This window comes from Sarcophilus harrisii, chromosome 6 (assembly GCF_902635505.1).
Source record: "Sarcophilus harrisii chromosome 6, mSarHar1.11, whole genome shotgun sequence".
Taxonomy (NCBI): Eukaryota; Metazoa; Chordata; class Mammalia; order Dasyuromorphia; family Dasyuridae; genus Sarcophilus; species Sarcophilus harrisii.
Genome location: NC_045431.1, coordinates 177911197 through 178055375, shown reverse-complemented (window position 1 = coordinate 178055375; position 144179 = coordinate 177911197). Strand labels below are relative to the sequence as shown.

Below are 144179 nucleotides of genomic sequence, written 5' to 3'. Positions count from 1 at the left end.
CTGCAGTCTCTGGGACCATAGGTCTTCATTTTCTCCTTGGAATCTTGCTTCACTTGCCCTTTCTACCTCTTGCTCTGAATACTGATATCAGAAGGTACCATTATTTCTGCAAAGGACATGTCACTGGATTGCCCTGTTGGTCCATCCTTGTGATCCCCCTCCAAAAAAAGTCCTTCCCTAGTCACCATTCCCCCATACCTGTTATATTCTAATGGGAAATAGAAGGTCCATGAGAGCAGAAACTGTTTCACTTCTAATGCTTAGCACAGTGCCTAGCATACAGTAAAACATTTAATAACTATTTTCTCATTCATTTATCACCTTTCCCAGCTGTTCCTGGTCACACCTTGCATGGAGGGTCTAGCCTTTGTTCATGCTCTACTTTATGACTGAACTGTCTTCCCTTCTCATTTTTGCTTCTTGTGCTAACAAGTCTCTAAGGCAGGTGTTCTTTTTGTAAATAGTATTTTATTTATTTCCAATTATATGTAAAGATAGTTTTCAACAATTTTGAGTTTCAATTTTTTTTCCTCCTTTTCTCTCCTCTCCAAGACATCAAGCGATATAGGTTGTACATGTGCAATAATGTAAAAGTCCTACATTAGTCATGCTGTAAAAGAAGAAACAAAAAGAGAAAAGCTACAATAAAACAACAACAAAAAAAGTGAAAATATTATGTTTCAACCTGTATTCAGATTCTATGATTCTTTCTCTGGATGTGGATAGTATTCACTATCATGAATCTTTGGAATTTTCTTGGATTGTTGTTAAGAAGAGCTAAATAAATCATCGACATAATGTTGCTGTTATTGTATACAATGTTCTCCTGGTTCTGTTTGTTTCACTCAGCATCAGTTCATGTAAGTCTTTCCAGGAGATTTTTTTAAACCATAAGGAAAGTGTTCTTAATCTGTTTTGTGTCATGGATCCCTTTTAAAAATCTAGTGAAGCCAGTAAATTCTTTAGAATGTTTTCTAAATGCATAAAATGGAAAACTAATATAAAAGCAATATAAAAATCAATAAAAACTATTAACATAGTTATCAATTTTTCTAAATGTTCATAGATGTCTGGCTAAGAATCTCTTCTGAAGTATGTCATCAAGACCATGTATCTCATGAAGTCTTTCCTGAACCCCATCTGTGATGGCCTCCCAATGCTTTGGCTCTCTCTAATACACTTGTGTAATCTACCATGTGTTTTGTCTAATTGTGTCTTCTCCTATCAAGGCTAAATTGTGTCTGTGTCTCTTATCTTTCTATCTCAAGGAATGCACTGTAGGCACTTAACAAATATTTTCTTTTGCCTTATATTTTCCCTGCTGAAGAAAAAAGAGAGATTTTGTTCTTTGAAAATCAGACAGTTCTTAATGCATTATTGATGGTGTTGTGACCTGATTCATCCATTCTGTAGAAGAATTTGGAGTTCAAAGGGCTATAAAACCAGTAATACCATTATCAAATCTATGTTCAAAAAAAATTTTTAAAGGACTTATATGTACAAAAATATTTATAGCTGTTCTGAACAAATTGAGCTATGTAATTATGCTATAAGAAATGATGAGTAATACACCCTCAGAAAAACCTGGAAAGACTTAGAAGCTGATGCAAAGTGAAATGTACCATGTACAAAATAATAGCAATATTGTAAGATGACCAGCTGTGAATCACTTAATTATTTTCAGACATAACAATGATGCAAGAAAATTCTGAAGGACTGATGATGAAAAATGCTGTACATACCCAGAGAAAGAACTAATGGTGTCTGAATACAAATTGAAGTATACTTTTTTACTTTGTTTTTCTTGAAGTTTCTTTTTTTGTCTCTGTTTTCTTTCACAACATGACTGATATTGAGAAATATGTTTTACATGATGCCACATGCATGAGCTGTATGAAATAGCTAGCCTTCTCAATGAGGGGGATGGAAGGGGGGAATGAGAGGGAAGAAGGGAGAGAATTTGAAACTCAAAATTTAAAAACCAATGTTAAAAAATTGTTTTTACATGTAATCAGGGAGGAATAAAATATTAAGCAAAAAGAAAGAAAGAAGGGAGAGAAGAAAGGAAAGAGGAAAGGGAAAAAGGGAGAGAATGGAAAGAAGAGAAGAGGGGAAGGAAAGAAAGAAAAAAGGGATGAAGGGAAGAAGAAAAAGAGAGAGACAGAGACAGAGAGAGAGAAAAGCATTTCATTATATATCAGAATTCTATAAATATAAAGCCCAGGCCTTATTAAAGAAAAAGAGAATCCCTCAAATGAGATAAAGGGAAAAAACCAAAAGAAAAGCCTCCCTCGGACTTCTCTGAAGATGGAGTTAGTGGGGAGGGGAAGGAGGAGTGACAAGGATTGAGGGGAGTGTCAGAGATAGATAAGTATACACATCCCTGGGCTATCACCTCATGCAGCTCTTAGCAAAATTAGGCAATATAATTCAAGGCACTGAACTTCGGAGCCAATTCGATGTCACTATTTCAGTGGCTCCCAGGTAGGAATCATCCATGTCGCTCCCTCTCAGAAACCTCCCCATTTCGTGAATACCTCTGCAGGGAATTCACCCATCACATCAGAGGCCTCCTCTCCAGGTGCTAACCAACTAGAGAATCCAAGCATCTCTGTATTACAATATTATTGTACACTGAGGGTATGTGCCCACATATCTTCCCACACATCCTATTCAGGGCTCCAAAGAGCTGAGCCACACTTACAGATCCATAGAGTTCTCCTTTGTCATTCATTCCCAGGTAGAGGCCTGTGTCCACACCTCTGATGCTGACCAGTCCTACAGCCACACTGATGAACTCCAGGATACCTGCATTTACAACAAAGTAAAGATGTCTGTTTATTTACTGTGTCCTTACTAAAGCACATTTTTCTGGCACCAGTTAACAGGAAAAGCACCACCAGTACCACCCCCACACCATTCCAGCCATCCTTGATCCCTTTCCTTTCTACTCTCCCCTCCTAACACGCCAGTCTCATTATATCCATCTTAATAGTTTAGTAAGCCTTATCTTAGCACTTTTTTTTTGGTCAAAGAAACATGGATTTACATCAAATCATTGCAGGAAAACTCCAAGGGAAAGCTTCATAACCTGATATCTGTGAACTTTTTTTCCTTTGACCACTGTATTTCAATATAATGGGTTTCTTTGTAATCCTATATATTTTATTTAAGAATTTTTAAATGTAATTTTGAGGATGGATCCACAGGCAGACAGCCAAAAAGGTCATGGTCCATAAGAAACTCAAAAACTTCTCAAAAATCCTTGCCCAAGATCACATAGGCAGTAAGCAGGAAAGCTGGATTTTGAGCCTAGTTTCCTTGGCTCCAAATCTAATGATTTTTCTCCCTCACTATACACTGTGGCAAGTTGCTCCCCTTTTCAGGGTTTGAGTTTCTTCAGTTTTAAAATGAAAATTGGAGAGATAATATTGAAGGTCCCCTTATGCTCCATCTCCTATGATGATTGCTACAGTGAACAAAAACAGATTTAATAAGAGCCTCTTTGCCTTCACTGCCATATCCTATTGTTCTTCCATTAGATCCTAGCCAATATTGCCATAGCCTATGTTTAAACTCTCATTACTTAGAGCCACCCCATCCCTCCAGTTCTATGAAGAAAAGAAGGAGGAAGATTGATGCATTTCCTGGCTCATCTTCCAAACTCATTTCTTGGTTCATTGTACAAACTTCCAATTCACAGAGGTTCAGACCATTTTTCAACCTCTGACTTTCAGTGCCCAGAGACATGTACAGAAACAATTGGCATAGATGCTTAATGAGCTTTATCTTCCCCAGCATCCAAGGCACTCTCTGGTAAGAACTTTTGATGCTCCAAGGAGGCACAGAATCCTTTCAAGCCATGCTGGGGTCAGGCTGTGAGATACCCATAAACTAAATGACCTTCTAGCAGCTGGGAAGAATCAATGTTCTTGCCTGGAGGAGGCAAAGACAGACCAAAGTAATACCTAATTAAAGAGGAGGAAAAGGAGGGGGAAGAGGGACTAATAGGCAATCAAATAAAAATTAATTTCTATCAGACTCCTGTTACAGGTACCAATACTGGCCACAACATGGCTCAGATACACATACTTAGAATATTCCATCCCAGGTAACTTTTAAATTGTGTAAAATTAATGGAGTTGAAACACTTAATACAATAGCCCCACACCTGATCGATAACAATTCTCTGAACTACCATCTTTAAAAATCCCTTGCTTTACAAAGGCTAGGAGTTATCCTAAAGACATTTAGTAGAATCAACTTTCTAGGATTTTAAAAATATAATTAATAAGCAGCTAATAAGGCACAGTAAAAAGAATTCTGGATTTGAAGTCAGGAAGACCAGAGTTCAAATACATCCTGAAAGTCATTTAAACTCTGTCCGCCTTCATTTCCTCATCTATAAAATGGAAATAATAATAATAGTACCTACCTCGAAGTATAATTAGGAGAATAAAGTGAGATTCATAAAGCATTTTAAAGTAACATAGAAATGCTGATTGTTATTATTTCCAAAGAACTGTTTAAATAAAATCATCTCAGTTTTCATTTTTACTTGGAAATTCAGTATAAAGGGAAAGATAGGAAACCCCTCTTATCTCAAACTGGACTTAACAGGAGGAACTTGTGCATGTTTTGTTTGAAATGGAGACTGACCTTTTCTCTTCCCACTCCCACAACCTTCCAGTTTTTCAATGAACACAAATGCCTAGGGAATTCTGGAAAATTTAAATAATTTTGATAACATAAAGCACTTTGCACAGTGTCTGGCACAGTAGGCACTTGACAAATGATTGTTCTCTTCCTCTCTATTCCAACTGGGGGAAAATTACACTTAATTACTTCCCACAATACCAACTGATCTGAAGAAAGCTCTGTCTGGTAAGAAACCAGTCTCAGGTGTTAGAGGAAGGAAGCCCCACCCACCCAGCAGGGACACCATCACTCTTTGTGGGAACTGATAGATCAATCATCAAGCATTTATTAAGCAACTACTGAGTGCCATGGAGAAGGTCCTGGAGATGGGATCAGAGAAATTTTCCTGATTTCCAGGTAAATTTTTCAGAGGTCAGACCAAGTTTCAATTATTGGAGATACCCTCACCTAGCACTGACTGAGCAGTAACTCAGGGAGAACCTGTGTCTCTAGCCTAGATACCAAAACTCAATGTTTTGTCCTCCACTGACTAGGTCCAGCTTTCTAGAGCTTTTGGTCTGTACAAAGGGTTCCTTTCTGGAAGATGCAGTGTTGCAGGAGAAACCATGGTGGGTATGAGGATAGGATAGGAGACTACTAGAATGACAGGGCTGCTCACTGGCAGGTGCACTTTTAATATGTGCTCTGTTTGTCTCTGGGCATCTGTAAATAAATCTCCTCTGGCAGATTCCTCATGGCATGGGGATCTAGCCCCAGGAAGAATTGGGTTCAATACTACGCTGGACACATACTAGATATGTGGTCATGGGCAGCTCATTTCCCCTGAGTGCCCCCAGTTACCGAGGGTTGACATGGCAGAGAAAGTGCCAAACTCCATTGGTAGAGTCCTCCTCTAGGTCAGACCAGCCAACTCCTGGATCCCTGTCACAAACCCAGTTCTTGAATTTCATAAACTGGATGTCTGAAAAATCAAGTGTAACTGAACTGCTGGGGTTAGGGTAGAAGACTGAGATTAATCTAGATTTTCCCTAATTGAAAATGGTGAGCAATCTCCTACATATATAGGAAGGGCCCTTCTGCAATGTGACAATCTCTGGTACCCAGATTCCAATTCACAGATCCAGGCAAAGAAAAAGATGACTAAGTGTGTCTATATTTAGGTCAAACAACGCCAGTCCTTATTCCCCAACTCTAGCAAAACTCGGTAAAGACAAAACCTAGGACATGATCAAGAGGAAATCGTTTCCCCTTTGTTCTGGGGGAGGGCGGGCAGCTGTGGATGGCTGCTTTATATACCTGTACACTCCCTCTCAGGATTCAAGCTCTACTGTTTGCAAGCTGCTCTGTTTTCCTCCCTGAAGAAAGAGGACACCCCACAGAGATTTGTAATCATTTGATTTCTAAATGAGATTTGACAAGGCTTTTTAAAATTAATAATGTAAGGCGGCAACTCCACTAAATCCTTTACAAAAAGAGGCTGTGGAAAAACTTCCAAGAGGTAAGCACAAATTCCACGTAGTGGGATGTTCTGACGCCCACTGTCCCATGAACCAAGGCAGCAGGATTTTGTCATTGTGGTATCATTTTCAAAGCCAGCCTTCAAAACTCATCAAAAACAAATGAGTAAACCCCTGGGGCACAAATCAGACAAACTGAAGGAGAACCCGGAAAAGAAAGGGCAGAAGAACCAAAAGAGGCCTCAGTTTGATCTCTAGCTCTGCTTTTCTCCAAAGAATGACTCCATGATGATATATTCTAGGAAATCCAACACTGCAGAATAGCTCTAATTCAGGATTTAAGCTTGAAAGAGAGCTACCTTTCTCAAGTCTGCAAACATTTTACCTGCAGGGCATCCGAGGGACTTTGCTACCTGTGTTTTGGAGGGGTGTTTTTGAAATGAAGTCATACTCAACTCCAAAAACATTTTTTTTCCTTAAAGTGGTGCCAAATTGCCACTAAAGGTAGCAATTAAGCATTCCCCTTAGTGCCTCTAAAACTGTACAAATTGTTATTTTACAATTTCAAGAAATCAATCCTGGAATGTTTGGGAAATGTATCCTGAACAACAGCAATCTGTAAAATGGCTAAAAGGAAAGTCCAGCAGGAAAGCCATTTCCCCACCCCTCTCTCAGCCCAGGAACTCTCTGCGGGCAGGTAGGGCATAGTCAGTCAGTCTCTAAGGCCACTAGGATGATCCAAGGTTCTCTAGGGGAAAGGGGGGGGGGGGGATTGAAGAAGCACTATCTTTCCTTCCAGTTGTTAAAGTGCATTCTCCAATCACCTCAGTGCCCAGTTCTGGGCCAGGAATTAACTTGCTACCTCAAGGTCAAATCTATTATACCCCAATTAATACCTAAGCATGTATGTTTTCCAGGGCAAGTCAAAAAGGGGACTGATGTTCTGGGAAGCCAGCAGCATCCATTCTCAGGGGAGTGAACATCAGTCCTTGCTCAGGAATTTAACCAAGTGTTTATCAAGTGTTTACCGTGTAAGGTACAAAGGTGGACCTAAGTAAGTATCTGACAGTCCCTACAATCCCCTGGACTGGCCAGACACACATATGGAGCAGGCTTATCTGTCCCACAATATATGTGGCAATAGAAGAAGACAAGAATGGATTTTTACCAGAACCTGAAATGGGGCAGAACAGAAAGCTTGGGGCTATTCACCTGGAAGAGTTGCCTCAGCTGGAATCAGTGGTTCTCAAGCTTCTTAAGGGTCAGAGCCCAGAAGTCCTGGGGGTTCTGTATGAGTCAGAAGTACCCCAGCTCATCTTCCTCTGTCTCAGAGGTATATTTCAAAAGATCATAAGCTGGCCATGAGCTAAGGCCTTGAAGGAAAACAAGAGGGGGGGAGGAGACTTAGTGGGAGAGGGGGGAAGAGACCTAGTGGGGGATCACGGCCAAAATGGAAAACTCGGGCTGCTTCTCTAAATCTCTGGGACCAGAGTGCCCAAACGGCTCGACGGTTAGCAACACAAGGGTGCAATAATATGGGATCCACCGAATAGGAAAAAGATCACAAAGTTGATCTTCGGGGAGGGCTTAGGAGGCCCCAGAGCAATCAATACTGGTACACAGACAACCAGATGGAGAGAAATCGCTGCCGGTTTGCCCGAGGCGCTGCCCAGCAAACGTTCTTCGTTCTCCAGACCACGGAGAACATCAGAGCCTGAGCTCCGACTCGTCCCTCGTTTGGGGGAAACGGGAAAGCAAGGGAATTAAGCGGCTTAGCCCAAGTTTCACGGGCAGTACCTAGCAGGCGTAATGATAACGAACATTTACATGAATTTGTGAAAATTTGTGAAAACAAATATTACTGATTTTGGTTCTCATAACCTCTCGACTTAGATGTTACTATTATCCAGGCGGTGCAAATGAGGAAATTTGGACAAATAGATTTCAGTGTCTGAGGGAGGATTTGAACTCGGCCTTTCTCGACTCCAGATTCCCTGGGTTAGGAAGCCCGAGCTCTAGTTTTAAATTCGGACTAAGACATTCACTAGGTGTGACACCGGGACAGGTGGAAGCACCCTTGAACCTTAGGCCCTCCCTCCGAGGGCCTACTGGAGCTCTTCACTTCCTCGTAGGAAAGTGCTCGGCTGTCTTTCCAGTGGAGCACAAGGGGTGAAGGGTTTCTCGGAACCTGGGTCTATCTCCTGCTTCCCCAACCCAGCCGGCTCCCTCACGTGGAGCGTTTCTCCGCTAAGTTCCTCGCTCTCTCTCCACTTTCCTGGCAACTCTCCAGCGAGTGTCAAGTCCCGTCCTGAACAAGTCTCCTGAGCACCGGCCAAACCACCTATGTCTCGTTCTCTCGTTGCCCTGCAACCGCACGCTTCAGCCGACAATCCTACGGGGTGAGGAAGTTGGGGGTTCGAATCCCAGCTGCAGGAACTAGTGGACAAGTCAGTTTCCCTAGTTTAAGTTTCTGGGAAGGGGCTTTCTTTTAGTATTCACATTTCAATATAATTAGTTAACTTTATGATCCTGTGTATTTTATGCATTCAAAAACACAAGCTGGACCAGGGGTCTTTGTTATAGGCTTTGCCAGGCTACCCAAAGTACAGAGGCCTGCAGAGAATTCCTGCTCTAGAATGGGGCGTTCTCTTCTCGCGACTGGGAGAATAAAATACTCGTTCCCCACTGCTGTTTTAAGTGGTAAGACAAGCATATTGTAAACTGGGATGAGAGGATGGAGATGCGAGTTCTCACTCATTTTTTGCTAAGGGATGGGAGTCAGAGGAAGAGATTACACTGTGTTACACACACACACACACACACACACACACACACACACACACACACACACCAGCCTGCCAAACCCCTCAAATAGCTATTTTCAAATATAAATTCAAATATAAAGAATAATAGAAGGCATTTTGTCATTATATTGAGTTGCTTGGGAGGAAAGCTGCAAAATGCTGTGGCAGGGTATTCAGTTACTTGCTCCCTGGGCAACAACCTTTGTTGAGCCTCAGTTTTCCCACCCGTAAAGTGAGGGCACTTCCTTTTAAGGTTCCTTCCAAATCTGGAATCCTGAAAATCTCAGCTATAATGAGCTCTCAGGGCTAGGCTTCTTTCATAAAAGTTTGGAAAGCAGCCGCTTTCCTTCTTCTCAAGTCTTCTGCTTTTGGAGGCAGCTTCGCCCTTCAAGAGTCTTCTTTTTTCTTCCCACACCTGCTGGTCCCGCCGCAATCAGGCAGAAAGGATTGACGGTGGGAATTGGGAGGCTGGACAGAGGAAAGCATCCAGCAGCTGCCTGACTAGTCAGTCTCCTGACACCCTCCACCCTCACCTCCGGCCGGTCCCTGCCAGTGGCCGGTCAGCAATGCTTGAAAGGCTTGGGGTAGACTCACAACTGCAGGCTTTAATCCTTCTCTATTTTCACATTTTACAGCTAGCCCAGACACACTTGTGGCTGGCCCTGGGTCACACAGCTGGTGAGCTATTAGGCAGGACAGGCGCGCTTGGGGGCTGGGCTCGCCTAGGTTTGGGGGCTGCGTTCACTCACCGAAGAGACTGTGGTCCCGCCGGGTACCCCGCACACGGCCGTCGGGTAGTATCTGCAGGTGGAAGCCGGTTCGGCAATACAGTTGCCTCCGTCGCAAGACGCCCTGCAGGTGAGCAAAGTCCGCGGGCGCCCCTGGGCCAAGGCCAGGTCCGGGGCCGCCCCGAGGGCCCAGCAGAGGCGCCCGCGGTCTGGGGCCCTGCCCAGCTGGGGGCAGCAAGAAGGGCGCGCCCAGCGGCGGCTGGGCCAAGCCTTCCCAAGAACCCAGGAAACCCCCGACAGCGGCATGGGCGCCGGCCACGGGAGCCATGAACCGGCCGCGGCCGCGGACGGCAGCCCCGTAACAGCCCCCGAGGAGGATACAGGGCGAGAGGGTGCGGAGCCACCCACACCACAGGCCAAGGAGCCAAGAGTGCGGGGTATCCGGCAGCCGCTTAGATGTCCAGTTCGAAGGAGGAAGCCGAACGCCGCCGAACCATCAGGGAAGCCCCTGTCCGGGCGCCGCAGGTGCTGCCCAATCCTCCGCTGGGCCGGTCGCTGTCCTTGTGGGGGAAGCGCACTGACGGGACTCACGCACTTGGTCCTCACAGCCCTTTACACCTACTGACTCTGGCGAGCTAATCTCACCTCCTGCCCGGATATTTATGCAGGTTCTCTTGACATATGCTAATGAGGCCCTTTGGTGGGAGCGGTCCCGCCGCCTCAGCTGGGAGGGGGGTGTTTGAAATTGTAAACCGGCCCTTCCCCCACCTTTTCCCCGTGCCTGGGGCCCCAGGGGAGCAAGCACCTCCCTGCTCTCGGCCCTGCTGTGCTACGGAGCATCCCACTCCATCCGTACGGGCCCCAGTGCGCCACCTCCTCCCTCACACACACCCTAAAGAGGTGCTTGGCTCTCACCCCTTCTCCCTCCGCTTCCCCGCAGGCCCCTTGGGGTTCAGCAACTTTGTGGTGGTGGGTTCCCCCCCCCCAGGTATAAGGGAGCCCAACTGGGTTAGGAGTAGAGAGGGGCAAATGAGGGGTTTCAAGGGGAAGGAGGGGAAGGAGTGTCGGACCCGGGCTGAGCTTTTCGGGGACAGGTGCAAGAGGTGGGAGGGGAAAGAGAGAAGGCGGGTCCTCAGGGTGGGACCTGCCCAGACACACTTGAGCGAAAAAATCAAAGCGGACCGACTTCCTCTCTAATTTTAAAGCCCTAATTCAGTGTGCGTGCAGCAAGCCGCCTTCTCTTTTATCATTTAGATACGGGGGAATTTTTCTTTTGCATAATCAAAAAGACGACTTCTGTCTTACCACAAAGTGCCCTTTAATGCTTATCTGGTGGGTCGGAACCCCAGATCTCACCTGGGTAGATGGAGGCTCTGTATGTCTCCAGGGGGTTTTGAATTTGGGTGCCTGGGTCAGGGCTTTCTAATTAACTACGTGCTAACTACGTGCTAGCATTCTGAAGTAAACACAAGGGAGGCTGGGGAGAAATAAAGTCTTTTTTTTTTAAATATTGTTGATTAATATTCTTGGATACATAATAAATAAGAACAAGAAAACCATTACATGGGACATTATAAATGGTTCTACCCCAATAAAAACATGTAAGTAATTTCTTTTTAAATAGGCAAACAAATAAATAAATAAATTGCTAGATAGGTCAAATTTATAAAAAGGACCTACTTATGAACCCTTATCATTTTTCAGATGCTAAATCTGAGGTCTGGGGAGGTTGTTACTTTTTAAAAATAATAATAGCTTTTTATTTCTCAAGAGAAATTTAGTCTTTTAATATTCATCCCATCTAAGGTAAGAAAGAACCTACTGAACACAGGGAAGTGAATCTAAGATTGGGAATGGGGCATTTGTTTACTGCAAAGATTCTAAAGCTGGAGTTGGTGAAATTGTTTTTTTTTAAAGATTAGATGGCTATTTCCTTTGTAATTCTAAATATTCTATTTGTGCATTTGAAAGCAGGAGTCTGATGAGAACCCAACGATTTTCCTAGACTGTCCAAAGGATGAGGATTCCAAAAGGGTTTAAACACTTGAAATCAGGAACATCTTGGTTGACTCCTGCCTCAGCTGCTTTGAGCTGAGTGACCCTAGACAGGTGACTTGGCGTCTCTGTACATCTGTAAAATCTGTAAAATTTCATTTCTCTATTCTTTCCACTTTATCCTGTCTAGAGTATGTTTGCACATAGTCATGTGCATGTTGTATCACTCTTAGATTGTCTCCTCCATAGAATGTGACCTCCTTGAGAATAGGGATGTTTTTCCCTTTGATCTGTTTCCTCAGGTGCTTATTTAACACATAGTAGGATCTTAATAAGTATTTATTTACTGACTGAACAAGTTCTAGATCTAGGCTCCTTTCTTTAACTCATTCTCTTCCTTATTCTGAAAAAGTCCATCTTAGACACACACACACACACACACACACACACACACACACACAAAGGATAATGGGCTACCCACCGTCACATGAGTACTCCAGAGAACACCCAATGAGCCAGGAGAGGTCTAAAGAGTCCTACAGGAAGGGACAAGTTCAGAGCATAATTCAGACTCCGTCGAGCTCTGAAGCTCCTTGCAAAGCTACTTTTCAGTTCTTTTCATCTTTCTTTAATGGGACATTGTCATTGTTGGGGGCCCAGGCTTAGGTGCTTCTTTTCCAACTCACAGGATTTTGGGTGGGGAGGCAAAGTGCTCCAGGCCCTGAACCCCCCACTGACTCCTCAGAAAAGAAGGAGACAGGAATAAATGGGCCCCTGCTAACTTAAGAATGGAAGGTTGAGACTTCTGAGCAAAATCATGTCATTCACTATTAAAACCTTGGGATGGCTCAGGATTTCTGAGAGTCCCTGACAGGGAAAAGAAGAGAAATTGCTATTTCAATCTGGCCTCCCTTTCTTTTCAGTCCCTGCCTAACCCTGGGAGATCAAACGGGTTGGCTGGCCCACTCAGCTTTCTTTGCAGGGAGGAGGGGGTGCGGTGTTAATTAATTGGCAGGTGCTTGGCAGCAGGTAAGGCTACACCTTTTCATCAGGGCGGCCCTAAACCCTGCCCCCAGTACAGCCAAGTTGTAAAAAGAGCCCCTAAGGCAAGTGATTTATTGCAGAGAGATGGAAAACACAACACCCACTTGGCTAAACCCAGGACCCAGAGACCTAACTGACCTTAGCAAGGGATGCTGGGAGCCTTGTTTGAGGGGCCAAAACAGAGATGCTAGGAGAGTCTTGTCTGTGATAGGACCCCCAAATCCATCAGAATCACTCTTTCAAAGCACATCTGTGTAAACAGTATCACATCAGTATAAAACATTTAGGGGGGCAGGGGGAGCTGGTCTTTGAACCAAATCTTCTTAATTGCAGTGTTAAATCAAAGAAAGTTAGATCAAAGTTGAATAATCCTTAAAGCTGGCTACCTGAAGTAGCCAGGGCTTGGATCCCTGAAAAGAGAGACCCTGAAAATTAGAAATCTCTGAGACACACCTTCAGAAGGGGAATCATTTCAAGGTCAAACTAGGGCCTCACGGTAATAGTCCCATTATCATCATCTCCACATCAGAGATAGGAGAACTGGGTTAGGAGAGGACAAGTGACTTTTCCTCAGTCCTACAGTGAGTAAGAAATTGGGCCTTAATCCAATAGACTTGTGATGGAGAGAACTATTGCATCCAGAGAGAGGACTATGGGGACTGGATGTAAATCACAACATAGTATTTTCATCTTTTTGTTGTTATTTGCTTGCTTGTGGGTTTTTTTTCTCATTTAAAGAAGGAAAGAAAAAGAGAAGAAAGAGAGAAAAAGGAAGAAGAAAAAAGAAAGGGAAGGAAGGAAGGAAGGAAAGAAGAAAGGAAGGAAGGAAGGAAGGAAGGAAGGAAGGAAGGAAGGAAGGAAGGAAGGAAGGAAGGAAGGAAGGAAGGAAGGAAGGAAGGAAGGAAAGAGAGAAGGAAGAGAAGGAAGAAGGGAGGCTTGGCCCCGGGCCTGGAATGCTCTCCCTCCCATTTCCCTGGCTTCCTTCAAAACTCAGTTCCCCTTCTCTAGGAGTCCTTTTCAAGCCTCCCAGCTGCTCTCAGGTGACTTTTTTCCTCCCTCTCTATTTATCTTGAATGTCCTTTCTCTCCTTAGGCTGGAAGCTCCCTGAGGGAAGGAACTGATTTTCCTCTTCCTTTGTGCTGCATACTGAGATAGCAAAAGAGAGAAAATGTGCCCTTGCACAGCCCTCCCTCCCTCCCTTAAATCCCATCCACTTGCATGTCATGATATCACCTTCCTGATGTCATGGTCTTCTCCAAGAACAATGGTGTCTTATACATTGTGAGCTTTTAAAAAAATTCTAGTTGATTTCTTGCTGCCTTTCCAGTACCTCTGGCTAACCTCTGGGGGTGTCCCCAAATTGTTCACGTGCAGCTCCCTCCCCACATGCTCAGCTTTGTCATGGGACCTGTTTTTTGAGGTATCCACCCAAAAGCATTTATTCAGCTCCTTCTATGTGCTGGCCACTGAGGATATGAAGTGAGGAATGGAAGCAATCCTTACTTTCAGTAGCTGGCGATCTAGTAAAGGCTTTTGGGGTGAGGATATTTGTGGAACTGAAGAAACATGTATTACACTCAAGTACACATATACACATGTGTGTAGATGCTCAATGGCAACACCAACTGAAGTTATGGTGAGCCAGGACACTAGCCTGGAATGGTTTGAGTTAATTTTGCCCTTAGCTAGATTGATCTGGGACCCAAGTACGGACCTTTGAGGCAAGGAGTTGGAGAGTCACTCCTAAGACTATGAGGAGTTCCTAAGACACAAATACCCCAACTTCCTTGCATAAGGCTTCTCCCTTCCTGAACTGCATTCTTCTGGGAATGTTTGAATATATTTTCATAACATGGATTGTGAATTCTGACCCATAGTACCAAGTATAAAACTGAGATCTTCTCAGGAGGAAGCAAGCATGTATAAGTAGTGATGGGAGGAGGATCAGGAAAGACCTCCTATAGAAGATGGTGCTTGAGCTGAACCTTGGAAAAAATTAGGGTTTCTGAGAGTTGGAGGTGAAAAGGAAGGCCATCCCAGGAGAGGGTCACAACCAATACAAAGACACAAAGTCAGGATATGGAGTTGATGCATATGAGGAACAGCAAAGAGATCAGTTTGGATGGATGGCAGTGTGTGATACAGATTGTAAAGGAGTTTAAATGGCAACCAGGAATTTTTTGTCTGATCCTAGGGGTAACAGAAAGTCACAGGACTTTCTTGTATAAGGTAATGGTGTTACCCAGTTGGTGTTTTAGGAAAATCGGTTGGGCTGCTCTCTAAGGCGTAGATTGGAGAGGGCTAAAGCACGGAGATCCATGAAGAGTGCCTGTGATAGTTCAGGTGGGAGAAGATAAAGGCCTTCTTCTATCAAAGAAAAAAAAGGGATGGATGTGAGGTGTGATGGAAGTAAATGCGACAAGATTTGACAACTAGTGAAAGTTCATGTAGAGCAAACCTGAGAGATCAAGATGTTAACATCAAGGATGGAAGTAACTTTTTTTTAAATTTTTAATAGCTTTTTATTTACAAGTTATATGCATGGGTAATTTTACAGCATTGACAATTGCCAACCTTTTGTTCCAATTTTTCCCCTCCTTCCCCCTACCCCCTCCCCTAGATGGCAGGATGACCAATACATATTAAATATATTAAAGTATAAATTAAATACAATATATGTATACATGTCCAAACCGTTATTTTGCTGTACAAAAAGAATCGGACTCTGAAATATTGTACAATTAGCCTGTGAAGGAAATCCAAAATGCAGGTGGGCAAAAATATAGGGACTGGGAATTCAATGTAATGGTTCTTAGTCATCTCCCAGAGTTCTTTCGTTGGGTGTAGCTGGTTCAGTTCATTACTGCTCCATTGGAACTGATTTGGTTCATCTCATTACTGAGGATGGCCACGTCCATCAGAACTGATCATCATATAGTATTGTTGTTGAAGTGTATAATGATCTCCTGGTCCTGCTCATTTCACTCAGTATCAGTTTGTATAAGTCTCTCCAGGAGGGGCTCATGCTAAGCATCTTCTACATTATACAAGAACATCCTGGGAGTGAGGGAAAGGTTATCTCTTATGTTTCACTTCAATAACAGAGACAGGAATGATGTTTAATAGTATTTTCAAAGTCGGAAGGTGGAACCGAACACAATATCATTGTATTCTCTCCATTACTCTGATACATGGGCAGAAGAAGTATGATTATTCCTATCTTATAGATGGGGAAGAAAGATGGCTTATCCCAATAGGAGAGAATGAGAAGAAGGTCTCCTCCAGCAATTTGGTTCTCTTTCCACCATCTGTGGGAGGTCATTGACAGAAAAGGCACATAAATAGACAGCCCTGAGGGATCACCACCACCTGAGGGAAGGTGCAGATCAATGAAGCCACTGAATTAATTGCTAAAATAAGCTGGTATAAATCTCCCACCTCAATAGTGGGAATGAAATAAGAGAAAATTCTGGGGACAATTTTGACCACCAGACCTGAAGAGAGTTCTGGCTTCCCAATCAATCTGTAGACAGTGGTTCAAAATGCAAAATAAACTATTTCAGCTCTGACTTGAACGTATGGGCCCTGTCTGGTGCTCCATCCCCTTTCATAGAGGACCAGAATAGAAACCAAAAGATAAGCGTTCCCTTGTTTGCCCTAGTCATGTGACAGGAAAAGATAACACCAAAGGTTTGAGGTGTTTTTTTTTTTTTTTTTTTTGCATATTCTGTGATGATATCATGGGAAGTTAAATAATTTTGAAGAGGGTTTTACAAAAGTTCATTATTCAGCTGTTGAGCACACACTGCAATCTAATCAACTTCAGCTGGACTTCCTAGAGACCAGGCTGGGCCATGGTGTTGTACAAATACTCAGGACAATTTCCATTTCCACAAAAAGTCCTTCATGACATTTGCAGACGACCTCTGGGCTTGGGGGTCTTTCAAGATCAGCTCAGTGAGGGGTGGGGCCAAGGAAAGAACTGACCCCACGTTCTACTTGGCACCTGGGTTTTCCTAGTGACACCTTACTCCAAAGGCTGTCCCTGAAAGGTTCAAACTGAACATTTTAATTGTAATCAAAATAAGTATAATTCAAACATTTTTATTTCAAGCCACTGAGGAAGATAAATTCTCAAGTTCTATAAACTTCCAGTAATACCATGTTAAAGGTTAAGGAAGTCTTACAAAAATCTAACAAACACACACACACACACACATGACATTTTCTATGAATGCCTGAGAAAGGAGATCTAATAGAAAGAAAAGGCTGTGTAAAAAATAATAAAAACTGGTAATGATTTGACTCCTTAAGATCAACAAAGTGCCTCACATTACTTCATCAGCTCTTCCCCACAACCCTAAAAGGCAGATGTTAAAAGGATCCTTCTCCCTATTTTACAGATGGGAAAACAGTTTCAGGTGGTTTAAGTGATTTGGCAAAAGTCATGCAGTTCAGTCAATGACTGATGGGATTTAAACTGCAAGTTCAGCACTCCAGCCATCATCCTTCCTAGATGGTTCTCAATGCTCTTTATTCACTGAGTCCATTGGCCCAGATCCTGACTAGGAGAGGAGGAGGAGGAGGAGGTGTGAAGTAGCACCTCTGTGGTTGGATAACCAACCCAGTTCTAATTTCTTCCTTGTGTTGGTCTTAGAGTCAGTACATTTGAAAAGTGAAGTATGAAAAATGTTTTCAGGTGGGTTTTATTAATTACATTTATTCTTTGTCATGACCTAAGCTCATAGATAAGGCATTTCTGTATCTTTCAGTCCTTGATTTTGGGAGTGAGGAATAATATTTTAAAAGCCTGTGGGCAGATACTGGTAGGATGGTCCTACTTTTACCACCATGACCAGAAGAGTCCATAATTAAACCCATGTTCTCTGAGGAATAGATTGTTGTCATTAAAATCTTAACTCTTGATTCAGACCAGTTCCAATAATCTTGTGATGAAGAGAGCCATCTACACCCAGAGAGAGGACTATAGGACTAAGTGTAGATAACAACATAGCATTTTCACTTTTTTGTTGTTGCTTTTTTTCTTTTTCATTTTTTCCCTTTTTGATCTGATTTTTCTAGTGCAGTATGATAATTGTGTAAATATTTATAGAAGAATTGCACTTGTTTAATATATCTAGGGGATATGTCTAAGGGAGGGGGGAACAGAAGGGAAAAAATTGGAACATGAGATTTTGCAAGGGTGAATGTTGAAAATTATCTATGTATATGTTTTGAAAATAAAAAGCTTTAGTAATAAAAAAAATCTTAATCTCTTTAATTGACACTATAAATGATCATGTTTTAGGAAGCCACAGAAGAGCAAAGGAACAAAATATTGGATTTGAAATTAGAGAATTTGAGTTTGATCCTGGCTCTGTCATTTAAAAGTGTGAGCCTAGCCAAATAATTTCTTCTCAATGGACCTCAGTTTCCTCAACTTCAAAATAATGAGGGCAGTTAGGTGATGCAGTGGACAGCTTACCAACCCAGAAACTCAAATCTGGCCTCAAACACTTAACACTTACTAAGCAAGTTACTTAACTCCAATTGCCTCACAAGAAAAAATTAATAATAATAATGAGGTTAGCTAGCTAGCAGTTCCCTTCCAACTCTGATCTTCCTAAAGTCACATCTCAAAAAATGTTAAAGAAATTGAAATCAGACTGTCATAGTAAGAAGGCATTTAGCCTATTTTTCTTTTAAAGATAAGTCAGTAGAATGGAGATCTTTCAAGGAAACCAAACTTTTAGGAGAGTCTAAAGTCCAATTTACTGATTTCTCTGACATAGCTACGAACCTGTGATTAATGTGAATTTTGATAAAGGGCTACAGGGTGGCCCCCTAACATACAGTCCCCCAGAAGGAGGGTGGCCTAGAGACTCACAAGAACCTTGAAGTTCAACCAATCCAAACTATTTAATAAGTTAGGAAACTAAGGTTAGGGGACATTAAATGGATCCTCCATGGTCATACAACCAGATATAAGCAGAACTAGGAGAACTCATGTCTCCAAATGCCAAGGGCCATAATTCTTTCCATTGCATCACCCTGTCTTCCCTGTCCACACAGAAAAGAAGAACAGAGTAATATGTGAACTTGGTCAAAGAGCCAAGGTGAGTGAGGCTCCTCTATCATCTTGACTCTGAGCTCTGTGAGGATGGAAAGAGAGATCTGCCTAAATGGGTTGCTTTCCCTGTACCACATCATTCCTGGGGATTCACAGGCTTTTTGCCTGTGAAGATTCAGTGGGGAAGGAAAGGGCTGCTACCAGTGGGACTGGCCCCTTGAAGATTCCATATTTGCTCTTTCCTTCCCTTTCCCAATCCTGCACTCCCTGAATGCCAGACTAGGCTATCTTCTGTGCTGATTCTGAATGTTGATATGTGTCCAAGAATCCTGAAGCAGTGAAGGAGAGGACACAGGGAACTGCCCAGATGAGATATATTTTCTTATTTTTATCTCTAAACATTATTTTATATTACTTTAATTTCTGAATAAATCCCTCCCTACCACTTCTTGTAACAAGTTTAAAAAAATAAAAAAAAAAGATAGAAGGGAAAGGCAGCCTAATAAAACTCACCAACACATAAAATGGGTCTGATAGTGTACACAGGATTCCATATGCAGGGATTCCAATCTCTTCAGGAAAGAGGAAAGGGTAGTATTTGTCATCATACCTTCTTCAGAGTCCTGATCACCATACACTTTTCATTTCCTCTTTTTTCTTTCCATTTACATTGTTTTCATCTTGTACAGTTTTCTCTCACCCGATAGGAATTCATAGGAGATGAACCAGTAGTAGAACAATCTATGGCTTTTCCACAAAATAGGGACACTGGGGTCAGCACAGTGGCTAGAGCACCAGCCATGAATTCAGAAGGACCTGAGTTCACATCTGGCCTCAGGTACTTAATACTTCTTAGCTGTGTGAACCTGGGCAAGTCACTGAACCCCAATTGCCTCAGGGGAAAAAAATATGGGCACTGATTTTTTCAATGCAGAGTGAAAGTGAAAATAAGTTCTTTGTTAATATACACTGATAAATTTGTAAAGTATGGCTTCTGGGTGGAGTGATTAGCCAACCTAAATTTGACCTACTTTATACACTAGGTATTTTTCCAGAAGAGACCCTCATAATATCTTATAGGAAAACCTTTGATGAGCCAAACCTTATTATTAAGTGACATGGAACACAAACAGGCAAAGAACACAAGAATCTGACCCCTCTAAGAAGTTCCAAGACTTTCTGTCCATTTGGGGAATCATACCTTTCTTTACACGTGGGTGCTCTGCCCAAAGTAATATAAATTTTCATCACTAAAGTATCCCAAGATATCTTGACATTTGGAGGCAAGCATTTTATTTGATTTTTCTTCTTTTTTCCTACTTATTTATCCAGTGATTTTAAAAACTGGGACAATTAACTCTTTTGCCCCACATAGTTTCATCTCTTGAAATTGAACTTTGGAAACCAAACTTAGATAAAGCTCATTGGGATTCAAATGGAGCTACTTGACCATGCCTTAAATCCAAATCACTCTGACCCTTAGTGATTGGCCAATAATACATCTCAGCCCAAACCTTCACTTGATCATTTTATGTGTTTTGATGGCTTTTGTTGTTTGTTGCTCCTCCATTCTTGAAGAGGACCATGGAATTGGGAAGGTGATTTAAGTGAAACAAACTTTTCTGTAATAGGTAGTTTTGCTTAATTGCACTTATCTTGGTACCAAGGGATAGCACCATCTGGAGAAGAACTGAAAAATAACAATATAAAGACAAAGACATCAGTAAAATGCATTTTTTAAAGTTACATAAGATTTTATATTCTCACAAGGTCTAGAGGCCATCAAGGCCAGTTGTCTTGTTTTATAGAGGAAGAGTGAAAGAAGCTTGTTCAAAGTTTTAGAATTAGTAAAGGAAAGACCTGGGATTTGAATTCAGATCTTCTAATCTGATTCAGTGTTTAGGATCCTTTGTCCTACTTTTTTAGAAGTAGTTCTAATTCAATATTCTTTCCATGGTACCATTTCATGCAGTGTCGGTGAACTTTAGCTCTAAATGGAGCGTTGGAATCCATCCAGTTACTAGTTTTTTTGTTTTGTTTTGTTTTTTGCTCACAGTATAGAATTACTTTTGTATGCTAATAGTTCAATTGTAAAAACTCCCAGGAGAGTCCAGAAAATTGTAAATTTTATAGAATTTTCAGGAGACCTGCAATTGTATTTTTTTTTCATTTTTTAGCTCATCTAGACACCTTGGGGCATACTGATGAACCAAAGCAGATTCTTTGGAAACTACTGGTTAGATCAATACTCTTCTCTTGCAAAGGAGGGAAGCTGAGAAAGAGAAGATTATATGCCCAAAATCTATTAAGAATTAAACCTAAATTTAATAGCAAATTCAGTACTCTTAGAAATTCTTTAGGTTCCTATAATCCTTCATTTATCGAACCCTCATTTCTTAGTTTTCATCATGACACATTTCTCATTTTTCTATTTTGGGCCAAATTCATTCAGATTAATATATTTTAAAATTCTGGAGGGCTCGTTTTTGAAGTTATAAAAATATCTGTTCTTGTAGACAACAGAGACCACTAAAGATGCTATGCCCTTACAGGAGTAAGCCCAGGTTCCTTCCCAAAGCAAAGTCCCTTGGTACCATTCAATGGATAAATGAATATTCTGCTTCTGTTGCCCAGAACAGCAGTGGGCTCATGCCCTCTCTCATCCAGTCAACCACTAGAGGACACTATCATTCATCATATAGGCTATCCAGTGTAGATAGGACAGGATGGAGAGGGGAAGACTATACTACTCATCTATATATACTTGGTTGCTAGCAACTACACACACTGCAAATGCTTCTGCTTAAGACATATGCAAAAAAAAAAAAAAAAAAGTAAATCAGAAAAATAAAAATGTTCATGAGTTTAATGTTAATAATGAATGCCATTAGAATTTGAGCTCCTTGAGGAAACAGACAGTGTTTTTGCCATTCTTTATATCTCTATATCTCGACATATTGTAATTAATACATTATATAATTCATATGTGTAAATATATATGATATAAAAATAATTTCATTGTTTCAGTTGTGTTTTCTCTTCATGACCTTACTTGGCCTTTTCTTGGCAAAGCTACAAGGGTAGTTTACCATTTCCTTCTCTTTACAAATGAGGAAACTGAGGCAAACAAGTTTAAGTGACTTGCTCAGGATCACACAGCTATTGATTGTCTGAGGTCAGATTGGAACTCATGAAGATGGGTCTTCCTGATTCCAAACCAGGTGCTCCATCCATTATATCACCTCGATACCCAAGTGGCACATAACAAGTACTCAGTAAAATGCTTGTGGGCTGACTAATGAGCAGCTACCAGAAAGGGGTGGAATTATCAGAGATAGCATCCTTATTTCCTTGCCCACAACCTCTCCAGTCCTCCCTGGCAACAGAATGGAACATCCGTTTTTCGGTTTTATTTTGTTTTTTTTTTTTGGGGGGGGGGAGTTTGAGGCAATTGGGGTTAAGTGACTTGCCCAAGGTCACACAGCCAGGAAGTGTTAAGTGTCTGAGGCCAAATTTGAACTCAGGTCCTCCTGACTTCAGGGGTGCTGCTCTATCCACTGCACCACCTAGCTTTATTTTCAAGACAAGTTGCCCTGTATAAGCAGAGCTTCTGGGAAACTATTATTCTCAGCGGGCACTCCACTGAACTGAGGATGACCCTGCTTGGAAGAATCATATCATTTCTAAAGCCTTGGCTTCAAAATATCTCCCCAACGCCTGGATCATGAACAGCGGCCAAATTGAGGAGGCAGCAAGATGTAGGACAAAGAACCCTAAATCTGCAGTTAGAAAATCTGGCTCTAAATCCTACTTCTGATGCTTACTACCTATGTGACCATGGGCCTCAGTCGGCTTGCCTATAAACTGAAGGGTTTGGAATTGATGATCCTAGAGGGAGAGGTTCAGAATATTTGAAGCCAGATCTTCCTGACTCTACGACCATTTCCCCATCTACTATACCCCCTGGCTGCTTCTTATTTGGTTGCCTCTCAGACCTGTCACTTCCTAATATGAGACCCTGAGTCGGTCACTTCTGGTATCCTGACCCTAGACTGCCTCATCTGTAAAATGGGGACAGGTACCCTTGAGCCCCCTAAATTATCAGTTAGAGGTGAAAATTTACTTAAGTGTAAGGATTTGTCATTAACTTGCATACAACTCTCTTTCAAGATGGCACCTTGGCATAAGAGTCTGGATCCTGGGATCTGGAAGTTGCTGCACAAGTTCCTGCAAACTTGAAAAAATTTCCAATTCGGGCTGGCAACACATTTTGTGTCTGGGTACCCAAGGAGAGTATGAGGCTCGGCGCCATCTAGTGGTTCACTAGGGAAAGACTCATGAATCCATCTGTCTAAAGTGATAGTGCCTTTTTAGATGGAGAAATCATCTCCTCATCTCTGCAACAACTGACAGGTACATAGTACTTGATAAGGTTTTTCAAAGTGCTTTATCTACATGACATCACTTGAAACTGATCGCAACCCTCTGATGTATTGTAACATTGTATTGTATATGTAACCCCCTTATATTCCCATCTCTGATTTACATGTGAGGAAACTGAGATTCAGAGAGGACTGAAATCAGGATCCAGGTCTTTCTAACTCCAATTCCAGCACTCTTTCTGCAACGATCATGCTGTCCTAAAGTATTATACTATCAGTGTTTCAGGTCATCATGATTTTATCTCCCCACCTCACCATTAATGAAATGATTCCTTGTAAATCTCCATTGAATTCCCCAGCTAGATAAGTCATAAGGGAAAGAGTCAGATTCTGTAGGGAACTGTCCCAGGAGTTATCTGACAATCTGAAAGAATTGTTCTCTCCATCCCCAGAATGTGTGGACAAGACCAGTTTCTTGAACAAGAAACTGGTGTGCTGAAGTAACAAATTTGTGTTGCTCCAAATCCCTGCATTATCAAATGAAAAGCTCAAATGAAATTGGCCATCCTAGAAGCCAACATCTCATTTTTTGAGGGGGAAACTGAGGCCCAGAGAAGAAAAATGATTTGGTCAAAGTCACCCAGAGCAGAAAGAGTTTTAGAACTCTAGGTGTGCATTTATTGGCCAGCATTTACTTAATGATCTTCTGTAATGATCTTATCAACAAACTGAAAAGAAGTCCACTTAGGTTTAAAGGATCCCAGAATCATAGTTAGATCTTAAAGGGATCTCAGAAGTCAGCTTTATTTCACCAGGATGTTAGAGTAGCTGGAGGGACTTGAGCTTAAGCTTGAACCAGCCTAGAGAAGCCCAAACAGTCTTCAAACAACAGAGCATGATGGGGCCAGTTCAAGAGTAGACTGTGAGCCCCTCATTTTTCCAGAATTTATTTTTGTGGCAAGAAACTCGTTTTAGTAACATTTCAGAATGTGTCAGAATGAGGAACCACAGGAGGTTTAGAAAAGGAGAAAGATGCATGATGGAGATGTAAACAAACTATAGAAAATCTTAATCACCATCCTCATAATCAAGCATCTATTACATATCTATTGTATACTAGATAACATACGAAATAATGAGAATATAAAAAAGGCAAAACAGTTCCTTTCCTCAAGTTCATAGTCCTCAAGTTTCATAGGGAAAGATGGCATGAAAGTAATGAATGAATGATAATTAATGAAAATATATTTACAAGACATAGATCATATGATTAGAGTATAGAATATTGTTCTTGATAATCTCATATACTCTCAGCATTTTACAGCTGATGGTAACTTCAGAACTCATCTAATGACAGAAACACAGAAAATCAGAGTATAACATCATCAATGAAAATCCAGCTGAGAAACACCATGCAGAGATCAGGCTACCACTAGATATACAATCTCAAGGCTCAAAGGAAACTCAGAGGCCATTAGGAAACTCAGAGGCCATTAAGCCCAATCACACAACCCACAAGTGGTGTGTTAATTGTTCCATTTTCAGAAATCTCTGAAAATAGCCCATTCCTTTTTTTTTTTTAAAGGAGAGTTCCAGTAGATGAAAAAACCAAGGTCTATAAGGCAAAGTGAATTATTCAAAGTCATGTGGAGAATTAGTAGTACAGTTGAGATCAGAACAAATATCTTATTTGTAGTTTATTGATTTTCTTCACCAAATATATACTTCTGAACCTTAATAATATAGTGAATGTGCAATCTTTTTCCTCAAATGTTTAAGTACTTGCTATATTTAAATTCATTTCAACAAATGTTTAGAGTCTCTGTTATTAGGAAGGACATGGAAACACAAAAATAATCCAATTCTTTTTATCAAGGAGTTTACAATGAGTAGCTGAATTAGCCCAAAATGTTATCTTTATTCCCTCAGGAAGCTGTCCTTATTCTAAAGACTTGACTTTTTTTTTTTTTCAATCAATAATTTTAGGGTCATAATTCAGCAAGAGAGACATTATACTGGACTGCTTTTGAGATATTAGATAGTATTTCCATACAGCATTTTTATAGCATTTCTAACAAAAAGGATACCATTGACTATAACCATTTTTACCAAAAATTTTAACTGATATAAATTAATTACCAAAACAAGAAGACCAAAACACTCCAGAAAACATCTTAGTAAATAAATATCTGACTGGTTTGCCGAAAGGAAAGAAGTGGCTACTGAAAGTTACTGAAAGAAAATAGCTTAGAATATACATTTATTTGTAAAATCTGAAGGTTGAGAGATGACTGAGAGTAATACAAGTACATAAATGAAAGAAAAGCAGTAAAGGATAAAACTAGTTTAAAGAAAACATGGAAAAACATTCAATAAAGCTATGCCATCCCAGAAGTATTGTAGTAGGATGACAAACAGCAGAAAAATAGGAAAGATTTTCAGAAACTATTATTTATAACAAATTATTTTATACATTTGGACCCTAACATCAGAGTCCCAGATATACTTATGAGGGGATGGTAGATATGACATTAAGAGAAAAAAGATGAGAAAAAAGCAGCTCAATTAAACTAAGTGATGTGGAGATGATCCATGCTGAAGGTGACATATGTATAAGGCATAGAGAGACCTATAGACAAGGTATCATAAGGACAATAAGACAATAAAGACTATGAGGTGAAATCTCAAACTCTCAAAAACAAAAAGGCAATCAAGAGAACATCAATAACCAGCAATTTACGTTTCTGTTCTCCCATTTATACAAAATTTTGGTGAGTTATGTGTGTACAAAATGCAGGCTTCCTTTACAAGTAATATTCATCAATGACCCACCTTTATCATTTCACAATTAATTGAAAGAATTACAGAATGTGTCCATTGTGCTTACTGTTTGTAGATCACCAGGGAGGGAGGAAGGAAAGAAAGGAGAGGGAGGGAGGGAGGGAGGGAGGGAAGAAGAAGGGAGGGAGGGAGGGAGGGGAGGAAGGAGGGAAGGAAGGAAGGAAGGAGGGGAGGGGAGGGAGAAGAAGAGGAGGAAGGGAGGAGGAAGGGGGGAGGAAAGGAGGAGGAAGGGAGGGAGGGAGGGAGGGAGGAAGGGGAAGGAAAGAAGGAAGGAAGGAAGGAAGGGAGGGAGGGAGGAAGGAAGGAAAAGGGAGGAAGGGAGGGAGGAAGGAAGGAAAAGGAAGAAGGAAGGAAAGAAGGAAGGAAGAAAGGGAGGGAGGAAGGAAGGGAGGAAGGAAGGGGGAGGGAGGAAGGAAGGAAGGAAGGAAGGAAGGAAGGAAGGGAAGGAAGGAAGGAAGGAAGGAAGGAAGGGGAGGGAGGGAGGGAGGAAGGAAGGAAGGAAGAAAAGAAGGAGGGAGGAAGGGAGGGAGGAAAGAAGGAGGGAGGAAGGGGAAGGAAAGAAGGGAGGAAGGGAGGGAGGAAGGAAGGAAGGAAGGAAGGAAGGAAGGAAGGAAGGAAGGAAGGAAGGAAGGAAGGAAAGGAAGGAGGGAGAGAGCAGGGAGCAGAGCAGACATGAAGGGCTTGGACCCCGAAGCCCAGGAGTTTCTACCCTACGCGAGGGACCCGGGGACGCCTTGCAGCCTCTGGAGTGAAGATGTGACAGGCTGGGACTCACTAGGGACCTCTACATCAACTTCCCCAAGCCCCACGCGTGGAGTCCCAGGGCCCCGCCCACGGGCAGGAGAAACTAGGGAGAGGCGGTGGGGAGGAGCAGTCTGGTCTGCAACCTTGCAGCTAGAGTCCTTCTCCGGTCACCCATGACCACGCCCCTAGGGTAGAGCCACGCCCCAAATGGTTACGCCCCTGCCTCAGGACCCTCCCCTCTACTCTCTGCTTGGGCAGTTTCCAGCCCTCGAAGCTGTGTTTTCCAGCTCCCCTGGCCCCGCCCCTCCCTGCTCTTGCAGTACCGGCCCACCCTCTCCTCCCGCCTCGTTCTGCTTTCCGGCCCTAGATCTTCTGGCCCCTCCTCTTTCCCCGCCCCTTCCCTTTAAACCCCGCTTTCCCCTTTTTCCTAGTCCTGCCCCTCACACTCTCTGCCAGTGCTCTCCCGCCTCTCTCACCTCCCGTTAGCCCCGCCCTGCTCTCGTCCTTCCCACCTCGCACTCTTCCTTCTCGGCCTCGCCTCCTCTTTGCTCCTCCCTCACCCCGCCCCTTAGCTCCGCCCTCTCCCCTATCCCTCCAATCCCCGCGCTCCTCCTTCTCCCCCGCCCCGCCCTCCGCCCGTTCCCCCCTCCCGCTCTCCGCTCCTCCAAATCTCCCCCCTTTCCCGGCTCTTGTTGTCGCGAGATCCCGGCTTCGGTCCCGGTCCCTGACAGCGGCCGCGGTGACAGCGGCGCAGCTGGACCGAGCGATGGCGGCCCTCCGGCGGCTGCTGTGGACGGCACCGCGGCGCCTGGGACCCTCTTTGCCCGGGCCGGGGCCGGGGAGGTCTCTGTGGGGGCGCCCGGGAGCGGAGAGCGAGGCGGCTGCGGAGTCTGAGCGGCCGGAGGGACGGGAGGAGGACGAGGAGGCCTGGCAACGGCGGCGGCGGCGGCGGCGGCGCTGGGGGGAGCTGGGCGCGGCGGCCGCCGCTGGGGGCGGGCTGGTGGGCGCCGTGTGCCACCGCTTGTACGGGCCGCGGTCCCCGCCCGCGCCAGAGGAGCCGAGCCCCGAGCCCGCCCCCCCGCCCCCCGCCGCGCGCCTTCCCCTCGCCGTGGCCGCCGCCGCCAGGGACAGCACGGTACGTGGCTACCCCTCCGGGGACCCTTCCTTCTGGGAGAAACTGAGGCGCGGCGGCCGGGGCCTCGGGGCAGGTCCGAGCCCTCCTGCCGCCCGCCCGGACACTGGCTGTCACACACGCGCCCCAAGCCTGCGCAGCCCCCCAAACCGGTGCCCCCTCCTCCGGCCCGGCGCCAGGGCAGCCGGGAAAAGGGCCTCTGCTCCCCAGGAGATCGCTATTCGGTGACCTCCGCGGGGGAGGGAGGGGCCAGAGAGTGAGGCTGGGGGAAAGCTTGTGACGGATTACCTGACCGCACGTGACAGGGAACGAGGCTCCTCTGATTCTGCCCTCTCTCTCCCTGGGCCGGCCCGGGTCGTGGCTTCCTCCAGCGAGGGTCAGACTTGTAAAAAAGGAAGAAAAATGACCCCAGGACAAAGAAAGGGTGTGTGCTTAACCTCTAATTTTTAAGCAAATCATCGAAAATAACACTCGGACTGCATAAGGGATAGCGAGGGCGGGCTGACTGTCAGACAACCGTGGGGTTATTTTAAACTCCCCCAAGGAGGCCAACAAAGCCCAGAACATTTTGGGTGGCAAGACTCGGATCCCTTGCTAGACAAGGGATGGCACCACAGGGTGAGGATGCAAACTCACCTGTGAAATCTTACAAGAAAGCGACATCTCCTCCCAAAATAGGAGCAGAGGATAGGAAAAAATGCTTAACAAGATAGTAATGAAGCAGTCAGCCCAAGGGCTTCCAAGGATGGAAATGACTAATAGGCCTGCAAACAACAAAAGGGAAAAGATGTGCAAAAACTATTTTTAAAATGGTTTTGTCCATTCAAGATAATGGAATCGCTGTGCTTCAGCCATTAATATCGTGGTGAAAATGACCATTAAACTAGAAATGATAGGAGAGACAACCGGACTGCTTCAAGTACCTGTAGAGGAGATGATGCTGTTGGTGATACAGTTGAGGGCATTGTGGGAATGGTTAGTATACAAAGTATTTGAAGAAGGGAAGTTACCAAAAGGGTGGAAAAAATCTTGCATCTTATTAACAAAAATTGGTTGAGAAAATATTAAAATATAATCGCCTGCTTTCTCAGCTACATAGAATTTTTTTTGAAAAAAGATGTTTGTACTGGAATTGCAGTCATCTTCATTTGGGCATTATAGGGAATAAGCAGATATTTACAAATGTAAATAGCAGACCCCCAACTTTTCCATTTCAAAATCAACAAAGGTGTAGTGACTATACTCGTTGTTGTTGTGGTTACTGTTTGGAGATGGAAATTAAGCATTTGATTCAGTAAAGAGAATATTGTTTTTTAGGCTCTTCTGCATCAAGGTGTCTCCCATCCAGAAATCAGGATTCTTTGAAGGAAATAATACCAGAAACAGCCCTTTTCAGTGTTGCTCTGTTAATAAAGGGAGGGGGGGAGAGGAAGGAGAGGGAGAAGGGAAGAGTATTGATTTGAAGTTGAGGAGGGTTTGCCTCCCAGGGGATGGCAAAGTCCTTCAAATATCCTCCAAATATCCGTTTGCCCATGACATAATGTGATTGTGTGGAGTCTCCAAACACTGCAATCATGTGCCTAAATGTTTACAGGTTGTCTCCTCCAATAGTCTGTGAAAGCTCCTTGAGGGCAGGAACTATCTTTTGCCTTTCTTTGAGTCCCTAAGTGCCTGGAACCTAGTAAATATTTGATAAATGTTTGTTGCCTTTTGAGAGAGAACTGAAAGTTCAGCTTGTTCATCCACACAGGAAAGACCAAGTGGATGGAGAATGCCTTTTGCCAGATTTTTAAATGAACAGACAGTACAGATCAACAGTGAGAAAGGCCCAGAGCTGGGAAGAAATAAAGCCAGCAAGATTGCTTTTAATAAATTGAAATCTCTTTTACTGAATGCAAATATCCCATGAAAGCAAAGGCTCTTCTTTACAATAGTAGTATTGCTTTACAGCAGCAAGATGTCACTTCCTCCAAAGAACTAAAAATGAGACTCACAGAAGATAATGGAGGGGCACATAGTAGGTATAAGCAGAATACTATGTATAACACATAGCAGGAATCAAGGAGGTCATCAAAGACTTGTATAGCAACAAGAGGAGACAGACTACATAAGAGCCTGCCAGGATGCCCCACTGGTACCCATACAATATCATAATAATTGGGGGGGGAGTACACAGGAGTCACAGGAACTGGGCAGACAGAGATGGGTTATGATCTTTGTTGTTGGAAAAACTTCCTAATCCATGAAATCACAGATCCATTTGATCCTCTATGGATTTTATGACACAGCATTCATTTGGTGCTCCTTCTATTTGTCTGGTCACTCTTTAGAATTCTTTGCTGAATCATTCTCCACATCATAGCCTCTGTGATTATTCTTGAAAGATCTGTCCTAGGATCTCGTCTTTTTCTTTTGCTTTTTTTTTTTTTTTTGCTTTTTTTTGCTTGGTTTTTGCTTTTGCTTGGTAACCCTATCAGCTGCCATGACTTTAATTATTATCTATACAGACGCATCACCCATCTATATATCCAGTTCTAGTCTTTCTCCTGAGCTCTATTTATACATCTTTCCAACGAATGCACATTCTATAGGAATTTGGAACTCAACATGTCTATAACAGAGCTCATTAATTTTTTCAAGTCTTGCAGTTTATATTTTTGATTAAATCATTTTATTTTCAAAATATATACATGGATAATTTTTGACATTCACCCCTACAAAACTCTGTGTTTTAATTTTTCCCTTTCCTTCCTCCCACCTCCTACTCCAGTCAGCAAGTGATCCAATATATGTTAAACATGTGCAATTCCTCTATACATATTTCTACAAATATCATGCTGCGCAAAAAATCAGATCAAAAAAGGAAAAAAAGAAAACAAAATGCAAGCAAACAAAAACAAAAGGAGTGAAAATACTATGTCATGGTTCACCTTTAGTTCCCATTGTCCTTTCTCTGGGTGCAGATGGCTTTCTTCATCACAAGACCATTTGAACTGGCCTGAATCACCTCATTGTTGACAAGAGCCATGTCCATCAGAATTGATCATCTTATAATCTTGCTATTGCTGTGTATAATGATTTCTAGAACTCATTAATTTTTACCCAAGATTCACACCTCTTGCAAACTTCACTATTTCTATTGGCACTATCATATGGCTACTCACCTAGATTAACAACATCTGGAATATTAATGAGGTCTCACTCTCCCTTACCCCACATATTTAATCAGTTTATCAACACAATCTTTCTGCCTCTTTTGTCATCTTTCTTCCTGGTCTATTCACACAGTCTTCATCCCAGTTAGATTTGCTTTTAAAGCCTTTTATAACCTTGCCCCAACCTACTTTTTCCAACCTTGTTGTATATTATTTCCTTTGTAATCCTCTAGGTCCACCTAGATAGTCTTTTGGAGTTCCTCACAATGTACTACATCTCTTGTCTCTATCTTTCCCTTGATTGTCCTTTCTCATCTGTCTCCTAAAATCCTATGTTTCCTTCAAAATTCATTTAAATTACATTCTTCATTAATCTTTTTTTTTTAACTTCCCCCACTTGATTATCCTTCCTCTTTCCCTCTCCTAATTCATATAGATCTTTATATCTGCTGGCTAAATTATAGGCTAAGTATTATTTCATTTTTGTCTTTATACCCCCAAGATCTGAACAATGCCTGACACATATATGGCATTTAATAACTGCTTGTTCAACACCAAAACTCTTTGATTCTGTAGTTGTGATTGCATTTTTTGTTCAGATTGCTGACGTTGTAAGTTTTTAACTGCCTAATATGTTACTATCGTTATTCTTTTTGAAGAGAACCAGTGACATCATATGATGATGTCTTCATTTGCTTGTGAATTGGATTTAAATGAAGCAGATCTGCCCGGATCATCAACCTCTCTCTTCCCGAATCATTGAAGTCCAGTGGCAGGTCAAAAGTCAAGATGACTGACCATGGCTCTGGATGCAGTGGACGGCTTTGGTGCCCTTGATGTCTAAGCAAGCTCTGAGTGCTCAGCAGAGCCTATTTCATGGCCATTAGAACAAGTTGTTCTCACCTACTCATTCTGCCAGGGGAAGTCTTCACATGCTTGGGATAGATGCCTCCCCCCCAACTCATTGAAGGATTTGAGACCCTTTAGTAATCCTCAATCTGGTTTAGCCCATTTGCTGAAATGGTTTATTGGGGTGTGTCTGCTCTGCATGCCATAGTTTGCTGGAGCCACAGGTGAGATTTGGGTAAATTAAGTGGATGCCAAAAATGAATGAATAGCCCCGAAAAGGGTTTGGCAGCCCTCAGATCAGAGATGCTAATTCTCCCTGAACACTTTACATAGCCTGGTCTGCTATTATGGCAATGTGGATCCTGCACATTAGATCAATCACATCACAGAGTGTTCCATGTCAAAAATGATACAGAATCAGTCTTGATCTTCTTAGTACCTTAAAGAAATATGTTCTTAATATGGTAGACTATTAGAAACAGAAAAAGTTGACTGGAACACAACATGCTTTGAAATTTTTTAAAATTTTACTTAATGTCCAATTTGTTTTAGATTTAACTTAATTTCCCCCCAATCCTGGCCCTTGGAATTCTTACTAATATGCACGAAACACCACATATCAGAAGTTGTGATTTAGATTGTATGCATCTAACTAAGCTATTTTTAGTATTGTACTGAGGGAAATGTCACTCAGCTTCAAAATTCCAGTCTTTATTGCAGTACAAAATCACATGACACAGTATTTATTTTAGCTAAGCAAGTTTTGCCAAAATTTTTGTCAGTAAATAATAACTCTGAACTTTACTCTACTGAAAAGAGATGTTGATAAGGTTTTATTGAGGTGCTTAGTAAAAATCTAGCCTTAGAAAGTTAGGGCATTTTTCATGGTAGTGAATGATGCTTTATCATCCCTCAAACTTTTTTTAGTTTTAGAATCCAAAGAATTGTTTAGTGTGTTTAATGCAATATTTAATGTCAAATATCCAATTAATCAACAGGCATTTACATGATAGTTATTGGATTTTAAGGTTTACAAAGTGCTTTTTTTATATTAGCTCATTCGATTCAGTGCCTCCAAGGTGCCAAGTACTTTGCTAGATCCTGGGGATAAAATAAAAAGAATGAAACAAACTATAATGGGGGAGAGAACAGAGTTATATATTTGTAATTATGTATCTGTACATATATATACATGTATATGTTCATATACATATTGTATATCCAGAAAAATTATAAATAGAATAGATGAATATTAAATAAAGACAATTTTAGCACATGGGGAACTAAAAAAAGGTTTCATGTAGATGGCAATCTTTGAGCTATGTTTTGTTATTTATTTTTATTTTTTCAATTAAAGCTTTTTATTTTCAAAATATATACATAGATAATTTTCGACATTCACCCCTACAAAACCCAATTTTTCCCTCCCTTCCCCTTCTCCCCCAATCAACAAGTGATCCAATATATATTGAAAATGTGCAATTATTCTATAGCTATTTCCACAAATATCATGCTGCTCCAGAAAAGTCAGATCAAAAAGGAAAAAAGAATGAGAAAAAACAAAAAGCAAGCAAACAACAACAAAAAAAAGTGAAAATACTATGTTGTGGTCCATATTCAGTTCCCACTGTCCTCTCTCTGGGCGGCAGATAGCTTTCTGCATCACAAGAACATTGGAACTGGTCTAAATCATCTCATTGTTGACAAGAATCATATTCATCAGAATTGATCATCATATAATTTTTCTGTTACCATATATAATGATCTCCTGGTTCTATTGAGCTATATTCTAAAGGAAGAAAGGGATTTTACTAATTATGGGTGAAGAGGGAGTTCATTACAGGTATGATGGACAGAGTACAAAGGATAGAGATGAGAGGTAGAAACGGAAAAGGCTGACTGGAACACAACATACAGAAAGAGGGACACTGTACAGTGAGGCTAGAAACATTGGCTGGGACTAGATTGCAAAAGAATTTAAACACCAAACATAGGAATTTATATTTTGTCTAAAAGACATTAAAGAGCCTCTATAGCCTATTGAATAATGGCTATTCACAATCAGGTCCGGTCTGCATTTAAGGAAAATCACATTTAACGGCTGTGTGAAAGATAGACCAGCCTCTGGAAGAAACTTGAGGCAAGAAGGTGAATTAGAGAACTAATATTCTAGTGAAAGGTGCAGAGGACATTGACAGGGTGGAATCTGAGTAGAGAAAAAGCTTCAGTTGTAGTGGAGGTAGAAATGGTTTGGGAACTAGATATACAGGATGAAAGAACATGAATCTAGGACAGTGCTGAAGTTATAAACCTGGAAGATTGGAATAAAGAAGAATGATTCTTTTGCCAGACATAGGAAAATTTGAAGGAAGGAAATAGTTTGGGGAGTGGGGAGTGGAGAATAGAATAATTTCAGTTTGGAACAAGTTGAGACATCTCTGGCACATCTAATTTGAAATGCCCAAAAGATAGTTGGTGATAGTAATGCAAGATTGAAACTCAGAATGATTTTAGATATGAATATGTATATTGCATGTGTGTATTATGTGTATGTACATACATACATGTACAGAGGAGATGACAAAGTAATAGGGAGAGTATTAAAAAAGGAAGAAAAGAAGGCCCAGGGCAGACCCTCAGGGAAAATTCGCCTTGAGGAGCTTGATCTTTATGAAGAACCAGCAAAAGGAACTAACAAAGTCATGTGGACAATCAAGCAGGAGAACCAGGAGAGAACAATGATATGGAAGTCAGGAGAAGAGAGGGTATTTGAGAGGGGGGCAGTACTATGAAGTGAAACAGTCAAGTCAAAAAGGAAAAATACAGAGAAAAGGTCATTGGACTTAACAACTCAAAAGTTACTTTGGAGAACATTTTTAATCGTGGAGAAGTCAAATTTAATTGAGCTTAGAGGTTGAAAAACATTGAGGAATGAGGGAGAGAAAGTGAAGGTGATAAGTATAGACAGTTTTTTTCCTAAAAATTTGCCTGAGAAAGAGTAAAAAGATAAAAGATAGCTTGATATGATGGTAGTGTCTAGTGATTTTTCAAAGATGAGATTGACTTGTATATCTTTTTAAAAAGTAAAGGAAATAAAAAGAGTAGATAGATTGGCCACATCCCCAGACTATCGGTCCTGCTTCTACCCTATGCCCAAAGACATTCAGGAATGCAGCCTTTGTGAGGAAGGAGCCTGCCATCTCTGTCACTCCCAGCAGCTAACCACCTGCTACTCCCCTGGCAGGCAAGCTAGCCTTGCTGTATTAAACCACCTCTCTTTGGGTGCCAGTGGAGATGTCCCAAAACTATGTACCCAAGAAACCAGTATTTCACCTTAACGCCCCCTGCTCACCAACCCTATTTCCTGTTTCCCTTTATCTTTATTTAGGGAGGCATAATAAACCTTAGTGGAGACTCAACCTGCTTCTAAAGGTGCTAAAACCTCCTATCTCCTCTGCAGCCACTGAAGACCTACAAGAGATAGTTCTTACCTCCAAAGTTTTGGGCATCATCAAATGGCTCAGCATCTGAAATGTCTGCTTTGCTGCCTTTACCCTAAGGAATCCTAGGACATTCTGTTGAACTTGTGGCTGAACCATCCTATATTCATTTTCTTTCCCCATTAGAATGTGATCTTGAGAGAAGGGACTAGATAGATACATAAATAGAATAGAAAATTCAGAGCAAGCTTTTATTAGGTGCTTACTATATATGATGGGCACTGCACAAAGCTGGGGATGCAAATTTTTTAAAATGTTATGACTGAAGAGCTTATATTCTCATGGGAAAAGAGAACACATAAAGGGGGTGGGGTTTATAAAGGGATGAAAGGAAGTGGAAAAGTCTGGAATCAGGACTATAGCTAGGAGAGAAGTAAGTGTCACCTGGGCACCTAATGGAACAACAATCCAGAGATTCATTGAGAGGATTAGGCGATTCTGCAGGGCAGAGGCATCTCTAGACAGACAGTTCTGTGGGAATGGAGATAGAAGATTTCCAAGGCTGAGGAGTGAAGTTGGGAGGAATTCTCTGATTCTGTCCCTGTCCCTGTTTCTATTCACTCTGTCTCTGTCTCTGTCCGTCTCTCTCTCCCTGTCTCTCTCTTGTCTCTTTCTCTCTCTCTCTCTGTCTCTGTCTCTCTCTTATCTCTCTGCCTCTGTCTCTGTCACTTCCCGCCTCTTTTTGCCCAGTGCTTTGTAAATACTTAATGCAAATATTTTTATTTCCTCAAAACAACCATTAAATAACAATAACATTTTTCAGAAATCAATTCTTTCTGACACTGATAAGAGTTGTAATTGTGTATAACATCACCTAGATACACTGTTTAACTAGGTATTGCACTATTTTAGAGGTTTTCATGAAAATGACAAGTAAAACTTGGAGATTCTCTCTGTACTTTTCAAATCTATTTTCCTTAGCATTAGTAAGGACTCCTGGTGCAATTGGAGGGAAAGATTTTCTGTCATAAAATAGTAAGATAAAATTGTTTGGATGAGATTGGAAGATGTTCTTTCCTTCAAGTGACTCTGAAGGCAGGACTGCTAAATCAAGATGAAAACTTCTTTGTGACCTTTGGCAGAGATCCCTTTTTTCAGTTTTCCATTTGACTTGGGCTCTCATAAATGGATCTAAAATAAGAATCTTGTTTTTTTCAGGTGGGATTGATGATGGCAACATCCCTCACAATGAAGGACTATTGGTTAACAAGTTGATCTATATCAGAACCCAAAAAGTTAATAGGAAAACATTAAGTTGGGACCTAAATAGAATATCTATGTGGTCAGTGTAGGTGTAGGCATAGGTTCCTATACCTATACCTGTTTTTATCCATACTGATCTTAAGTAAAATATGTTTCAGAGGCAGCATGTTAGAGTGAATAGAAAGCCAGTCTTGGAGTCAGGGAAACCTGGGTTCAGGTCCTGCCTTGCCTAGGACCTGCTAGATATAAAGCTCATGACAAATCACTTCAATTCTAAATGGTCCACAGAACTTGCTTTCTACAGAGAATTGTAGACCCCTACTTTGGGACAGGGAGTTTCCTTCTTTAGGGTCCCCTGTGAAGTCACAGGTCCAGCTACCATCACTATAGTCAGCCATATATGACAAATGATACAGTAAAATGGATTTGATCAGGAATGGATTTGATTTTCAATTCAAAAATGAAATATTTTGAGTAATTTAGAAGATGTGGGGTCAGAAATATAGTTAAGTGATAGGATGCCTGGACATCATTTCTGATTTTATTTCAGAGAATAGTTCTTGAATAACCTTGTCTAAATTTAACATTATCTTAGCCGTGAAATGTTTGGTTTTGATTTTAGATGGCTATAGAAGAGTTAAAATATCTATCCTAGGAATTCAAGGAGTAGACTCTCCATGTTCTTTTACTGGTTCATATTTCTCAACCCCCAGAATCCCACGTCTCTGTCCCAGAAACTCTTGTTTCTTTGTCTTCTCTATTTGTTACTTTCTCCTTCTCAAACAGGCCAGCTGCCTATTGCACATCTCCACATAGATATTACACTAGCATCTCAAAGTCCACTTGTGATAAACAAAGGTTTTATTCCCTGCCCCCACCATCCTAGGAGTTTTTGCTTTTAAATTAATGTTAATTAATATTAAATTAATATTTTTACATCATCATCAAAATGTCTTCCAGTGATAGATAGTAGTAAGTATTTCTATAGCGCTTTAAGGTTTGCAAAGCACTTTATGCTTTGCATATGATTTTATTTGAGCCTCACAACAACCTAGAAAGTAGGTTTATAGATGATGAAACAGGATGACAGAGGTGAAATGACTTTCCCAGGATCAAACAGCTAGAAAGTATCTAAAGCAAAATTTCTGGGTTATCTCCAGTCCTCCCAATCTATATCTTACCACTGGACACAGATGGCTCAGGAAAGAGTGAGAATGATGACTTCGCACATTTCTGCTTCGTTTAAATCCAGTTCATTTGCAAATTAGATGCCCTGATTTCTTTGGTCCTCTTTGAGAATTAAGGACAAAAAACAATCTGTGAGTAGTACTAGTGTCCTACTAGAGACCCAACTGGCCAGTTCCAGTTGAGCAATTCTTCCTTCCTTCCTCCCACCCTCCTTCTTTTCTTCCCTTCTTTCCTTTCTTCTCTCTGGTTGAGCAATCATACACTTATATTCTCCAGAGGAATATAAATTTCGAGAAATAGAGCTTTATTAAATCAGGATTTGATATAATAGCCCATTTGGATTCAAATAGAGCTACTTGACTATGCCTTAAACCCAAATCATTCAGGCTTTCACAGACTGACCAATAATAAGAACCTGTCCAAAGTTTAATTGTTCATTGTTTGGGTTTTGTTGACTCAAAAGATGTATAAATAGCAGTTGTTTCTGTTCTGTTCAAAAACCCTGAGGATCTTCCTCTCCTAGATTGATTTTCTTTTTGGAAGTGAATAAAAGAGACCACTTTTTTTTTGGCTTCATTTCTCACCTAGCCTTAATCACTGACTTAATCTCTCTTTCCTCCCTCCCTACTAATACATGCTAGTTTATACATATTAAGTCAGTTTTATTTTTGTTCAGTCGTTTTTCAGTCAGATCCTGTTCTTCATGGGATTTTCTTGGCAAAGATACTAAAGTATCTCCAGCTTATTTTACAATTGAGGAAACTGAGAAAAACAGAGTAGTGACTTGTCCATCATCACACAGCTAGTAAGTGTCTGAAGCCCCATTTGCACTCAGGTCTTCCTGACTCCAGGCCCAGCACTCAATCCACTAACCACCTAGCTTCCCTAACAGTTTCTTATGAATTAGTAATGATATAAAGCAAACACTTAAATGGCAGAAGCAATAGAAAAATCTTGTGACTAAAGCATTTGTAGGATTTTTGTTTTTAATGAATGGTGTTAAGTGAATTTCTGAGGTGAAGGGAAGGAAATTATTTTATCATCTTTTTTAAAGATGTCTTATTCGACCTTACTAGAAATCTGACCTAAGCACTTTTTGTAACCCATGATGTAATATTTAGCTTACATAGGAGGCACATCAAACATACAATACAATACTGATTTTATTCTTTGTGATTAAACGTGTTGAACTGGTTTAAATTTGAGAACATTAGTTCTCAGTGGTTTCCTGTAATTGTTGTGCCCCAATAAAGAATTAAGTAATTTTATTTCCTGAAATATAAACTAATTTGTAATAAACCAAAATATATACAAACTTAGAAAAACTACATATAAAGTATTTGCTCTATAAATGAAAAAAAGAGATTAATTAAAGATGATTCGTATACTACATAGTATTTGTAGACATTTTCTCTCCCTTTTTACTTAAGCTTTTTTTTAAAAAAAAATTTCCATTGTATTATTGTGTTTTAATTACTATTATGTAAATTATGCAAAATATTCTTACCACTTTAATGTTCCATATTCTGTGGGAAAAATAAATGTTAAATATGCTAATCCATACAAGAGTAGTATCTTGATTCCTCAAAGAAGTGGGAACAAGAATGACCTTAGGTTCTCAGTCACTTTGCTAACTGAGGTCAAGTTCCCTTAATTCCTATTCCATCTGAAAAAGCCTCCAGTAAAAGCTTAGTGATATGAGATGTGCCTCTCATCAAAGGACCAGATTAGTCAATAAATCTTTTTGGGCATAAGAAATCATAAAGATAATGTAATGCATAGAGACACTGATATGTTTATGGAGGAAAGAGGCATACTCATGAAACTCAGTAACCAAGATCTTGGGTTTTTTCTGATATTGATTATCTATTTGTAATCATCCAGGTGTTTTTGGAGATCGATCCATGTATCTCTTCTACATTTTACTTGGCTTTTGAGAATTTCATTATTCATTTGTACTTTCAAAAAATGATGGAGAGAGGACTATAAAAGGAAATGAAATTCCAGTTAACTTATTTTACTTAGGAACCTTTACTTAAAAGACTGTCCTAAAAATAACAAAGGCTGCTGAATATTTGAAAATACGTAATAAGTTTGAGATGCTTCTCAAACAAGATAAAACTGAGCCTTCTAAGGAAGAAGCAACTTCCCATGTTCCGTAAAATGATGATGAAACTCATGAGGTAGGTGCTAGCAAAAGAAAGACTGCCCAAGCCAAGGATGATGAGAGATATCACATTGATGACTTACCAGGAGCAATCAGGTAACATGCTTCCTTCATGGAACAGGTACCTGAAACATGATAGAGGTCTTCCCAAGATTCATCAAACCTGACCATGAGTCTCCACTTCCCACTTCTTGTTCCACTAGAAGAAACCAGGGAAGCTTTTCTAGAGATTACAAAACTGAAGGCCCTGGTATCATAGGTGCTGTTTTCATCCCTCCTGCCAAATGAAGGTTTGAAAAATTATTAAAATATGGGAAGTCAATTCATGATAAAGGAAATTGTGTCAGAGAGTGACCTGGGCCATAAACAGATTGCATAAAATGAAAGCCAGAAAACATCATTTTGACTTGATTCTTAGATCCAATCCAAAGTTCTTCCAAAGAATCACCGCATCTCAGAGGCCAGCTTTTCCAACCCATTCATAAATAAGAATCTTTGCTACAACATGACCAACAAGTCATCATCCAGCTCTAATAAGGGGATCCTACTACCTCCTGAGGCAGTCCTGAGATCTCCTGACACCTCTTGAATGTGCATGGTAAGAAGGCTTTTCTTAGAACTTCTTAAAAGGGTATGATCTTATTGGTACAAAGGTTTCCTCTATTAATGCATATTGCAACTTTCCCATGGCTTCTCCCATCTATCCCTTTGCAAGTTTTATCTTTTCCCCCTTCTGCCCTTTGTGGCTTCACAGGAGTCTAACCCCTGTTGTCCAGGGCAGATTTCCCAATGTTTAGAAGCAGCCATCGTGTCTCTGCCCTATCCCCAAATCTTCTCATTGCCAGGGTATTTTCATTTCCACTGGGCCTTAGTGGTACGGTCTCCAAGTCTCTCACCAATCGTGTCCTCTTGTGCATGTGGCCTACTCAGCCACTATTCTCCCTAAAAATGAAGATGGTGGAGAGGGCTGCTGTGATAGGACAAAGCCAGTCATCTTGGATGTCACCGACACAAAACCTCTCTTGATGCATTCTGGGATCCCACTAGCGTTTTGGGTTTGATCTGCCACATCCCACTGGTGAATCAGATTGAGTTTGCTTTGACCTTTTCTTGCTGTTTTACATCAGGCCACAATTCTGTATGGGAAAAAAACTGCATAGACATACATAAACCTGGACTCCTGAGTCCATTGTACAGGAAGCTCTATGATAGGACCATAGATCTAACACTGAAAGGGGCTTTGGAGCCACCTAAGACAACTCCCTGCCTTGTATGGATGAGGAAGCTGAGCCAAAGATGGCCAGTAACTTGCTCAGCATCCTACAGGTACTGAGTGTGTCTGCCTCCAGAGCCAGTGTGGATGCTCACTATGAGGTGGCCTTGCCCCAGGGTCAGAGGCAGGCCCTGGACATCAACAGCCTACAGACCAACTGGGCACTGCAGTCCTCTTCTGCTTCTCTCTACCTGCTATCTCCCCCAATTCCTTCAGCTCCACTACCCTGGTAGACTCCACGCCATCTTAGTCCATTTCCTCTATTAATGATTTCCCCCTGGCCCTGTGTTACCTGGTTTTTCCCTAGTGCACAAGCATGCTGGCTCCCCCATAGGACTATATCCCCCAGCACTTAGCCCATGATCTGGGCACTTAATGCCTGGTATCTACTTGAGATATTGTTTGTGGCCTGACAATAGTGGAAAACACTAAATGCTTTTGAATTGAACCAGATTTTGACTCCTACATCTTTAATATTTAGAGAGGGAGCAGCTGCTGCTGTTCTGATATTGCACAGGTGCCATGCTCTTCCTGCACAACACTGAGCTTCCTAAATCAGGGATGGCCAGCCTGGAGAAGACAAGGTCAGCCATATGGTGAAGTAGACTCACCTCTTCCGGCTTCTTGTCTGGCTTTCTGCCCCCACTCATTAAAATACATCAGTCAGGCCTGGGGAGAGGGGGAGTTGCCAAAGGAACCAAAAAAAAAAAAATGCCTACCGATGCAAAGTGCTTAATAGCTGAATGCAGATTGGTTTTTGATAAACTCTTTGATCGCAAGTATTTTTTTAACGCTTATCTGATCACATCTTTTTCATTATTTAAGTTATCATGTTTGGGCAGTCAGTTAAAATGTGTTTATAAAGTATCTGTTGCCATAAATATTTAAAACATTTTTGTATTTTGCTTCATTCCATTCTGTTTTATTGCTACAGCAATAAACTGTGAGGCAACATAAGATGTTAGGGGTCTTAAGGAAAATCTAGGTTCAAATTCTATTTCACTAGCAGTATGACTATGGGCAAGATATTTAAGCCCTATGCCCTCACGTTCCTCATCTCTAAAATGGGAATTGTTTTAGAACAGAGTTGTACTATACATAGACTTAACGTATATGAATTAAACTCTCTGTCCTGGGGCAAGAAAAAAAATAATTTTTAAGTCACCAATGCCCAGCATTCTATTCTGTGAGAGTATGTCATGAAGTGAGCATCAGATGGGAGAGATGGATCTTTTTTTTCTATCTCAGCTGGTCCCAATTCCCAGATGCCCCTCTTAGTGTGAACATGTCACTGTGCTGAGTGTTAGAATCTCTTCATCTCTCCACAATCAGAACTGTACATCCTATTTCAGTCGATAGATTGAACAAAAGGGGCCAATATTTAGCACTCCCGTTCAGTTCCCTTGACTTCCTTTGTGTCTTTGCTTGACTGCTGTCACTCTAAATGGCTATACCTTCTTCGCTAGAAATTGCCAAGGTAAAAGAATTAGGATGACAGGGGAAAGGCTGGAGGAGGAAGAGAAGAAGAAGGAATATATTTCTATCCTTCACCCCCTTTCTTTCTTCTTTTTCCTCATCTCTTTCTCTTTTGCCTCTAAATTGAAAAGAAGTATTTGAGGGAGGAAAAAAATAAATCAATGTAAGTAATTAATTGATGCATTTAGAAAATGTGTGCAGTGTATAGCACCTCTGGACCTTTCAACTCCAGAGAGGAGAATGAGGGGGGGGGGGAAGCACAACTATATAACTCTCAAGAGTTACATAGCAACAAAGATGTTGGTGGCAGGAGACACTCTCTCTAAAAACATTCCCATTACCACAGCCTTAATCTCTGTAAAAATGCATTTACTCTGAGGACACTCAGAGAAACTTATAGCAGAAGACTCTCTCAGAGAATATTTAAGTTACCACAGCTTTGCTGTTTTTGGAAATTCATCTAATCTCAACACTGAGAGGACCTGATATTTTTAACATGATCCACAGTCATTTTTATAATATTTTAGTTGCCTCAGGCTTGGTCCCTGAAAAAGCTAATGTTGTTGAGAAAACTTTGACCTCTCATTTTGGTCACTGTTCCATGAGAAATGAAGGTAAACTGAGGCACAAAAAAGTCTGTTCATGTTTGGAAATCCATGAGCCAAATGGAGACATATGGTAGAGAGCAGCAGATTATTTGGGGAGCAGACTACAAGCCTAGCATGGTATAGTAATGAGAAGAGAAATTCGGTTACCCAGATATGTTTTAAAAAGAAAGAAAGAAAGAACTTTTTGCCTCGCTTTAATAATTTCATCTTTCACAAGGCAGAGGAGTCATCAAGGGAGAATTCTGCATCTGATTCTCTCTAAAAATGAGGCAAAGATTGCTGAGATAAAATTATGGGAACCCCAAGGAGGAAATAACCTCTCTCTCTTCCAAATTTGTAATAGAAGAGAGGAAATGTAGGACAATAGTCTGAGATGTAGGCAGCTAGGTGGGGAAGTGGATAAGGGTCTTGGACCTGTAGTCAGGAAGACCAGAGCTTAAATCCTGCCATCAACATTTACTAATAGTGTGACTCTGGGCAAAAGACTTATTCTCTTTCAATCATCTGTAAACTGAGAGTAAAAATAATGTCTACCTCCCAGAGTTGTGATGAAAATCAAATGAGATAGCATATGTGAAGTGATTTATAAATCTTAATATGTCCTGGAAATACTAGACATGATAATGGGGAGAACAGGTTTTAGGGAATTCAGAGGAAAAAGAGAGTTGGTTCCATGGAATAAAATTCTGTAAGAGAGGTTTACCAAGGAGAGATGGGAGATGCTTAATAATAAAATTCCAAAGACACAAAGAAACAATTCCACTGGGGGTGAAAAATGGAATTTGTCTGAAGGTACAGATGTAAATGCCAGCCAGCACTCACCAACCAAGATTTTTAAAAATCTATAGAAGGTGGAAACAAGGAAGGCCACAGAACAGATCGATAAATAGAAGGGTAGCGTAGTCCTATAAAAATAACTTCACGTGCATTGTAAAACTCAGACTGAGCTGAAGTTGGTAAGAGAAGCAAAAAATAACAGGGGCCCAGAAGGGGAAAATCTGAAAAAGAAGAGGATTTCTCTGGAGTATGTAGGTGGGTTGGGCAATTGATAGAGCACCAGGCTTGAAATCAGGAAGACCAAGATTCAAATTCAAATTTGGACACTTACTACTCACTTACTGGATCCCTGGGCAAGTCACTTCACCTCTACTTGTCTTAGTCTTCTTATCTGTCAAACAGAAACAAAATTATCTGCCTCTCAAGTTTGTTGTGAGATTCAAAGCACTTTACAAATCTCAACATTTTTTAGAAGAGATATTAACTGATCACACAAACAAGAGAGAGTTACTTAATTTTTAGTTTACATCTATTTTTTTTCTGCCAAAGAGAGGGGCCTTCATATTGAAAATGACAGAAGCAAAGTGGACAACTTAAGAAGGATCTCTAGCAAAAGAATACTTAGCTCACTGCCCTTTGGCACCTTGACCATCCTAAAGTGGGTCCAGAAAAAACCTGCTGATGTGACTGTAGGTTATATAAATTCAGTACTGGTGAGATGGTTAGACTTGAAGAGAAGCCAAGAATGGGTCAATGTCCACTTGGCAGGGGGTCTCCAAGGGGAATGACTCACATATCTGTGCTCGATTTATCCTGTGCTGTTTAACATTTTTATCATTTACTTGGATAAGGGCAAAGATGTCATCAGTGGTATGCTGGTAAATTATTAACAATTAGTCCTTTGGAAAAAATGTACATGGAATACTACCCTTTAATTTTTGAGTAGTCCTGGATGTCCAATTTGTAGAGAACTCTCACTGGATAGGATAGCTAAGACACTGAATAACAGAGCTGTGACATAAAAGAGAGCTCAACGGACTTATTAATGCATTGCAGGGAATTAATAAAATGAAAGTTCATAGACCTATATAGCAGTCTTAGATAAGGTCAAAAATTCAATATGTGCAGAATGGAACCGTCATTCTTAGCGATTTGTCTGAATGCTCCAGCTTTCAAGGAGTATGAGTATACCTGGGATATGGCAGCCAGACCCACATGGGGTTTTTGTCTTAAAGCAGAAACTGGATGATGACCATTTGTCAGCTGTAGGTTGACCTAGGATTCTTTTTAGATCTCAGCTTCTGTGATTCTGAGGTGATTTGTGGTAAAACAGGAAAAAGCAGTTATTTGTCAGGGCAATCATCCTGTATATATATATATATATATATATAGTAATAACAGGCAAGGTCTTCACAAAAGAGCAAAGCCTTTACAAGAGTATTTTTTACTCTCATGATCAGTTTTTCCTATAGAAACAGAGAAGTTGGGAGGAGAGGGAGAGTTTAGAGAAAGAGATGATGAGTTATATTTTACATATGGTGAATTTGAGATTGGAAATGTCTCAAATACAGTTGATTTTCTGTGAATTCAGAAATCATGTGTATGGAGATGAGAGTTAAACTCATGAGAACTAACTCAAGAGCATGGAGAATAATCGTAGAAACAATCATTAGCCCCAGTTTTCATGACTTTATGTTTATTGCTACTGGATTTATTAGATTGTCACCTGGTTTTTAAAAAACATATATTCACTTCATATTCCAGTTACTCCCACATGTAATAGATTCTGTCATTGCCCTTAGTTCTGACTAAATAGCCCCAAAAATGTAGCATTGATGCATCCTTGAAATTTCTTTCACTTCTGAATAATTCACTGTAAAACAGTCTTTAAGATGGCATTTCATCTTAAAGGGAGCACTGTATGAACTGACTTTTTTTTTTTTTTTGCTGAGGCAATTGGAGTTAAGTGACTTGTCCAAGGTCACACAGCTAGACAGTGTTAAGTGTCTGAGATCAAATTTGAACTCAGGTCCTCCTGACTTCAGGACTGGTGCTCAATCCACTGTGCCACCTAGCTGTCCCTGAACTGACTCTCATTCTGAAAAGTTATTTCTCAAGAAAAGATGAGCTCCAACTTTAGAGGACACTGGAAAAAACTTTGTAAAGACCTGCAATCCAGAGGGTAACACTTTCTACCTGTGGAAAATCATTTCACCTTTGGAGGACTCATTTTCCTCATCCATTTAAGAGGGTTGGACTAGATCCGGATTGGTGACCTTTAAAAAAAAATCTTGATAACTGTATTTCAACATAAATTGGTTTCCTTTGAAATATTATATGTTTAATTTTATGCATTAAAAACATGATTCTGAGAAGGGATCTGTGGGCTTTGCTAGATACTTAAGAGGTCCAGGACCTAAAAAGAGTTAAGAACTCTTGCCTGGGATCCTTCTGATTTCAAACCAATGAGTTTTCCTTCTCACCATTTGCTATTGCCATTATCTTCCTTCATATTACTTGGCCAGTGTAGTTTTTTATTTTCCCTAAGTCTGAGAAAATGTTTAAAATCCAACTAGGCATAGTTAGTTGTAGGCAGATTAAAGATTCCTTGTGTTCAGTTTTCCTGTTAACCTAAGTACAAAAGACCCAAGCAGATTGAGTAGTTTGAGAGTCTGGTGACTGAATTTTCTCTAATTCAGCCTGCAGCTGAGAATGGGGTAGGGAAGAAAGCTCTGCTCTTCCTCTCCTGCTCAGTCTACCTCCTGCAGCTCCTTGTAGTTGTTTGCTCATTGTTCTCAAAGACAGTCATGACATACAAGTGAATTGAATTTAAGTGAGGGAGGATTTGTAGTCTGCACTGGCAGTCCTTTAAAAGTTTTCAGTCTTATGTACCTGTGCCATGATAAACTCTAAACACCTTCCCATCGGAACACAAAGGTAATTCAGGTTGCATTTTGTGGCCACTATACTTGATGCTCATTGTTAAAAATCTTCATCTGATGCTTCCTCACTGCAGAATATTAGTAGCAGTGGGTCCTCAAAGTCTCTATTGACAGACAACAAACTTACAGGAGGTATAGTCAACCTAGAATGACTTGGAGTTCCATCTGATGTCTGGTGTCTGAGAATCAGCCTGGCTAAGTTTGGAGAGGCTTATTGATCCCTTGGCCTGGAATTTGCAGCTATTGTAACTTCCAAATACCATCTACTAGTAGTGTTGTGTTTTATATCAGTTGAGAGAGTAACTACCCTGGCAAAATTGTTTTTCAAGTATTAGATTATAAAAACATGTTGCATTTATTTAAGCATTTTATAGTTTTTAGTTTTATAGGGTTTTTTTTTACCATCACTTTAATCTTCTCTATATAATTGTAGCAAATCAAAATATGTACAATTTGACCAAGCAATATATTTTATTTCGAAAAATATCTTTTTAAAAGTGGGGCAAAGGAGAGAGATGACATGAAATTAACTTTTGAAACATATATTGGATTTGGGTAAGAAAACAATAGGGCTTTGAGTTCAACCAACTTTATTTGAAATATCGTATTATGCAAAGTAGGTCAGCCAGTGAATACAGGTGTACTAGTATTAGTTTGACATTTGTAATATAAGGCTAATTCCACTAATCGGAGATTCGTGACACTTTGCCCGAGGGAAACGGGCATGCTTACTTTGTAAAAAGCACAGAGTGTTAACATGATACAAGATCACTGTAATTTGTAGGCAAGAAAGACATCCAAGAGGATTAGTGAGCTAAAGTTTGGATATCCTCCACCTCCACCCCTCCTTTATTTGTTAGCTAGTTTGGGGGTTTTTTTTCCCCCTGAACATTCATAATGGTGATGTTGAAACTTCAAAAGATTTAAAATTAGAGAAACTCTGCAAAGTTCAAAAGTGAGGTCTAACATTTCTTGTGACACTGTGGCCTTTTCCTGGCCCCAGGCTTCCTCCTTCCTTACTTTTAATATTTTGGTAGATCCAGTATCCTTGGCTGAATTCATAGGCTCAATTTCTTGTACACTGAAAGGTTTAACAAGGTCAGGTTTAACAACTACCCTAGAGCATAAGACACTTGGTTTCAAGTTGGACTGAAGATAAGGGCTTAGGCTAAAGGTTGATGTTGATGGAAAGGAAAGACCTATGTAAGGGACAACATAGTAGGTAGAGTACTGGGCCTGGTGTCAGGAAGTTCAAATCCAGCCTCAGACACTTACTAGCTGTGGGACCCTGGACAAATCACTTAAAACTTTGCCTCAGTTTCCTCATCTGTAAAATGAGCAAGAAAAGGAAATGGCAAATCACTCCTGTATCTTTGCCAAGAAAACCCGATTGGGGCCACAAAGAGTCAGACTCAAGTCAACAAAAGTAACATCTGTATAATAGACATTGTGAAAGAATAATCAATAAGGTACAGTGACTGCTTAAGCATGATAGAAGACTCTTCCAACTCATAATTGTACAAGAATTTCCTCAATCTTCTATGTTGAAGGTAACCAAGGGATCTCATACCCTTCAGTGAGTTAATGGGGTGTCTATCCCAAGTATGTGAAGACTTCCCCCAATGGAATAAACAGATGAGAATAACCTGTTCCAACAGCCATGGAGGTGGCTAAAGCAAATGCTGTCGAATGAATAGAGGTTGGTCAAACATGGAAGAAGCTAAGGTCATCTTCTGTATCCTGGGACCATAATTATCATCTTGACCTTTGTCTTACCATTCTATTCTGAGAGAGTGAGGATGATGACTTGGTGTACCCCCTGCTTCAACCTAATTATGGTGAATCAAAAGGCATCAGCCATGCCATTTTACCACTTTTATCTCAAGCTTACATGGCAATGGGCAAGTGATGAAACAGCAGGTATGATACACTGCACACCGGTAGACCAAGCCATGGGGATCATCTGCTCCCTAGACTGAAATAGCAGCAGGATACAGTGGCCCCAGGTTTTCTGAGAAGCCTTTAAGGATCATTCTGTTCACCCCCTGCTGTGAGAATGGAACTAATAAGAGTATCCCCAAAAGTATCTGCTTCACCCAGATCTGACCTTGCTAAGTAAAAATGGTAAAATGGTACGGTTGGTGTCTTTCTTTTTTTTGCTAAGGCATTTGGGATTAAGTGACTTGCCCCGGGTCACACAGCTAGGAAGTGTTAAGTGAGGTCAGATTCGAATTTAGGTCCTCCTGACATCAGGACTGGTGCTCTACCCACTGCACCACCTAGCTGCCCCGGGTGATGTCTTGACTGGCTCATATATTGGACTGAAGTGGAGTTGCTCAGACATCAACAACTCCATCATGCCTGCTTCAGCCGCCTTTGTGACTGTTTGGACAAGTTGTTCTCATCCACCTATTCCTCTGAGAAAAGTGTTTAGGCTAGACACCCTATTAACTCACCCCTCAGATAGCCTCAATCTGGTTTAGCCCGCTGCCAAAAATGGTTTACTGGGATATGGCTACATGCTGCAGCCTCTTGGAGGCACAGGAGTTGAGTGAATGAGATGGACACCCAAGATAGAAAGCAGCCTTCCCCCCAAAGGGGCTAGAACTGCATGAATACACACCACACTCAAGGAATTAGTGAAGGAATGAATAGAAAGAATAAGTGAGTGCCTGACTTCCTCCCCAGCACCAGTCTCTTCCTCTTGTTCTGTCCTGAGTGTTGATGATAAATCCATTTCCCTAAGCACTGCTGACATCCCATCATCCTCTTACTTCAGAGACTACAATGTCTCTAACTGGTACCTGTCAGAGGAGATCTCCTTTGGGGCAGAGTATTGGTTGTGCCCTCTCAGGCCTCGTGTTCATTGTTCAGGGTTCGACTTCTCTTCTTTGGACAACTAGAGTTCCATGGCTACTGCCAGGCACCATCACCAGGTCAACATTAGGGGGAAGATGAAAAGATGGGCCTTTGTTCCAGCAAGAAACTTGGTGTCATTACAAGGGTTGTACAGTTTCTAAGCCTTTCTTTGTCCTGCTGATGTGTATCATCACAAATTTTCAAGTACACCCTAGTAGTGCTCACACTATTCAGCCATTCACGCCATTCCCCTGGAGCCCCACTACTCCCTATTGCTTTCTTCCCAATTTTTCTGTGGCAAACCCCAAACCCAGCTGAATTCACTTCCTGCAGGAAACCTTCAGTTCACTTTGCTGTTGATGTTTACATCAGTCATGTGTATTACCCTCAATTGTTCTTTTTGCTTCCTATATTTTCAACCGATCTCCTGAACTGGCTTCTATTTCATCAGATGCCTCTGTTGTCTTTAAAATACTACCTGACACATAGTAGGTGTTTAATAAATGCTCATTGATTGACTGATTGACCTGTTGACAAATGACTAGGGCATAGACTTTGTGGAAATGAACACAAAAGTAAGCTAGAACCTTTGGCATTATCCCCTCCTTCTACTTACCTGCTTGAAACTAAAGGAAACCATTCACCTGTCCTGCATATATCCAGTGGCTGCAGCATTTGCCCACGTTTATAAGATGGAAGAATCTGTAATCATACCAAGTGAAGTGCTGAGAGCTCCTCTCAGTGATAACACCTGCCAAACCGCCCTTTATTGTACTCCCTGTATGTCAGGGACTCTGGGGCATAAGCTCTCGTGGGGCTAATGTGCTGGTCCTAGGTGTTATCTCAGCCAGGCGCCAAGGTCAGCTGGGGCCTATGTTTGGTGCTTGGATTCTCTAACACCAGGTCTGGCCAGCGGCAGCTCAGGGCTTGGGGACCAGTCATGGAGTTAGCTGTGACACAGCCAAGAAGCCTTAGGGCCCTCAGCAGCTGCAACTGAAGAGAGCTCAGGCTAGAATTACAGAAGGCCAGCACCCTAAATGCCAAACCTCTTGGCCCTCATCTTGTAACTGGCCTAAATGATGGCTTTTGTGTCTGTGCTTTTTTCTGAGAGGTTCCAGAGGCCTCCTTTCCCCAAGGCTCATCTCAGCCCCATCGGATCAGGAATAGGGCCTTCACACCTTTAAAGGAATGGCAAAAACTTTCTGTTTGCCATCAGCCTCCCACTTCAACTTTCTCCAAGGGGAATAAATATCTCTGTTCCCTTAGTTACATAAGAAACTCTTCCTCCCAATCTCACCACTGCTCTCATGAACCACACAGGATTGATAGCCACCAAAATTTTATTAGAGAACAATTGGGATAGCAAAGGATTTGAAGAGGTTACATCAGGGCCACACGAGTGTGAGCATAGGCCACTTCTATATGGCATCCAGAAAGACAGATTCTCCTGGCAATATGTGGGCTTGTCTCTATGTGTCTCTATCTCTTATTCTGTCTCTGTCTGTTCATCTCTGTTCTCCCCTCCCCCACATTGGGCAGGCAAAAGTCCCAGAAGGGAGCAGCCCTCTGAGTGTGAACCCACAGTTCAGCTGGGAATGCAGGACTGGAGGTAAATTCCTTTAGTGAGCAGGGACAGGCCCAGTGCCTACCAGGCAAAGGGCTCCTACCTCCCCTTCTCTGGGTGTCATCCCTTTAGCTTCCCATCATCTCCATTTACTACAAACCTTCCAACTCAGTTCCAAGGGCCCCAGAAAAGGAAACCTCTCTCTGGCCCTCCAGCCCTCACTGCCGTGGGAAGGAGAATGGAGTTTTCTTTTTCTCCTTTCCAGTCCTTAACCACACAATCACTTTCTGTGGCCTCCAGACAACAGTCTGTTTGGGTGCCACATGTAACCAGGGTATCAGAATTTGAAATGAGTTCTTTTTAGTGAAAACATTCTCGTAGTTTTTATCATTGCTTTTCAAATACACTGAATACTTTCAAATCACTTGGATGCTGTTCTGTGACATAGTATCCTTGGTACATAAGAAATTTTGTATAATTAACTCCATGGGAGCCCAACTGTGATCCCTTGCCAGGCCACTGAGATGATCCTTGGTGTGAAAAACTATGCCAGGTTATCACAAGCTCTAGTAAAATTGGGAAGGTCTTGAGTTCAACCAAATGAGAGCGATTGCCCCCTGGTCAAAATTCCTTTAAAAGACCTATCTCCAGAGATTTGGCCACTAACGCTGAGAAAAAAAGATACTCGTATACCTCCCTGGAGTCATTTGTGTACAGTTTGCAAACAAAATATGTTTATGAAAAAAGAAATCACTCTTTTTGCATTTTCCTTTCGATCAAGAATGAATTCAAGTTATTATAAATCCACTTATCCAGAAGGATTTTTTTCCCCTGGCTTTAATAACAAAGGAGCTCACATTTGTGTAGAGGTTTATGATTTGCAGAGACTTTTCATGAATTTTGTCTTTTGAATCTTAACATGTCCTTCTGATTGTAGAGATGAGCAAATGAATGATTTTGACTCAGGTTTTTTCATTTTTCCCTAATTGCTTTTTTTCTAATATACCTAAGTTGTCTCAACAGAATAAGTTTTGGAGAAATAACAAATTAATTTTCTAGCATTGGGATAGAATTTGTAGAACCTCTTACTCTAGTTTTCTGTTTATGAAAATCATTTTAAAGTTCCCTGTGTTTAACTGAAGAAAATAACAGTAAAATGATGATAGAAAAATTCTGACATGGGTGCTCATAAATTTTAGGAAAGCATGCTCTTGGCTTTGATCTTACTGCAAAAAAGAGAACTACTTCTGTCAAAAACTGACTCAAAAGTGAAATCTCTAATTACCCATGTTAACTAGGGGGCCTTCCACAAATGGCAGAATTAAAACTTTGTTTCCATTTTGTCTCTACCAGTAACAGGCTATGTGACCACTGACGAGCTTGTCACTTCATACCCTCAATCCTCTTAGCCATCTTGTTGACAGCATTTGTCTCTACAAACAGTTCTGATTTCTTTGTTTCCACACTTTCCCCCCATTTCCTACATAATTTAAGTTAAGGCAGTGACCTTTTCAGGGAAAAAGTTTTCTGAAAACAACCAAAGTTTCTCTTCCTTTTGCAGGTAGCTGCTGGTAAAGCAGATTTGGAAGATCTAGATGTCTTTGCCACTTCTCGGGAGAGGCGGTTTCGTTTATTTGCTTCTTTAGAATGTGAAGGTCAATTATTCATGACTCCACAGGATTTCATCCTGGCTGTTACAACTGATGAGCCCAAATGTAAGTGTAGTTTAAAAATCAGTTTATCTACTTGCTTAGTTTTTATTCTTTGCAGTTTACATTGCCGGGCCAGAGAATTTCATGCTATAGTGGCCAAAGTCCTAAGGTCCAATGATCAGGATTCGAGATTTGGTTCCCTCACTGCCAGCTAAGGTTTCTGAGACTCAGAGGGGGGAATTCACTCACTCACAACTTGTAGAACCAGGCCCAGACCTTTTCTGATTTTTTCCCCCATTATAGTCTACCACTCTATTTTCCTCTCTTGTAAAAATGAGAAGATACCTATTTCATTACTTGTCTCTCTGAGGTCTTGTAAAGAAAGCAACTTACCAGCCTTAAAGTGGTCTGCAAATGTCAGTTATGGGTATTTTCCATATTTCTCAAGCAGACGAAACAGCTTCTTCCCTCTTTCAGTAAGTCTCAGATCTGCTGGCTTTGGTTTTCCTGCCAGTGGTCATGATAGCAAGTCATCCTCTCCATGCCTGTAGAGAGGAGCTGCCCCAGCACACTGAAGGCTGATCCCTCTTGGGCTTGTTACATTCCAAAGGACCCCTTGGAGTCTTCCAAACTAAACATTGAGCTTATGTTTCCATCTTCCCAAGTCTTGGGTAAAGGTTTTTATTAGAAATGAGATGGCACTTAGTTGATCCCACCATATGACTTCCCATGACCCTGTTTGTCACCCACAATTCTAATTCCTTGGGGACAGTGGTGTTCTAAGATGAGCAACCAGAGAACAGAGCCAGGAGAACCTTTGCATCAGATAGAGGCATCTAGAATCCTGAAAAGCATCATGCAGCTGCCACCCAGGGGACTCCCTTCAAGTCTGGATCTTCCTCATTGTCCACCTATAGTGCTCATCCCAAGAGTATATGCTTAGATATAAGACTGCTTCACTGGGCTAGTCATTCAAGAAGGAAACATCGCCCTCAGAACTTGGGCCTTCTATTGTTCATCTCTGCAGCCACTTCTAAGTATATTGCTAGGCTAATCTCTTAAATAAGAACCTTGGATTTTATCACAGTCTTCTGGGCCTTAGGACCTTGCAGTCATAGAGCTGGAGTAGGAAAGGATCTCTAAGGCTATCCAGTCAATCCCCTGATTTTACCCATGAAGAAACTGAGACCTGGAGAGCTTCAGAGAAGTCCATAGTCACACAGGAAGTGAAATTCTGAGCCAGGATTTGAAGGCAGGTCCTATTTCTTTAAGGTCAGTGTTCTGTCCAGTAAAACAATAGGGTCTACAAATAGGAACCTCAGGAACTTCTCACCAAAAATGGGGAAAGCTCTTCCTATTGTCTCAGCATCAGAAAAGCATCTTTTTTTATCACAGTGAGTGATTTTGGGGAGCATGGGCCCTCTCCCTGTTCCATGCCTTGCCCTAGCCATCCTGAGTTATCTTTGTGGGGAATAATCTTGTAGGATCTGTCCATGTGCACAGAAGTCTCCTCAAGGAGAGCAGCTCTGAAAGCTATGTTTGGACTGTTGACCCAGGGGTATTTTAATAAACAATAAACTTGAGTGGAATTTTGTATTTTCTGAACTTTTTGTTCAGTTGTTGGATTGTAAATTTGTAATCTACAAAACAGAATTATTTACCTACTTGTTTCCTTCTCATATTCTCATTAAAAATATTCTCAATGTGCATTATTTTTTAAATGAGTTTGTTGGGGAAAAAAGGCAGAGGGAAAAGTTCTGGTCAAATCCAATGTCCTCTCCCACCACCTGAGAAACAATCAGAAATACAGCAAGTGATACAGAAGCTCAACAATTAAGAAAGAAGAAAGAAAAGAAAACCCTACACCGTAATCCTCGTGGGAAAGAAAAAGACAGCAAAGAACCAAGACTGGCTTCTCTTTCTGCCTATTGCCCCTCCCCTCCACCAGTCTGCTCCCTGCTTCCTGCATGCTGACTGCCTCGGGGCTGGGAGAGAGGACTGAGAACTCTGTCCAGAGAGTTCCTGGGGGCTGCTATCAGCCCTACACAAACCCTGAGAAAGCAGGAAAGAAATCAGCATTTATTAAGTGCCTGCTAGATGCCAGGCACTGCACAAAGTCCTTTATGACTATTATATCATTTGATCCTCACAACAATCCTAGGAAATAGGAACTGTTACCATTCCCATTTTACAGGTGAGAAAATTGAGGCAGACAGAGGCAGACTTCCCCAGGGTTCCACAGCTATTAAGTGTCTGAGCCAAGATGTGTACTCAGTTGTTTCTGACCCCAGGCCCAAAGTTCTATGCACTGTGCTGCCACCTAGCGGAAACCTGAGAGGTAGGTGTCACCTGCAAAGGAAGAGGAAGGAGAAAACTGCCTACATTTATCCAGATATTACAGAGTAGTAGCTACAGTGTTGGAAGAAGAATGGTGAGAGAAGCCCAGAGACACAAACAGGAGGCAAAAGCCTGGAAGGGAGGCAGCAATGCAATGTATAGCCTCAAATTTTGTGGTGGTTCATTCATTTCTGTGACATCCAGCTCTCTGGGCCTCCATTGGGGGTCTTCTTGGCAGAGATACTGGAGTGCTTTGCCATTTCCTTCTCCAGTTCATTTGAGATGAGGAACTTGAAACAGAATTAAGTGACCTCCCCAAGGTCACACAGCCAGGAAGTATCTGAAGCTGGATTTGAACTCAGAAAGATGAGTCTTCCTGACTCCAGATTTGATGCTCTATCTACTGTTCCACCTATCTGTCCAAGTCTCAAATAGGTGCACACAGACTCACAAAGAGTAAACAAAGTCAACATCCCAGGCATCCGTTGCTGAGTTGTGGTGCAATGAAACCTGTTGATGAGCCATGATAAACTATAATAGCCCAGGATGGGGGCTCAAAAGGAACTAAGTAGGTAAAACAAGAGGGACAATGAGTCAGGAGGCTATCACAAATGTAGTAAATACATTCATCTGAGGAGCCAGAAGGGAGAAACCCAAGGTGAGTAAAGATCAGGAAAAGCACAAACAAGGAAATCAGTCACATATTTGTGAGTCCTACAGATGACCTGGATGGGAAGAGGAAATAGATGAGTCTGGAAAAAAATTCAGAAGACCAGCTTGGAGGCATAATAGGACTGTCTTAAATTCAGACATCTACTAGAATTCTGTTCAAAACAGAGTAGTGAGTAATCAAAATTAATATTCAATCATCTTTCAAAAAGTAGAAAAAATCACTAGAAAAAACCTATCCTGATTTCAGTACTCACCAACAAAGACAGAATTGTCGGCTGGGGTGAAATTAATGGGAGACTGCAGGAGAAATGATCACCTTGCCTTAGATGTTTGATAGAAAAGGAAAACAATTGATAAATGGCCAAAAGATATGAACAGGCAGTTTTCAGATAAAGAAATCAAAGCTATCTATAGTCACATGAAAAAAATGCTCCAAATCATTAAGATTAGAGAAATGCAAATTAAACCAACACTGAGGTACTACTTCATGCCTATCAGATTGGCTAATAGGACAGAAAAGGAAAATGTTGGATGTTGGAGGGAATATGAGAAAATTGGGACACTAATACCCTGTTGATATTGTGAACTGATCCAATGATTCTGGATCTATGTACAAAGGGCTATAAAAGTGGACATATCTTTTAATCCAGCAATAACACTGAGAGATATGCATCCCAAAGATATCCAGAAAGGGGGGGGTCCATTTGTACAAAAATATTTGTAGCAGTCTTTTAATGGTGGCTAAAAATTAGAAATCAAAGGAGTGCCATCAGTTGGGAAATAGCTAAACAAGTAGTGGTATATGATTGTAATGGAATATTTTTGTGCCATTAAAAAATAAGAAGAATGATTTCAGAAAAACCTGGAAAGACTTATGTGAACTGATAGTAAAGTGGACAGAACTAGGAAAATATTGAACATGGTAACAGTAGTTTTGTTTTATTATGAATTCTGAATGGCTTAGCTATTCTTAGCAATATGATCCAGGAGCTTCCCAAAGGACTAATGATAAAGTACACAACCTGCTTCCAGAGAAGGAACTGATATTATTTAAATACAGATTGAGGCATACGATTTTTCAATTTCTTTCATTTTTTCTTTATCCAAGTCTTCTTGTACAAAATGACTAATATGTGAAATATTTTTACATATTTGTATTTTAGATAATACATAATTGCGCATGTACAGCCTATATCTGATTGCTTACCTTGAAGGGAAGGTAGGGGAGGAGATAAGAAGGGGTGGAATTTAGAACTCAAAACTTTAAATAATTTTTTTTAATTGAAGAAAAAAAAAGGAAGGAAGGAAAAGCTAAATGTACTCTGAGGTATAATCTAAATTTGAGAACAGATTTCAAGGAGCTCAGTAAGAGTATAAGATCCCATGGACCAAAAACCTCAATGGAAAGTTTTCTTCAAAATTCATTTCTGAAGACACAGAGAAAAGTATTTCTCATGAGGAGGTAAAGAAGGAGTTGTCTGAAGAAATCAATATCAATGCACAGGAAACTCATCAGCCAACTTAGATTTGTAAAAGACAGGTACAGAAGATGGAAGCAAAGGCATGTGATAGAGGAAGAGCCAGAAGCAGAACAGGGCCTTATGAAAAAATAACCAAGTGCTAAAGCTGGAATAAGAACCAAAGATAACCAAAAGAGATCTTTTTAAAGGCTGCCTATATTGGAGAAAGAGGAGATTGAAAGAAGGGCTCAGACTACTGTTCAGAGTGGACAGAAAAGATGGCAATAGATCACAGGTAGTGGGCAAATTGCTCAATTGATGTTTTATTTGTATTATTTTTGACAAGCAAAATGATCTCTGGACTAGGAAAAATAGAGCGAAAAAGGATCTTGGATAATTGATGCTCAAGATAGATTAGGGAGGTAGTAGGAAGGCACCCCACTGCCTTTGATGAATTCAAGTCACCAGATACAGAACTGTAAGACATTGAAAGAGCTACCTGAAGGTATGATTGCCAAGTTGAAGAAACTTCAACTTGTTACAGAAAAGTTATAGAAAAGAGGAGAGATACTTTAGGACTTGAAAAGGATAAATGTCCCAGTGTTTTTAGAAGTAGAAAGGAGGAGTGAATTCAGAATCTGCAAGTTGTCAGTCATAGAAGTTGATTTCAATTCCTGGCAAAAGTTTAGAATGTATTAGTTCATGAATGACTCCACTGCTCTAGAGGAGGAGATAGGGCCCAATAAACAACCAGGCTTCCCACAGGCTAGATTCTCAAGACTAGCCTCTTTTCCCTTTTTGACAGTTACCTGATAGGTCCATCTACCCAAATTTATCATATTATTTGGTAGTCATGCTCTTCCTGTGCTCCTAATCAGAGAACTGTAGGCTAGATAATTACTATATGTAGACTGATTTGGAAGTGGTTGAGTAGTTAGACCCAAAGAGTAATTACTAACAATTCCCTGTTTCCCTCAAAGTCCCTTTTGGAGTGCCTCTTTATCTGTGTACATACAACCCTGAGCCTCATTTCGATCAGGAACTTGGAGAAAAGCATAGATGGTCTGCTCTTGAATGTAGAGATATTACAGTACCCCATGAGACAGCTAGCTAATACATTGAGCACCATTGTCAGAAATCAGAAAGTTTTGATAAACTAGTACACTGAATCTCATCTTGTCAGATTTATTTATTAGGGATAAATTTCAATGTAGTAATCTCATGACTACAGTAGGGGGATGCATGTCCAAATGGCAATCTTTGAATTATAGTGGAGATTTCAGCGAAGTAAAAGTTCATCAGCAGTGAATAGTTTACTCTAGTAGCCAGAAATCCAGACCACATCTTCAGTTCTGTTAATCAAGGCATAAAGTTCTGGTTTTGGGAGGTGCCAGTCCTATCTTGTTCTGTCTATCATAGATGACCATTCTGTTCTATTTCCATTGTCACACTTATGATACTATTAGCAAACTGGCAGTATCAGAAGAAAGCAGCCAAGATAGTCAGAGGCTCATGAGTGTAAAATTAATAGAAGGAAATAGGGGGATGTATGTTGGAATCCTTACAAAGTGTTAAGTCATTAGAATTGATAGAGACAATAATTATCTAATTTGGCATGGTTCAGTATGATTGATCTGATCTTATAAGGAGATGTTATGGGCCAGAACCTGAAACAAGGTACTAAGTGTAACTGATAGATACAATGCTTGTGTTCACACCTTTAGAGAGCTCATATAAGCATATTTAAGTACTCATTGGAGTTCACATACTTGTGCTTAACACTTTGTAAGGATTCCAACACATGTAAACTGGAGCAAGAAAACTTTACTGAGGTTGTAATAGTTGTGTTCAGGTGTCTGACCAGCTACCAGTTGGGAGAGGGATTAGATTATTCTGTTTTACCCCAGAGACCTGACCTGGAAGCAACAATTAGGATTTGGAAAGGGATCAATCTAGGCTGACAAGGAGGAGGCCATCCTAAATGACAGAGTTCCTTGAAGGTACAATGGATTGCCCAGGAGGTTGCGACTTCCCATTCATGGAAGGCCTGGGAGCAGGGACTAGTGATTGAGGGGTGTATACTATTAAAACTAAGCACTTCCTGGCACCTCTCAAATTCAGTCATTCTGTTATCTCTGTAGAAACATCTGGGATAACTCAGATAAGCAAGTTCAAGCATCTCTCTTCTCTCAGAGATGAAGAACAAATTTCTGCCACATCTTGTGTGAGATAAAGTATTTGCAGTGCTTGCTTTGAAAATAGTAAAAAATGGTACACATGTAAAGTATAGGAAAATCAACTGAAAGAAGAGAAAGTTTGCCAAACAACTCGAGAGAATTGCTAATCTCTGAACTGGTAGCTATTTCCCTAATGCCTATAAACACTCACAGATCTCCCCTTCCCCCTTAAAAACATCTCCTGGACCCTCCAGCTGTCATCTTATATCTTGACCACCTCCCTTTCATAGTTAAACTCCTAGAAAATGCTGTCTACATTCACCTCCATTTTCTCATCCCCACCCCAGCCTTCTACCTCCTGCAACTTGGTTCCATCCCTACCATGCCACTGAAGTTGCTATCCCAAACTTACCAGTGATCTCTTTTTTTCCCTGAGGTAATTGGCTTTAAATGACTTGCCCAGGGTCACATAGCCAGGAAGTGTTAAGTGTCTGAGATCAGATTTGAACTCAGGTCCTCCTGACTTCAGGGCTGGTGTTCTATCTACTGCACCATCCAGCTGCCCTCAGTGATCTCATTAATGCAAAAATCCAATGGCTTTATTGTGGTCCTCATCCTTCTTGACCACTTTTTTCTATTTGGCAGCATAGGCCATCCCCTTTTCTTTCTGGATATTCTCTTCTCTGGATTTTTGTGACATTGCCCCCAGCCCATCCCGGTTCTCTTCCTATCTGTCTGACCAATTTTTTCAGTCTCCTTGTCAGTTTCATCATCTGTGTCCCTCCCCTTCTATACAAGCACACCCCAGGTCTCTTCCCTAATTAGTCTCCCTAAATATTGATCCTGTTCTTCTTCAGGCCATCCCCTCCATGGCTGTCAAATTGATATTTCTGTAGCTCAGATTTGACTCTAGTACTTCCTGCCCAAGAAGCTTCAGGGGTTCCCATTATTTCTGGTATAAAATACAAACTCTTTGACTTAACATTTAAAACCCTTCCAGTCTAGTTCTTGCTTGTATTCCCAAGGGATTAACCCCTCCCCTCACAAATCTATGCCTTCTGAACAAGGTTTCAAAAGTTATTATAGCCAAGAAATTCATGTGAAAAGGATAAAATTTCTGTGTATTTGGCTGGGATGGTCTTCAGCCAGTCACCGTGGCCCTTTCGGCTTAGTACAACCTGGCAGAGCTTATGCTTTCCTGGAATTACACTAAGGTTGATTTGAAGATCTGGAGGACTTGTTGAACATCAGGCTTTATGGGAGTCAGTGTCTTGACCACGAAAGCCCTGGCAGTCTTTTTTTTTTAATAGTATTTTATTTTTTCCAATTATATATTAAGACAATTTTTAACTCTCTTCTCTCTCTCTTTCTCTCCCCTCCTCTCTTATTAAAATGGTAAGACAATTTGGTATAGGTTATGTATGTGTAATCATATAAAACATATTTCCATATTAATCATTATATAAAAGAAAAAACATACCAGAAGGAAAAAAATTTAAAGTGAAAATAGTATGCTTCAATCTGCATTCAGAATCCATCAGTTCTTTCTCTGGATATGAATAGCTTTTTCCTTCATGAATCTTTTATAACAGTCCTGGGCACCTGTGTCCTAGACTGAGTTGTGAAAAACATGGCCCCTAGGGCTGAAAGAGGCAACAGCCCCTCAGATCACTGCCCTGGTCAAGGTACATCTGAGTCATCTCTGGGTCAGAGCTAGGCATGGAGAGAAGGACCAGCAGGATGGTTAAGGAGATCTGCAGAGGAAGGGAAGGGGCATGAGATCTCCCTCAGAGGGAAAGTGTGATCACCAGCTTCCAGTGTTTGAAAGGCTGCAGAAGGAAGACTGGAATTGTTCTGTTTCCCCAGATGGCAGAGCTGCAAGCAACAATAAAAACAATAATAAAAGCTGGCATTTCTATAGAATTATAAGATTTGCAAACCATTTTACAGTTATTGTCTCACTGGATCCTCACCACCACCATGAGAAGTAGGGATTATTTTTCATCTCCATTTTATAACTGAAGACAATGAGCCAGACAGAGAGGTTAAATAACTTGCCGGACATCCCAGAGGTAGTATCTGAGACTAAATTTGAACTCAGGTCTCCCTGACTCAGGACTCAGCAGTTAGCTACTGCTCCATCTCTTAAGAAGTTGCCAAGAGGAAAAAATAGGGTTGAAATAAACAAAAACTTCCTGACAGTTACACAATTCCCAGTTTCTGATCTGTCCAAGAGTGGAAAGAGCTGCCCCAGAGCAGCCCTTAAATATAGAAGGAATGTGTAAAAGCTTGAGAAGACAGAGAGGGAAAGGGAGGGGACAGTGGTATTTTCAAGTTTAGTATATATTGCTTTTATTTTGAGTTTCATGGATCATTTTCACATATAATTTTCTTTTAAATGTATGGGTTTTAAATGGTCATTTATGTATTTTCTTTAAATTTAGAGACCACTTACATTGTGAAAGTCACTGAAAAATGCCCATTTATACCTTCCCATTACTCCTAGAAAACTTTCCTTTTCCTACCTTTATTAAATACAGAGTGAGTTTCCCTTCACATATCAAAAGCTTGTTATCACATTATCATTAAGGCTTACATGAAACTGGATAGGAAGAAAAGAAGGAAAACGCATTTCTGTATTCTGACATGATTGTAAGAAAAACACATCTGAAGAGTTTCCAAAGAAGTGAGGAAATGAGATCTTCCTTTGAAGAGGATTAATAATGGCATTTTATTCTTCTTAGGAAAAGTTTTCAATATTGGGCATGGTGACCTGTTTGTCAGAATGAATGTCTTCTGTGAATAATTTATCCTGCAGATCCGGTTAACACTACAGAACTCAAGAGGGTACTCACTTCTGCATTTGATAAATGCTATTGAGCTACTAATGCTGTCATTTTAATCATTTCATTTTCAACTTTCCTTACAAAATCAGTTTTGCATTATTACAGAAACAGCAAAATTATAAAGTACTATTAAAATTGCCTCTTGTTTATTTAGTGGAGAATGTGTTCTTAAATACATTTATAGCACTTTCTTGCCAGATACATAGGATGAACCTTTTTTCATCAGCTGAGCAGAGGCTCACCAAGCCTTTTAGAACAAGAAAGAAGTTTGCAGCTATGTAGTAATGCAAAAAAGAAGTTGTCTTTCATTTTAACAGGAAAATCTATAAATAATTAATCTTTCTGACATACAGACATTTACCACATTATGGAAATATTCCTTCTTTTTGTCCTTAAACATAAACATTGATTATGTGTGTTTCTTTTATGCCTGGAATAAACAGTTAAGCAGCAAAGAATATGTATCTTTTAAGTTGTGAAATATATATATATATATATATATATAAACATGAAGTATATGAAGTATACTTCATATACAGATGTATCATGTCTATATAGAATACTTGGGCAGTTAAGTGGCACTATGGATAGAGTGCAGAACCTGGAGTCAGGAAGACTCACCTTCTTGAGTTCAAGTCTGGCCTCTTAAACTTATTAGCTGTCTAACCTAGGCAAATCACTTCACCCTGTTTCCTCAGTTCCTTATCTATAAAATAAGCTAGAGAAGGAAATGGCAAGCCACTATAGTAATTTTGCCAAGAAAACCCCAAATGTGATCACAAAAAATTGGACATGACTAAAAATGATTGCACAACAATATAGAGTACTTAATATTTTTGACCATCATAGTATCATTGAAAATAATCCTTTCTTCTGTGAAACAAGATTTAAAAAGCATTTGGGACTAGATATAAGCTCATGTAATGACAACATATTATCTGATCGTGGAAAGAGTTTCAGGTACAGGAGCAGCCAACTCCAGATAGCCTCACTAAGGACGTTCAGTTATTTTTCAGTCATGTTCAACTCTGTTGTTTGGCCACAGCACAAAGTTGGAACAACCATGTGGAACATGGAGTCTAACTGGAGAAATGGAACCTCAGTACAACAAAAGGAATCTTTGCTCTAAAACCAGCCACAAAACCTAAGTCACTCCATCCCTATACATCATGACTTGTGGGAGCACCGCCAACACTGCTTCTCTTCCTTAGAAGGCAATACAAATATTTCCTGACAAGAGAAGAGGGTTGTAGGGTATGTTCAGAGAAGACTAGTACCTTGGTGTGAGAATTGCTTTCCACTTTTGGTATCTCTCCACCTGTATCAGACAGCTCTCACCTGAGGCTCCAGAAAGCAGTAGCAGGCTTAGAAGCCACACACTAGTAAACTTTTTTCAGCTGATGGGCTAAACCAGGTTGAGGGTAACTGAGGAATCTCAAACCCTTCAGTGAGTTAGGGAGGTATCTACCCCAAGCATATGAAGACTTCTTCACTCAGTGGAATGAACAATTGAGAACAATGTATTCCATTTCATCTGCCAATGGGCAGATGAAACAGGTGCTATGGAGTGCTTAAAGTTTGTTTAGACATTGAAGTTGCCAAGGTCATCCACTGCATCCCCAGCCATCTTGACTTGTTTTGCCACTCCAATGTCAAAGTAGAAAAATGAGTTAGGCTGTCAACTTCACCCAACTCTAGCTCACTTCAGTTTATGTGTGAATGAAAAGACATTACCCACACCATTTTACCATTTTTACCTACCTCAAAGAGGCAAGTAAAAAAGCAGCTGTAGACACCCTGGGAATTATAGTCACAACCCTATACACATGTGTATAGGTAGGTAAGGCCTTTAGGTATTCTCACTGAACTGAAGCAGCAATGGGATTTGGCAGCCTTCTTACCTCCTAATGTGAAGAAGGGGCTAGAAAAGGTGACCCCAAAATTGTCTGCTTTACCCAACCCTGGTCTGCTTACCACACTGGATAGGGATCTCACCTTGCAGTCAAAACACACACAAAAAAAATACAAAAAACTTTTGCAAAGATGATTCTATTCATCATCAGTACATGTAATGTGTGCACATTTATGGACAACAAAAGTCCAGTAAACCTGAAAGAAAATCACAGGGTGCAGGAGATGGGGATGACAAAGGAAGAGTAAGTGTCTCTCTCTTAGTCATTATTGGCAATATTCTTGCCAGAGTCCTCAGGCATTCATGATGGTATGTTTGCTTGCCCCATTCTGGGTAATCTGTGATGTTCTCAAGCTTTCCCAGTCACCAATGGAGTGAAGCAGGGCTGTGTGCTTGCTCCTATGGTTTTTAGCATGATATTTTCATTTTCATTGCCAAATGCCTTCAGCCAGGATGAAAACAGCATCAAGGTCGGCTACCCCACTGATGATAAATTATTTCACTTGAAAAAGCTACAAACCAAGACTAAAGTAGGAGAATTGGTGCACAACTTTGTGCTCACAGATGATTGTAAACATGTGAAACCACTGAGGCTGAGATGCAACAAAGTATAAATTAATTCTTTGCTGCTTGTGCTAATTTTGGCATAATTCACACCAACAAAACCATCCATTAGTTACAGCAAACATGGAAACTTTGAATACTATGGACAAACCTAACTTGGCAGTATACTTGGTACATATACATGGATGTTGAGGTTGACACATACATTGCCAGACCTAGCTCACTGTTTGGGAGGCTCCAAAGGAAAATGGGGGAGAGAAAGTCTCCCTGCCAGACTGAAGGTCTACAGAGCTGTTGTGTTCACCTTGTTGTTCTATGCCTGGGAAACTTGGACAATCTACCAGCTCCATGTCAGGAAACTGAATTGCTTCCATTGGGTTTGTCTTAGGAAGATTCTGAAGATCATCTGACGAGACAAGATCCCAGACACTGAAGTCCTTTCTTGAGCTGAATCGCCAAGCATTCCAACTCTGCTGCAGAGAGCACAATGCTGATGAACTGGCTATGTTGTTCTAATGTCAAAGATACACTTGCTTAAAAGGCTGTTTTATGGAGAACTCACACAAGGCAAGCATTCACAGGGAGGGCAGAAGAAGTGATACAAAAACACTCTCAGAGTCTCTCTGAACAACTTTGAAGTTTGTTGTGTGACATGAGAAACATTGACAAAGAACTGCCCAGCATAGGATGTCCCCGTCCAAAAAGGGACTGTGTTCTATGAACAAAACAGAATTGCGGTAGTTCAAGAGAACTGTGCCAGGTTCCCCAAATGTTCATGCGCACAATTTGTGCCCGACTTGTAGTGGAACCTTAAGAGCCACAGTCAGGCACACTGTACCTGGACTTCAACATAGTGATGTCATTTTGGTCCTCTTTGAGAGTAAAAGACAATAATCAGTGACAAGAGATGAAGTAAAAAATATGCACGGCCTGTATGTTCTGGTTCACTCTGGATGACAAAGACTGAACTGATGTTATTTACCCTGCTGGCTCCATAGAGATCCTCAGCATCAAGAAGACAGGCCAACATTTCCATCGGGTTGCATGACACCAAGATTCCCTAGGCTGTTCCTTGCCTTACATCTGAGAAGGTGAAGTCCATAGTGTGTAACTTGTGAAGGATCTTCGTGAGCACAAAAGGCATTACCTCTCCCTCAGTCTAGTGCACCATGATACCTGTATTGTTTTTACCCAGATCCACTCATCAAAGGAACTAAGTGTGAAAGCTGATTTAAATCAGACACAATGTTGGCAGGTTTGATAATGGTAGGCTTTGTGTGGAGATTGATGGGCTCTTCGGAGGATGCTCAGAGGGACCCACAAACAGTGAGTCATCCATGTACAAGATGCCAGTGGTGTTGGCTTCACTACCAGGCCTTCAGACATTTTTGTTACTGGTAAAGGGATCAAGTCTCGGATTTCTCATTTCTAAGGCAAAGACATCCACCTGATTTTTGCTAAAGAAAGAGACAAAGGATTGATAGACAATCAGAACTGTAGAGAAAAAACCAAAGCTAAATAGTATGATGAGTGTAGAACAGAGGAAGGGAAGGAAGTAACTGGAGGATAGAAGGGAAGGAAAAAGGAAAACTATTAAAACAGAAGATCTATGTGTTTCATATGAAACAAGCAGATAATTTCATCTGTTATTTTTCTTGGGATCATCTGACTTCTTATACAAAAGCTAACAAGCTTTTTTTTTCCACTTAAGTTACTTTTTACTGTATTGTGAGGAGCCACAATATATAGCTTTTATCTAACCTATTACTCAAATATCTTGAGATCTTGTCCCTATCACTCTCACCATTTGGCAGAAAGCAGATGTTGACTTATTCAGGAAGTTTCTGATTTAGTTCTACCTCCTTTTTGCAACATCTGTTTTGCATAATTAAAATTTCTCTAAGAAATTATCATAGAACCAATCTCTTCAATTCAAATCATTTTCTAAAGTTGATAGCTTGCTTATTCAGACAGGTCTTTAGAGCTGCTGTCAAGAAAATCTGGATTTTCTCATTTAGCTTTCTAAATTCCTCTTTACTTTTGTTTTCCAGTTGAATTTTGTTGTTGAGTTTTTTGTTTTATTTCATCAATGGGTTTATTTTATATCACAAACATTTACAAATTATTCCCCCTTTTGTAAGGAAATAAAACAGTAAAGTAGAACTAATAATGCAGTGACTTCATCTGAAGGTGAGTGATATATATTCTCCATTGGTAGCACCCCATACAGAATATCTGATGCACATCACAAAGTGAATATAATTTAAATGAGGCAGTGCTGTACAGTCATCAGACTCATTTTCTCCTCCAATCATCAGAATCTAGAGATAAAACAAAGGTCAAAACAACTGGAGATGGTAAGTAGGGGACAATTGAATGGTCAGAACACTAGGCCTGAGGTCAGAAATATCTGAGTTCAAATCCCACCTCAGATATTTAATAGCTGTATGACTCTAGGCAAGTTATTTGACCTCTGACTGCCTCAGTTTTCTTACTTGTAAAATGAGGATAATAATAGCACCTACCCCACCAGACTGTTGTGAGGATTAAATGAGATCTCTGTAAAATGCTTAGCACAGTGTTTGGCACAGAGAAGGCTCTGCATAAATGCCAACTATTAATGCTATTGTTATTGTACAGTGAACCTCATTAAAAGCAGAAGATTCTTCCCCAGGGCTTGGGCCATAGGCAATGAATGTTTCAGCCTGGATAGAATCTTAACTCAGTCAAGTTTTGGCATATTCTGGCATGGACATTTTAACTAGCAGGGTTAGTGTGCATGTGTGCCTATGGTGTGCATGTGTGCCAGAACTAAGGCTAAGATTAAACTAAGGAAGAATACAATTGTGTAAAATGTGTTCCCTCTTATGTTGGTATGCATGAGGAAGTCTTTACAAAAGAGTTAATATAAATTTTTTAAAAGCAAGTCACACCTAGGTCCTAAACTTATAATTTTTAAAAAAGTGTTATCCCTTAGGCATCCCTTTGCAAAAGGGATATAAGCAAAAGAAAGCACTATCAAATCTCATACTAACTATGGAAACATAAGTTGTTATTACTACACTTAAGTACTATACTTATATAAATAAGCATTCATGTCCTAATTTTTTGTTTGCTCATTTTAGATGTTAAACAGTGGAGATCACTTTCGAAACAGGTGAGAAGCATTTGAGCTGTCACTCACAGACTTGGCCTGGCTGGTGGTGGGTGGTGTGTTTCAGAGTGAGCAAAAACAGTTCTGTTAATCAGAGATATGTAAATACTCTAAAAATACAGGGGCCTGAAATGGATTGGGGACTCAGGCAAATGTTTTCACACAACCCCAACCTTTCCTCCCAATCCCATTACTCCACTCCCCTCCTCCTGAGTTCTAGAACCTCTCTTTAGTCTCCACATGTCAAGGTTAGGTGGTGGTCCTGGAGAAGGAAAAGGAAGAGGAGGAGGAGGAAGAGAAAGAGGAGGAGAAGAAGAAGGGGGAGGAAGAGGAGGAGGGGAGGAGAGGAGGTGGAGGAGGTGAAGGGGGGAGAGGAAGGGGGAAGAGGAAGGGAGAGGAAGAGCAGGGGGGGAGAAGAGGAAGAGGAGGAAGAGGAGAAGGAGAAGAAGGAGGAGAAGGAGGAGAAAGAGGAAGTGGAGGAGGAGGAGGAGGAGGAGGAGGGGCGGAGGAGGAGGAGAAGGAGAAAGAGGAGGAGAAGGAAGAAAACAGTGTGCCTTTTTTATCCACTACATTCTGAGGAGATGGATGCTTGTTATACTGGGATCTGCTTCTACTAGAAGGTAGAGCTGAACATTCTCTTGGCTTTAATGACAAATTGAGAAACAGTCTCAGTCTTGTGTGGCTATTTGAATCCTGGCATGGCATTCAACACAAACTATCCAGGGACAAAACTTTCCCTTAAAGGATAGCCAAGCCACAGATACATTTGTTCATTCAGTACTGTAGCGTGTCTATGATCCTTCAGATTCATGGATATGGGAATTCCCTCCACTAAGCCAGATCAAAGCCAAAGATGTATAAAATTTTAAAGTTTTTTCGCAAACAAATCTAATATTAGAAAAAATTCTAAAATTAGAAAGGAATAAAATCTTTGTTATAAATTTCTTTGATAAAGATCTCAAATCCAAAATACAGATATATAAACACATAGGGAATATATATATATATGTGAAACTGATTCTAATCCATAAGAATAAGACCTGTTCTTCTATTGATGAATAGTCATTGGATGTAAACAGGCAGTTTTCAAAGGAAAAAACCCATGCTACCAGCAATCACACAAAAAATTCTCTAAATCATAATCACATAATATGCAAATTAAAGAACTTTAAGGTTTTATCTCATACCAGATGACAAAAGAGGAAGATAACAATTGTTGAAGGGTCTAGGGAAACGCAAGTACGCTGATGCCTGTAGATAGTCCTATAAACTGATCCTGCCATTTTTTAATATATTTTTTATTATAGCTTTTTATTGACAGAACATATGCATGGGTAATTTTTGCAATATTGTCCCTTGCACTACTTCTGTTCCAACTTTTCTCTTCCCTCCCTCCACCCCCTTTCTTAGATGGCAGACAGTCTCATACATGTTAAAGTATTTCTTAGATACAATATATATGTGCAGAACCGAACACTTCTCTTTGTGGATTCAAAAGGTAAAAATAACCTGGGAAGAAAAACAAAAATGCAAGTAGTCCACATTCAATTCCCAGTGTTCCTTCTTCGGGTGTAGTTAATTCTGTCCATCATTGATCAATTGGAACTAAATTGGATCTTCTCTTTGTTGAAGATACCCACTTCCATCAGAATACATCCTCATACAGTATCGTTGTTGAAGTGTATATCTCCTGGTTCTGCCCATTTCACTTAGCATCAGTTCATGTAAGTCTCTCTAAGCCTCTCTGTATTCATCCTGCTGGTCATTTCTTACCAAACAATAATATTCCATAACATTCATATACCACAATTTACCTAACCATTCTCCATTTGATGGACATCCACTCATTTTCCAGTTTCTAGCCACTACAAAGAGAGCTGCCACAAACATTTTTGCACATACAGGTTCCTTTCCCTCCTTTAATGTCTCTTTGGGATATAAGCCCGGTAGTAGCACTGTTGGATCAAAGGGTATGCAGTTTGATAACTTTTTGGGTATAATTCCAGATTGCTCTCCAGAATGGCTGGATCCGTTCACAACTCCACTAACAATGCATCAGTGTCCCAGTTTCCCCACATCCCCTCCAATATTTGTCATTATCTTTTCCTGTCATCTTAGCCAATCTGACAGGTGTGTAGTGGTATCTCAGAAATGTCTTAATTTGCATTTCTCTGATCAATAGTGATTTGGAACACTCTTTCATATGAGTAGAAATAGTTTCAATTTCATCATCTGAAAATTGTCTGTTCATATCCTTTGACCATTTATCAATTGGAGAATGTCTTGATTTCTTATAAATTAGAGTCAATTCTCTATTTATTTTGGAAATGAGGCTTTTATGAGAACCTTTAACTGTAAAAAATGTTTTCCGTTTATTGCTTCCCTTCTAATATTGTTTGCATTACTTTTGTTTGTACAAAAGCTTTTTAATTTGATATAATCAAAATTTTCTATTTTGTGATCAGTAATGATCTCTAGTTCTTATTTGGTTATAAATTTCTTCCTCCTCCACAGGTCTGAGAGGTAAACTACCCTATGTTCCTCTAATTTATTTATAATCTCATTCTTTATGCCTAAATCATGAACCCATTTTGATCTTATCTTGGTGTATGGTGTTAAGTGTGGGTCCATGCCTCGTTTCTGCCATACTAGTTTCCATTTTTCCCAAAAGTTTGTCAAATAGTGAATTCTTATCCCAAAAGTTGGGGTCTTTGTAACCCTGCCATTTTAAAAAGCATATTGGAAGTATGCCTAGAGAGTTATCAAACTTTGCATGTATACCCTTTGACCCATTGATAGCAGTACCAAAGAAATATTTTTTAAAATAGGATTTACAAACATTTATAGCAAATCTTTGTGGGGTAGCCAAAAATTGGAAACTAAAGGAGTATCCTGTTGGGGGTGGCTAAACAAATTGTGACAGCTTAGGCTCAATGAGATAAGAATAGATGAAGAGCAAAAAGAGCTAGACTAGAAGAATAATTGATGCAATGACAACATCTCAGAGAAAAATCACTTAGAAAAACTAAGAAACTAATCAATGCAGGGATAAGCCATAAGTCCAAAAGAATGCAGAGGAAACACTCACCTCCTGTTGAAGAAGAGATGATAGAATTTCACAGGCAGAAAGAAGCAGATATTTCTGGACATGGCTAATTGTTTTGCTGAATTACATAGTTATGTACTGAGAGCTTTATTTGGGGCTTGTTTCCTTTTTTTTTTTTTTTTTTTTGTAATTTTGGAGGGAAGAAGAGAACAGATTGATTTTTAAATATTTAATTTAAAATTTTCAATATTAATTTAAAAAGAAACCACATGGTGGCATTGTCTGGCCAATCATCCATTTATAAAATTGTCCCTGTGAAACTAACTGTCCCATAAGGTCATGTTTCTCCTAAAGTTGTGATTTCTCAGAATTCAGTAACCACCTAGGAGTCTGTATTTATTTACCTACTGTCACAATGTTACAGTTTCTTTAGATGAGACTCCTGCTTCACTCTTCACAAACTCAATAAATCTCAGCTTGGTAGGGGTACTTCAGAGGCTCCCTAGTCCACCCTAAATCTGATGTTGTCTCCTACCCAACATTGCCCCCTCTCAACATGTAAACCCTCATCCTTCCCCCCCTCCATCTTAAGGCCACTTCATTTAGTCTGTGCTCCCCCTGGCAGTGCCTTCTGGTGCTTGTTTCATGTAAACTTATCCAGAAAGGAAATGTCCTATGTGCTAGTGCCCTTCTTTGACACTTTTTTTTCCCTTTTGAGATACCAGGACAACTCTTGGGCTTTCTGTTTATGAGCCTCACACTATAAATTCAACTAGCACATCTCCATTCTGGTACCACATTTCCTGGATGATACTGTATGCTACTCTTTGAGCACCAGCAATGCCTATTGGGTGTTGTGGAAAAAAGATTTTGAGGAGCAATAGAGAGCACAAGGGAGTGGCTTGGAATGATTAAAATCGGTGCACAATTTCCAAAATTCAATTCAGGTCTCTCTGATTATCTTTCATAATATATCTTAAGCACAACTTTGTAAGGAATTTACTGATTGGTGTTTTAGGAGTGCTTAGTCTCCTGATGTCCAAAATGGACCTACAAAGATTTCAGAGTTCAGTTTTCTTGCAGACCTTTTTACTATAGCCACAAAAACTGCTGATGTGTCTGTAATGTATTTGACCTGCAATAATTAAATAATTTTTTAAACTTCTGGGCTCAACAGGCTCAACCTGAAGTTATCAGGAAATGTTTTAACAGAAAAGAGAAATGAAGGCATATAATAGAAGCTACATGAATATAATTTATAGGACAAGGTGGCCCCTTATATCTAACTTAAACTGGAGGAATGAAGTAGAGCTTTTGTGAAGAACCATAATTCAAGTTGAAACTCAGCTGACACTTGTTTCATTTTATATCTACAGATAATTCATTAATACATTATTGCAGTTATAAACAGGAAGATGGCATGTAGTTAGTACTGAACAGCTCCTTGTTAGTGGATAGGAGAGAATAATAAAAAAGAAAATATGGAAAGATTTTTTTAAGAAAATATCTAATTGGTAGACCACAACATAGCATTCTCATTCTTTCTGTTGTTGTTTTCTTGCATTTTGTTTTCTTTCCCAGTTTTATTTTATCTTCTTGATCCGATTTTTCTTATACAGCAAGATAACTGTGTAAATATGTATACATATATTGGATTTAACATAAAAAAGAAAATATCCAGTTGTCTTATTTGGTAAGGTGAATGTTTTTGGCCTCATATTCAATAATTAAAATATTTTTATAGGAATTAAATGAAATGCTTAAAGAAACACCACCAGCTTGGAAAGGATCATCAAAACTTTTTCGAAATCTTAAGGAAAAAGGTAAATTAATTGATAATCCTTATTACTTTGGCATTTTATGATAATTTTATGTTGGCATACTTTGGGATTGTTTCTCTAAAAGCAATTCAGTTTTATTCTTCAAGGAGCCAGAAGCATCAAGACTGTGGTTTCCCTAAAGAAAACATCACCTAAAAATGGATCATCTATAACAACACGCACAAAACGTGTAGCCTTTGTTCCATGCTGTTTCTCAATACAAAATGAAAGTTTTCTCAAGGAACATGGAAATGTGCCTTGATAAAATCATTTGGCAGCCAGTCTGAAGACAGTCTTTCCAAGTTCTCCATCCTCTTTTAATCCATTTTATTGAAGGCTTTGGTTTTTTTAGCAGGTCTTTCAGCTCTCTCTTGTCACCTTTCCTTGTAACAAAGACATGCAGTTAGGTCAGACCCAGGTCCTGACCCCAGAAACTGTGTCCTGCAGAGAGGGTTGGGCCTCTGTCTGCCCTGGCCTCAAATTCCAAACCTTGTGTCAGACTCACTGGGCTGTTGGATTCCTCTTCCTGACCTTACCACATGCATTTTTTTTGCCCCACTCTGCTGGCTCTGCTCGCTGCCTCTGCCCCAGCTCTGACAGATCTTTCCATGGAAAATGACTTTTTAGAAGAAATGTTTTGTTAAGCAGAGGCCATTTCATATTATCCCTATTCAGGTGTATTCAGGCTTTGGAACCCACATGTATTCTTGTCATGGAGGTGGAATATTTAGGTTCTCAAAGCACACCTAGTCAAATTTCTCCTACACAAACTTTTTCACAGTACTCAGCACTTTATATGCTCCACGTTTCTTGTCCATGAAATGAACATAGCAATAACTCACAAAACTTTAAAGGATTTGTATCTGCTTTCAGTAGATTGAAAGCTTGGAAGGTACCTGGTACTTCAGGGTATTCTTGAATAGTGGTGGGGTTTTTTTTTTTCTAACTAGGCCTGAATATCCACTTGCAAACTTTTTTTTCCTTTTTTAATATTTTTTTCAAATTTATTTTATTTGAAGAAACAGAATAAGAAAAAGAAAAAAACAGAAAAACAAAACAAAAGAGAACATTTTCATGTACCCAGCAGAACATCAGGGAGGATTCAAAATATGTAGCAACAAATTACCAGTTCAAGAAAGTATATTTATATTAGTAAAAGAAACAATATTCATAAATATACATCTTTTCTTTATTTCCTTGTAAATTATGATTTTGTTCTCTGCTGTGCACCTTTTTACTTTATTCTTTTTTCCTCCTTTCATCCCCACCCCCACCTCTAAGTAGGCTATAGTTAAGAAAGGATATATTTATATAAACATATACATACACATACCTACACATACATATACCCTCACACATATACACACATATTCTTCCTATCCCTGCTGACCCTTTGCTTTAATTCTGCTCCTAACTTGCCTTGTTATTACTTAACTTCTTCCCAGCCATGGATCCCTCCCTTGTCTTTTGCTTTCCTGTCCATCCATCTCTCCCCACTTATTTCTTTGTAGATTTTGGAGGTACGATACCCTTCATAGTATATATGTAGTGTGTTGTCTATTTAGCCCATTCTGGATGTAAGTAGGTTTTCAGAACCTACTTAGGTCCATAGTTTCAGAACTATGAGCCCTTCTTGCCCCTCTAATGCCTTTGTGTCTATTCTTCTTCTGCATCACATTTTTATGACATAATTACTATTTTTACTTGAATTCTGCCCCAATATTTCTTCCGAGCAGCCCTATGGTTGATGTTCTTAAATATATGCTGTACATTTCCCATGTTAAAAAAAAAAAAAACATTAACAATTTGTCCATGTTAAGTTCCTTGAAATTGATCTTTGATATTAAGTTCTGGTTTGTTTGATAGAAAGTCCTGAAAATTACCACAGGCCTAGTTCTTTTGATTATCAGTAGATAGGATTTCAGGATCTTTGATCTTTTATTATGACTGCTAATAAGTTCTGTACAATTCTAATTGTAGCTCCAAAGTATTTGAATTGTTTTTTTCTTGTTTCTTGCAAAATTTTCTCTTTAATCTGGGGATTTTGAAATTTGGCAGTAATGTTCCTATGGGTTTTCCACAAAGAATCTCATTGAGGTGATGATTGATGGATTTTCTCTATTTCTATTTTCCTCTCCTGTTCTATCACTCCACCACAATTTTCTTGGATTATTTCTCACATTATTGTGTCAAGATTCTTTTTCTGGTCGCAATTTTCAGGCAATCCAATTATTTTTAGATTTTCTTTTCTTGATCTGTTCTCCAGATCTGTCATTTTTCTTATAAGATGTTTCACATTCTGTTCAATTTTTTCATTCTTTATAATCTGTTTTGTTATTTCTTGGTCTCTCATATCTTCATTGGCTTCCTCTTGCCCGATTCTAATTTTTAGAGTTATTTTCATCCTTGAGACTCTGTATTTCCTTTTCTAATTGGTTGACTTTTTTTCATAGTTATCTTGTTTTTCTTGGATGGTTTTTATTTTCTTTTTTAGATTTTCCTCAATGTCTCTCATTTGATTTTTACTTTCTTTTTTGAGTTCTTCAATAAATTCTCTCTGGACAGGGAGCCAGTTTTTGGTAGTCTTTGGAGTAGAAGCTTTTTTACTTCTCTCTCCTTTGACCAGGAACTCCAAAGCAGAGTTCCCCCTTCAAGCAAGTGCCAGCAGCCTCTAGTTGTAGTTGCCGTACTGCTTCTGTACTCACCATGTGCTGCCTCCTTTCCTCCCAAGGCCACTTCCAGTAGTACAGCTAGGCCTGATATTCTTAATTAGCTGAGGTTTCTTCAGTCTACCTGGACTCAGACCCAGATTCCACAAGCGGGTAGCGGGGTAAAAGGCTCTGTGGTTCCTGCTGAGGCTCCAGCCATACCCAGCTCATCTAAGAGTCCCCACTTGATGTTTTTATGGAGCTGGGCAGGAGGTATTTATATGTCACAGGGGTTAATATCCCAACCATGGGTCTTTCTTTGGATCTTCTCTCATAGTATCAGGAGGATCCTAATTCTGCCCCAAATCTTCTCAATTTTTCACCACTCTATGTTCATCCTGCGACACAAATTTGTTCTATTTGTGGGGGAAATCAAGAAGAACCTGAAACTAACTAACCTACTCCACCATCTTTTCAGAATCCTTCTTTTATTTCTTGAAGGAAAATTGTGACTGCCCTGGAGCCTAGGCCAACTACAGAGACATTTTCTTCTTTTTTCCCTTATATTTCAGTTCATTTTTGCTTTTCTTCTTCTGTAAATGATTCTTATGGCCTCTTAAGACATTCTCAATCCGTAGTGGCTATCTCAGAATCCTTCTTGCAAGTCAGCCAAGGCAGCCAAGTAGAACTATTTGCCAAGAGGTAATTATATTTTCATCCAAATAAAAGACAAGAAGGCTGTTAGGGGCTCCTGGTGAACTCCCTTTCCAAGTCTCAAAGTTCTTCAGCCTTATTTTAGTTATCCACAAAATGGAGTAGCTCTGAAGAATAATGACTGCTGAATGGTGTCATAAGTCTTGAAACCCCTTTGTCAAGCAATTGAGCCCTTGATAAAAGAGAGAAAGGCTCACTTCTCAGTCTTCACCCAGTCCATCCAGCCACAAATCCTACTCTTGTTTGGAGCAGTTCAGAAGCAAGAACCCAGATACAGATCAGAGCTTCTAAACAGCAGACTTTGCTCAAACATGGTAACATTTCTATTTGAATCTCCACCACCACCATTCCCCCCACACAGACACACACTTTTTTGGAAGACCATATTTAAGAGCCACTTTTCCTTCCTAAGGAACATGAAACCATGGCTTGGACATATGAAAGAGACCCCGAGAAGGATGACTGCAGGTTGGAGCCTGTCCTCTTTTTGAATCCAAACAGAAATCACATTTCTAAGCAACATATCTAGCATTGTCAATAATTTATTCCTGCCTTACTCTTACTTGAGTTGAGCACAGTTGAGCAGTGTCTCAAAAATTAGGTTCTCCATCATCTGTGCTGATTTTATGTTTATATTATATATTAAGTGTGATTCATAAAAATGATTTAATAAAGTTAATAAATTAATGATGATTAATAATAATATTAATAATAATATGAGCAGTTCCCACAATATATTTTTCCATTTGTTTTAATAAACAATAAGAAGAATTTGACCCAGCTTTACCTAAGAGTCTATGAAAATAAGAGATTAGAATCCATTTGGTTTTTTGGTTATGATTTCATAAAGTATCATATTCTAATCTAACCCAAAATTTAACATCTACTATAGAACTTTGCCTAATAGTTCTTTCTATAGGCATAACATTTTCATCTAAAATGTGTTTATATTAATACATAAAAGATAGAATAACATTGTGCCTATTTTCTATGAACTGGAGCTGATGATTTTTTTTCTTCTTAGGTGTGATTTCTTACACAGAGTACCTGTTTCTTTTATGTATTTTAACAAGTAAGTATAATTTTCTTGTTAGGGTAAACATTGGGTTCTGGGAGTCAGGTGGGCAAAACAGTGCAAATTTAAGATTCCCAGTAGCCTTGTGGCATGGGGTAGAATTGAAATCCCAAAGCATATGGTCAAGACTACTAAGTATCATTCTAGGAGAGCTCCCAAGTCCACCAGAGGAGCCTACAAGTTCACATGCAACATCACAAGATTTTCTGAAGGGTGGGAACCTTCTTGTATCCTTTTTGTCTTTGAATCTACAATAATGATAAACACTTTGTAGGAGCTCAGAAATATATATTCCAAGGGGTCAGTCTTACAACTCAGTCAGTCAAGAAGCATTTATTATTGTCATATACTTGGCACTGTGCTTAGTGTTAAGGGTACAGAGGATACAAAGAAAGGCAAAAGTCAGCCTCTGTCCTCATAATCTAATGAGGGAAACAACAAGCAAATACATAGAAACAAGCTAAGCCACAGGATAGCCTGGAAATGACAGGCAGAGGGAAGGCACTAGGAGGATCTCAGGCGTGGTGAGACCGACTCTTCCTGCTGAATCTGTGCTAACTCTCGGGCAGGATCTGAGAGTTGCCAGCAGCTGAATACCACTTGTTGTGAGTGGCCTGGCATGCAGGTGCCAGGGTATTATGTTCAGGTCTGTTATAAACATTGATGGTACAAGAGAATGAGAAGCCCTAGTGAAATGATAAAAGTCTGGAAAAAAACCAGTGAGTTGATGTACTATTGTTCTAGGATGGCCAGTGGCCATGGCAGAGGCCATGGCATAGTGATACCATTAAGAGAATGAGAGAAGAGGGGGATTCAGATCCTTGACATCAGTCAGACCTTTCAAATGTTTTAGTGCTTGAAGGATCCGTGATTTTGAGGAATGGGTTTTCCCTCTATCCATAGAGATCACAGACCTGCCACAACTTACTAGATGGTCTGTGCAAGTTGTCATAAGCTGTTAGATCCTTTGAGCCATCCGTAACTGAGCCTTTCCAAATAACTTAGCATAAAACCCAGGGACATATCAAGATGAACACATGGAGGGAGGCCTGAGGATTTACTTTAGGTGATACAAAGGAAACAGGACATAGATGCCTAAAGTTGGAGTAACCGGGCCTATGAGGACAGATCCACAAAAGTAAGGAAGACCAAATAGATGGGGAAGGGGTGGTAATCATCACACTGTACACACAATAAACTGTGAGGTGGTATAGGGGAAGGAAGGCTGGCACCAAAGGAATTGGGTTCAAATCCCAACTCTGTCACTCACTACTGGGGAGACTGGGACAAGTGACAGCCTTCATTTCTGCCTCTATAAAATGAAAAAATTTTATTAGCTGAGGTCCCTTCTAGCACTAAACCCAAGCTCATTTTTGAACCAGTCCTGTAGCAGTGACAGCCACATGAGAAAGAATGCTAAGGTATAGAAATCGACCATCCTAAGACTGGCCCTTGAAATAGCAAGGGTAGGGCATTATGGGATCTGTGTGGGCTGTGTAGCAATGACCCTATATGCTTCATGAACCTTCTGGTGCTCTAGAAACATGAGTCTTTAATATGTATTAACACTGTGCTCCTCCAGCTATCACCTGTTGTTCTGTTTTACTTTCATTCTCTCCTATGCCAAATAATACTGATGATGTTAACTTTCTTTCCATTTATATTTGCAAATCTACTTTACCAGATTTAGCACTGATCTGGGAGGCAGCAACACCCATGCCTACAAGGGGACAATCTTCTCTTCTTTCTTGAATATTCTTCTGAATAGTTGCCTAAAGAAGTTTAGAAAATTTATTTTTATAATAGGCCTGGTCTTAAGCAAAGTTTTCTGATTTGTAAGTGTTGCCAATGCAGATTTAGACAGTGGAGGGCAGTGGAGGGTGGGAGCCTGAAACCTTTCCCATTATTAAATTCAGGTAATATATAATATATAGGTAGGATTTTTAAATATAGTTGTCTTAGAAGGAAAGGTCAAATATTTCAAAAAAAAGGAGTTTGGAAAGAGTTCTTTGAAGGATGCTTCAAGTTTTCTTTTTGAGAGCCTAAGATATTTTATTCATCCCCTTTCAGTTTCTTGGTTGGCAAGGTGTAGGGTGAAGGAAATGTATGAGAAACTTTAAGGACTCTTTTATCCAGGCTATTTTTGTTTTAGATTTCTAACTGCTGGAACCTCTAAACCTTTAGGTACATGATGAGGCAACTACCTGTGCACAAGACTGCAGCGTTTCCAATTTCCTTGATGCTGAGATACTTAAATGAAATCACAGCCTTAAGAATTATCTGCTATATCTGACTTTAGTCATTCTTTCCATACCTGTTTTGGTTAATATTTCATTAGCTTTTTACAACTTAACTGAGAGTATAACAAATAGTTTTGAAGGCTGTTGTTCTTTCATAGGACATTCCTTTAACAAAATTGTTAAAGATTCTTCTGGCGACTATGTTATCACCAGAGCCTTCTTTTCCCTTATGCTGGCTTTATCTGTTAAGTCTTTGTAATGACGATAGGTGTCTAGATTCATGGAATTTAGACAATAAATAAAATTTTCTGCCAACACCTTAAGATTGCATTGAAATTGTATTACTATTTCCTCCTGGACATTAAAAATTTTACAATCTAAATTTTCAGGGCTTTGAGGGATTTTTTTTAACCAAAGATTTTTGTTTACAAAGAAGAATGATTGTTAATAAATTCTGGGAAACATCCTCACCATCTCTCTTTTGAGTCATCAAATTTGGACTAAGGATTCAAATTTAAGTTTCTAAACAGAGACAATTAGTGGTATTTTTAAAATGTAGCATTAAATTATCTACATTATGTCCAGAATTCCAGGTGGAAATATATAAAAGCTCATTCAGCCTCTTGGTTTTTCTCTCCTTGACATTTAATAAGCACAGTTATAGACCTTAAAAAAAATTGAATTCACTGAATCAACTATCTGTATTGTAAAGCTAAGGCAATGTGGGCTGATGGGTAGAGTGAAAGACTTTGAGGATGACAGGAAGATCTGGGTTTATGTTCTTCCCCTGATTCTTACTAATTGTGCAATTGATCAGTGATGGTGAGCCAGTCACTTATTCCTCAGAGACTCACTTTTTGCACAATATCTCTATCATGGAGGGATTATGAGATCTTCATGAGACAATGTAAAGTTCTGGATGATCTGAAAACACGCTATAAAAGTAGAAGCAGAAGTAGCAGCAGAATATTCAAAACTTCTCTGATGGAAAGGGAGGTATTTTTATCCTAAACTCAAAGGGCTTTTTTAGAATTTCCTGGTCCTTCCATAGACTCTCATATCTGAGAAAGATCTCTGAGATCATTTAGTCCAACCTTTTCCCTGTCAAGAACCCTGTCTCCAATATCCCTACCAAGTGCTCATCCAGATTCTGCTTGAATACTTCTAGAAAGAGGACCAGGCCACTGCCAAAGGCACCTAACTCACTTTGTACCATCTCTATCAGTCCTCCAAACAAGAAGAAAGTTTCATCTTCTTACATCAAGCAAAAACTGCCCCTTAGCAACCTAGGATCACATGATCGTTGAATTAAAGTGGCAAGGTCCCTCAAAGAGAAATGGAAATAACTTCTCCATTTTACAGATGAGGAAACTGGGGTCCTAAAGCAATTAAGGAACTACCCAAGATCATTCAGGGAGCAAAGGCACATTTGAAATTCAGGCCCAATGAATTCCAAATTCATTTCACTGAAGTGAAATGCCTTCTGGATCTAATTCCTTCTAATACTTTGAAGATCACAACTATCACATGTAGTGTCACCTTCTAAACTATTCCTCAATTTGCACTCACTGGCTCGATCCCTAGATGGAACTCCTACTCCCCCAAGTTCTACTGTAGGTAGCAGCTCCTAAAACTATAGCATAAGAGCCCTTACCAGTATGCTTCCCATTAACAATTAGCCAATAGGCACAATTATTTTCCATACAAAAGCATTTATAAATATTGAATAGTAAGAACAATAACTACAAAACATCCCTCCATCCCTCTCTTCTCCATAAACCTAGAGTGCTCTCTCCCAGTAATATACATAGCCTGGCAACAGGAATACAGTGGTATGAAAGCTTACATATAGGGAACATGAAGCTAAGGTTCCTATATTATGGAACCTATAGAACCCAAAGTACTTTGGTCCTTAATCAAGACCTCATAAAGCTACCCCTAGGTATCGTGTCCAAGGACTGTTTTTCTCCATAATTCAGTTTTCTGTTGTTAAAGAGAACTCGCTAGGATATATAGCCAAATCTTTTTTTACTGCTAGAGATCTTGCCTCTCAACACTTCTCTCTCCCTCTAGTGACTTCCTCTCTACCAATGGCTTTCTGGAGTGTATGTCTCTTAGATTAACATTCCAACTTCTCAGTTAAGATATCTTCTTCTGGATAGATCTCTCTCCTACCCATTATCAAAATAGATGTGGGAAGGAGAGAAAATTTTCTCCTTTCTACCATAGATAGAATGTTAAGAAACAGCTAAGTGGGGCAGCTAAGTGATTCCAGTGGATAGAGCACCAGCCCTGAAGTCAGGAGGACCTGAGTTCAAAACTGCTCCCAGACATTTAACACTTCCTGGCTGTGTGACCCTGAGCAATTGTTATTAATTTAATTAATCCGATTTCAAATTTATTTATTAATTTATTATTAATTTAATTAATCCCAATTGCCTCAGCAAAAAAAAAAAAAAAAAGGAAAAAGAAAGAAAAGGAGAGAGAAGGAAGGAAGGAATGAAGAAAAAGAAAGAAAGTAAGTAAGAGAGAGAGAGAAAGGAAGGAACAAACGAAGGATCGAAGGAACAAAGGAAGAAAGAAAGAAAAAAAAAGACAGACAGGCATTGGAATGTCCCTATCCTAAAAGACATGTGGGGTTACGGCAAGTGTGGCCTATATAGATAAAAAAACCTTCTAGCTTCTTTTAAGTAGTTCCTGGCTTGCACCTGCCCCAATTACTGCTCTTTCCAGAGCTTAACAATTTAAAGCTTAAAGGGGCGTGGCCCATGCTCAGCCTAGCCAATCATGTTATTCCTTTTGATTCACTTAAAGAAAGATGTTCGTATTCCCCCTAGTTATTAAAATCTTGATACCTTGATACCTAATTTAATATTATTTCAGTATTTAATAAGTTTAAATTATCACCATTATCAAGTATCCTAAAAAAAACATGCCTAACTATTCTGTACTATTTTACCATACAGTTAAAAAATTTCTTACAAAGGACTGTCACTGTATTTTATCCTGGTCATAAATAGAGGTATCATTGTTACATGTGTGTCTATGCTGATGTGCTAGTCCTATAAAATGGCAAATGGAGAGGTGATCTGCAAGGCTCCTGACTTCACTTGTTTTCCTATAGTTCTCAGTCACTTTTCTCTTAGGAAAATATTTGCCAGTATGCTAAATAGAAAGGTAACATCCCTCCTGAATTACTCTCCCAACTCAGGCTTATAATTGTAGGTTACAAACCCAAAAAGTTGCTACCACTTCAGATTCTAGGGTCCCTGTTCATGGCTATTCCTGCTGTTGTATCTCATGAGCCCCTACCAGTTTGCTTCTCATTAACAATCAGCCCATAGACTATAATTAACTCTCAGCAAAGGCATTTATTCAGATAACATGGCAAGAACAGGAATTAGAAAACAATTCCTCTTTAAAACTTGGGGATATTTTCCAACAAATATAGGCAAACACAAATCTAAATATCAGTGATGCAGATAAGTAGTTTATACATGTGGCAACAGCACCCACAACTTCTGGTATTGCTGGACCTAAAAGGCCTTTCTCTCTTCATAGAGTCAACTCCCTTGCAATTCCACGCATCTCCCTTTGATTGCTGTTTTGCTCAGGTTTTGCTCCTTTCCATAGTCCCACTCTGAATCGCTAGAGTTCATATTCCTTGAAGCTTCTTATTCTCTCAAGGGACTATCTCTCTGTACTTATTACTCTTTATCTCAGTTTTCTGCTAGACACAATATTTCCTCCTGATCTAATAACTTCTATTCAAGACTGATGTGGGTGGAGTACCAAGAAGAGAGAAATCCCATTCTTTGTCTCCACAGGAGTCTCTCCACAGGCTTTCAGTATCTCCAAGTCTCAGTTTAACAACTCATTAACACCTTGTGATTCATCCTAGGCCTTCTGTGACTCGGGATGCTGGGAACCCCATCCCTTAGAGAAACATATGCATAAAATGCATACGGTATGGTGACTGTGAGAATTAATTGGTGATTGAAAGTCTGTATGTATGAAAAATGAGTTATTGCTCATAACTGACATGCATTTTATAGCTTACAATACATTGTACTGATCTCATGGATCCCTTTTCTACTCTTTTGGCAGAGCCTCATGCAGGTTTTAAAATAGCTTTCAATATGTTTGATACTGATGGCAATGAGATGGTGGATAAAAAGGAGTTTTTGGTGGTATGTAAATTAGTATTGCCTTTGATCATTGTTAAAATAGTCCATTATTTCATTTTCATGTTTGAATGCTATCCAGTACAATAGAACAGGAAGGAAATGTATTGCAATGTGTCCTGGAATTTGAAAGGTCTCAATTGCATATGTATGAAATGATTACCCTTATTTTTCGTATTTGCTAATATTTACAATGTGCTTGAGTACTCTACATTTGTGTGTATTTAATTCCTGCACACATGCATGGTCACTCCTGCACATGTGAATACACATATAATAATTCTTTAAATCTTAGAGATAATATTGCTATTTCTACATACAGACTATGGCTGAGAAAATTGAAATAGGGTCACACTCTGTGCATGAAAAGATTGTCCTTTGGTTTGCTGCCATAGCCCCTCAGTGAAAGCTGGTTATTTTTAGTATTTTTGCTTCATGCATGATGCATGTTTGTAATATGGCCAACCTCCCCTCTGATTAGTGCATGTTGTATTTGTCTGTCATGTTCCCTTCCTTCCCAAACCAAGCTATTCTTTAAAGCTATACTCCATCATGTCCTTGGAGCATCTTCCTGCCTGCTGGGTCACTCCTGACCTCTTGTCAATCACAGAAGTGTCCAAGCATATATGCACATACCTCTCTGAGTCCAGAGATTTAGATCTGGAAAGGACCTTAACCTCCCCTCATTTTACAGAAGAGGAAACTGAGGCCCAGAGAAAGGGGGTGATCCCGGTAATCCTTGGTTTTTTCCTTTACAGTCCTTCTTCCTGTCTATTTGCCTGACCTTAGTTTTTGAGATTCTCTCTAGGGTCTTTTTTAGTCACCTTCATTGGCACTTGTCTTCCCAACCACCATCACTACCACCTTCACTCCCTGCTGATAAATGAAGCCTACTGACTTTAATTAACTTGAGTTACCACTTGTATGTACCTATATGCACGTCTTCCCAAGTTGATACAAGCTCCTGTCTTGAAATGACTCCCTTCTCTCTTAATCTGATAATGGGCAAATCTTTGTCCCCAGAGTAGGCTGTCCCAAGCCAAGCTTTTTGTAACCACTCCCTTATTCCTCAAACCTGAGCTCCGTACCTGCCATTCATTCAAGAGGGCTTTACTGTCTTCCAGACGGCTCAGCATTGCAATGTTAGGAGATATTTCCAACTTTCCCTACATAGGTCCTACTAGGTCCTATCTGTTATTCTTCAGTTATACTTCTAGATTTGTCTTATCCCTAATGACCTAAAATCCTGGTCTGATAAATCTCACACCTGTGTCTTAATTAGTGTATTGATATGTCAAAAAAAGCTAATTCATACATTAAAATACCCAATACACTACCAGTTCACTTCCCTGACCTACAGCTTCTGGCTCAAGCTTGCAACATGGCAATGTATCTTAGGAGAACTCCTAGTAGACACAGTTAAGTAATGGAAGACCTATAGAAAATGAGCCTATAAATATGACTCTCCCTCCAAAGGTACCAGAAAACACCTTTCTGAGTTGTAGAAATCTCCTAGAGAAAAGGTGTACCGTGTAAGCCCTCAGGCAAGCCCTGGTATCGGGATGGCAAGGCCCCCCTTGTCCATGACTGTCCAAACAAGGCTTCTAAGGAACTGGGTGGTTTGGAGCCCAGAGATATAGCATGCTCTAATGGCCACTGCTGTTGACCCAAAGGCTAGTCTACGAAATGTATCCCCGAAGGCAGGCAGACTGTGTCCAGAGCTTCCCATGTTCCCATTTACAGCCCCAGAAGAGACCCAGGAAGGCCTGGGCTCATCACCAGCAGCCAGACTCTCTGAGGAAGCCTTCCTTCAAAGCTTACAACAGGTTTTGGACATTTCACATTATGTCGGTGCTAGTGAGGTCAAGCACAACTTAGAAAGTAGTAAGTTTTAAGGTGTATTTTTTTAACTACAGTCATTAATATTTCAGTGACCTCTGTGTAGTGACCTGTGGAGAAGAAATGATACCTTCTTGGCAGTTGATGGGCGGCTGGGAGCACTATAGTACAGAGAGTGCTGGGCCTAGAATCAGGAGGATCTGAATTCAAATGACACCCTAGATTCTTATTAGCTGGGTGACTATGGGCAAATGACTTCACTTCTGCCTGCCTTAGTTTCCTTATCTGTAAATGGGGATCATAATAATCCTGACTTCCCAGGGTTGTTGTGAGAATTCATGAGATAATATTTGTAAAGTACTTGGCACAGTGCCTGGTATCTAGTGAGCCCTATATCAAAGCTAACTGCTGTTATTATTATTATTATCATTATCATTATTAATGATATTAAGGAGTTACCTAGAGCACTGAGAAGTAAAAGGGCTTCAGTAATTGTTTCACTGCTATATAGCTGACCTCCATCTACAAGCATTCTCGTGGCCTACAAGTCCAAGGACCTTGTCAATAAATGAAATAAGCTTAGTTTGTCATGGCCTGGACTTGATGAATTCATGAGGCCTGGCTTCTTTGGGACCTCTGAGGGGACTTTGGAAAATATATTATATTATACAGAGCTTTGACCCAAAGACACAAATTTTGCTGGCCATATTCATGAGCCATGTCACCCTAAGCAAGTCATAAGACCAAACCTTCATTGAATGAGAGAGCTCAAGAGGGTCTTCCCCTTTGTTGTAAAGATGAGGAAACTGAGGCCCACAGTAATGATACCCAGGGCCCTCTGAACCCAAATCTAAAATACCTTCTATTCTACTGATCCACTGAACTATTGTTATTTATAAAATGGGGGTAACAATCTTTGTATTATGTGACTTAGGGATTATTCTGGAAAATTCTGTGTCCAGTTCAAAGTACTCTAGTGCGGCAGGATGTCATTATTATTCATCCTGAGTTTCAGTTGTTCCTCTGTAAAATGTGGGGAAAACACCTTGCCCTGCCCATTTCCAGGGTTATTGAAGGGAGAATGAATGTGCAATCAGAGCAGGTAAGGGAAGATGGTTAACAAACAAAAAGTAAGGCCTCAGGAAGTGTAACACCTGATTGTTATTACTTTCAGCTTCAAGAAATATTCAGGAAAAAAAATGAAAGAAGAGAAGCAAAAGGCGATGAGGAAAAGCATGCACTGTTGGTAAGGACACTTCTATCCTTCTGTACTAGGCCTTTGTCATCTCCAATTCCTGGTTCAGAGAGTCATGGCATTCCTGAGCCCTAAAGTGCTCTTTCCTGCTCCTTGCCTTGCAAGGGCTGCAGCAGCTACATCCACTGGAAGCAGGTGCCAGCCTTGTTATAGGGCAGAGTGACGGTCCATCACTGTCATAAGAAGTCATAAGAAGCCTTAATGGCTTTTTTGGTGGCAGCAAGATCAGAAGGGGCATCGATGGAAGAACATGACCTTCTGCAGGGAAAAATGTAAAGGTGAACTAATTTTTTAGGGAGCTTTTTATTTTACATTTAGTCTCTTCTGCCAAAGTCTTTCTTGTGCTGGTCTCCCCCAGGCTGAGCTAGACTGAGGAGCTTGGTCTCAAGCTCCGTGTCTGCCAAGCTCAGTGAAAGTCATCACCAGAAGGCCTGGTTCTTAGCACTAGGATCTCCAGAAGAGCAACTACCAATGCCCAAAAGGGCTGAGAGCCAGCCTAGGAGGGGCATCCACTTCTTGCCTCCAGGACCATTTCTTGGTCCTGCCCCATACTGTGTCATTGGGTTAAATGGTAGGCCTCCTAATCACAGTGCTCTAAAGCAGTGGTCTCCAGCCTTTTGAGTCATTTATTCTCACTAAGATTTCTCAGCACACAAGGATTGTGGAGAGAGTCTTCCTGGTGGCATCCATGGAACTGCTCCACTCAGAAGGAAATCACACCCTCCCTGAGGGGCCCCTGCCCATCTCCAAAGAGGAAAAGGGTTGGGAATTTGCAGAAGAACAGCAGGGAAGTGGGAAGATTAAGGTTGTCATAAGGTTACCTTAGGAGAGGTAGGAGGTAAAGTTGGAAATGACCTTCATGGCTGACTGTCATGGGGAGGTTGGCATGGGACATGGTTCATCGTCCTACCCTTTGACTGGTTCATCACTCACAGTGGTGACCCATAGGGACAGGCCACAGTCCTACTTTAAAGACCATTGCTCCAGAGCACAAGGAACTGTCCCCAATGCAATTCAAGAACTCCTTATTGAGAGTCTGCTGAAGCTCAAGCAGAAGCTAGAAATGCAGTTGGAAAAAATGTGACTCTCTCTCTCCTGGCAGAGTTTTCTTTCCCCAATACAGGATGAATACTGAGCATTTTGATGGGTGGGGAAAGAAGAGAGTGTTGATGGGACTTTGTGGGATTCTGCTAAGAGAAGCTAAAGAGGAAAAGGACCACAAGCACAGGAGCAATGTGTGCAAAAACTGGGCTGAAAAGGGAATGCAGTCTATAGTCAGCACTGCTCTCTTCAGTCAGTGGACAAATAACAGAGACCTGATATTCCTGCTGCAGCATAATAAAGAACAATTGCAGATTGCTAGTTACTCTCAGTGGTTTGACATTTAAAAAAAACATGGATATCTATGGATATACATATATATGTGAATGCATATATATACATGTGTGTCTATATACACACACATCAGGGAGGATACTTTGAAAGTAGTTTTGCGTACTCTGACTTTTGAAGAAAGTGGGATTTCATTTCCTCTACTAATGTAGGTCTACTCTACTCTCAGAGAAGGCTTATATGGACTTGTATCCCTCTTCCTCTTTTAAGGTCTGGTGCATTTGTCGGTAGCCCAAATGAAACCAAGGCACCCGGACACAACTACCAAAGATTCTCATACTGTTATTCAGTGTAATAGAGAACAATTCAAAATAGCCAGGAGAGACTTCTCATAATTAATGAAAATTGGGGGGAGGGATTAAGCAATTTTACTTTTAACTAGACACAAGAATTGGGCTGACAAGATATTATCTAGTACAGAGAACTAAGGGATTTACTTGCTTTAATGAACCTTTAAATGCATTCTAGTGTCATGGATCAAAAGTAGGCTTAGAGTCAGCAAGATCTGAGTTCAAGTCCTGCCTCTGACATTTATTTGTATGTCCACAAGTGGGTCACCTAATTTCCTTAAGCCTCCAGTAGCTCTCTAAGATATCTCCAAGATTAGAGGTGGAGCACCTTCTGAATCTGCATTGATCAAGAGGCTTCCTGCCCCAATAACTAGTCTTTCATTTGCTTCCTCTGTTTCCTTGACAATTCAGGTTGTTCCCTTTCAGGTCCTCTACAATTCAAGAAAGTGGTCCTTCCTGCCACTTCCTGCACTGGATATTCTACGTCACATCTCTATGTGCACACTGCACAGACTGCCCCTCCTTCCTAGCATGCTGTCCCTCCTCAGCTCCACATCTGAGACTCCCTAGCTTCCTTCACTGCTCAGCTCAGGTGCCCTCCCTCCTAAGGAAGGTTTTTCCTTAACTCCTGGTATTTATGCTCCTTCCCTCCTCAAATTATCCTAGACTGCCTTCTCAATCCCTTCTTCCCCTGGTCTTGAAGGCAAGGGCTCTTTTATTTTAGCCCTTGTATCCCCAGAGTCCCCTAGCACTTAATAAATGTTTCTAATGCTGAATGGAAACTGTAATTTCCAAAGTCTGCCCAGAGCTATTTCTCTTCAGCACATCCTAGGGACAGAGCTAGAGAGACATTTGGCAGTCTTATAATGCTGCCCCCTCATTTTACAAATGCCACTCGAGAGGTGGTAACTTGCCCAAGATGAGAAGTGTCAGATCTGGAATCTGGACCTAGATCTGCCGTCTCGAAATTTAATTGTCTCTGTCCCACACCAAGGGACTTTCTGCCCCAGTGTCAGAAGTATCCCTGCTCTCAATCTTGTATATATTGTTCTAGGTATTAGCAAACCTTTCTTTAGAGGGTATATGAAAGTAAATTGTTACCCCACTGGCCCTGTCCTAGTGGATATAAATTCCCATTTCACAGAGTTTAAAATTTTCTACAAACTGCTCAGTTTTTTTGGCTAAGCTGTGAAATAGAAATCGATGAAAGCTTTACATTCAGAGCTCACATACTACATTCATTCACACAGCCTGAAGATTCCCCCTTTGATGTTGTTAATGTCACAATTTCTTCATAGAGTGGCTGAGCTCCCAAAAGTCCTCCCAGGCTGCTACCAACTTGTAGTGAGTTCCCAGATACAATGAGGTATTCCCACATCCCTAAAAGCGTCACTGTGGTCCCCATAGCTGCAGTCCGGTGACATCACGTGCGATTCAAGACCACCCCAGCTTTAGAAGGAAAACTTTTGCCCACAGTGGAGACAATGTCCCCAGTAAAATGATTTCATAGCAACTATTGGTGAAAAGAAACCCCACTGTCTTACAGTGTTAAGGGTTATTTCCTTCTTGACTGTGTCTGCTGTTAGACTAGAGCTGAATGATTTACCCTAATTCCTAATAGACTCTTTTGTCATCTTTCCTTTTCCTGTTGCTGTTCTGAAATGTGACCCTTCATTTGGCCCTTTGTGCTGTATGTCAGCGTGTTCAACTTTATGGACTCCATGCCTCTCCTAATAATGTATGTACCAACCCTCTCAATGTTCTTTATGTTTCTGGATCTCACCGGGCAGAGGGCAGAGGGCTGCTGGGGTAGGGGAGAGGGGTGGGGTGACAAAGTTGTTTCCTAACAGAGGAGTCTCTCCTTACTATTAGGCCACCCCTTTAAGGACTGAGTGGCTATAGAGCCTAATATCAAGGATGGAGAAAGTTGGCTCTGAGTTTAGATTAAACAAATTGAAAAGTCACCCCCTAAGAGGTGGGGGGATGGGGGATGGAAGACTAGGAATATGATTACTTCGCAGCATGAATTTTATAAGGGATTCTCAAATTCAGAATTCATATAAATGCCTTCTCCCTGTTCCCCTTTCCCAGAATTTGGCTCCATCTTCTTGTCTTCTCCCAATAAACTTCCAAGGAGTTTATTGCCATATCAAAGTACCAAATGCTCAGGACTTGTGTTGTGACCCCCTTTGCCAGACCCCACAGTGCCTGGCTGCCGACTGATAGGTTTGTGATGGGCCGCACCCCAGGGCCCACAGCTTATCACAAGGGTGGTCTTCAGTGAGTTCTTCCTTATCTTTTTTAGTAAATCTCTTGTTACTGACCCGGCAGTGTTGGAGAGCTGTCAGGTGCAGAGCTTGTCTGTCCCTTGGTCTTTTCTGTGTTTAACTGGACACCAGCCAGCCAGGCCAGGCAATAGAAGCATCTACATTCAAGGACATGTTCAAGCAAATACTGGGATGCATAATCTCTTTCCACTGTCTCAGATGCCACTGTTGGGAAAAAACCCAAGTCTTGAAGAGTCTGCCCCACACAGGTTACAGCCAATTTCCCTTGGACAGGGGCAGGGCCACAGCCAACTTATGTTACAAGACCCTGGATTTGTATTATGAGGGCCCTCAGGGTAAGACCTGAGATCCTTTAACTTCCTCCAAGGAACCTGGCACACTTTGAAAGGGATTCCCAAAGCATTTTGAGAAGCAGAATCCAGAGTGTGACCCATGGGAGCGGCAACAGCATCTTCCTCATTGTCACCATCACAAAAGCGAGCATCTTTATGGATCTCAATTTTAAGAGCAGAGAGTGCTGTCTTTATCTGATTTTAGGCTAAACCAGGACAAAAAATTAATTCTAATACATGAGATATAGTTTAAAGAAAAGACTTAATTTGCATGATCTCAACCAGCATAATGCTGAAATTAATTGCAGAATCTCAATTCTATTTTGAATTAGCTGATTAATTGTATGAATCCTTTACCTTTCATTGGGGAAGTTGGGGAGTTTGCTGAGAAAGAATTGATGAGTCTCATCAAGTACGGGCACACAAGGAAATCTCATTTCAGTCCAGAAAACAAATGCAAAGACATTCCAAGAGTTTTTAAACATTTATTGCATGGAACTTTTTAGTGACTTTTTGATTATACTGTTCTGAATTGATTGTCATGTTCAAATATGGTGCTTGGGTTAGAGAGAAGGGTGAAGGGTCAAGGCAGGTCAGGGACTCTTCGGTCCCACTTCCTGCTGCAGACCAGCATTGTATCCTCAGATGGAGGCTTAGTAGCCTCTGCATGGCCTTTGGTTTGTTTTTGTTTTTTTTTTTTAACATGCTGAACTCTCCTCTCCATCTCAATCCCTTGGTGAATCCATCAGATCATCCCTGCACTGTCCTCCTCTTCTTGAGGTCCTCATCCCCTGACCATCTTACCTGTCATGCTTTGCCAGACCCACCCCTGGATTACTGCCACCTTCCACCTCCACATCCACTCCGGGGCTGCTCAGGGGAGCCAGAGGAAGGCACAAAGCCACACTGGTTACAAAATCTCAGTGAGGCCTTCACGGGAGCATTCCTCCCCAATTGGTTCATTGTCCCCAATACCAAGAGTGGCTCTTTTTTCATCCTCCTCCAGACCTCCCATGGCTCTCCCTCCCCTTCCCGCTGTCAGATATGTTTATCCATGTTGATGTACCATGATCGTAGTAAGGGATGTTAGGGTCTTAAGTACTGGGAAAAACAGATTCACAGACCTCGAGCCAAAGCAGATTTAAAGTCTACCCCATGCCAAGGAGAAACTCCCTTCTACAAAATTCCCCATTAGGGGAGAGGCGTCCAGTTTGTATTTGAAGACTTCAGGTATGGGGAAACCTGCTCTCTGCCAAGACAGCCAATCCAACTTGTATCCCTGTAAACTACTGATTTGGAGCCAGAGAGAGTAAGGACATTGTTTCTCATAAATAGCAGGTGTCAGGTCTTTTAAAATCTTGGCCCCTAAGCCTTTAGGCTTCCTACCTCCTTCAGACAGTCTTCATATCACATGATTTGAAGTCCTCTACCAGACTAACTGATGCATTAAGGATAGGGGATGCTCTGAAAGTTGAGGCAGAGCAGGCCCCTGATTCTACCCTGATTCTGGATACCACATCCCTATAAACACAATCTACAAGCTTTGGGGGAAGAGACAGTGCCTCTCCTCCTTTTGCAATTCAATTCTCCCTCTGTTATCACAGATAGCAGCTCCCTCCATCCTGTGTCAGAAGACCTTGGGCATTCCTGTGCCTGTCCCTTACCTGGGGATTATGCTCTCTGAATTAAGCTGGGCTGGTTCCCCAGGCATCTACAATTGTCCCTCAGCCTGCACTTGAATGGAACCTCTCCCACTTGGACCTCAATGCCTGACTTCAGGCCTCTGGCCCAGGCTTCAGGGCCTTTGGGCCCTGTTCTTTGGGCTCTGCCTTTGGGCAGAGGTACAGCATCAGAGCACAGCTTTCAGAGGCGGGGAGGAGGGAAGGGGGCAATTTTCAGAGTCAGTAAACAAATAACAACAACAAAAGCCCCAGAGATCTGGTGAAATCTTCTCAGTTACATTCCAACATAAAGGACGTGTCATTGTTGTCATTGTCTCTGTGTGTATATGTATGTATACATATGTACCTGTGTATAATACATGCATGTACATGTGTGTGTATACTGTGATCTGTGTCCCACCAACCAGTACCTTGTGTGTGTGTCTACGGTCGGAGAGCACTGCTCAGAGGGGGTCTGTGATCTGACCAGCCAGGGCCCCTCAGCCTGAGTCAGAGGCTGGGCTGGAACGAGGCCCTTCAGACTGACCGAGGCCAGCTATCTATCAGGAGGGCTTCTCTGCACAAGCGACCCTCTGTCTACAGCAAGAGAGAAAGCCAGGGGGCTTGGGGCAAGAGTGCCACCTTCCATCCCCTTGAAGGTGTAGTATTTCTTCCCGCTGAGGCTGTGTCTTATAAGATGGGTTTTCTGAAGATCAACTGGGATCCCTTCCCTTGGGAGGGATCCCTTTGAAAATCACCCTGATGAAGCAGCATTTCTCCATGATCTCAGAGCCCTATTCTCCAGGCATTCTCCATGTCACAAATGACTAGCAATGACATTTCTTGTCATACTCATATTAAAAGAAAGAGGGGCTGATTCTTTCTGACAAAGCCACTTTGTGCCCAGCCAGGTAATCAAAAAGAAACCATTGTCCTATTGAGAGTTCTTTGGGTTAATCAGCATGGTGATAGAAGAACATTTTGTGCAGCCCCCAACCAAAGGTTGTTAGAATGTTTTTTTTCTCTTTGAAAGTTGGTTAGAACTTTCAAGAGTGGGAGCTTTCATTCTCAGGGATTCCACTTTAGATTTCAATTGTGCCTCTTGAAACTTCTACAGGTGGTTAAAACAGGAGAACTCATCTCCAGAAGCTACTGGGATACACTGAGACGGAACACGAGCCAGGCACTCTTTTCGGACCTCACCGAGGTATCAAAAAGCCTGGACCCACCAATCCAGGCCCTGTTTGTCATTTTATTAACTTTGTCTTCATTTAATTTTAGAATCAGTAAAAAATAATTGTGTATATAAACCAGTGGTTCTCAAAGTGTGATCCAGAGTCCCTGAGACCCTTTCACAGGAATCTGTGAAGTCAAAACTCTGTTCATAGTGAGACTAAGACTTTTCATTTCATATGGAAATTTTCAGTAGGTAGAACACACAAACAAAAGCTTTGGGGTCTTCAGTCATTTTTAAATGGTGTATGGGAGTCCTGATACTAAAAGATTTGAGAACCACTTGTTAGCCATTTCTATTTCACTTAGGAATTAGGATAATAAAGTGATGTCCTACGCATGCAGTCCTTCCCAAATGGACAAAGAATCAATTACTTTATTGTTTCATGACATTTTTTAGCATAAGCAATAGGAAACATCGCCTCTGCCAATGACCTTCAGATCCTTTTTGGATACTTGTAAAATGTCTTTTTTTTTTTTTTACTTTGATGTGTGTCTTTTTAAAATTTGCGTTTGACTCCATTATATGAATTGCTGACATTCTTTTATTTAGTTTGTCAGAAAAGAGATGACTGTGAATCAAAGATAAACAACATCTCTAACTAAAATCTATACAAACTCTTCCTTTAAAGAATAAGGTCATTTCTGCAGTAGAGAGGTTTAGCCTTATTTATGAAAGACTTAGCTCCCCAAACCAAGAACATTTTTCTGATTCTAAATACTTAGGTATTAGACAGTGATGCTCTCCAGCTGGTAATACAAAAGAAACCTCTGCCCCCAAAGAACATTTTCTTGGTGGCTCTCTTAGAAAGCATATGCTGGACAGCTGTCCTTGTCTCTTGGCATAGTGACCCCCTCAGAGACACAATGGACATCTCCTTTTGTCTCTAAGGATGCCCTCTCATTGGGTTTCTTATCCATACCACAACGGCTCGGATTAGTTATGACTGCCTCCAGGAAGCACAGCTCCCTCCTTTTATTTCTCCCTCCCTCCATGTTTTCCCTTCCCTGTGCTAGTGGGCAGTGAAAGCTTCAAGACCTGCTCCTCCCTGTTTTATACCATTAAGTGATGCTGGCCAAGTATGCCATCTGTCATCACCCCACCGACATGGAGCTGTGACCTTAGCCTCAGCTATTAGAGGTAGACAATGGGCAGAGAGAAATACCCTTCAATTTGAAGACAGATAAAAAGCTCTTTCATTTGTGCTGAGTTAAAGTTATAATTGTAGCAATGTTATACCATGTTTTTGGTATAGAACAACAGCAGACATTAGCACAACAGTTTCTAGTTGCTTTCTGTTATTGATTTTTTCATTGTGTCTTCATTACAGTCCCAATAGGCAGGTAATGCAGCAATTATGATGCCCATTTTCCAGATAAGGGAAGTGATGCTTGGAAAGATGCTGTGGTACAAAGGGGGTCAGAGTCAGGAGATGGAATCCTAGCTCAGCCATCTGTATTTGGATGAGACCTAGGGCAAGTCATTTAATTTCCCATTTCCTAATTTGGGAGGAATGGAAAAGTGTTCTTTGGAATGCCTGCTAGCTGGAACTCTGGGGATCCTGCAATGCAGCCAATGTAGAGGGAATTAAAAGATATTCAAGAAAGAAAATGAGTCCGACCATTCTGGAGAATGATTTGGAACAAGGTCCAAGGGGCAATAAAATCATGCATACTCTTTGACCCAACAATACCACTGCAAGGTCTGCATCTTGAAAAGATCAAAGAAAAAGGGAAAGGACTTATGTGCACAAAATAGCAATAGCAGCTCTTTTGGTTGTGTCAAGGAGTTGGAAATCGAGGGGATCCCATTAACTGGGGAGTGGCTGAACAAGTTGTGGTGTATGAGTACTGTAAGAAACAATGAAGGTGATAGTTTCAGAGAAACCTAGGAAAACATTACAGAACATAGCACAGCAAGATTATAGAAATGGGCAACTGTGAAAGACTTAATAATTCTTATCAATACAGTGACCCATTTCTACTCCAAAGGACTCATGACATAAAATACTTCCACCTCCAGACAACTGAAAGATTCAAATTACAGATTGAAGGGTTTGTTTGGTTTGGGACAGGAGAGAGTGGTTTTGCTTCCTTTATTTTTCTTGCTTTTTTTAGAACGTAGATAAGGTGGAAATCTATTTTGCATGACTTCATATGTATAATGAGTATATTTCTTCCCTTCTCAAGGATGAGGGGAAGGACAGTGGGAGGAAGATAATTTGGAATTGGAAACAAAAACTAAGATTTTTTTAAAAGAAAATGAATATCATTTTCTTTGCATCGAAGAATAAAAGGCAAATCCCAATCATTTTATTGACTGTGGGAGATAGACTTGGTACATTTCAGGGATGTCTTGAAGTATCTTCCTCCCTTAAATAAAGCTATTGAAATTTCCCTAGCAAAGCCTCATACTGTGGGTTAATAGTCTTCTCTTAAAAATGCAAGAAGCCATGGAAAAATAAATGTAGACTATTAATCTTCATATCATAGTGTAAATGAGCAGCACAACATAATCAATTGTTCTCTGGAAAATTAGAGCTTCAACCAGGCCAGGCTAGTAGGAAAAGGGGTGAGATTGTTAGAAAGACCAGGGTTCTGCAGTGGGCCCGAGAGTGTAGGAAAGGAAGTAAGAGGGTCCTGAAGACAAACTTTACCCTTCGAAGAATGGTGCAAAAGTCTGGAGAAGATAATGTTTAGCTTAATGACTAAAGTGTGGCTCCTGCAGAGTAGATAGACACCTTCTCACTCTGAGACACCCTGAGTGGATGACTGCTCCATTCTCAAGGTGCCTCTAGGCATTGAGTTTTCCCTTCCTAGGAGCTCCCTGAATCAAAGAAATCCTAAAATTAATCCCTATCCCTGTGCTCCCTGGCCAGATGCCTCACCCTCCTACACCAATAGTAATCCTTTCTAATATTCATTATTGACTTCTTCTCACCAGTTTTTCAGAAATCATTGGGAGGCCAAAAAAAAATGGGTTTTAATATAGAAAACTCTAACCAGATTGTGAAGTGAGCCTTGCAATACTTCTTGTCCATTCTTAGGACAGAGGTACCCTGGTAGGACAGCCATTCGCCATGAGCCTGGCATCAAATCTCAATGGCCAGCTGGTCAACTAAGGAAGTCAAACCTGTGAAGCAAAGTTCATGGATTTTATGGAGAGGTGAAGCTTCTGGAAGCTGGAAGGAAAAGGTTTGCTTTCCAAAGTCAAATCATATTGAGTTTTAGAGGCTTAGAATCCCTGAAAGGCCATTTAGCTTACTTGATAGAACCATGTACCCATGAGATTACTACCAAGCTAGTATATACCAGTGAATTTTCACATAACACCATTTTCAGAATCTCCATTTGTTCAAAGCAAAGTCTTGAAAACCTGCTCATATTCACATTTTTATTCATTACAAATCACAAGCTATTAAGAGTTTCCAGATAATTTTCTTTTTTAATTATAGCTGTTTATTTTCAAAATATATACATGGATAATTTTTGACATTCATTCCTACAAAACCCTGTGTTCTAACTTTTTCCCTCCCTTTCTCCCCTCCCTGGTGGGTAAGTGATCCAATATATGTTAAACATGTGCAATTCCTATGTACATATTTCCACAAATATCATGCTGCACAAGAAAAATCAGATTCAAAAGGAAAAAAATGAGAAAGAAAACAAAATGCAAACAAACCACCAAAAAGAGTGAAAATACTATGTTGTGGTCCACATTCATTTCTCACTGTCTCCTCTTTGGGTGCAGATGGCTTTCTTCATCACAAGACCATTGGAACTGGTCTGAATCTAGGTAATTATTTTTCAGTATTATTGACAAATTTGAGTAGTAATCTGCTTAAGGCTCTCAGCCCAGAACTAAGGATTTGGAGAACCCCAGCAGATAACCTGTTTTAATAAGTTCTTTTTCCCCCTAGATTTAGCTATCCCACAGGTTAAAAAAAAATTATGTCCCCTTAAGTGTAGCTATATACCATAATTTCCCAAAGCCCTGTCTTTAATTTGTAAAAGAAAGGGTTCTTGCCAATTGCTCACCAATATTATTTTTCCATAGACTTTGCAGGCTTCCAATCTACAGAACCTTACTGAAATTCCAAACACATCAAAGAGGTTCAAAGGTCCAATTCTCATTGTCAGAGTTTGGGGGAATTTCTTCATTGGATGTTCTTAAGACAAATTTTAGCAATAAAGCTAAGTTTATCTGAATAGATAAAAACCTTTAAAGTCACCATGTCTGTTAAGAGACCTCTTGGTTATTTTCATTTATGTGCTACAATTTGATTCAAAAATTTTTTTAAAAAAACATACAGACCCCTTTATAGGATGAGACCTGCATGTATTTTATTTTTACAATTATTTTAAGGAAATCAGATCAAAGCAAAGTGAGATAATCCCCTTCTGTGAAAACTGGGGTTCTTTGTGGCTTTGGTGTCATTTTTGTTATGAAAACACCTGAATTCATTTTCTTCTAACAACAAGCAGTGGAATCAAAGGGCTCAGGCCTTTGGTTTTGTCTCACCCTTTATGAGATTCAAGTTATATAATGCCATAAAGGCACAGAGACCATGGGTATAATTTTCAGTGACTCGGAACTGTGCTCTGTTTCATAGAATTAAAAAAAATGTTTTCACCATTTCCATTTGCTCATTTTTTTTCCTGATGTCAAACTAGAGCTCATGGTCCTGTAGATCTGGATTAGCTGGATAAATGCAACCTAAATCTAATAAGATTTTGATGATGAAAGCCTGTAAGGAAAGATCTGATCTGCTCAGGAGCCATGAGAAAAACTGGTTCAATGAGGTCATTGTTGAAAAGTTGTCTAAAATAAAGCCATCTACATTTCAGTGTATTATATCCTGAAATGGAGGACTGTACCACACTGGAGGAAAACATTATCCAACTATCACTGTTTCTGGGTTCACAGACTTTCAATGCTCTTGTGATCTCTGATTTTAAGGAAACAACAGTTTTTCAGACCTAGGTGGCTTTTCATTGATCCTATCATTAAAAAAGTATAAATGAGAGTATATCACATAAGAAATCACTATTATTGTTATTGCGCCAAAGTACAATCTTGTCCTTGTTCAGTAGTCTTTTGCTAATGTAATAAAATTCTTGGACCCTCAAAATTTAATTGAATGAAGTTTGCCTTCGGAATCCTCATGCTTCCTTTCCTGTTCTAAAGTGTCCACCTCAGTGCCAAGCATCCCCATAGAAGTGCCATAAGCTTACATAATGGCTTTTTTTGTTTCTTTGTTTTTATAATAGAGGCATGAGACCAAGCTTCTTTCCTATCTTAAGGAAGAGCTGTCCTATTTTGTTGACTCCAAAAACCTTTTTAGTTCTGATATCTTTCACATTCTTGCCCAGCTGGCTTCTTTTTTTTTTTTAAGTTCATTTACCATTTGAGCAGAAAAAAGAAGAAATTGAGTTCCTGAAACTTGGTCCAACATGAAGAATCCCAATGGTGAAGTTAAATCATAGGTTACAGAATTTTAAAACCAGCTTCCAAGAGGGCACATTGTCTACTAGACCCTCAAAAAACATTCACCAAGAATCTGACTTTTTTTTTACCACCTGTCTAGTTTGTGCATCAAGAGAAATAATCAGTTTCAAAATCCTCTTTTTGTTTGTTTGATATTTTTATTCCACATAGTGTTATAAGAATGCTTGAAAATAAACTTGAGAAGCTAAAGTTGAGGTCCTAAGGAGTCAGTGATCCATGTGCATGGATAGCCATGACTATCTATCAATGGAAACTGGGGTTCATGGGAGTTTCTTATCTGGAAGTTTTTCTTGGAAAGGCCTGTAATGTTCATCTAGTGATTTTTGTCGAGTGAGTTCCCTTTTAATGATTATCCATCCCCTCTGCCTGGTCAAAGCTCTAATTCTCTTAAAGAACAACTCTCTTCACTGATTGTGGTATTAGGTGGTGCAGTAGATAGAGTTCCAGGCTTGAAGTAAGAAAAACTGAGTTCAAATCTGTCCTTAGATATTTAACAGCTATGTAATCCTAGGCAAATCAGTTCACCCTATTTGCTTCAGTTTTCTCATCTGTAAAATGAGCTGGAGAAGGAAATGGCAATCCACTCCAGTATCTTTGCCAGTCACAGAAAACACAAATGAAATGACTAAGCAACAACAAAAATTAATATACTTATTAATTTTTAAGCAATAAGAGGTTAACTCTCCCATGGTTAATTGTATTTTGGGGAGTACATTGTTAAACCAAAGTATGAATTTCTCCTTATGAAATCTCATCATATATTTTTAAGAGAGGAATACACATTGTAACAGCCCTAAAATACATCCTGGTCCATCACTAGCAGGCATGCTGAGTGGATAATATTATTGAATTGTAGAAATTTTCCTGTCAAGAGAAAAAGCTCTTCGTTTTCATTGCTTAATTTCTCTTAAATCTCTTTGGAATAATATATTATACCACAACTGCAATATAGTTATTCCCCCTCATCTAATATATTCCCATTAAGTTCTCCCATTTGTCATTGATTTTTTTTTTAATGTGCTTTAGGGAGGTTTACATTTATCTATTCAGTTCTATCATATGTTACCTGAATATTACTAAAAGTTATCTTGTAGGCCATGCATTTTTTTGGCCTTAGCAGAACATGAAACAGACAAAAGATAAAGTGGCCTTCAAACCTGGTTAAGGCTCTTTTCACTCTACAGGATTACTGGGAACAGGGACAAAGTAAGATGAGACAGTGACTGAATCCTCTGCAAACATTCCCTTGACTAATAGCATTCATAAGATACTACCTTAGTCCAGGAACCAAGAAGTTGGAAAAAAACTGGAAAAAAATTGGACATAATAAACCACATCCTCATTGAAAGTCTCATTATAAATGAAGCCATAAGATCTAGAGATGATGCAGCTAGATGGAAATCTGGGATTAAAGACTCTCACAGGGGTAAAGAAAGTAATCAGCTATATTGGTTTCATGGAGAATCAAGACTTAGCAAGAAATATTTCTATTTTTAAAAATAGTATTTTTTCCAATTACATGTAAAGACAATTTTAAATATTTATTTAAAATTTTTTGAGTTCCAGAATTTTCTCTTTCCTTCTCTTCCCCCTTCCTAAAATGGCAAGCAATTTGACATAGGTTATATGTGTGCCATCATGAAAAACAGATTTTCATATTAATCATATTGTGAAAGAAGAAACAGACCAAAAGAAGCACGCACACACACACACACACACACACACACACACACACACGCTGAAAATAGTATGCTTCAATTGTGCTCAGATTCCATTCGTTCCCTCTATGGATGTGGATGGCATTTTTCATTATAACTCCTTTGGATTTGTCAGATCACTGCACTGTTGAGAAGAACTAAGTCATTCAGTCGATCATCACACAGTGTTGGTGTAACTGGGTACAATGTTCTGTGCTTCTGCTCATTTTACTTTGCATCATTTTATGTAATCTCTCCCAAGTTTTTATGAATTCATCATTTCTTATAGCACAATAGTATTCTATTATATTCATATACCACAACAAGAAAAAATATTTCAAGAACAATTTGATCTGGCTTTGTAGTACTCACAATGAGCATCAGTACACAATGAAGTTCATTTCATGTTGTACACCCAAATCATTTTCAAACTTCTCCAAATGACAAAAGATGCTCCAACCCAGGTCTTTATTTGTGTCCACTGTGTCCTAGATACTTGTTGACTTCCATGCAAGAGCGGTCACAGCAGAAGCCTTTGACAATATGAATTATATCTTCCAATGTGGCCAGTGGTATAGATTATTTTTACTTCATCAGACTTCTTTGTCATATGGACAACCCTTTCTGCTGGAGGTGGGAGTCACTGGGAATTAGTGTCAGTGTGATGGAAAGGCAGACATGAATAAATGAAGGAGTTAGGGTTTTCTTTTAAAGAAAATATGGCTAAGAACCAAGAAACAAAACCTGTGACTTCCAGGTTATCTAGGTACATTGTATCTGTGGACTGTGACTACTTTCTCAGAGAAAAGAATTGGGCAAATAAATGAAGCGCATATTTTGTGCCAAGCACCATGTTAGAGACTATCTCTGCTCTTGGAACTGGAAGATATTAAGTGTGATGCACACTAAACAGGATCTCGATGCAAAGTAGCAAACTCTTCTCTGATATCAGTGATATTTAATGGGAAAAGATCCATGGATCTTTGGATCCAAAGGATCTACATTATCCAAGGAGAATATAGGAGCCAAAAGAAATTGTGTGATGATTTTGAGGGGTGACAGAAAAGAGAGGAAGGTAGAGTGATATATTAAGAAGATATGCCCATGTGAGGAATTTCAGAAATCTGAGGAAATATTCTTGGGATAAGCAATTAAAGGTCAATAGAGACCCAAATAAAAGTAACATCATCATCAAAGTATGCTAGAGGCCAAATGGACAGAAAAAGAAATGAATGGCAATAGGAAACAAATGAAAATCTGGCATACAACAGTCAGTTAATAAGCATTTATTAAATGCTTCCTATGTTCAGGCACAGTACTGTGCTCCTCAAAGAGCTCACAATCTGATGGGAGAAACACACAAATCTGTACAAAATGAGCTCTCTCCATGATAAATGGAAAATAATGAATAGAGAGGAAGATACTAGACTTTAGAAGGATTGGGAAAGCTTTTTGTAGAAAGTAGGATTTTGTCTGGGACATAGAGGAAGCAAAGGAGGCCAGTAGTTTGGAACAGAGGGAAGAGAGCATTCCAGGCATGGGGGACAGGCAGAGAAAATGTCCAGAACTGAGATATGGAGTGTGTTGTTCATAGAACAGCAGGAAGGTCAGTGTCACTGCACAGAAGAGTACATGTCAGGGAGTAAGGTACAAGAAGACTAGAAAGGGAGGAGGGGGCTAGTTATGAGGGCTTTAAACTCCAAACAGTGTATAGTGTATTTGACTCTAGAGACAATAAGGAATCACTGGAGTTTATTGTGTAGGGAGGTGACATGGGCAGCTCTGCATTTTGGAAAAATTACTTTGGTGCCTGAATAGAGGAGGCACTTGAGGGAAGAAGACAACCCCTTTCTGGCCATTATAATAGTCCGACTATAGAATGATAAGGGCTAGAAGATGATAAAATGATGGTAAGCAAATTAAATTATCCGAGATATGCTCTAGCTTTTTTCTACAAAAAGAAACTCAGGGGCAGCTAGGTGCCACAGTGGATAGGGCACCAGTCCTGAAGTCAGGAGGACCTGAGTTCATGTCTGCTCTCAGACACTTAACATTTCCTAGCTGTGTGACTCGGGGCAATAACCCCCACTGTCTCAGAAAAAATAAAAAGAAAGAAATGCAGCTAGCCTTTCACTAATGATATTTTCCTCATCTCAAAAGGCAGAGAAAACAATACAGGAAATTTCTATTCTTAGATATACTTTTAATCCACATAAAGGACTTAGTTGCAACAATGGAAATGAACCTTGAGGAACCTTGAGAATTAGTGACCACTCCATCTTAGATTTTGTGATAAATAGAAGAAATTCAGGAATAGTTTGCCATGTACCCTACATGTACAGAGTACATTTCTTAAAGAGTTCAAAAGAAAGAATCCCCTAGACTGAAGTTCTACAGGAGAAATTGTCCCAAGCTTTGAAGACTGAAATTCTAAACAGTTCTGTGGAGGAAAAAGAAAAAAAAAAGAGAGAAAAAGGAAGGAAGGAAGGAAGTTAGCTAAAGAGATTGATGTTAGATTGAAGTTAGCTAAAGAGATACTGGGAACACATAAACTAGTTTGGGGGGGGGGGGGGTTGTTGTTTTTATTTAGAAAAATCAGAGCAAAAGGGGAAAACTGTGGGAGAGATTAAAAAAGAAGAAGAAGAAGAAGTGAACATAGCATGTGTTGATTTATATTGAGTCTCCTTAGTTTTTTTTTTCTGGATACAGATGACATTTTCTGTCCAAAGTATATTGGGATCAATTTAGGCTTTTACAATGACATTTACAAAATATTAGACAGATATAGAAAACTCAAGTGGAGTAGAGGTAGACAGACAGGGCAAGTATTCTACAATGAATACAAAAGCATTGTGGGCCTCTTTAAGAAGAATGCTAAATGCTAAAATTCAGAATGAAGTAAGGCTGATGATGAAAACTAAAGAACTTGGGAGGATAGTTTATTTTAGCAAGGAAAAAGAAGAATAAAAGAAGTAATAGAACCACCGTTCAGGGTGGATGAGATGACTGCAGATAAGAGAAGGTGAAACTGATAAATTCTTAGTATAACCAAGATAAGTAAGTACATAATAAGAAAATACCTATTTGCCTTGATAAGTTACCTGGCCCCAAGGAACTATGGCCAGATACCTGAAAGAACAAGGAGTTGTGACTGCTGAATCTCTGTTGAAAAAAGACAACATAATGTTGGCCTGATTTATATTTTAAAGAGAGTAGAAGGTGCAAGTTACAGTCTAGTGAACTTGGCTTGTCATTTTGTCAAGATTAAAGGAAAGGGAAAAGTAAAACTTCTTGTTGTAAGGAAGAGATTGTTGAATGGAGGGGAAAATAAAATTAACTATCATGACCATAATTGTGAATTGGATAAACTCATCAATAAATGGAAAAGGATAGCTGTGAAACCAAAAGTGATCTCTAACCTACAAGAAATCATGAACTTAGATAAAGCAGCAATAAAAATCATCATAGTTAAAAGAGCAAAATAGGGAAAGTATATTGTACTTAAAGATTTTTGTTGTTATTCAGTCATTTAAGTCCTGTTCAACTCTTCATGATCCCATTTGGGCTTTTCTTGGCAAAAATACAGGAGTGTTTTGCCATTTTTTTCTCCAGCTTATTTTACAAGTGAGAAAACTGAGGTAAACAGGGTAAAATAAATTATTCAGGGTCACTTAGTTAAATGTCTGAGGTCAGATTTGAATTCAGGAAAATGAGGCTTCCTCATTCCAAGCCTAGCACTCTAACTACTATGCCACCCTACTGCCCCTGCACATAGCGTTGCACAAGCCTAATAAATGCTTTTTGGACTGTATTGTACAGGTATGACAAATGAAGAGAGCCATAAATGAGTAGGAAAAGGCACTGAGGCTAGATCCATCAGAGTTATGAATTGAATGTTAATGTATTATGCAATTATGTAATGAATGTTAAGTGACCATAAACTGCTCACTGACCCTGGAGCCCATCTTGGATACTAGTAGTCTCCCAGAACTCTTAGAGGCATAGGAAACCACAATCTGGGATCTTAGAACTATCAATGCAGACCTGGGAAGGACATCAGAGGTGACTGAGTCCAGGCCCCTCACACTATAGTTCAGGAAATAGGTTCAGGGAAGTAAAGTATCTTGCCATAGGCTATGCAGTATTCATCAGAGATGGGATTTGAGCTCAGGTCTTCTGATTCAGAACTAAAGCTCTTTCTTTTTTACTACATTGACTACTAGGAGAAATAACATAATAGGTTGGGAAACAATACACATTTGAGAAAAGCAAGTCCAGATTTTTCCACTGAATTAGAATCTCCTAGAGAACTTGTCAGTATTTCCATGCTTTTTAACATATCCCAAGAGAACATAGGAGGCAACATTATCATTTCTACCTATAAGCTGCTAGTTCATAACTAAGTCAAGCCATAGAAGGGAATCTGCCAGATTTGTTTTCTTCTCATGTTAGTAAAACTCATAATGAAAAAGAACTAAACTCAGATATTTATATTTCTGAGATCTCATTTAACTGAATTCACGATCTCCACTGAACTGGTGACTGATCAGTCTTCTAAAACTTTGTTTCTCTTCCATAGAGTAGACTCTATACAAACTTATTTTGAAATAAGGTCGAAATTACTTTTCTAAAAAGATACAAGACAACATTACCATCATTGAGTTTTTCTGTTGAACATCTCAGAACCAGGTAAAATTTGTGTCAGAATGCCAAGGTAGAGTTCAGGTATGTACTGGCATAACTTGCTCTCCTGATATGAGGGAAGCCCTCTCTGGAGAGTCTATAACATCTCACTGTTGGGAAGTTTGGCTCTTTATAAAGTCCCTGAACTGGGAAAACCAAAGTTTCTGCTTGAAGAGAAAAGAGTCAACCAAATTATGGAGAGAATTGTCAACTGCTCTAGTTAATATATTGAACACAGATACAACTTAAATGTATATTTGGGAAATGATCATTTTAAAAACAAGTCATTAAAGATTGTATCAAAGACCTTGATTAATTTTTTTTAAGTAGACTTATGGTTTCGTTGGTTGCAGATTAGCACCTGCTTTGCAATTTGTAATGAATTTCCTAGTTTCAGGGGAGATTGAACTGCCCTGGGCGGCACATTATGTGTCAGAGGTGGGATCAAATGGAGGCCTTCCTAACTCAGAGGCCACCTCTCTCTGTTCCTGTCCCTGTCCTTCCTCCCTCTCCAATCTCTTCTTCTCTTTTATGTTCTTTTTTATTACTATAATCCCAGATAATGTCCCTTTTTGCAATGATCATCATAGTTAAAATGCTTTAAAGTTATAAGATGCTTAGAGTTCCATTGAACTAGGCATTTCTTTTCCTATTATTTTAAAATCCTTTGGCTTTATTTTCCTTTCCATTTAAATAATCCAGTCTTTATTTCATTGTTCTTCAGGGTTCAGATAGTCTTAATTAAAGTGCAACTTTGGTTTTTTTTTCATTGGGTTTTCCTATTTATTTATCACTGGGTAGTGCAACTGTTTTTAATGCTCATTAAAATTATTTTAGAAATACAAAAGAATCTCTGTTCTTGATTTTTTTTTTAACTAGAACTAATATTTTTATTGTACTATTTGAAGCGAGCAGATGACATCACAAACTTAGTATCAGATACTACACTACTTGTACATTTTTTTGGAAAGAAAGGCAAAGCTGAGCTCAACTTTGAAGATTTTTACAGGTAAGATTTAATCTACATTTGGATTACAAATTTAAACCTTAAGTGCTTAATAAGTTTTTATTTTCAATCATATTTATATTTATATTGAATCATATATATTTTAATTGAATCAGAAAAATGTTAATGACTAAAGGGACCTTTGTGATTGATTATGTGGCACCATTTTCTTACTTTATAGGTAAGGAAAATGACCTTCCAGAGGTCAAGCAATAAGCTAGTGGCAGAACCAACCCCAACTTCAAGTCTACAGTTCCTTATATTACATTTGGAAAATAAAATAAACTATTAAAAAAAAGGAGGGCAGGATCATGAAAGTGCTTTAAAATCTTTAGCTTTGAATATATTAACACTAGTGCTTGCTTTTTTTCATTATCCGACATTTTAATGTCTGTGATATCTTTTTAAAAATATAACTGAGAAACATAGATGGTAATCATTGGCATAAAACCATAACCTTTTTGATGTTTGGATAAAAACAATCATAATGTTAAATAATTGAGTCATTTGTTTTCATCCTATCAAGGAATGAAAAGGAATTCATACCTAATGTATAATGTACTCTTAAGTTGCTTCTCTGGGAACTACCTCAGTTCTATTGTGAAGGCTTTGATGTTGTAATCATTTTAATTTTGAGGCTTGTGAAACAACAGCAACCAAAGGCACAAATGGATTTCTAATCTCACCAGATTACAGACCACAGTTCATTATGTCTGCCCATCCTGGAATTACAAATGCACAAATAGAGAGCTACTGGTTTTCTGGAGGTGTTACTTTCCCCTGGGTATCATCAGGGCCCCATGGATGCCCACCTATCAGTCTTACCATGTGTCTTCCCCTCATCTTACTTGCCTAGCATGCAGCTTCTGAATGGCATTATTACTGCTTTTCTTCTGCAGCCTCATTGCTTACATACCAAAGCCGGCCCATACTCACCACACTCCAGTATCCTTGCTGGCAGACTCAGCTTTAATTCTTTGGCTGCAGTTATATTCTTGCTGCCATATAGTAATTCTGTTGTGGTGCTATTGTTGAAAAGATGGGTCTTCCCTTTGATAGGAAACTGGGTCAGTAAAGGAGCTTTCCCTACTTTTCTCCAGTTCACCTGCAGGCCCACCCCATTTCTAGCACTGTCTATGCTAGCAAGCCTCAGAGGGTCTATTCATCCTGCATGCTGATCAAATCTGATCAATAGTTATTATTCATCTGCTTAGTACTCCCTGTGCAGATAAATGGGTTCTGCTCTTTTGAGTGATTATAGAACCCTCTCCTATAGGAGACTTTGGGACTTGATGGAGTCAGCACAAGGCCCACCCAAACAGGAGTACTTGGACAAGCTCACTGCCCACAAGGAAGCCCTCTTCTACCTGGACCCTGCCTTGATTGTTTTCTCCATCACATGGCAAACAATTTTGCCAAGCATCTATCTCACTGATCAGTGTCTTGCCTGACAAGTATTGTCAGAGGACCATAGAATAGAGTCACTTCTCTTGTTCTGTCTTCCAAGGAATCTGGAGTGATTTTGATGTATGCACAAGAGACACTTTGTTGTAAAATAGCCTCTAGGGTTGTATTTTGTTTTACTTAATCATTTTTGTTAATAACCAACAAACAGTAAGCACAATGGGGTTTTATATTATCTGCATTTTCCAGTTAATTGTGAAATGACAAAGATGTAGTTCATCATTGAATATCACACTGAGAAATATTGACGTAGAACAATCAATCTGCTTGTGGCTTCTATGGAGGTGGAGGAAGAGGATGAGTAAGATGAATGAATAAAAGGAAATCATAGGGGTGAATTGGGGATTTTAGACCAGTGAAGTAGATTACATGTTGAATTTGGAAAAGAGAAATGTGACAAAATTGGATGTGAGGCGCTGAACAAAAATTTAAAGGAGAACAATCTTATAGTCTTGGATACCAGTTCAAATTATATTTGTAAGGGAAACAAGCTCAGGGATATTTAATGAGGGTAGAAGAAGGTTACAGAGGAATAGGGAGAGGAACCTAAAAAAATTCATTCAAGAAGGATAAGCAAAAAGTAGTTGGCAAAACCAAGCAAAATAATATAAGTTGTTTTGGGGGTTTTTTTTAAGTCAATGGAATAAATAAGCTAATTGGACTTATTTGACGGACTGAATTGCCAGGGGTAGAAGGATGAGGGGACGAGAGAAATTGTCATACAAAATTTTAACCAGGGGTTTAAGTAGTTTCCAGCAACAAGACTAAGCATCTCAACTGTTGTGAATAATAGGGGAAACTTTTCAAGGACTTGCATCATGTGTACCTTTGAATGGCTTTTTTTTTTACCTTTTCCTTCAGTTGAATGGCTGTTATTTGTCTTATAGCTGTTTGCTAATCTGTCTTTTCATACTCCAGGTCCTTAAGGAAGGTGAAGGGCTCCTAACAAAGTAGAAGCAATATTTCCATGGGTAAGAAGGTTTCTAAGGTAGAACAGGAGAGGTTTCAGAAAAGTGGAAGAGAATTTGTTACCAGAGAATAATAGGAAGGAAAAGGACAGTTTATAAGAAATTGCAGACTCTTCCTGAAAAAGAGAGAGTTGGACTGCTGAGAAGGAAAAGATATTTGTCCTTGCTAGAATCACATAGTTAGGGACAGAGGAAGAAGGTAATAAGGAGGAGAAGCTAATGATTCCCTTTTAAGTAGTGTGAGGCAACTAGTTCTGCCCGCTCAATCACCACAGCTGAGAGGCCTCCTGTCTTCCTGCACAGAAGACATAGCAAAGAGGCTCTCAAAACGTGTCCAAGTGAGAATTACTTACTTGCGGCTCCCACAAAATAATACAAGTAAAACTTTCAGGAATCTAAAAAGCATTAATTAAGTCACAGGCAAAAAAAAACTAAAGATCACGAGGAAGCAAGTTGTATTGTCCTTGTTACCAATTCATTGAAGGCAAGGAATGCAGAAGAGAAAATTTAATATAGAACAATAACACGTGGTTAAAAAGGCAGTGGTGAAGAACTGGATTTGGATTTTCAAGCCATGGCTAACATGTTCATTTGATGACAAAGAAACTATGATGTCAGCAAAGTTGTTGTACATAAAATAAATTCAAAGAAATTATCATTATTGCTGTATGTTGCCAACAAAACCCATCAGGAAAAGATGGAAAAATGAAAGCTAGCTTCAGAATGTATAAAACACTTGATAATCCACCTTTCTCAATACATAAAGGAAGCACTAATATATAACCATTAAGTACTGTTCATGGAAATAGAGACTGAAATAATTGGAGAAACATTAATTGCTCACAGATGGCCAGTCAGCAAACTTTTATTAAGCACCTACTATGCGCCAAGGACTGTGGATTCAAAGGAAGCACAAGGCTGCCTGCTCTCAAAGAGTTCACCAGTTTACCAAGGGAGACAATATGAAACCTCTATGTACAAACAGGATAAATTGAAGATAATTAACAAAGGGAAGGTACTAGCATGAAGAATGACTGGGAAAGTCTTATGGGAGCCACAAGTTAGGGCTTGAGGGAAGCTGGGCAACATAGATGAGGAGGCAGAGAATTTCAGGCATAGAGGTCAGCCAGAGAAAGTACCTGGAGTTGGGAGATGGAATGATTTGTGGTCAATGGTTAGGAGGCCAGTGTCACTGATGGCAGATCTCATAGGGTAAGATGGAAGAAGACTGAAAATGGAGGGAACGTACATGTTATAGAGGGCTTTGAAAACAAATATTGTGTTTGATCCTGGAGGCAACAGGGAGCCACTGGAGTTTATAGAGTGTACAGGAGGTAACATGGTCAGACCTGCCCTTGGTGGCTGAATGGAGGAACAGGCAGGGAGACCCACCAGCAGGCCACTGCAGTAGTCCAGGTATGAGGGGAGAGGCAAAAAGTGGGAATAACCGAAAGGTGGGACAGAGGTGTTAACACCAAGTCTTGGCAACAGCTTCCCTGTGGAGGGTTGAGAGAAAATGAGTCCAGGATAACAATTAGGTTGTGAGTCTGAGGTGGTGACAGGGAGGAGGCAGCACCCCTACAATCATAAAGAAGTTTGGATGCTTTGGGAGGAAATAATGAGTTCAGCTTTGGGGATGTTGAGTTTAAGATGTCTACTGGATGTTCAGTTTGAAATGTTCAATCAACTCAAGTTGGATTGTGAGTCTAGAGGTCCGCAGAGAGGCTAAGGCTGGAAAAGTAAATCTGAACATGGCTGGCATAAAGATGATTTAATCTGTGGGAGTTGGTGAGAGCCTGGAGTAAAATAATTTTGAGGGAGAAAAGAAGGCCCAAGACAGAGCCCTGAGGATTTGGTTAGTGGGTATGAGCTAGATGAAGATCCAGCTAGGAGACTGAAGAGGAGCAATCAGAGAGATAGGAGGAGAACCCGGAGAGAGGGGGGTACCCCAAAAACCTAGCAAGAAGAGAAGTGACTGTGTCAAAGGTTGCAGAGGGCTGAGGATTGAGACAGTACTGTCCCCGTTTTCTTTTCCATCTTTCTGACCACTCCTCAACATCCTTTGCTGATTTATCCATTCCCACTGCCACCAATACACCCTCTTCCCCACCAAACTTCCCCATTTCTGTTGACACCATCATTCTTCCAACCTTCCCAGTTCACTATCTCAGGAAGATTCTTGACTCCTTACTTTCCTCATGCCAACATGGACTTTCTGCTGCCAAATCCTAATCTTTCTGCCCCATAAGATATCTCTGTGTCCATGCTGCTCCCTACTCAGATCAGGTGATCTCATCACTTCACAGCTGGATAATACAACAGCCTGGTTTGAAGGAGAGGTGAAAAGTGGAGTATCTGAGAGGGGGCACAGAGGTAAAATCACCAGGTCCCTAACTGCTGCCTTCTCTCAAGCCTTTCCCCATTCCAGTCCATCCTCCAGGCGGCTGCCTAAACACGGATCTGACCCCATAAACTCCAAGGCTTCCCTATTGCTTTTAAGTCACAATGATGACTCCTCTCTTTGACATTTAAAGCCCTTTACAATGTAGCCTCAATCTCTCTTTGTAACTCACTACATTGCTCTGTCTCCCATCTCAGGGGGCCAGGCAAACTGGCCAGCCTTGTTCATCACCCGTGCCCCTGTGCCTGAAATGCCCTCTCTTCTCCCCTCCAGAATCCCCAATGTAAACATCACTTTGTACATGAAGCCCTTCCTGATCTATCCCCCCCCCCAACTGCTGGTGCCCTCTCTTCCAGAACCCCTCATGCGTATTTATATTTATTCTTTTTATGTTTATTCCTATATACCTAAATATGGATGTGTTATGTCTCTCATATAAGGTAAGCTCGTTGAGGATGCCATGGTTTAGGTTTTGTCTTTGTCTCTCCAAGCCTCCAATGTTTAAGGCCATCACAGGGACAGAAAACTTAGACCCTGTGCTCTACTCTCCAAAGCTGTTGGCCACTGACCACTGCCCCAGGGCATTCCTGGAGCTGCAGAATGAAAGCTAGTGAAATCTGGATCCTCTTAGGGAAGTTGTTCTCTGGTGCAAAGAGACCAGAGTGTTGCAGGAAAGATGAGCTTTGGACCAGGCCACAGTGGCTAAGGAAAGCAGCAGTCCCATGCTCTGACCATATATTGTTTTTAAATGTTTCAGTGTCTCCATGATCTTATGAAGGTTGCAGCTCCTCTAATGGCTCAGTTTATAACCCCTCCAAGACTTTCCACTCTAGCCCACGTTTCAGGACTTCTGTGATCTCACCAAATAGGGCAATGAACAGAACAGACGCTGGCCAAATTAAACTATGTTTAGACATATTCTTAGTTATTCAGTAAATATAATATGATATAATTTATTTTTTAAAAAGCAAGAACTAAATCTTTTCATTTTGTAGATATTTAGAAACCACGTGCCTTTCAGTGCCTTGATATAATCAATATTCTTACCTAATGTCATAGTAGATAAGATTTTTTTGAACCTAATTTGTGCATTTCAAAAATCCAGAAAAAGAGACATGTTTTACTAGACTTAGTTAAAAAAAAAAAGTTTCTTCTCTACTAGTGTGTCTTCATAGAATTCCAGATGTATTGCTTTATAAGAGGGTAATAATTATTTGCCATTTTTAATTAGGGTTATTTAATCTATTTGCTCATTTTTTTCCCATTCTGTTTGTTTCCTAGATTTATGGACAACCTGCAAACAGAGGTTCTAGAAATTGAGTTTCTTTCCTATTCCAACGGCATGAACACTATCAGTGAAGAAGACTTTGCTCACATTCTGTTGAGATATACAAACATAGAAAACACAGCTGTGTTTTTAGATAACGTTCGCTACAATATAATGGAAGAAAAGGTATTTTTATGATTGTTCTGTTATTAGAAATAACTCACCCTATAGTCTGCCTCTGATTCTGCCTTGGCAGCCAGGCACTCCCATACCCACAGAGCACGTACATACATACAGGTAAATGTACACACATCCATATAAACACATGCACACGCGTATATGCAGCATACCTGCAGACGCCCAGCATGTCTGCACACACACTCACTTAAGGGAACACTGTTTGTTTAACCTTTGTCTTAAAATGCTTTTGGGGAGGAGGGGAGTAATGTGAAATAATCTAATGAAAAAAATGGAAGGATGTTCTCATCCTTCATCCTAATTAGGTACATGGAAAAACAGCCTCTTAAGGCACCAGGGATCCTCCCATTGCATCCAGCCTTTTTCGTCACAGACCTCCACTGAGCCAGGGCTCTGGCACATATGGTACTTCTCCTACACAGCCTCTGTTGGCTTCTGTCTCTTCAGGCCCATTTTGTGCATCTCTGCTATTAAAGGGTCATTCCCGTGACATATTGGTGATGAGGTGTCTTGTCCTGGTTGAAAAGCATTTTTCAGAAGGGAGGGCCTGGCCATGGGAAACCAGACTCTGACTGGTCCCTTTGTTGAGTAACAAACTAAACAGAATCAGAAGTTTCGGAGCAAGGAAACCCTAGGAGGACCTTGAAGGCTGAGTGCTGCTCAATACAAGGGAGTGACCAGGGCCACCTTCAAAGGGAAAATGTGTAGGATCTGCCCTTTCTGGTTGTGTTTGGAAAAGTGTTAGGGTCTTGAAAATCTGCCGACAGCCTTCCTTCCTCCATCCAATCCCAGCGGCTGCATAGGCAACTCATCGGAGAGCAGGGACAGCCTGGCACCTTGTCCAATCCATCCTCAGGGCCACCGGGCTTTCTCCTAGTGGAAAACTAGGCAGTGTGTTTAGTGCAGAGGGTGTCTTGGGTTGAACTGCTCTGATGAATCAGATATGACTTAGGATTCACTTGAACACTTTGAAAGTTGGGCTAACTTGTCCAAGCCCCTGCACCTGCTGTTCTAGGGATTCCAGTTAACCTATCTTTGATATTTAATGGCACCTGGACTCCAAAAAAGCTTTACTTGAGAAAGTAATCAATTCGCCTTCTGAGACCATGTTACTTTCTCGGAAAGAATCTTCTGGATAAATTTGGTGTTAAAAAAACAAGCGGTCTGTTAATCAAAGGGCTCAGTGCAATTGAGGTTTAAATTCCTGATTTCTGATCATTCAAAATCCTATTAGTAACAACAGTGACTTTGTGCTGTGCGGTCTGAGTGGACTCGGAAACCTGCTGGGGATGCGTTTGGAGATGGTGTTTTAAGAGAGGATTTCTTCCTTTGTTTTCTTCGGAACTTTGCCTTATGTTTTTGATCATCCTTTCCAATATGCAGGAGTGTGCTGAACACACACTATTTAATAATCAGCCCTCTGAAAGAAACAAGAATATAAGGGAAGGGGGGAGTTTGCTGGTGCAGTACACAGAGCACCAGGCCTAGAGTCGGAGGACCTGAGTTCCTCATACTCCTACTAGCTGTGTGACCCAGGGCAAGTCACTGAACCCCCAATTGCCTAACAAAAACAAAACAAAAACAATAAAAAGTAAATAAATAATAAAAGCCAATTTCTTTTAAAAAAGAAAAGAAGAATATGTACAGGGCACACGTTTAAATTTAATTGACATCGTTAGCCTTTTCTCTGCCATTTTCTTAGTCTACACAATCAAGAAGACAATAAATTAAGGCCTGATTGGTGGCATTTGCTTCCACTGAACACTGACCCATCAGGTCTCAGCAGGCTGTTTCAGTGGCTTGGACCCACGAAGCAGGGAGTCATGCCCCCCAGGGAGCCCCTCCCCTCCAAGGTTCTGGCAGTGATGGGTGGGGTGCAAATGGAACATATGGGTTCCAACTGGGGCCAGCACCCATTGCTCAGAGCAGGTTACGTTCCAGAGCAGCTTTCAGTCAGCTCCTCTTAGTACATCAGTCCTTCCAGCTAGGGCTGCAGTTACCCTCAGCTGAGTTACCCTCAAGGGTTTGGGGACAGCTATAGGAATGATTCCTTACTGGAGGCAAGAGCTGACCTCTCTCAGTGTTCCTTCCTTCCCACAATCTCTTAGGGGAGGAGCAGTGTCTGAAGAAGAGAATTCCAGTATTATTGATCACCATGGAGGGTCTTGGGGCCTCTGTGACTGGCGCCCTCACAGTAGGGGAGAGGTTTGGAAGCCACTCCCCTGGAGGCGCACCTCGGATGTTAATGTACAAAGCACAAGACTGTCCTTAAGCCTTCCGAATCACCAGAGCACCCCACACATTTCCCATGGAGAGCTTGCCTGGGTCTCACTTCTCCTTTGCCATCTGGGATGTGTTTGGAGACAGCAGCAGCCCATAAATCTGATTTAAGTCTGGCTTCGCACCTGCCTCCAGATATCCTGAGGCTGGGGTGATGGGAGGCCCGTGTCCTCATCCTTTGGCTACAACTTGGGCTTTCCTGTACTCCAGAGCAATTTGTCTTTTTGACAGTGACAACACGGTTTGAACTCACTTCTACCCAATGCCTTCTTCCAAATCCTTCCATATTTCAGCATTCCATGCAAACCAAAAGAAGGACAGGAAGGTGGCAGGGAGGCAACCATTGCAAGTAGCCCTTGGTGCAATATTTCCAAGCTGATGAGCCTTGGAGGGTCACATACCTTTTTTCTTTCCCCATGGAAACTTGCCCCATGTATTAGCCTGTTACAGGTTCTGTGAAGGGAGACGCAGTGTCAGGGATCACACTCTGGAATTCATGTCACTTGGCTTATTATTCTCAGTTTCTCCCAATTTGAGAGGGCTGATTTCCATTGGGATAAAGTGTTCAGAAGAGAGGAGTGAGTTGAAGGAACATGGTAGGTGTGTTGAGTCTGTGGAACATCTCTTGGGCATTTTAGATGTTCAATGAATTAGACAAATGCCAAAGGTTTTGGAGGTGCAGGGGAGGATTTTAATTTTGCATTAACTGTTAAATATCAACACTGATAACACATTTTAAAAATTATTAATCATTAAATTTTCATTGAATCTTTTTGATTGCACCATTTAAAAAACAGCTTTGCCGGTTTCAGTCAAATTTTCTGAAAACATTTCCAGCCACTATAAACTAATGGAAATATATGGAAAGAGCTTCCCATCTCATTTTGAATAAGACACAGCAAATGTTTCACAGTGTTCTGTCTTGAAAATATCTGCTTTTAATGCCCATGATGAAGGAAGGTTCACAAGGCTGCATGTGGATCTGTCCCTGCTGCCAGGGTGGTGGCACTGATGGGAGCCACAAATGTGTCTGCCAGGTGACGCTTGCCATCCCCCTCATGGCAGTGCAGTCAGTGACCAGCATTCATTTTAACAGGGCATCACATTCGATGAATTCCGGTCCTTTTTCCAGTTTCTGAACAACTTGGAGGATTTTGCGATCGCGCTGAACATGTACAACTTTGCAAGTCGCTCCATAGGGCAAGGTAGGTTGAAACCAAGCAGAAATAGCACAGATTTTTATATTGAAAAATCAAATTATGTCCTGGCTTTCACCCTTTGGTGAAGTAGGAGCAAGCAGAAAATGCCTTGGGGAGAGAGAAAGACCAAGGAAATGCAGGCTGATGGGGTTGGAGAGGGTCCTGGTGCAGGGGAGCTCAGGAAAGCCTCCCCATCCAGCAGAGCTCCCCAGAGGTCAGCCTTAGAGGGTCCATCCTTGGTCATGCTGTAGCATCATGTGTTGCCCTGAAATTTAGAGCCAGCTGCCTCTTCAACTGAACATTTCTGGAACCTAACACACAGTATGTGGGAGCATCTTCCTCACTCATTAAGAAAACATGTTTCAGAGGCCAGAGCCTTTTCCTACCTGTTTTCACCTTCCTCCTCCTTTATCACTGTTTTTTAAAAGTATCATTGATCCCTTTTGTTTTCTCATCACATTCATTTCCAACGTATTTCTTGGGGGACTGAGAGACAGCACAGTGGGCCTTCTCAGGTACCTGAGTAGTTTATTAAAACAATCCAATAGAGGCATCTCACAGACACATTAACTGAACATGGCTGCCAGCACATGCAGCATTCCATGGTAGTAGGTCCCCACCTCTCTACAAAAAGAGGGAAGTACTTTCTCATCATCCTTTCTCTGGAGCCCAATTCCATCACTGTTAATCATATAATATTTGAGGTCTTTATGCCCGTCTTAAATTTCCATTTTATAGTCTTTGGGTATTCAATGGACCTGCTTCTGCTGCCTTGAGTCACTGTATCAGCTCACATGAATCTTGCTGTTTTCTCCAGAATTCCTCATATTTGTCATTTCTCCCACTTCCTTTGACTGGCATTACTTCCAGGCAGCACTCTGGTTAGCAGTTCTCCAATGTATGGTTACCCACTTTGTTTCCAGATCTTTGTTACCCCAGAAAAGTCCTGCCCTAAATACAGAGGCTGGAGAGTGAGACCTCCCTTCCTTTCTCTGACCTCCTTGGGGATATGCCCAGCCTTGGAATCTCTGGGTGCGTGTATTCCTTGATCCTTGGGCCTTCCTCCTGGAAGGACCCCTCTCCCATCCAATTATGTAGAACAAAAACAATAAATTATTCAGTTCAACTCCAGGTGATAAAACTAAGTCCTGAGATTTAGTCAAGATCTCAGAGAAGACCTCAGTTAATCAGGGGCAGAGCAGGGATCAGTATTAACAGTACAGTGCCAGCAGGCTCATACATACATATACATGTACACATAGATAGATAAATACATGGATAAATAAATAGATGGACATTATTTCAGGTCTGCTAACTCCAAATCTAGTAGTCTTTCCATTAAACTTCTCATACCCATCCATTCTTCTTTTTGTAACTCAACTCTCTCCTTCAGGAAGTCTTCCTTGATTTTCCCCAACTAGGAGTCATCTCTTGCTCCTCTGAATTCCTGAAGCCATTTGTGTGAGCTTACCTCTATAGTACTGAAAGTACCTTTTATGATTGTTATTTGTGCCAATCAATAAACATTTATTAAGTGCCTGCTGCGTGCCAGCTCCTCTGTTGAGGAGCTCACATTCCACTGAGGGAAACAACAGGCGGCAGACAGTTAAATCCTCGCGCACATGTCTGGGTGTGCTGTCTCCTGTTCTCTCCCCACTCCCACAAGGGGCTTTAGGGATGGGGCCTTATTCACAAGATCAAGCGAAATCCTGTAAAACATTTAGCACAGAGCCTGGCACATAGTCTACATGAACGTTAGGTATTTTTATTATTGGCACCCATGAATCCCACATCATTTGGAAAGAACACTGCTTTTAGAGCCAAAGGACCTTCCTTCATTTATATAGCACCTACTGTGTGCCAGACTCGGTGCCAAGTACTTCACAAATATTATCTCATTTGATCCTCCTACCAACCCAAAGAGGAAGGTGCTGTATCATCCTCCTCACTTTACAGACAAGAAAACTGAGGCATCCAGAGACTAAGTGCAGGGCCACTCAGCTAATCAGTGCCTGAGGCCAAACTTGAACTCAGGTTTTCCTCACCCCAGTCAGTCTTGTGACTGAGCCTCTGGCACTTCGGCCTTGCCCAGGCTGCAGGACCCCAGGGGCACAGGTGGCACACACACACACACACACACACACACACACCATGGGTCCTGAGGGACCAGAAGGGGCCCAGGCAGGCAGTGGTGCCTCTGACTGAGGAGTTGAAGGAGGAGGGGGCACTCCCCCATCAAGGCAGGACCACTCCCCTAGCTCTTTCCCTTTGCCTAGATGAATTCAAACGTGCTGTCTATGTGGCCACCGGCCTGAAGCTCTCGCCCCATCTGGTGAGCACCATCTTCAAGATTTTTGATGTGGACAAAGATGATCAGCTGAGTTACAAAGAATTCATCGGCATTATGAAAGACCGGCTGCAGAGAGGATTCCGGGTAAGGAGACAAAGCCTCCTTGGGGAGGAGTCGCCCACGCAAGAAGACATCCGAGACTCTAGTGGGGGCCACCAAAGGCCTTCTTGGCAAAGGCCGGTCTGTGCCGCCAACTGGAGAGACACCTTGTGGGATTCACGTGGGGGGAGTGGAGAGGTCAGGGAGCTGATGAGAAGCAGCCAACTCAGGGCCCTAGAACAGGTACAGTGTGTGGCTTTGGTCCAAAGGTCTCCCCTAAATGTTTTGCTGCTGCTGAAGATTACTCCCCTTCTCTATATCCCTGTCAGATAATTCCTATCCCATGGCGTCGCATGACAGGTGCAGTCGGCCTCTTGCTCCACCAGGTCATCGGCCGGTCATCGGAACAAGAAGGAATGTCCCGTCTTCCACCATCTCTCCCCCTCTCTCTCTCACATTCTCTCTTTCTTTCCCTTTCTCTCTTTCCCTCCTTTCTTCCCCCTTTTCCTCCCCTCTATCTCTATCTTTGTCTCTCCCTTTTTTTTCCTCCTCTCCCCATCTCTCCCACTTTCTCCCCTCCCTTTATTTCCTTCACCTTTTCTCTCCCTGTCTAAATCTTTTCTCTCCCCCTGTCTCACACTGTCTGTCCTATTTTTCCTCCTCTCTTTTCTGTCTCTCCCCCCATTTTTTCTGTCCCTTTCCTTCTATCTCTCACCTTTTTTTCTCCCATCTCTTTCTCTCTCCCCTATCCTTCCCTGGGATGTGGGTCTCAGGGATAGTTTTGGAGCAGGAGACGAGGAGTGGACACCCCACAAATAGACACCTTCCTGGGGGTGCCAGCAATACAGATGCAGAGGAAGGCTTAATGAAGTAACCAGGCTACTCTCATTCATTGACAGAAGCAGCAATTAGAAGTGAAGCCAGGAGAGTGATAGAATTGGCAGTGGTTTTGTCATTTCACACTCAGTGTTGAGGGAGGAATATGGGTTATAAAGGCAGTTTTGGGGTAGGAGGGAACTTGGCTCCTCAGCCAGAGCCTCTGCCCCTTCACCAGTGACCCTCTTTGCTTTGTCTTTTTCATACTCGTGTTCTCGGATCTTGCCTGCTCCGGCTCTCTTCTCCATCACCTCGTCCCCAGGGCTACAAAACGCTTCAGAGGTATCCCACTTTCAAATCCTGCCTGAAGAAAGAACTCCACAGCAGATAGGTAGGTTCACTTGTGGGTGCTCATGGACAGGCCGACTCACAGTACGGCAGGACCGACGCTGCCTCCCGTGTTCTGCCCTTCGGTCTAAGGCGGATTCATTCCGCTGTCTCCTAAGGAGGAGGCCATGGTCTCAGCAGAGGCCGCGGGCAGGCACCAGACCCAGCAGTACCTCGGGGGCCTGCTGTCTGAGACCATCCCACCCTGCTGAATGCAGCTGAATGCCCAGCACTACAGAGCTGGTCACTTCTGACTGTGCAGGGAACAGCAATGGCTTCTGAAGTCTTGGCACACGTAAAAATCAGGGACATCTCTGGAGTGGGATGAGTGCCCCACTTTGGAGTTTAAAATGCTGAGATTCTGTTGGCAGGATGTCTCTGCAACTAAGAAATATTGGTCTAAATGCTGATCTGTCAGGGCCCCAATCCATTTAAAATGCAACATTGGCTAAGACCCAATTAACCACAGTGCTTTGTGAAGGGCCAGTCTGATCAAATGAGTGTGCAAATGAGAAAAGCATGTTTTCTTCAACTCTTGTTAAAAGAAAATCTTGCAAAACTCCATGAATCCAATTTCCTGAAGGAGGACAATATAAGAAACATCACTGATTTTTTTTTTCCTTGCTTGCCCTCCCTGGTATATGCAATCAAATGATCCTAGCCTCAGAGCTAGGAGGAATTTCAGGGACCACCCAGTCCACACCCTTCACTTTACAGATGAGGAAATTGAACTCCCCAAGGGTTGGTGATGTGTATGTAAGCCTGTTATAAATACTTATTGACCTGATTAGGGGATGTCATCCTGAACACTTCTTATCTTGATAGAAGCTATCCAGGAGGTCAGGAAACTGACTCCAGGATGCAGCCCAGGCTTCCTGATCACTGGTGATCAGGGTAACCAGTGGTTCTGGTCCCTTTGGCCCCATTCCCTCTGGGTTTGTGCTCCATTTGTGAGTAGACATGAATCCAGCTCTGTCGTTTGCTTCTCGTACTGGGTTTTAGTTGACAAAGGATTCCCACAACATTGCTGGTCGGACCCTCACCAACCCATAAAGGGCAGGTATTATTGCCTCCATATTACAGGGAGAAAACTAAGGCTGAGAGTAGCTAGCTAACCAAGATCACACCGCCTACATTCTACCTAGGATTTGAACTCAGGACTAACTCAGCCTTTTTGCTGCCTCACTTGGCCATCTTAGTCTCAGTCACTTGCTCATGATTGTTATTACAGTGATAGACTTTCTGGCAGAACAAACAGGAGGGCTTCCCTCCACTCTTATCCCTTAGGTCATCCTGGGCTGTGGCCCATTGTGATTATTAACAATGGCCAAGACCAACCAAGAGGCCCTGGTGGACCCAAGCCAGGCATTAAAGCCACTCTGGAGTTTCAGGTGGCCGTCAGGAGACCGACCCGAGGGCCACACAGGGTTAGGTAAGAAGCACAGCCTGGCCCAAGCTTGTCAGGTTGGAAAGGGAGCCTCAGAAGGGAAGGATCCAGGAAGACTTGACCCAGAGAAGGGTGATGGAATCCTCAGTGGAGACCTCCTGCTGTTCCCCAGACAGCCTTCAGGTGAAGGAGTGGCCCTAGCACGCCATGCTAAAGAGAAGGCCAGGCAGGGCTGGCCCAGAGAAATTCAGCCCCTTTGGCCCTTATTTCCTGTGGGATGAGGGCGCTTTTATGGGGTGGCCTGGCATTTACTCTTGTGGCTACATTCAGCTGCTTGTCAGGAGTGGTTGCCCCTATCCCACAGTTAACTGTGTGTGTTCTGAGATGTGTAGCCCAGAACAGAGAAGTAGGGGAGCAGAGGTGGGCAGCGAGGACAGATGGCCTTCCTTGTGTGTCCTGGAGGGCTGGTCCCCAGGACATGGTCAAGAAGAGCCAGGCTGAACGGGTGACTCGCTCCTCACTGGAGCAGGAATGGCCACTTGTTGGTGATGAGGTTGAGACAGCTAAAGGTCAGAGAGACAGAGAGCCCGGAGACGAGGCAGGACCCCTGGCTTTGAATCCTATGTTCACTAACAAGTCAGGCCCAGGAGCCTGTCCCTGAGGTGTAGAGTGAGGGGCCCTACAGACCCTGAGGTGCTGGGTAAATGTGCGGGGCCATCATCAGTCCCTCCTTGGGCGCCAATTGGCCTCCAGAGGGGGCTTCTGATTTCCTGTACCCAGTTCTTCTCTCACCTTAAGAAACAAACAAATGGGGCATCTGGGGCAGCAGCAGTGGACAGAGCACCAATCCTGGAGACCGGAGGGCGGCCTCGGACACTTAGCACGCCTGGCTGTGTGACCCTGGGCAAGTCGCTTAGCCCCAATTGCCTCAGCAAAAAAGAATGAGAGAGAAAAAAGAAAATGAAACAAATAAATACAATTTGATATTCATGATGCAATTCTCCTTTTGGTCAGGTACTTCCCAGGGGCGGCTTAAAGGATGATTGTGCCATCTGAGTGACCCGGACAGACCTTTCAGAGCCCACAGAAACCACTTCACCACCAGGAGATGCTGAGATAAGGAAAGATGAAAAGCTGCAAAAACAATGTATTCTGTTTGTCATCAATTCATATCCATTTGAGTTGGAGATCCCCAGCCTATCAGCCGTGATTCACTGACTTGTTCTCTGTGCACTTCTTCCCATTCCCTTCTCAAGGCATATAAAGTCTAAGGGATTGACCGAGGAACATGTTAAAGACGTGTCCTTTGTGTTCATTCATTCATTCATTTGTGGGAGACTCTCCCATCAGTGAAAACAGCAGGTGCCTCACGAAATAGTGGGCCATGGGGGAAGACACATGTTTTGGATCTTAGGGAAGGGCACTCACCCGTCTCGGTGACTAGTGCATGTCCTTGGGCCCAGCTCTGCATGAACAAGGGTCATAGTCTATGTTGCCCCAGCCTCGTTCTTTCCTGATACAGCCTCGAGCCAGGAGCTGTGATGCACTTTGGACTTTCAGAGGGCTGCATGAATGGGAGTCATTGTGAGAATCACAAGAAACCCTCATGCTGCCCCACACCTGTCGGCCAGGTATCCTAACTCTCCAGAGATCCGCCCTTGTAGTGGTCAGAGCCTCTGGAGCATGTGCCCGCCCCTGGGGCAGGTTGTCCTTCTGTCTTGTATTGCATGAGAATAGCTCGTTTCTATTCAGGTGAGAGTTAGCCTAGATTAATAGTTTGTTTGGAAAGAATGTCTGTATCGTATTTATTGGTAATAATTTATTCTTTCTTGAAAAAGGACCACATTAAAGGCACTTTCCACAGCAAGGTTGTTTTTAAGTAAGCATTAAACATCTAAATGTAGAATTCATTATTTTTAAAACAATCTGTCTTTGAAGGACAGAAAAGTAAATCTCTTTTAGAAACAATGAAAATTAGCTTTGCAAGCAAAGAATTGATGCTTCTTGATTGATTACTGGAAGTCTGATTATTGTATAAAAAAACCCACTAGGGGCAGCTAGGTGGCGCAGTGGATAGAGCATCAGCCCTTTAGTCAGGAGGACCTGAGTTCTAATCTGTTCTCAGACACTTAACACTTCCTGGCTGTGTGACCCTGGGCAAGTCACTTAACCCAACAGCCTCAGGGGGAAAAAAAAGAAAAAGTGACAAGAAAAAAAAAGTTCCTGTGAGATACTGGCTTAACTCTGAGATGCTTATTAGCTCTTCAGATTTTGTGATGTTTTCATAAGTGAAAATCTAAAATGACAATTTTACATTTTGGCCATTAATTTCACTTTAACTTACAGTTAAATCTTTACAAGATTTCATCACAGTGATTTCTTTTTCCACCAGTCCACATGACAGGGACCTCCATGAGTTGCCCTAAAGACAAAATCCTACCTGCTGACCAGACCTCTGCAGACCTTCTTCAGATTGGCCAGGCCTTAGATGTCAGGCCTGGAGAGTCCTGAGGTTACTGGCCGCCTTTCCAGAAATATTAAAAAGGAAGAGCACAGAAGGTAGCAGGCCACATTCCCCAGCTAGGAGACAACTGAGAATGATGTTGATGGGGGCGAGATCATGAAAAGAGCCTGGGAGCATTTTCAAAATGGCAGCGCCATGGCTGGTGTGCTGACTTTGGCTAGCTCCCTGATGCCCAGCTTGCTGTTCCCTACGGTGGCCCAGGTCTGAAATTTAAGTATCCCCTGGCTTTGGTTCCCCTTGTACTTTTAAAATACAATTTGAGGATTTGGCTGAAGACTGAGGAGGTAAATGAAGACCTCCTGCTATTCCATATGAGGTTAGTACCTCTAGATCCAGCTTAACCTAGAGTAAATTGTTCCTAAGGTTAGCACTTGGTGGGAAATGACTGTGTAAGTAACTGCTGCTCTGCCCAAGGCCTGGGAGAAAGCCTGGTTTTCCACAAGTGTGGCTCATAGCAGCAGTGCCTGATCCCCCTCCCTCAGCCCCAAGGAGGAGTAGTTAGCACCAGGAAAAGCAGCTCAATGTCCTTTCCTACCCCAAGGAAGTCGATGAATGCCCGTCTGTGTGTAAGACTGCCATATAATATTACTATGTGAATAAGCAGAATCTTGCCAGAAACTTCAGAAAAACTAGTCTCTTGCTGATTACAATGCATCTCTATGTGCTAGCAATATTTGCCTCTATCAAACACTTTTTATGGAAAGATTGATGTTAGTTAGATCTCCATGTCAAACCCTAGCATCGTGTCAACAGAACTTGCGCATCTAAATGTGGTATCGTGAAATAAAAGTTTAAAATGACATCTCAGAATTGCTTCTTCGTATGCACTTTTTAAAATTCTCTCTTCTCTCAATTCATTCCTTTTTATGTCTCTTTAAAAATAATGAACATGACTAATGTGGAAATACATTGAATATGATTATACATGTATGATCTCTATCAAATTCATTGACATCTTGGGGAGAAAGGAGGGAGAAAAAGTGGAAATCAAAATCTTATAAAAGAAAATGTCAAAAATATATATATTTTATTTAAAGTGAGAACACCATAAGGCAGTGAGGCTATGGGGCTGCATCCTAGGTCAGTGTCCTGGAGGCAGGAGTTCTCTGGTCTCTATGTCCTTTGTATTCCTTTTCTGTTTTTCTTTTTTCTTATTCTTTTCTTTCAATAAAATAAATTTTTTTCTGCAAGCTATCAGACAAAATCAATTCAAATATCAAGGAGAAAGAGTCAGGATTACCTAGGATATGGCAGCTTCTACCATAAAGGATCGAAGAGCCTGGAATACCACATTCAAGAAAATAAAGGACCTAGGGTTATAACCAAGAATTAACTATCCAGAAAGATTCAGTACCGTCTTTCAGGGGAGAAGATGCATGTTCAATGAAGTAAGAGACTTTCAATCATTTCTATTGGAAAAAAAATCAGAACGGAAAATTTAATCTTATAAACATAGGACTCAAGAGAAGTATAGAAAGGTAAATGGGAAAAATGCATATTGTTTAATGTTTAAACTGTTTATATCCCTAGATGGGGAAAGAATATCTGTAACTCTTGAGAACTGTATCTGTCACTGGGGCAGACAAATGAGGGCATCATATAAACTCAGAGTGTGGTTGTGAATGGAAAAAAATAAAATAAAATAAAATAAATTTTTAAAAATTCTAGATGATGGAGGGAAAAGACACAGCAATCAATCACCACAAGCTACCTTCTCAACGCACTTCACAGGCAGGAGTGATTTTTATTACACTTTTCAGAAGATTTAACCCAAATATTCCCATGCAAAATGCTTTACACCAAGGACAGTTGAACCCATTAGAGGCAGAGGCTATTGTTGGTCAGCTATATTGATGATATGGGTGATATCGAAGGCAAAATCAAATAAGGGAAGAAGATTCCCAGAGAGAGGCACAGGTGTGCCTTCGGGCATAGCAGCAGGCCCAGAGCCAAGGCAAGGGCACTTCTGCTAATGGAGGAGGGAGGTCCCTCATGGCAGCCCCAGCACCTGATTCTTGGGGTGGCCCCTTCAGAACATCATTGTTGACACGGAGGGGGCCAGCCCTGTAATCCCTCTAAGAATAAAAGATTAACCACCACTCTAGTCTTTTCTCCAAAAAAAATTGTTTTTCAACTCAGGATTTGGGGGGCTTATTTCCATGAAATTCCTGAAGTTGCAAAGGGAGTGAAGGAGAAAATGAATTTCTTTTTATCTGTCCAGGGCTTTGCAGACATTACCTCCTTTTACTCTTACAACAATTCTATGAGGTCAGCGATGTTATTATGATCTCCATTTTACATTTGAGGAAACTGAGGTAGACAATGATCTGTCCACTGTCTCACCACTAGGAAGTGTCTGAAACTGCATTTGAACTCGGGTCTTTCTGCCTCCAGGCCCTGTACTCTCTCTCCTCTCTTAGCAGCCTCTATCTGGGTCTCCCTGCCTCTGCTCTCCCTCTCGTGGAGGGAGATTTACTACACAAGTTCCTCCACTCCTCTAAAATCTCCAGTGGACTCATGCTCCCATCACACAACAGTGCAGAGTGACCGCCAAGGCTGACCTCACGCCAGTGCTCCTCCTCTTTTCCTGATCACATGGGACTCCCCTCCACACTCCAACCACACAAACCCTGAAAGCTCTTCTCTCCATTCGCCTACACTTGTGCCCGTCCTGTTAAATTCTATTGATTCTTTTAAGCCCAACTCAAATGCCCTTCAGGAAGATTCAGCTGAGTAAAAAAAGAGCGGGACCCAGTCGGGGGACCCTGGTCAAGTCACAAACTAGCCTCTGTCTGCCTTCATCTTCTCATCTATAAAATGGGAATAGCAGCAGCTGCCACCTCAGAAGCCCTTGTAAGAATCAAACGAGTTACTATATGTGATGTATTATAATGGTCCCTCTGAGTGACAATCTCCCCCTGCCCCCACATAGACACATACCTGGACTTAACACACCTTGCGCTCACTCACTCACAGACTCCCAGAGGTGAAAGGGGCTTCAGAGGCCGTGTAGCCCAAAGCCTGGCTAAGGCACCAGCCTTGCCAGCAACAAGATGTCTAGAGGAAGTGGGGGAACAGTCTTGTTGCCCCGGAGGCCTGAGTTATATTCACTAGAACTGTGCAATTCTGGGAAATCACTTCCCCTCTGCTCCCGCTTCAGTTCCCTCACTTGTAAATGAGGAGGTGGGCTCAACTGATGGTTCTATGATCCTCCCATTTCTCCATAAACTACAATTTTTCCATCCCTTGCTTCTTTTCACCTGAAGAGATTGTGTATTATTGTTCTCTCTGAGGCAGACAGCTGGCCAGACTCACACTCTCTGCCCTTTCTGAGCTATCCCGGTCCCACAGCCCAGTTCTACAAACAGAAAGGGCTCCATAGATGAGTGTCAAACTAAACTGATTTAAAATTCAGCATCAACTAAATTACGAGAGACTTAACTGTCCATGCAGTGATGGAGAATGATTCCAGTAGACTTAGGATGGAAAATGCCTTCCACATCCAGAGAGAGGACGGTGGGGGCTGAATGTGGGGTCCAAACATCATCTCTTCATCTTTGTTTGCTTGCTTTGCTTTTTCTTTCTCATAGTTTTTTCCCTTTTGGTCTGATTTTTCTTGCACAACATGGCAAATATGGAAATGTGTTTAGAAGAATTGTGCATCTTTAACATATATTGGACTGCTTGTTGTCTTGTGGAGGGCGGAGAAGGAGGGAGAAAAAATCTGGAACGCAAAATCTTAGAGAAATGAATGTTGGAAACCATTTTCACATGAATTTGGAAAAATAAAATGCTATTATTGAGACAAAACTGAAAAGAGAAGAAATTCAGCATCAATGCAGAATGTGAGGGCATTTCAGGGGAAGTAGCAGAAGCCTGGACCAGTACTAACTGGGGGAAAGGGGGCGACAATCCTTCATCTTGGAGTCGGCCTGGGGGACCTCAGGGACCCTGAGTCTCAGCCCTGCCTGCCCTTGCTCAGGGAGGAAGGAACCACTGAACCTCAGGCTAAAATTATGACCAGGATTAAAAATGACTCAGAGAAAGTCATGGGGGGCTTAAGAGTGAGCTGGACTGGCCACCTCAGAAACATCCGTAATGCATCATTGGTCCAGCCCACGGACCCCTCCTGGTCCTTTCTGCAGACGTGGGTGGGAGCTGAATCTAAGCCAAGGAGAGGGTTTGCATATACTGGAAGAGGCAACCATAGGAAGCCCCTGATGTTCTCTGAGTGACATGGTTGTCCTCTAGCTCTCCTCTGAGGGAGGGAAGAGACTGGAGGCAGGGAGGCCAGTGAGGAGGCTACTGCCCAGAGGCTAAGGGAAGGACTGGCAGACCTGGATGGGAGGGGAGGCCCAATCTAAGAAAGGACTTGGGGCAAATGAACAAAATAACAAAGAAAGGCAAAGGAAGCCTTGAGAGTGATTCCCTTTGTAGCTGCTACACATAAGAGACACGATTATACTTTGGGTGAAGAGTTGTGTGTTCCTATTTTTTCTTGTGGGCAAAAACCAGATTTATATTAAAAATAGTTTTCATAGATGAATGATTCAACAACTATTCTGTGAAAAAAGGGAGGTTCTAAGTCTGAATCTATTTTAAAACTGCATTATTGAAAGTGTTGCTTCAGAGGGGAAGCAGGAGGCGGGTGAAGCTCAGAAGAGGTCTGGACCAGAAGTCTGAGGTCCTGGATGGCTGGAACTTGGGATGATGAGGGATTCTGCCTCAGTTTCCCCAGGAAGGTGTTGGCTCTTCTGGCTCGCAGCATCTGACACCATAACCTCCCTCATAGTGTATAGCTGGACCGAGGCGGGCCGAGCCAATGGGTAGGGCTGGGGGTGAATGTGGGGATGAATTGGGGGAGAGGATGAAGGAAAAGAGATGGAGGGTTAGACCACTGACAAGTCTGAAAGCGGACAGGGTGGGTGGCTGCCCTTTATGGAGCCCCCAAAAGACTGGTGTCTAAAGGGAAAAGGTGAGCATTTCTGGGGTGAAAGGGCAAAGGGCAAGCTGTGAGGAGGTAACACAGAGACCAACCTGCCTCAGCTAGCATGGGAGCTAACGTGGATGGGATCAAAGGTACTCACATGCACACACACATTCATAGCCCTCAGATCCTAGCTCTAGAGCCACGAGGGGCCTCGGAGACCCCATCTCTCTACATGGAAGGAAACCGAGGCCCAGGGAGAAGCCACTCATTTTAGTTCCACAGCCAGAAGACACCCCAGAGCCCTCCCATTTCACAGTTTAAGAAGTTGGGACCCAAAGAGGGGAAGTGGTTTGCCCAAAGATTATAAGTAGTGTCAGTGGTGGGATTTGAACCCAGAGTTCCTCTGGCCCTTTGCCACCCCCACCAATTCAGATCTCAGCTTAGGGAAGACTGAGTCTGGACCCCTGTAATGGTGAGAGCTGTTTGAGAGGCAGAGAGAAGAGAAGGGAGGTTCCCTGGCCTGGGATGTCTTCAGCAGAGGCTGGATGATCCATCCCTTGCCAGGTATGGGGTCTGGCACGTAGTAGTCACTCAGTGTTTCTCCTCTCGTTCTGTGATTCTGAAATAGTTCTACACATCACCCAGGACAGACTCCGGGCTCACACAGGCCAGATTTGCAATGGGGAGCCGAGTCCCCACGTTCCAACCTTTGGGGCTGTCCTGCCGTCTTCCCTGCCCCATCACCCCTTGCGGACCCTTCTCCTTTGGGGGCGTCCTCTGCGATTCAGCTCAGTGCCTTCTGGAACTTGAGCATCAATGTAGACTCCATTACCATAGTCACGGCTCAGAGACTCAGTCTCCATGGCAACCCAGCCAGGAAGCGGAGGGAGGGTTCCACAAGCTGGATCCCTGGGCTGATAGAGCCAAGAAGCAAAGGCACACCCATCCACCCACTAGCCGGGAGACTGCGGAAGCTGCTGAGCTCCCAGGCTATTTGTGAGAGAGACAGATCCCCAAAGAGATGGAGGGGGGTGGGGGGAGGGCAAGCCCCACCCCTGTTACATCAGCATCGTGATGCACAAGGGAAGAGGAGCTGGAGGCTTCCCCAGGCTCATGGTCATTATAGTTCTGGAACTGGGAGACACTCCTAAAAGTCATTCTACAGATGAGGAAACTGGGACCCAGAGCAAAGCTTAAATGCCCTGCCCAAGATCGGGATCTGTATTCTCTGAGTCAGTGTTCTTTCCAACATGCAGGAAGTTTTCTTAGGACCTGCCGTAGTCGAATCTCCATGGAGACCACCTTTGAACCCCGTGGAGAGGTGTCTGAATAGAATTTTAGCAAAGGACTCCTGTCCTCCCACTCTCTGAACTCCTCCAGGCGAGGGCTGGCTTTTGCCTTTCTCCACACCCCCAGCACTCAGCACGGGGCCGCACAGGTAGGTGCTTAATGAATTCTTGATAGCTGACTAGAGTTCTAAAATCACAATCTTCCATGTAAGCTGATAGCAAGGTAAAGGAGAGAAAGGCTCTTAGATCTCCCGAAATCTTGGGCAAGACTTCCTTGTCCCGCGTTCTCCACAAAACCACTTGTCATGTAGCACCCCCTCATGTCCCTTCCTTCCAGCAAACAAGTCCTCTACTGCTTTTATTGCTCTTAAGAACATAACTAAAGAATGCCTAAGGGGCAGCTAAGTGGGGCAGTGGCTAGAGCACCAGCCCTGAAGTCAGGAGGACCTGAGTTCAAATGTGATCTCAGACTTAACACTTCCTGGCTGTGTGATCTTGGGCAAGTCACTTAACCCCAATTGCCTCAAAAAAAAAAGGGGGGGGGAGGGAGGAAGAATGCTTAGGGGCAGAAACATCCCCAACTGGTGATCACTCCAGATAATTTTAAAATCCCAAATCATCACTAGCATTTGTCCACCCCTTAAGAAAATAACCACCCCCAATTTGCAGTTGCAAACTAAAATAGATTTTCTAATTTAAAACTTCCCATTTGATGCACAGCTGATTTGGAACAATATCCAGCAAAAAAAAAAAAATTCACTTTGGGGATTTCTCCCTGATGAAACTACAAACTGCAAGCTGGTCTCTGCTGTTAATGGCGCCTAAATTGTCCAAAGCAGAAGCCAGCCAAGTCAAAAAGCAGGCTAAGGCTTACTCTGTGCCAGGCTTTGAGAATATACACACAAGCAAAGGGGGGAAAGTGCTTGCCCTCAAGCAGTTTACATCCTTTTTTTTTTTAAGCTTTTTATTTACAAAACATATGCATGGGTAATTTTTCAGCATTGACCCTTGTAAAACCTTTTGTTCCAAATTTTCCCTCCTTCCCCCCACACCCTCCCCTAGCTGGCAGGTAATCCCATACATGTTAAATATTTTGAAATACATGTTACATTCGATATGTGTATACATATTTATACAGTTATTTTGCTGCACAAGAAAAACGAGATCAAGAAGGAAGAAAAAAGAAAAAAAACAAGCAGTTTACATTCTAATGGCAGAGCCAGCACACAAAAGGGCCCAGAGACTGAGAAATAAAAGTCCTCCAATTTAGGTCTCGTCTTGTTCTCTTAAATAACCCAGCTTGGGGGAAATGGCTGTCTTATAGGCAAAACCTGATTCTCAACGTTGTTGGGGAGTCTCAGTGTTGAGACTGAGCCACTCATTTTATTTGCTTTGCTTTTTCCAAAGCATGGGGTCATAGACCAGTGTCACAAGGTGTCTCAAAAGAATTCGCAGGCTTGAACCCATTTCCTGGACAAGGGGCAAAGTTTATTGGAATTGTCACAGCAACTGAAGCCTGCTAAATTCCAGAAGAAATTAGCAAAGAACCAAGAGAGAGGAGACCCCTTCATCCAGCTTTCTATCACTGGCATGCCAATTCTAGGGCCCACAGGTAGGAAGAGGTGTGGTCTCAGGAGTTTGGTTCTCACTGACTAACAAACCATCTATCTGACAGTCAGCAAGGAGCATAAGAATGGTCTAGTCACCATTGTCTCAGGAGTTTGATTGGTGGGACTATCCTAAGGCCAAAATGATGGGGGTGAACCCTGAAACTATGTCCCCTTTAATCTCTAAAAGAAGGAAGAATCAAGGTCTCAGGCTCTCCCCTGGGAAAAACATACCTTTCCCAGACAAGCCTTCCCAAGTTAAGTGGCTTCATTCAATCGGAGATCTTGGTCAAATCACCCTCCATTGAAACTGAGCTCTTTTGGGGATGGGCCGAATCCCTTTCGGGGAATTCCCAGACTCTGGGAAAAGCTTTGGAGCTCCCACTGAAGTGATTTTATTCAATCGGAGATCTGTCTGATGGTCCTTTATTGATTAGCCCAGACAGCTCCCAGTCCTAGGCCAACATTTATCCATATAACCAGGGGTCTGTTAACACCCTTTTGCCGAATCCTCATTAGGAATTTTGCCCACTAAGAGAGCTTCCTTCTTAGGGAACAATAAACTTCCCTTTTCTGCCAATCAGGCTTTTGGGGTTCAAGAATTCTTTCCCATTGGACTTGCGCAGAGAGGATTCCCCACCTCTTCACTACCACTGGTACCACATCAACAATCAGATAGATTGTTAGATAGAAGCCTCCTAAGGTCAAGGGACCTCAAAATCATTGCTGTCTCCCCTAGAAGCTGATGTAAATTGTGTCCCCTTTTAATCTGTGGGGGAAGGGTTAGAAGGGCCCTAATGTAAACTGTGTCCCCTTTGGGGGGAAGGGTGCTCCCCACTCTCCAACCCTCCCAACCCCTGGAAGGGGCACACTCTTCCCAGACAACTCCCAAGGTAAGTAATCTCATTCAATTGGAGATCTTGGCCTGGAGCATAATCACTGCCCTCTATTCAATCAAAAAATTAGCCCTTAATCTCCTTAGGCTGTAATCTCAGAAGGATAATAAAAAAAGAGGACTCTGAATCCCAGTCTTTTCTAAATGCCCATCTGTTCTTAGCCCACTGATGAAGAAATTTTCTTCTCATTTTAAACCCATCTTTGCAAATGATCCTAACAGGATTCTTTGCCCACTGAGAAAAGCTATCTTCTTAGTGCAAATAAATCCCCTTTTTGCCACAAACTTCAGGTTTGCAAATTCTTTCACAGATGAATCTGCAACATCGACCAGCGGGGATCTCTTACCCTCAATTCTGGCACCTCATCAAAGCCATACTACATCCACAGCATCACTAATGTTACAGCTGAGTCCAATTCCATTCCATTTAATGAGCTCCTTAGCCTCCAATAAGTGCAAATGCCCTTGTATTTTCATATGTTGAGCAGCTGATAAAATACTGGACCCAAATTCAGTAAAATGTAAATTCAGATCTTGCCCCAAATTCTTATTAACTGTGTGAACTTAGGCAAATCTCTTAATTTCTATCCGCCTCAGTGTCCTCATCTGTAAAATGGGCGTAACGAAGTAACTACTTCCCAAATTTTGGGGAAGGATGAGGTGAGAAAATGTTTGTAAATCATTTTGCAAATCTTAAAGTGCTATAAAAATGCTATCATGTTTTTTTTTTTTAAATAAAAAAGCTCATTGTAAAAAAAAAGTTTTTTTATCTAAAAAAGGGGGAACAGCTAGATGGTGCAAGTGGACAGAGCACCAGGTCTTAAATCAGGAAGAACTGAATTCAAATTCATCCTCAAAACTTACTAGCTGTGTGATCTCAATTGCCTTTGAAAGAAAGAGAAAGAAAGAAAGAAAGGAAGGAAGGAAGCAAGAAAAAGAAAGGAAGAAAAGAAAAAAGAAAAGCTCCTTGTAATGAGTGAGAGGATTCAGCCAAGTTGATGAGGTACAAATGATGAGGCGCGAGAATAGAGAGAAAGAGATCTCCTGACAGCAATAGGATCCCCTTGACTGGTGGCAGGCTTTACAAAAGAATTCACAAACCCCAATGAATACAGGCACGAGGTTTGTGGCAGAAAAATGGGGTTTATTTGCACTTAAGAAGCCAGCTTGCTAGGAAGACAGACTTCTTAGTGGGCAGGAATATAGCAAAGGTGGGTTACAATGAGAAGAAAATATCTTCAGCAGTGGGCATGATCCTGTTAGGACTTCTGCAAAGCTAAGTTTGACCAATCCTTGATTATATTGGGTATACCTTGGGGCTGGGGGTTGAGGAGCAGTTTGAGATACGATACTCAGTAGAGGACTATTGATTATGAGAAGTCCAATTGAATAAGATCACTTAATTGGGAGTTTGAGCCACTCAATGTTGTCTATGCTCTAGGCCTAGATTTCCAGTTGAAAAGAGACTACTTATCTTGGGAGTTTCCCTTATGGACAAAAGAGTGTGCCCCTCCCAGGGGAGAGCCTGAGATCCCAAATCACCCTTCTCTCACAGATAAAAGGGGACACAATTTCAGGCACCTCCCCCCCCAAAGGTTAAAGGGGACATAATTTGCAAACAAGTGACTCTAAAAATGAAAATCCCTTTAAGAGATCTATATACCTGTTTATATACCTGTATACCTGGGGTCACAATGTGACCTCAGGTATACAGGTATATAAACAAGTATACAAATCAAACATTTAGTGATAATAAATCATGAATAAATTTATCTTAAAACAATTCTTTGATATACATATAATTTTACCATTTATTAAAGAGGAAAGCAAATTTGCATATTTATGGGCTGCACGTACATGTTTATTTTTACATAAAGAATTACATTTTGGTGGAGTATTTGATAGCTTTTACTTATTGTCAAATGTTTTATGGTCCCCACATTAAGTTATATGACTCCAGATGGGGTCAGAACCCACAGTTTAAGAAGCTTTGGTGTAGATAACTTGGAGAGATTTGTTCTGGTGAGTCAGAGGTTAAATGTGGTAAAGAAAAATTTGGGGAAAATTGAGGAAAATGTGAAGGGGAACAATCTCTGGACTCAGATACTGGATCAAGTTCAACTGACTTAAAATAAATAAAATAAAAGCATGATGAGCATGCAAAAGTATGAAAGAAGTTCAAGTAGAATAAGTTGAAGGGGAAGATTCATGAAGGAATGGGAGGTAGTTGGCAAGATCTGGCAAGATAAGTTTTAAAATATCAAGTGGAATAAATAAAAGGTAAAGTCAATTGATTATGTCCAGTAGAGCTGAAGCAATGGCCTTTACTGAAGGTGCATCATTTAATTCTGCTACAGTATTTTACTGATACAAATGTTGCATACTAGGCTGATCTCACCCTTGGAGAAGGATTTGAGTTACTGTTACATTTGTCCCAAACTAGGCCAATCTTACCCCTGAGGGAGAAGGATTTGAGTTTATTACATATGTCCCAAGCTGGGCTTATTTCCCTTTGGAGAAGGATTTGAGTTACTGTTACACATGATCCAAGCTAGGCTGATCTCACCCTTGGAGGAGAAGGACTTGAATTCCTGTTACATGTGTCCTAAGCTAGGCTGACATCTCACCGTTGGAGAAGGAGAACTTGAAATATTGTTACATGTATCCCAAACTAGGCAGATTTCACCCCTGGAGGAGAAGGATTTGAGTTACTGTTATAGATATCCCAAGCTAGGTTGATTTGATCCTGGAGGAGAGGATGGAGAGACTTGAGCATTTTTAGATTATGGGTTATTAGCCTAAAGGAAACAGACAATGAAACTTCAGTGAAAAAGGAGAAATCTTAGGGGTAGTCATGGAGATTTGAACCATATCAGGCTGATGCAGAGTCAAGTCACATTTGTTATATACAAAAGAAAAAGAAAGAAAAGGGGCCTAAGAATAAATTTGAGGCTATTCTTCAAGGATATGAAACTGTTTATTCTGTAAAGGAAGAAATTGTTCAGCCTCTCAAAAAAATCGTTGAGGAGAGTTACAGAAGCTGTCAGAGAGATCATCATGTAAAGGTCAGAGGAAGAAGAGATAGGGAGTAATAGCTGATGATTCCCTGCTCAGAGGCAGCTATTTATCAATCTTAAAACAACATGAAGACACCTGGTGCCATCCCAGGAAACTCAGGACAAGTATCCGAGATGGAACGAAATCAGCTGAGATTTATGAAAACAAATGAGAACAGCACACTTCTGGCGATTCATGTGGCTACAAATGACACCTCTAGAAGGGAACCTATAACCCATTCCTGACAATTACAAATCTTGAACAGAAAACCAAAGACCATAGGGGCACAGATTGCATTTTCCTCATTTCTTGTTGTTAACTCATTTTTTCAATCATGTCTGATTCTGTTTGAGGCTTTCTTGACAAAGATGCTAGAGGGTCTTGCCATTTCCTTCTCATTTTATAGATGAACCAACTGAAGCAAACAGTGTTAAGTACTTGCCCCCAATCACACTTCTAGAAAATATCTGAGACTGGATCTGAACTCATAAAGATGAATCTTCTTAACTCAAGGCCCAGCACTTTATACACTGAATCATTTAGCTGCTTCTGTTTTCCTCACTGCTGCCCATTAAAGGCAAAGATAGCTGAAAAGAAAAATTAATTTAAAGAAGCAAACAGCTGCTAAGAAGTGAGAGTCTCAGAATGGAATTTGGATTTTTATTTCACGGTTTAATATATAATAATGACAAATTCCTGACCAGAAACAAAATACACATGACAAAAGCTGATCACAATATTTTTTGTCAGATTTCTTGCAAATCTAAGTGAAATCAGCCTTAAACCAATTCGATGGGGGAAGGAGGACTACCTGCATATATATTCCCTGACCTAGATACTATGGACAGTAGCTGCAACGAAGGAAAAAGAATAAAGAGTGAAATATCAATAAGTTCACAGGAGACAAAACCCAAGAAATTACATAATAATAAAAGTCCAACTCTTTTTGAAATTTTATTAAAGCTTTTTTATTTGCAAAACATATGCATGGGTAATTTTTCAACATTGGCCCTTACAAAATTTTCTGTTCCAAATTTTTCCCTCCTTCCCCCCACACCCTCCCCTAGATGGCAGGTTGTCCAATACATGTTAAATATATTAAAATATATGTATACATATAGCAGTTATCTTACTACACAAGAAAAATTAGATTGAGAAGGGAAAAAAAAACCTGAGGAAGAAAACAAAATGCAGGCAAAGAAAGTCCCACTCAAATCAAATTTCTAAAAATTCTACATCCAAATTTTTAAAATCTGGACAACATGAAAAGTACTCTAAAGGTTTTAACAGAAGGAGAGATTGACCTTGTAGAAACTACTAAGCTTAGTTGGATGAAACCCATATTGAGCTATAGATAAATTTTATTAAAAGAAATAATATATGTAAGAAGGTTTTAGGAGAATATTATAAAATTTAAAAAGGGGACAAAATGTGAAACAGTTCTTGTGAAGAAATCCAGAAATCACAGAATCAGGAGAACCGTGATGGAGATTATTTGGTTGTAGGTCAACTGTGAGAGAAACAGAAGTGACTCTGTCATTGGAATAGACTATAGATGACCTAGGCAGAAAGAAGAAACAGATGAGGTATATGAGGAAACAGATCCCATGCCACAGAAGAATGATATAGTAGATAATGACTTCAGTTAACCAGCCATCTTTTAGATTCTGGTTCTGGAACTCTCTATCTCTGTCTCTTCTGTCTATCTATTTTTCATAAAAGAAGAATGGTTAACACTAAGAAAGGGAAGTAGTAATTAAAAGGAGCCATTATGATTTCAAGTCAACAAGAAGTCATATCAGATAAAACTCACTTCCATTTTTTGACAAGATTACTGAACTAGATGAGGGGAATGTCATGGCTATAGCTGACTTAGATTTTCAGCAAGTTTTTGATAAAGTATCTCATACTGATGTTATGAAGAAGATTAAAAGATATGGACTAGATGATCATATAATTAGTCCCATTCAGAATGGATTAGATTGTCAGATTAAAAAAGAGATAATTAATGATTTTATGTCAGTATCACAGGTAGTCTCTAGAAAAGTGAACCAAAGATGTGTTCCAGGCCCTATGCCGATTTTTTATCAATTACTTGGATAAAGCCATATGTACCATGTTTATCAAGTGTTCAAATAATAATGCTGAGAATGATGGCTAAAATATTGGAAGACAGAGGGTACAAAAAGATCTTGACAGGCCATAACACTGGGCTACTAATAAAATCAAAATCAATAGGAATAACTTTGAAGTAACTTAAAGCTTGTTGCTCCTTTGAAGAATCATTTTCTGAAAATCATTCAGTCCTTCTGACCACTTGCTTCTTTTTTCCAGCTAATCAAAGGGGAACTCTAGAGACTACTTTTTGACTATGTTTTGACTATTATTATAATACCTTTAAAGCACTAGAAAAGAGGCTCTACTTTTAGATGAATCAATTAAGGGCCCTTTTTCCTATTTACTCCAAGACTAGACTGATCAGAGAGAGGGAAATAGGGTGTTATTTAGGAACTAATAGTTTAAAAAAGGCTGACAATTTTTCTCCTGGTGCTCCATCCAAAGACTTCCCATTTAAGATAACTTTTAAATGCTTTTTTAATAGTTCCAAATGAGGAAATTGGATGAGAATTCTTTTCTGCTTCCATCCCCACAAGATACAAATTTAAATTTAAAAATTTATCACTCATGAGAATTATCCCAAAATGGACTGGGATGTCTGAGCCTGAGAACGTGGCAGGCAGCTGACTAGATGCCCCCTGGTCTGGTATCTTGTAATGGGGAGTCTTTTTCTGTGTGGGTTGCATAAATGAGCTCCCTTCACCTTCTGGAATTCTGTGATTCTCTCTGTATCTCTCTGTGGACCTCAAGTCCAGAGGCAAATGATTCATAGAAAGAAAGAAAAAACAAAAACACTCCAGACATGTGTGCATTATTAATCCAACGTCAAAAAGTGAATCCTCTTTGTAAAATCCTTAACAAAACCTGTTTTCCAAACTGAAGCACATCTGTTTAATTTTAAAAAAAGAAAAAGAAAAAGAAAGGCATTGGAGGTACAGGGATGCCCTCTTGTGTTAAAATATTGGAATTGTAAGGCAAGGAAGCCACCTCCCAGACAGACTTCATGGATCTTGGAAGGGAAAGGCACTTCAAAGGCTATCCAGTCCAGCTCTTCATTTTAGAGAGAAAGAAACTGAAGCTCAGAGCAGGGGAAAACAAGCTTAATTCTTAATTTTGCCTAGGGTAGTCAGCCTTATTGATTGTATTGATATTGACTGATATTGACTGTAACCCTCATAGAATCGTTATGAAGAGCAAAAGAAATATTATTTGTAAAATTCTTTGCAAACTTTAAAATGTTATAAATGCTTATTATTACTATTATTATTATTAAAGGTAACACAGGTGCTGAGAAATATGTCTATTGGTTTATGTTCTTGTTCAGAATATGTCACACAGGATGAGCAGATGTGGATAGGTGAGCATCAAAACTCTCATTACATTATCTTCCACCTCAGACCAACTCTCCTGAATGTTCCTATTTCTGCTGAGGACACCATAATATTCCCATTCACCTGTCACCCAGGATTCCTCACTCATAGGCGGTCCTCAGCTCCAACCAGTTGCCAAGTTGTCATTTCCCTCTCTACCACACACCTAACTTCTGGTCTGCTTTTTCCATAGCCACCACCCTAACATCAGCCCTCATTACCTCCAGGCTAGACTATTGAAATTGCTTCCTAACTGGAACGCTGCCTCAACCTATCTCCATATTCCCTCAACAACCATTCACCTACCAAGTGATTGTTGTCAAGTGTTCATCTGGCTGGGTCACCCCCCTGCATGATAAATGCCAAGGAGACTTTTGTCTCCTCTCTTTTGAATCGAAATCCCCTCACAATCTGCCTACCTACCTACCATTCCAGGTATGGTATATATCACTACATTTGGTCCAGTTGAATTAACCTCCTTGCTACCATCACATTCATGCAAAAATACAAATAAATTCGCCAAATATGAATAGAAAATTGAAATCTGATACTATCCATTAAATAAAATCACATAAAAAGAGGAATAAATTGATCTTGACAATCTTCTGCTGAATTAAAATCAGAGAAAATCCACTTTTTCTTGTGGCTTTCCCACTGTGATGAGTGCAACCCTCTGAGATTATGGGGTGTTCAGAGAGAACTAGTGCCTCCGGTATGAAGGCTACCAAGCCCTTTTCAGGACTTCTCCACTTTTTGTGTCCCTCTGGCACTCAACTCTCATCTATGGTTCTAAGAAGCTGTGGCAGGCTCAGTGGTCACACCTCAGTAAAACCATCTTGGCAGATGGTCTAAACTAGTTTGGAGGAATCAATAGGCCTCAAACCCATTGCGGAATTGGGGAGGGTATCAACCCAAAGCATGTGAAGTTTTTTTCTAGTGAAATAATGTGAATAATTCCAAATGGACTATCAAGGCTGCAAAAACAGATACTATAGAATATTTACAGCTTGGTCAGACATGGAAGATGCTACAGTTGTCCACTGGATCCTGAGTCAGCCAGTCATCCTGACTTTGCCACTGGATTCTGATGACTATAGAAGACGGAGTGAGATTGACAGCTTTGCACAACTCTGCTTCACTTAAATCCTTTTTATGCAAGATTCAAAATACATCACCCAAACTATTTTGCTATTTCATTTTTTTTACTACCCAACATTTTATTATTTTACAGAAGAATTTTGTCATTTTTTCTATCTCTATAAAGTAATTTTTGGCAATTGGATCAGTATGGCACTGAACAAGTAGTTCAATTTAGATAGAATTGTCTTTTTTTATTATATTGTCTCAGCCTATCTATGAACAATTGATATTCTTCCAACTATTTAGATCTAACTTTATTCATGTGAAGTGCTTTGTAATTGTGTTTATATAGTTCCTGACTTTGTATTATTTTACTATGATAATATTTTATCTAGCTCAAAGTTCTATGGGGACATGTAGTGCAGCTACACTGCACACAAGCAGCCTAGGTCACAGGGTTTCTTCTGATTGAATATTGAGATTCTGCAGCCTCTTGAGTATCTGAGCAGCCTTTTTGAAGGATCATACTGCTTACCTCCTGATATGAGGACAGGTCTAGAAAAGGTGCCCTAAAAATTGTCTGCTTTACCCCGCCCTGGCTTATTTACCATGGCAGGTAGAGGTTCTACCCTGCAGTAAAAACACACACAAAAACTTACACAAAAAAAAAAATTTTTTTTTGTTTATCTGGGTTATATTTATTTATTTATTTTTATTTATTATAATAACTTTTTATTGACAGGACCCATGTCAGGGTAATTTTTTTTACAACATTATCCCTTGTACTCATTTCTTGTTCCGATTTTTCCCCTCCTTCCCTCCACCCCCTCCCCTAGATGGCAAGCAGTCCTATATATGTTGAATATGTCATAGTTATACAAAAATTTTTGCAAAGGTGATTCTATACGCCACCAGTACATGGAATATGTGTATGTTTATGGACAACATGAAATCCAGAAGACCCAAAAGATGAATCTAAAAGATGTAAGAGAACTTAACAGGTATTGCATCCAAAAAAAAAAAAAAAAAAAAAAAACAACCCCAAGTGAAAGAAAGTTGGCAAATGGAGGCCAGTTTACTGAAGTCAGAGCTGGATAGATATTTTTCTGGAGTAGCTACAGTGATGAGATGAGGTGGGGGGAGAGGGGGTGCCATGAAGCTGACAATCAAAACTAATATAGTCAACAAACTTGTATATCTCCCAAAAGGAGTGAATGACAGCTCGTGACAGTGTGATTGCCACTTGCAAGAAAGTACAACACTACCATGATTAGTGCATATGCTTCCACCATGATGAACCTTGATGAGACTGAAAAAATTTTAAGAGACCTGGAGATCCCTATTATCATTGTGCTGAAAGAATACAAGCTTTTAATTCTGAGTGATTTAATGCAAGAACACGACAGACTACCAGACATGACAGGGAATTTTTGGGAAGAATGGAGTCAGAAAGGGGAACAGGAACTGTCATTTACTACTGAAGATTTGTGTATTTCGTGACTCTCTCGTTACCAACACGGTCTTCCATTTACCTAAATGTAATAAAACTTCATGGATGCAACCTCATAGTACACAGTGGTATCTAAAGACTATGTCACTAGAAGGAGAAGAGGCAGACAAGGTGTGAGAACAGTGAAGACGATGGGCGGCCCAGTGTTGGACTGATCATAGACTTATCTTCTCTAAGCTACACATTTGCATTCAACCAAAGCGGGACTTCAAGGCAAAAGGACTTCCAGAAGACTTAACGTCAACATATTAGACTGCTTTCCCAAGCATACATAGTTTGATGCTGACTTGGAGGGAAAGCTGAGTCAAAACACAGGGGACAACATTGGAACAGAGAAGGAGTGGGCAGCTTTCAGAGATTCAGTATACAATATTGCTTTTACTCATCTGAGGCAGAACACTCAAACAGCAAGATTGGTCTGGTGAAAATGATGAGGAAGTTTAGAAGCTGCTAAATGGAAAAATGAAAACTCCACAGGGTTTACAGCAGGATGGCTCATGCATCTCTAAGCAGGTAGCATTGAACTCCATGAAAAGCAAAGTGCAGCTTAGCAAGTTGCAGAATTCTTGGTTCAGTATGAAGGCAGAGGAAATTCAGTTTTACATGGATAGTAACAATCTAAAGCATGTTTATGATGCCCCAAAAGCTATTTATGGGTTAAAGACTTACGATGCATCTCAAGTATTCATTGCTGGTGGAGCCCCATTAATCAATGGATCTGTGACAAGTGATAAGGACATGATCCTGAGAGAGAAACACTTTCATAGTGTTCTTAACAGATCAGTCAATGTTGTCAGCATGCTGTTTATTGCCCAACAACTCTGGGAAAAATGCTAGGAGAAGAACCGAGGTCTGTAAACAATGTTCATCAATCTGATCAAGGCCTTTGATACTATCAGTCATGAGGGCTGATGGAAAATCATAGCAAAATTTGGTTGCTCAGAGAAGTTCATCAGTATTGCACATCAATTTCATGACAGCATGCTTGATCGGGTTCTGGATAATGGATGATGCTCTCAAGTTTTCCCAGTCACCAGTGGAGTGATGCAAGGCTGTGTCCTTGCTCCCTTGCTTTTTAACATGCTATTTCCAGCAATATTGTCAGAAATTTTCCACAAGGATGAAACAGCTCTTGAATGGATGGTTAAGTAACTGGAAAAGGTTACAAGCAAAGACTAAAATGGAGGGGGAATTGGTACATGATTTTTGTTTACAGCCTCTGAGAGTGAGATGCAGTGAAGTATGGATCATTTCTCTACTGCCTGTGCTCATTTCTCTCTGACAATTAACAGCAAGAAAAAGGAGATTTTCTACTAGCCAACATCACATCATCCCTTCGTGGAACCATCACTTATAGCCAATGGAAAATTCTGAATGCTGTAATAAGTGTACTTACCTTGGCAATATTCTTCCCAGAGATGTTCACTTGGATGATGAGGTTGATGCACACAGTGTCAGAGCTAGCTCAGCATTTGGGAGGCATGAAAGGAAAGTGAGGGAGAGAAGAGGTATTAGGCTGCCTACCAAACTGAAGACTACAGTTGTGCTAACCTCATTGTTATATGCCTGGGAAAAGTGAAGAAGAGTGTATCAGTGACATGCCAGAAAACCAAATCACTTCCATTTGAATTGTTTTAGGAAGATTCTGAAGCTCACCTGGCAAAACAAGGCACCAGACAACGTAGTCCTTTCTCAAGATGAATTGCCAAGCGTTTACTCTACTGCAGAGAACACAGCTGGGCTGGTTACATTGTTCGAATGCCAAATGTGCATTTCCCTAAAAGACTATTTTATGGAGAACCCACACAAGACAAGCATTCTCATAGAATCAGAGGAAGTGGTACAAGGACACTCTCAAGGTCTCTCTGAAAGATTTTGAATTTGATTGCATAACAAGGGAGACACTGGCACAGGATCATTAGGCACAGCATGCCTGCATC

General features: G+C 40.9%; 2 protein-coding genes across 3 annotated transcripts in view; one reads left to right on the top strand and one right to left on the bottom strand.

The window, feature by feature from the left end:
* FGF20 (fibroblast growth factor 20) overlaps window positions 1-10554 on the bottom strand; it is an 11927-nt gene extending 1373 nt beyond the window's left edge. Inside the window, exons 1-2 of the mRNA XM_003772811.2 lie at window positions 9670-10554; window positions 2705-2808 (exon numbers count right to left, since the gene is read on the bottom strand). Of these exons, the coding sequence (XP_003772859.1) occupies window positions 2705-2808; window positions 9670-9976 (411 nt within the window). The 5' untranslated portion in view covers window positions 9977-10554. The remainder of the gene's footprint in view (window positions 1-2704; window positions 2809-9669) is intronic.
* Window positions 10555-27392: 16838 nt separating this feature from the next.
* MICU3 (mitochondrial calcium uptake family member 3) lies at window positions 27393-123903 on the top strand. Of its 2 annotated transcripts, XM_031942857.1 has the most exons (15): window positions 27393-27859; window positions 52979-53132; window positions 68163-68194; window positions 72982-73060; window positions 77444-77491; window positions 83842-83924; window positions 86932-87003; window positions 90394-90432; window positions 94093-94182; window positions 107006-107106; window positions 113218-113389; window positions 116778-116886; window positions 119157-119314; window positions 120408-120476; window positions 122874-123903. In XM_031942857.1, the coding sequence occupies exons 1-14, from the start codon at window positions 27491-27493 to the stop codon at window positions 120474-120476; spliced, it is 1575 nt and encodes a 524-aa protein (XP_031798717.1). In that variant the 5' UTR covers window positions 27393-27490; the 3' UTR covers window positions 122874-123903. The 2 variants fall into 2 exon arrangements, with proteins under 2 accessions (XP_031798717.1, XP_031798718.1); XM_031942858.1 differs by lacking the exon at window positions 90394-90432.
* Window positions 123904-144179: the final 20276 nt, after the last annotated feature.

Excerpts from the sequence above, each read along its gene's own strand:
- MICU3 (XM_031942857.1), top strand. The coding sequence starts at position 27,491 with ATGGCGGCCCTCCGGCGGCTGCTGTGGACGGCACCGCGGCGCCTGGGA. Across the intron at positions 27,860-52,978 it reads CCGCCGCCAGGGACAGCACG|GTAGCTGCTGGTAAAGCAGA; the intron begins GTACGTGGCTAC and ends TTCCTTTTGCAG. Across the intron at positions 94,183-107,005 it reads TCTTTTCGGACCTCACCGAG|CGAGCAGATGACATCACAAA; the intron begins GTATCAAAAAGC and ends TACTATTTGAAG.